The sequence below is a fragment of the Paroedura picta genome, chromosome 9 (genome assembly GCF_049243985.1).
Source record: "Paroedura picta isolate Pp20150507F chromosome 9, Ppicta_v3.0, whole genome shotgun sequence".
Taxonomy (NCBI): Eukaryota; Metazoa; Chordata; class Lepidosauria; order Squamata; family Gekkonidae; genus Paroedura; species Paroedura picta.
In genome coordinates, this window is record NC_135377.1 from 83,566,443 (window position 1) to 83,710,621 (window position 144,179).

At 45.2% G+C, this 144,179-nt stretch overlaps 1 protein-coding gene and 1 non-coding gene across 3 annotated transcripts; both read right to left on the reverse strand.

Annotated features, from left to right (window-relative positions):
* Positions 1-44,098: 44,098 nt before the first annotated feature.
* On the reverse strand, positions 44,099-94,473 carry LOC143845225 (glutamate decarboxylase 1-like). 2 transcript variants are annotated; one of them, XM_077353443.1, is made up of 15 exons: positions 94,282-94,473; positions 78,081-78,215; positions 77,082-77,324; positions 75,677-75,767; positions 66,027-66,139; positions 64,479-64,594; positions 62,475-62,554; positions 61,149-61,203; positions 58,633-58,749; positions 55,022-55,086; positions 52,854-52,932; positions 51,349-51,498; positions 49,762-49,869; positions 49,275-49,364; positions 44,099-46,600 (listed from the first exon to the last, which is right to left on the reverse strand). In XM_077353443.1, the coding sequence occupies exons 1-15, from the start codon at positions 94,307-94,309 to the stop codon at positions 46,427-46,429; spliced, it is 1,644 nt and encodes a 547-aa protein (XP_077209558.1). In that variant the 5' UTR covers positions 94,310-94,473; the 3' UTR covers positions 44,099-46,426. The 2 variants fall into 2 exon arrangements, with proteins under 2 accessions (XP_077209558.1, XP_077209559.1); XM_077353444.1 differs by having other exon boundaries at positions 94,234-94,471.
* A 46,899-nt stretch (positions 94,474-141,372) lies between these two features.
* On the reverse strand, positions 141,373-141,449 carry TRNAA-GGC (transfer RNA alanine (anticodon GGC)). Its single transcript has one exon. It is a non-coding gene; the product is annotated as a tRNA-Ala (tRNA).
* Between the last annotated feature and the right edge of the window lie 2,730 nt (positions 141,450-144,179).

The following is a 144,179-nucleotide window of genomic DNA, read 5'->3' on the forward strand; positions in this document are numbered from 1 at the left end:
TTAGCGGCCATTGCCACCTCAACGATCGGGTGGGGCGCCCAGCTGCCGGCTTGCCTATGATCACCATGCCCTACCTCCGTGATCGCGGGCGCCTCTGATGGCGGGGTTCGGTCCGGTTCCCAAGCCACCAAGGACCGAACCACGACACTGCCCTTTTAAAGGACGTGAGGCTTGGCCCCTCCTCTGCCCCTGCTCCACTTCACATGCCACCTGAGGGACTCCAGGGCAGGAGTCCTGCCTGCAAGTCCTTGCCGGCTCACAGTCCCCCATGGCAGCAAACTGCCCCCATGGGTCAGTCTCTGAGGTTTCATATCAGGGCTCTCTCAGCCTCACCTACCTCACAGGGTGTCTGTTGTGGGAAGAGGTCTCACGACCCATGGAGTGTGCTTCCAGAAGCTCACCTTCTGTACCAACAGAGGAAAATCCTAGGTATTTGGTACCTAACCAAAATCAGTTTTATTAGAAGGCAGGTACAGAGGAAAGCATCAGTGCAAGTCCATCACAGAAAAAGGAAATTGACAAAGACACTGGACAGTAAATGGGAAAGTAAAACAGTAAATGGGAAAGGTATAGGCTCGTTCCCCCATCCATAGCAATGCACGGGAAAATTGTTTTCCAGGGAAGAGCCTACCAGCAGGGCCAGAACTCCAGAAGGCCTCCCACTTTTGCCCCCCCAAAGGACAAGGATACAGGGAATCACTGCCCCTTCTATTCTCTTTCTTTCTTTCTTTCTTTCTTTCTTTCTTTCTTTCTTTCTTTCTTTCTTTCTTTCTTTCTTTCTTTCTTTCTTTCTTTCTTTCTTTCTATGCTGCTCTTTCTATGCTGGTCTTCCCTGTAAACTCTTGAAGCTAATACTAGTGATGGATTCTCTGTTCCATAGGTAAAGGTAAAGGTATCCCCTGTGCAAGCACCGGGTCATGTCTGATCCTTGGGGTGACGCCCTCTAGCATTTTCATGGCAGACTCAATATGGGGTGGTTTGCCAGTGCCTTCCCCAGTCATTACTGTTTACCCCCCAGCAGCAAGCTGGGTACTCATTTTACCAACCTCAGAAGGATGGAAGGCTGAGTCAACCTTGAGCCGGCTGCTGGGATCGAACTCCCAACCTCATGGACAGACAGCTTCAGACAGCATTTCTACTGCCTTACCACCCTGCACCACAAGAGGCTCTTTCTCTGTTCCATATGCTTATCCAATTTCCTCTTGATGCTATCTGTGCTTGTAGCTGCCACTACTTCCCATGGCAGTGAATTCCACATATCAATTACTTTTTGGGTGAAGAAGAGGAAGCTGTGAGTCTACACTCTATCAGGTAATAACTTGTTGATGACAAGGGAGTGAGCATGAACACCCTAATTTCCAGATCGTCCTCTCATCAGTGCAGCAGACCAAATGCAGAATAAACCCTGCTAAATGGTGGGATAGTCCCATGAACAGGAGGCAGCCCCCAAGATTATATTGTATTTTACATCTGCAAACCGATCCATGGGAACGGTAGTAATAAAGCAGTAAAGGCAATGTGGGAGGAGAAAGGGGCAGGGTGAGTCTGGGATAAAAACTCGAAGGGGCCAATCAGGAGCCACGAAGCCTCAAATGTCAGTCCGGGAAGTGAAGGGACTAGGGGAAGAGTCTTCGCCGCCGGGAAAGGAGCAGGGCTACCACGGCAAAGCCGGGACATTGGGGGGGGGAGGGGGGAAAGGCTTTGCTACAGCAAAAGGAGCAGGCCCGCCACGTCAGAGACGTGGCGACCCAGCTCCTTTCGCTGCCTGTAAGCAGGGACCTTGGGGGGGAGGAGGGAATGCTTCTGCGCGGTGACAGGAGCAGGCCCGCCGCATCGGAGATGCGCCGGGCCTGCTCCTTTCGCCGTGCCGAAGCTGGGACCTCGGAGGAGGGGGGGAGGAAAGGCTTTGCCGTGGCGGCCCCAACAGGAGCCCTGCAAGGCCACCGGGCCAGCAGCACCCAGCCTAGTGCCCATTGTATTAGAAAATACAATGGTCTTTACCTCTAGTTATTTATTAAATCTGACATTGTTCTTCAGCTCACATATGGATCAGAATGCTCACTTTGCCCTTAAATACACATGTAAAGGATGGAGAAAGGATTACTCTCTGACTACTTCAGGGCTGTTAGAGAGATCATTGTTCTAACTTCATTCTCTGTCAGCATCCTATGAATATTTGTGCAGACGTAGATCCTATTACTTCAATTGGAGATTAGTCCCAGGTAATTGTACCAAGGATTTCAGCCTTTAAAGAATTATCATGAGATAACACCAAGCCCGTTTTGATTTCACAGCCTTTAATACAGATTTCCCACTCTACACGTCTGCAGTTTTAACTCCCCATGGAGGGCAGGGATGAGAACGCATGAGGATAGCCTTGGGGGATAAAGATTGTGGAGGCATAATGAAGAGAAAAGAGTGGAGGAAATGCTAGGATTTGAGGGAGAAGAAAAGGGGGAAGGAAGTACTGTAAGAGGAAGACTGTTTCTGCACTAGCAATATTGTTTGGATTTGCATTTTTAAAGGGTTGGCTTTTTTGTCCATTTCTGCACTGAAATCTTCTTCTTCAGGCCCAGACCCAATTTGCCCCCTCACTTGCCCTGCAGCAAAGGAATCCCCAGGAAACTGGATTTCATCATTTCAAGCAGGGGTCCAATGGGGTTTAATTTGGGGCTATTCACTGTGGAGGTTTCGTTGCACCCACGATTTTGAGTTGTTTGGGAATGCCCCTTTCCTCGTTGTCCTCCTCCCTTCCCTCCCATAGCGTTGTTATGTTACAACGTTGTTTCTAAGTTTTTAAAAAAACAGTCTTGCACAGTAGCATTGTAACATTATATCCCAGGGTTTTAAAATTTTAAATTCAGAACACTTTGGGGAGAAGAGGAGGCGATCAAGGGTGCAGAGTGGTGGGATTAAGTGGCACAACAAAAACAAAGATGCAAGGAGGCACCATTTTGCAAACAACCAAATTTTTTGAAAAGGGGAAGGGAGAAAAGCATGATGGGAGGCTGCCGCCATCAAACTCAGTGAGGAAAGCATATCACAAATATCAGCCTGGGAAACAAGGGGAGATCTCTTTCACATGGGAATAGAGTCGACAGCATGTGGGGAGGGGGCCCTGGTCCCTCTGGAGCACTGATTGGCCTCACTTAAGCATTTAAAAACAATTATTCTTAACCGACTAGGGGCAAAGCCTGTTGTATCCAGGAATACAGTGGGCACTAGAATGTGGGGGATGGGAAAAATAAGTGGAGAGGTGTCCAATCTGGAAGGACATGTGGCTGCAAGGGTGTGTTGTGTGGGTTGTGGTGGCGTGGCCAGGAATGAGGGTGTGTGAGTGGAGAGATGTGCAGCAAGGTTGTGTACTCCTCAGGCTTAGTCAAGTGTGGAGTGTGCTCTCATCCAGGGGCAACATGGACCCTGTGGTCTGACTCATGACATGGCAACATATAGTTGGATTGAATGGGAGCGAGGAGCTGCAGGGTTAGGTAGGGGAAGGGTGACATGGGATGGATGGAGGGAAAGGTGACGTGGAAGAGGATGAATGGGGAACATGAGATGGCGGCGGGTGCAGGGGGGTGGGTGAGAGTAGCAGCAGCATGGAAGCAGGCTAACTGGGAGGTGGGGTATGATTGAGCAGGCAGGTTGGTGGGTGGGAGGTGGACCATATAGGCACAGAGTAATGGGGGGATTGCTAGGGTGTGGGTGGGCAAGAAGGGGAGTTGTCCAGGTAAGTGGGGGGAGTGAATGGCTGGTCTGGATCTTGTGTGGCTCTGAGGCACTGTACCATTTTGAAGTCCCACCTCCAAACTTCCAGGAATATTTCCAACCTAGGGGTAGCCAACCTCCAGGTGGGGCCTGGAAAGATCCTGGAATTACAGCTCATCTCCAGACTATAAATATCAGCTTCCCAGGTGAAAATGGCTGCTTTGGAGGGTGGACTCTGAGGAATTCCACCATTTTGAAACCTTGGAGAGCAAGTGGAAAGCTTTTATGTGGGACGGGACCCCTGGACTTCTCAGGCGTAAACAAAACGGATCTTCAGACGTGGGAATATTTTCAGCATGGCACTTTAAAGGGGAGAGAAGTGAGATAATTCAGAGAACTCTACCTTAAATTCTGCTAAGATTCTCCTCTCTCTCTCTCTCTCTCCCCCCTACTAATTTCTTCTCCATTTCATGAGTTCTTGCCACAAGTCACCAGGTATACGTCCCCTAAACCCTCCCAGATGCCGTGTACTTATGATGCTTCTTAAAATTCTCCAGCTGGAAATTGTTGGTTGCTAAGCAACATCACCTCCCACCTTTCTGGAGCAACCTTTCACTTACAAATATGAACAAAAAATTCACATTATTATTTTTTTTAATTTGCATGTCACATCTTTGTGTACTGAAGTGTAACTTGAAGAAATATCTCACCTATTAACTTGACTATAATTATGCAAGGAGTGGTCACCTGCCTCACACTTTCCCCCATCCTCTCATCTCCTCTTTCTTCTGCAGCCTCCCACTTTCCCCACTGTTAGTTGTCACTGTCACTACCCACTGTGGTGTAAAGCAGTCCATGAACATCTGGAGGACCACAGGTTGACTACCTCTGGTGTAAAGGATACAGCTTTTACAAGCTCCTTCAAAGCAGGGTTTGTGAAAGTAGATTGTCCGGTCCAGCCATGCTCTTTTGCCTTATTTATATTTTGGACAGTTTATTAACCCCCTTCTCAAAACTTGTTCTACCCTGGGGTTTCTTTACAGCACTGGAAAGGGTTCCTGAATAGATGGGAGTCAATGAAGTTTATATAGTGATAAACTGTGTTAAACATTGATTGAGCGAGATGACCATATATGGTCATTTCAACCCAACCCTCCCAAAATGGCCAATGAGGGGCCTGGAGGGGGTGGGAAGGGGAGGGGCACCAGTGGGGGCGTGTACACAGCGAATCACACCACTTCTGGGAGTTCTCGAAGTCTGAAGAATGTTTCAGCAGTATATCAATGGTAAAAAGGTTGAGAAAGGCTGCATTAGAGAGACATATTGGCTTTCAAAGAACAACCCACACACACCGGCTATCTATGCTTCAACCTTTGCTTCCAAATCACTGAACACATTCCTCCAGATGTCCATGGATTACAATTCCCATGAGCCCCTGCCAGCAAACGCTGGCAGGGGTTCATGGGAATTGTAGTCCATGGACATCTGGAGGACCACAGGTTGACTACCCCTGCATTATGCAACAGGTTTCTCAAAAATAACTGGGAAAGAGCAACACGTCAATCTCTTTTTGCTAAAGACGACACGTGCAAAACAAGAAAATCCTAGAAGGTCATCTGGGGATTTAGTCCTGGGAAAAGACTAGGGCTGCCAGCTTACCCATGATCACTGATGGGGGATGCTGGGGTAGGGCTGCCAGATCGAGGGGTTGAGTCTGGGAAGGACTCAGACATCAATGGGGTGCAAGGCCATCGAGTCCATCCTCCAAAACATCTCTTTTCTCCAGGCAAACTGTCTGCTGCAGATAAGCTGTCATTCCGGTGGATCCCCAGATCCCACCAGGAGGCTGGCATCCCTAAAAAGAGGCATATGTTGCTCTTCTTTTATATTGCTTGGCAAATTCAGACTGAGTTCAACATTTCTGTTAACTCAGGGCACTTAAATACAAATGAATGTGAGCTTGCATTTGGCATAAACATGCCATGAGAGGCTTACTCCTTTTATGTGCTCACTGTATATTTCATTAGTTCTTGATGCCATTAACATAAAGAGGAGACAGCTACCCATTACTGAGCGTTACAGATCCAATGAAGACTCTTGAGGGCACTATTTTTTTCAAGAATGTATATACACACATGCTTGAGAGATGCTGTCAGTGGCTAAAGTGTTTATGGCTAATACTCTAATTTAAAATAACACACTCCTTTCAAAATCCGAAAGCAGAGATGCAAACATGGAAACCACATAGGCGCTCCAAAGAAACTCATTTTAGGTACACTGTCAGCAACAAACATCAGAACCAATAACATGCTAAGATAATGCCACAGCCCCTGGTACCAAAAGAAGGACAGAACTTTGATGTTGATGTTAACTATTCAGTCGTGTCTGGTTCTTGGCAATCCTATGGCCCAGTTGTCCCCACATCTTCCAAACTTGTACTGCTTCTTTTTAGTTGTATGATGCTCTGGCCAGTATCCATTTTGATCATATAACCACTGTGTTCTTTGTCAGCCTGGTTTCCTTTTACCACTGACCAGTCCTAGCACAGTTGCTCTGTCCTTGGAGGTGGATCACATGATATGGCCACAATAAGTGAGCCGGAATTTTGTGATTTTGTCTTCCTTTATGCACTGTAGTATTTCCTTGTTTGTGACTTTGGCTGTCCATGGATCCCACAGAAGCCTTCTCCAGCACCTGAGTTCAAATGAATCAACTCTCCTCCTGTTCAATTTCTTCATCGGCCAGCTTTTACAGCCATAAGTGGCTCCTGGTAATATGGTAGATTGAACTAATCTACAATTGGTAATCAGGCTTATGTCCTTGCTTTTCCATGCTGGGTTCAAGCTTATCATTGCTGAGTGACCCAGAGCAATTTAATATTTAATTTCCATAATGCAATCACCACTCTGATCCATTTGTGATCCAAGAAAAATGGAACAGAACTTTAGTTGAGCATAAGCAAGGCCTGCTGGGCCATAGGAAGCCACAGCTAGAAACGAACTCAAGTGAAAAGTGAGATTCATGTTGAAATAACTATACCACAGCAAAGGTTTTTATTTTAAGGTATCTTGTTAAAATAAGTGTACCACACAATAAAGAAACAACCAATTTACAGTTGCCCACGATATAACACATGCCAGGTGCCACAAACCATGCATGGAAGAATGTTTTTAGAGAGGGGATGCTGAGACAATATTTGGGGTGCAGTTGTCCCTGAATAAGACCAAAGGCATTTGGTCAATGGTAATGCTACCATTAACCAGAAGTACCTCACCAGATGATACGTCATGTGATCATATTTTTAATTAAATACTAGATCTACTGCAGTGAATATTCATTACATTTAATTTTAGGACAAAAACGTATGATTTCCCTCCATCCTATAATAGCCACATTGGAGATTCCTGCTGATCGGGAATCCCACACTGAATAAGATGACATCACTGAGGGCAAGTGAGGGCAAAGTAATGGGTAAGCAAATATTTTTTTTGTGAAAAGTGCTAAGAAAAAGGAGGAAATGATGCAATGGACAACTTAATGTTCTGCATAATGACCAGCATTCCGCACACAAAATCCCACAGTTCAGGTGCAGCACTGACTATGCTCTCTGTTTGCCACGCATTTTGGGAATGCTGCTAAAATCAGTGCAGACTGCAGAAACCCCTGGATTCATAAGAAACAATTTCTGTTTGCAAAATGTAGGAACTGGGTTCACTTGTTTTTAGATGACAATGTAACAAGGTACGTATGTTATAACATAATCAGGTAAGCAAATGTAAGGGGAAAGGAGAAACTGAAACAACCGAATTATTGGGTAAAGCCCCAGCAGCCAGCTTTTGCCAGGGGTGGGAACCCCCCTGCAGCAGAAGAGATCCTGTTTAGATCTGCAAGTCCTTCCCAGTCCCTTACAGCAGGGGTAGTCAACCTGTGGTCCTCCAGATGTTCATGGACTAAAATTCCCATGAGGGGAATTCTCATGGGGATTGTAGTCCATGAACATCTGGAGGACCACAAGTTGAGGATCCCTGCCTTACAGAGCCAGCAGATAGCTCCGGGGGGGAGGGGGTGTCCAATCCAGCAGGTCAGCAAGAGCTCCAAGAGGGCTCCTGACTGATGATCCTGGCCAGCCAATGCTCTAGCCAGTGGGACAGTAGCTGCCTTCATTCTGAAACCCTCCTGGCTTCCTTCTCTCCCAAAGTAGAGCAACCTCATGGGTAAAGTGATGGGGAAAACACAAGAACAAGCAGAGGGGTGAAAGGGGGGCATTTTCCTGTTTCAATTATGTTAGGAAGAAATTACGTTATTGCGCATGTTCAGTTTTTTTTTTAAGAGAAAGGAGGGGAGCTGGGAGTCGGGATGCCCACTCTCTTGAAGGAAGTGCAAAATGCAAGCCATGAATGGACTCCTGGGCTGAATCTGCACTTACTTTGTTTATTCTGTTGTGGATCCTGCTGAATCCAGATCAATTTGAACTCGGGTCTTCCTCTTTCCCCCCTCCCCACTGAAACAGAAAAGTGTTCTGCATGTGGTTAGGGAAGTTCAGAAGGGGAGGGGGGAGCCAAGCACAGCCAGAGCCTCTTTCTTTCTTTTCTTGAAGGGGGGGGGAGATTTGAGACAGCAGAGGAGCCAAGCACAGCTGGAGCCTCTTTCTTTATTTTCTTGAAGTGGGGGAGGGGCGGAGAGGATTGGAGATAGCAGAGGGAGGGGAAAAAAACACAAGGCAAATCTCTACCGACAGAAGTTAGGGCTTCTAGAGCTTATGCTGAGAGAAAATTAGGGCTTCCCCTTTAAGGAAAGCTTACAGCCTCGGCCAATCAGGGCTTCTCTACCACGGAGTCAGCCCTGGCTAATCAGGGCTCTTCTACCACAGAGCTCGGCAACACATTCAAAGCAGGCACTTGGCTCCGCATGCTTTTTTATGCTTTCTCAATCCAATTCTTCAAATACTGAGGTTTAAAACCACTCCAGGATATTACAGGATAAAGGTGGGGTCACTCCGGATCATTCATGCTTGTTACAGAGGGAAAATTTAAATCGGACAAAATCAAAATGGAAATCGCATTCATTGGAGATGGCAAGGACTGAATGGACCTGGGATTGGAATAAAAGCTCCGTGCAGACTACATCCTGGACAGCCCTGGAGAAAGCCACAAAAGTAGAGTGGCAGGAGCAAATTTGGGGTCTGCATCCAGAGGTCAATGTGGCGAGAACGTGCTGACAAATAAATGCAGAAAAGGTCTCACACATACACACAAAACCTGTGAGCAGTTTTGGCTCAGCTCTATAAAACAGTTGACTACTACTTCTTGCTATGAGTCAAGGACAATCCAAGATGGAGTCACTAAAAACCTATCTACCAAGAAACTAATCAACTTAGCAAGGATAAATACATAAAAGCTGTCACCATTTTCCTTCCAACCATGATTTAAGGAACCTTATGTATTCATTTCTTCAGAGGTGCTAAAGGAGAGGGGAGGAGAGACGTGTTAGCCGTGGGGTAATCAAACAAAGAACCTGGTTTGAATGTTAAATAACCATAAAGGAACCTCTATCAGAGAAACACAATTGGTTAGCTAACAACTAAATTTTGGATTGTCAGCTCTGAGTTAGAAAATTCCTAGAGTTCATGGGGATGGAGCCTGGGGAGGGTGGGTTTTTAAAATGGGAGGGACTTCAGCAGGGTATAATGCTGTATAGTTGACCCTCCAAAGTAGCCATTTTTCTCCAGGGCAACTGATCTTGGTCATCTGGAAGTCAGTTGTGATAGCAGGAGATCTCCTGGTGCCATCTGGAGTTTGGCAACTCTATTTGAGATCAGCAGACAGGGAATGTCACTGACAAGGTTCTTGCAATAGAAGACAGAATCTCAGAGAAGTCACAAGAAATCTCAGATCAGCTTTCAATTACATTGCCTTTCCCTCTCCACCAAATGAATGCTGTGAGGTAGACGAGGCTGAGAGAGTTCTGAGTGAACTGGGACTGGCCCAAGGTCATCCAGCAGGCCTCATGGTTAGATCTCACTTAGAGTACTGTGTTCACTTTTGGGTGCCACAATTGAAGAAGGATGTTGACAAACTGGAGTGTGTCCAGAGGAGTGCAACAAAAATGGTGAGGGGGTTGGAGGCTAAGACGTATGAAGAAAGGTTGAGAGAGCTTAGTCTGTTTAGCCTAGAGAGAAGTTGACTGAGAGGTGATAGGATAGCCATATTCAAGCACTCGAATGGCTGTCCCATAGAGGATGGAGCAGAGTTGTTTTCTGTTGCCCCAGAGGATTGGACCAGAATCAGTGGGTTGAAATTAATTCAGAAGAATTTTCAGCTAAATATCCGGAAGAAGTTTCAGACAGAGTGGTTCCTCAGTGGAACAGGCTTCCCTGAGAGGTGGTGGGTTCTTGCAAGTTTTTAAGCAGAGGCTAGATAGCCACCTCAATGAAATGCTGATTCTGTGAATTTAGGGAGATTGTAAGTGGGTGGGAGAAGGGATTGTGTCCATGCTTGGCTCTTGTAGCCCTTTCTTGCATGCCCAGGGTAATGCTGATTGCTACTTCCTCCAGGCCAGACTGACCAGGATTCTGGGTTTTTTGGGGGGAGGAAGCATCATCTTGGCATGGAATTGAGGTCCACCCAAAAGCAAACGAAACCAAAAGGCAAAAGGTAGTGTCTTCTTTAAATGTTTTATTTCCATGTATTATTTATATGTTTGATGTAAACTGCCCTGAGCCTCCGGGGAGGGCGGTATAGAAATATAATTAATAAAATAAATAATAAATAAATAAAATAAATAAATGTATTTAATGCAATCCTGACTAATTTTGCAAGCAGAACAGGGGCCCAGGTATTCAATCCCGCTTTCTAGTGCTTCTTCATTGGTTGCAATTGTGGTCTTAATATAACATCATATAATATCACCAGTATTACAGCAAGCGCTGCCAGGGGGCTCATGGGAATTGTAGTCCATGAACATCTGGAGGACCACAGGTTGACTACCCCTGACATAGGGAACATCTCTTTAGTCAAGGAGCACAATTGAAGAAATCCTGTTTGCACTGTTACCATTGTTACAACGATCAGTTAATGTTATGGTTATTTCTTTGTTATGGATTGTTTCTTGTATCGTTTTTATGTTCAACATAAACTGCCCTGAGCCTCCGGGGAGGACGGTATATAAATATAATAAATAAATAAAATAAAATAAATAAAAATAAATGGATGCCTGGTGATTGAGCACCCATCAACACAAGATGCACACACCCTTTGTTTGGGTGATTCAAGTGCCACAGGAATCGAGGAAGGGTGCGCTTTTTCTTTATTTGTGATTGCATTTTGGCACGCGTGTGCTATTGCACCTGACCAATGACGGGAGAAAACCACAGATGCAGAATGTCAGGTGCAAGTTCGGAGCTCACCTTTAGAATCCGATGCAGTAAAAACACATCAGCCAACCATGCCTAGGGAATCGGGTTCAGCGTTGCCCGTTCGCTAAGAAGGGTTACAGATGAAGGACTACTCATCAAGTTTGCAGACGACACCAAATTGGGAGGACTGGCAAATACTCCAGAAGATAGAGACAGAGTTCAACAAGATCTGAACACAATGGAAAAATGGGCAAATGAGAACAAGATGCAATTTAATAAAGATAAGTGTAAAGTTCTGCATCTGGGTCAGAAAAATGAAAAGCATGCCTACTGGATGGGGGATATGCTTCTAGGTAGCACTGTGTGTGAACGAGACCTTGGGGTACTTGTGGATTGTAAACTAAACATGAGCAGGCAGTGTGATGCAGTGGTAAAAAAGGCAAATGCCATTTTGGGCTGTATCAACAGGGGCATCACATCAAAATCACAAGATATCCTAGTCCCATTGTATACGGCACTGGTCAGACCACACCTGGAGTACTGTGTGTAGTTCTGGAGGCCTCACTTCAAGAAGGATGTAGATAAAATTGAAAGGGTACAGAGGAGAGTGACGAGGATGATCTGGGGCCAAGGGACCAAGCCCTATGAAGATAGGTTGAGGGACTTGGGAATGTTCAGCCTGGAGAAGAGGAGGTTGAGAGGGGACATGATAGCCCTCTTTAAGTATTTGAAAGGTTGTCACTTGGAGGAGGGCAGGATGCTGTTTCTGTTGGCTGCATAGGAGAGGACACGCAGTAATGGGTTTAAACTACAAGTACAACAATATAGGCTAGATATCAGAAAAAAAATTTCACAGTCAGAGTAGTTCAGCAGTGGAATAGGCTGCCTAAGGAGGTGGTGAGCTCCCCCTCACTGGCAGTCTTCAAGCAAAGGTTGGATGCACACTTTTCTTGGATGCTTTAGGATGCTTAGGGCTGATCCTGCATTGAGCAGGGGGTTGGACTAGATGGCCTCTGTGGCCCCTTCCAACTCTATGATTCTATGATTCTATGACCATTCATGGTCCCTCCTGAAAACCTTGGCACCGACAGTTCCGTTTCCTCCAAAAGTAATCTCTTTCTGCAAGAGGAACAGTGACATTTGAAGGGGGAAATAAAATGCTCCACTAAAGGTGCGGCACAGAATTAGCCGTGCCATTCTCATTGTGCCACAAATCGACAAGGGCCCCGCTATAATTACACGCGCAGCATTTTGACGCAATTTTCTTGTCACTTGCGACGGCTGACATTGATGCAGCACGCGGCAAAACTACCTGACAACGGAGGGTAACAAAGCAAAAGAAGCCTGCAAATGTACCAAATACGAAATTTGCAAGGAAATGGGGGCGAGAGATGCTGTATTCCCTCTGTGAACATTTTTTAAAAAATGACTAGGTATGCGGGGGAGACAGTAAAGTCTGTCGGCTGATCGTGGCTTCAGATCCACGGAAAGGAAGTGGAAAGGAGCCAATTTTAAATCAAATATGGTTTCGAGCCAATGTAGGTGTTTTTATAGCCACATTGCAGAAATGGGAAATGCAAATACGAGCAGAAGCCTCAGGTGTAAAGAGAATCTACATATTTCAGTGACTGGAAGCTAAAGACAATGGGCTGTTCCAACCTTCTCTTTCATTGCTAGAAAACCACCACGGGAGAGCTGTGCTTTACAGATGTGTTCATTGCTGGGTTTCTTCCCTTGCATATCCTATATATGGTTATCGTTGCTTTATTTAGGGACAGGCCATGTTGGCAGCAGCCATCCCTGCATTGGCCCGGTTGGACCCAGCCAGGTAAGGTCGATGGATGGCAAGAGGAAGGGGGTTCGGGGAGGCCCATCTGAGGGGGGAACCCTGTGACCAAACTACCTCCCAGAACTGGGCAAAAGTGAGTGTCTCAAGGACTGGAGGCAGGGGCCAGGTCCCGTTGAGGATGCGTGGGAAGGCCAGGGACAGGCCCCAGTCAGCAGATGGGTCATCCCCCCCCCCCAGAAGACAAGGGGAAGGACTCAGATCAGGGCCTCGGCTCAGGGTGGTGTTGGGGCAAGGCAGCCGGCCTGTGAGCAGGGTCCTTGTGGCAGCTCAGGACAGATTTGCAGCAAAGCAAGGGCCCGCCATCACCGATCTGCCACACCAGGTGTGTGTGGGGGGGGGGGCTCAGGGGGAAGCCACATTGTGCAGCAGCTCAGGGGAAAGCGGCCCAGGGCTAGGACCCAGCACTCCTGACAGTAATGCATCTGCATACTGGAAAGGGTATGCCAGCTCTATCAATAAGCTAAAGCTGAATGCAGTAGTTGGCAAGTGGGTGCTTGCGTTTGGAGTGAGGGTGATGCACCATTTTGGAATCAGTAAGAACATGGAGGCTTATTACAGGCCAGATGGTATCCACTTATCTCATTGAGGCTTAGAAGTTGCATGGCAGTTGCATGACATGCATGAAGTTGCATTGGAACTTAGAAGCTGCATGACATCCAGGCCACCTTGGTGGAATGGTAAGGCGGCATGGGTGGGAATGGGGCTGGAGGGTCCCATTCTGGTGGCAGAATGGGACAAGGGGAGGGGCCTGCTTGGGTAGAGGGAGTCATGCCAGGGGCACCGGACTCCATGGCATAGGGGCCTCCATTGAGGTGGCAAAACTGAGAACTGGGCTGACCCTGGCTGGGAAAGGTCAAGTGGCTTGCAGGGCCAGATGGCCCGGGGTGGGCCAATGAAGGTTTACACCTTCAGTGGCACCCCGGGTGGCACATCTCCCTGAAGAACAAGCCCAATGGCTAAGTTCTGGGTCTGCAGGAGAGCAATGCAGAGGAACTAGAGTGCCGTTGGGGAAGGGGTATCAATGGTCGGCTCCCACCTCCTTGTCGGGCCAACACTCCCTGTTTCAAAAGTTAATAAAGGTGTGGCCTGTCTGAAAGCCGTTGGAGACTCTGCGACATTCCTGAGCCAAAAATGCATTTCAATTTTACCCACATCCTTCTTGAAGTGAGGCCTCCAGAACTGCACACAGTACTCCAAGTGTGGTCTGACCAGTGCCGTATACAATGGGACTATGACATCTTGTGATTTTGATGTGAGGCCCCTGTTGATACAGCCCAAAATGGCATTTGCCTTTTTTACAAAATAATTCTTTTTATAAAAGAATACATGACAGAACCAACAGCTTCTGATATCGGGGAAGATGGGATTTGGGAAGGGGAGTAACTTCAGTGGGATGGAATGCCAGAGTCCAGCCTCCAAAGCAGCCATTTTCTCCAGGGGAACTGATTTCTGTCATCTAAGATCCCCTCAGGTGCCATCTAAAATTTGACAACAAATTTTGCCTCTTGTGGCGCAGAGTGGTAAGGCAGCAGACATGCAGTCTGAAAGCTCTGCCCATGAGGCTGGGAGTTCAATCCCAGCAGCCAGCTCAAGGTTGACTCAGCCTTCCATCCTTCCGAGGTCGGTAAAATGAGTACCCAGCTTGCTGGGGGGTAAACGGTAATGACTGGGGAAGGCACTGGCAAACCACCCCATATTGAGTCTGCCATGAAAACGCTAGAGGGCGTCACCCCAAGGGTCAGACATGACTCGGTGCTTGCACAGGAAATACCTTTACCTTTAAGAATATAATATTCTAGGAACTTGGGTCACTATGAGCAGGGGTAGTCAACCTCTGGTCTTCCAGATGTTCATGGACTACCATTCCCATGAGCCCCTGCTAGTGTTTGCTGGCAAGGGCTCATGGGAATTGTAGTCCATGAACATCTGGAGGACCACAGGTTGACTACCCCTGACTATGAGGACTACAGATGGGCACAAACAAGCTGAAAAACTAAGGTTTGTCGCAAATTTTGGCTGGTTCATGGTTGGTGAAGCAATGTTTGTGAACTGAGGAACTGCCATGAACTTCCACAAATTTTGGTGCTCATTCCACCAGGCGGGGGCCAGGACTGAAAAGGCCTTGGCCCTGGTCGAGGCCAGATGTGCCTCCCGGGGGCCCGGAACCACCAATGAATTAATCCCCACCGAGCGTAACGCCCTGCGGGGGGCATCTTGAGGATAACTGTAGACCAAATCTGTCTTCTTATTGGACGTCCGCGTGAACACCTGGGTAATGGATCTTGTCATTCTGAATTATTTCCCAATTGTATTCTATAGGGTGTGCTCATCTATTACTTTAAGTAAAGCTCACCAAATGCGCATCGGATGCTGCACACTGTGACTGCCTCAATAGACAGAGAAACACAAAAGGATTGTGGAAGACAGAACACCTGTCTTAAACATCTGCCTAAATATAGAGCGGTGGTAAACCAGGTCAAAGCAATGTGCATGCTAATAAGGACCCTATTGTGCTAATCATGGCTTTAGGAAGAAGAGGGAAACACATTTAATGTTCTTTTTCTATGGCTTCTCCACATGTGGTTTAGAGCAAAACCTTCCTTGTTTTGCTTTCTCCAGTAGGATGAAAAGAATGCAGATTTTTAAAAAATTGTTCATGAGATCTCATTAGACTTTCCTAACATACCAAGATTTCATTCTTTTAATCACTTATTGTTGGGCCTGCAAAAGATAAATCCGTTTCATTATTAACAGGCTATATCGTTGTTGTTTCAAATATTCTTGGATAGAAAAGGATCTTTAAACCAAAACAGTTAGAAATGCTTTTCAAGTAAAAAATAACAAAACAAAACTTATTAAAAATGTAAAATCAGACTCCTGTTATCAAGGATCCATCTGAACTTTGCTTTAATACTTGTTGCGAGTTCAGAGATGAAAGGCGGAGAATTTACACGTTGTTTTGGTTATTATTTCTCTTCCTTCTGTGTGCTGTAAATGGGATCAGTTCAAGAGTTGCCAACCCCCCTGTCTGCTTGGACACTAGTGTAAGGTGTGGGGTCGGGTTGCCAGACTCAGTTTGGGGAACTCCTGGAGATTTAGGGGTGGACCATGGGGAGGACAGGGACCTCAGTGGGGTACGGTGCCAGGAGTCATGTCCCCCTCAGGCTATGCTATGTCATCAAGAAAACCCCTCTGATGGTTGACTATGGGGGGGGGGAGGGACTTCACTATCTTGATGCTTATTCGAGTTGTTGATTTTAGGGGAGGGGTTTTTAATGGGGGCATGCTTTTATTTGACCCTCCTTGAACTTCAGAATAAAGTGGCGAACCTCAACCTGTGGGCCACAGACCACATGTGGTCCGTCGACTAATTGGAGGTGGGCCGCAAAGGATGCCTTCTCCCCCCCCCCCCTGGCCCTTTACTTCATCCCCCCCCCCCGGCCCTTTACAACACACTTCAGGTGTCCTTGTCTCCCATCACTCCCAGATGGGACTATCTCATTGCAGAGAAACAAGCTCAGGGTTCCCATTGATTTGTCATTGGCATGAGTTAAAATTTCCATGAAAATAAAATGTTCCTTATGTTCCTTGTTGTGGCGTGTCTGTATCTTATTTTGAAGGGATGTTTAAACATTACCATAGCGATCAGAGAGCGTTAGGGCAGTGGTTGAGAGTAGAGGAGTAAACTACCCCCCCACACACACACACACCGGGCCTCAGTAAAATTGTCAAGCATTGAGTGGTCCCCGGTGATAGAAAGATTGGGGACCACTGGGCTATAGGTTGGTTGAGGCCAGGGCTAGGAAGATCTGGGCCCCCGCTGGCTAGTTGGTCCATCAGCTCCTCTGTTGTCCCATCCCAGAATACTGGTTACTGTACAGGTCTGTTGAGCTGGGGAGAAGTGGGATTGGGTTACAGGGGCATATTGATTTTAGGGGATTTTATGATGGTTTTATTGTTGCAACCTGCCACGAACCACTGTATAGGAGTGGTAGTATACAAATTGAAACATAAATAACATTAATAATAATAATAATGCCACGTGAGGCAGTGGCTGGTTACAGTGATGGGGGGAATTGGGAGAAACTGAACAGAAAAGCTGGAAGGATCGAATATTTTGTGTTTAATAAACATAAGAGAAGAGCCTCTTGTGGCGCAGAGTGGTAAGGCAGCAGATATGCAGTTTGAAAGCTCTGCCCACGAGACTGGGAGTTCAATTCCAGCAGCCGGCTTAAGGTTGACTCAGCCTTCCATCCTTCCGAGGTCGGCAAAATGAGTACCCAGCTTGCTGGGGGGTAAAACGGTAATGACTGGGGAAGGCACAGGCAAACCACCCCATATTGAGTCTGCCATGAAAACGCTAGAGGGCGTCACCCCAAGGGTCAGACATGACTCGGTGCTTGCACAGGGGATACCTTTAACCATAAGAGAACACATGAATCTGCTGGTTGCTCCCGGCCCATGCAGTAGCAACACAGAGAAATGTCCAGAGCATGAACCACGCAGCTTTGGCCGGGGGGGGGGGGCAGAGAAAAAAACATTATTATTATTATTATTATTATTATTATTATTATTATTATTATTATTATTATTATTATTATTATTATTATTTGATTTCTAGCCCGCCACTCCCGAAAGGCTTGTGGCGGGCTACAACACATATAAATCCCTAATAAAAATCCCCTCTGATACATTAAAATAGTTCAAAACCTAAAAACCCAGAAACAAGAAACCAAGCGGCGGTGGAACTTACACATCCTAACCCAACCTGATCATAGCCCAAGGGTTGAAGGGGTCACCAATTATTTCACCGCCAAGAATAGCCCGGGGGGGGGGCAGCTCTTCCTTTGGGCACTGGCCACAGCCATAAACCTGGTGGAAGAGCTCCATCTTGCAGGCCCTGCGGAAAGTCAAAAACTCCCACAGGGCCCGTTGCTCTTCTGGGAGCTCATTCCACCAGGTAGGAGCCAGGACCTAAAAGGTCAAGGCCAGATGTGTTTTTCCAATGTCACAGAGAAAAAAGAATGGTGCCCAAGCAGCGGAAGACCAGAGAATAGACACTCTCTCTCCTGACAAGCTGTCACAACAGTACTGAATGCTGAGCACTTGAGTAGCTGCCCGTGGCCCTGGTTCAAGACCTTTCCTTCCTCTCTGCACTAATCCTGAGAAAAGGCAGGAAGCATTCCTGGCCTTGTCAGGTAAAGGAAATAAGAGCTGCAACCAACCAGCACAATAAGTGCATACCAGATATGGCAGCTCTGTATGTTTACCATAAGAACAGAAAGGGTGGTGAGAACATGGTAATCAATTGAAGGTGAATGATCTTAAGGAAGTCTCCACCCCATGCATTGAATGACTAGTGAATGTGGATTAAAAGAAACAAACTCCAGGAAAGAAAGAAAGAAAGAAAGAAAGAAAGAAAGAAAGAAAGAAAGAAAGAAAGAAAGAAAGAAAGAAAGAAAGAAAGAAAGAAAGAAAGAAAGAAAGAAAGAGGGAGGGAGGGAGGGAGGGAGGGAGGGAGAAGGAAGGAAGGAAGGCAGACAGAGAGAGAGAGAAAGAAAGAAAAAGAGAGAGAGAGGGAGGGAGGGAGGGAGAAGGAAGGAAGGCAGAGAGAGAGAGAGAGAGAGAGAGAGAGAAAGAAAGAAAGAAAGAAAGAAAGAAAGAAAGAAAGAAAGAAAGAAAGAAAGAAAGAAAGAAAGAAAGAAAGAAAGAGTGAATCATGGCACCTTCCTAGGCTCCCTCCCTCTTGCATTTCAAAGGCTCATCCCACCATCTAGGTGACCTTGGGCCAATCACAGTTGTCTCAGAGCTACCTCAACCTAACCTATCTCACAGGGTGTCTGTTGTGGGGAGAGGAAGGATAGGTGATTGTAAGCCACATTAAGACTCCTTCAGGTAGTAAAAAATGGGGTACAAAAAACATCTCTTCTACTAAATAAATACATCTGTATGGTTGATGGCGAGGCTTCAGGATCAAACGAGCAATACAATGGGTTGGATCCTAAAGTTCTTTTCTGCTGAGTAATAAATCTTCCACTCATTCAAGGAGAGGGTCTCTTTCCCCTCTCAAACAGAGCCTTCCACGTATAAAATATTTCTCAAAAAATGGCTTCAGACCCAGCACCTAATGAGATAGACATTGTCACACTTGTAATTTTGTCTTTAAGTCACACTGCATCATGGATTTTGTAATTGTCCTACTTACGTAAAGAGCTATTCTTGTACATGTAAGAATGACAATATTTTGTTCAGCATTTATGAAACTGGGGGCTCTAATATCATGTACTTGTCATGTGAAATGTGACACCATTTGTTGAACTTACAAGAGATGGTCTGGAAAATTTAACAGTGTAGCCCTAAACAGAATCACGCTATTTTAAAGTTCCCCAAAGAAATTGTGATTGTTGTTGTTAGGTGCGAAGTCGTGTACCACGACCCCATGGACAATGATCCTCCAAAATTGTAATTACAACAGTATAATTTTATTTAGTATTGCACTTCAAAAATATTACAAGGGAGGCAGAATTGTTTGTGAATTCCATTGATTGGGCTTATTACTGATGTCATTATTCTTTTAAAGAAAGATGCAAGAGTCTCTTTTATCTGATGCCAAAGGAACACTCGCTCCCAAAATTGCATTTTTCATAGCAAGTATTGCATGAAAGTACATTGTAATGAATGCTGTATTTCTACTCAGTGGGTGTAGATTTGACATTCGGCTGCAATTGGAAAGCACGACTCAATATTTATAGTTTATTACATTATATTCACCTCCACCCCCAAACAGTTAAGCTGGTTCAAACTCACATGCACATTATGGTATTATTACGGCATCACTTTGCATTTTAATTGCACGTTTCAGTTTCAAAGAGAGCAAGAAATGGCCACAAATTTAAGAAATGGGTGAAAAGCTTCTTTCAGGGAATGGCTGACAGCCGAACCTATTATGCATGGCAGCGAACATGCCAGGCCACCGCTGGTTTCTAGCAGTGGGGCAGCATGCCCCATCACTTCCTGTGTACCAACAAGGGAAGATTTCCCCCATTGTAAATGGTCCACCCTGGCTTTTCATGTGTGCACATGAAGCCAAGGCAGAAAGGTTCTGTCATGTCTTCCCATGGCAGTAGGCAGGGAGGGATATTTTTCATTTCATGAAGTGCTGTAGAACCAAACAGGGCATTTTGTGTCCTTGCCGGGACACCATAGGCAGGGCCTGGAAGGTTCAGCTTTTCTCTGTATGCATGGGCCCAGCCCAGCATGATCACTGATGGTGCCCATATTATAAAAGGGAATGCTGGAAAATCTGCATTTCCTTACCACGGGGCATTGGAGGCCCCAAAGTGGGACAGGGCCGGGAGGGCAATGGGTCAATGGCGACATTGTGCATTAGCAGGAATTTACCCGACTGCTGTGTGAGCACTGTCCTGACTTTTCCCTCCCATGCATAATTGGCCCAGTAGACATCCTTATCCATGGTTCCTCTATATATTTGTGAAACAGCCAGGGGGGTGGAACGTGTCTGGCTGTCCAAGTTGGAATAGGGCCAATCAGGGTGCAGCTAGCAAAGCTGGCTGCACCCTGATTGGCCCTGCCCCTGCAGCTCCCACCTTCTGTCCCTGGACAGAAAGACTTTTCCATCTTCTCATTTTCTTTGCTTGTAACTTCCTCTTTCTTTGATTCCAGCCCCCCCCATTCCAGCCCCCCCCCCCAAATTCTGCACAGGATTTGCTACCTCTAGTGGTCTATCTGATATTACATTGAGATGACATATATATGGATGAGGCAGGGCTGAATACAAATTTAATAAATTAATTAATAATACAATTCTTTATTCACACACATAGAAGCATTTTTCAAAATCTGTGTATGATATCAAAACTGAATGTGATAGAATATTAAAGTATTTATCTCACACAAACTTGCTTGCACAGGGGATACCTTTACCCAACAGCTATAAACCAGAGGAGCAACCACCAAATCCTGGACTAAGGTATCCCCTGTGCAAGCACCAAGTCATGTCTGACCCTTGGGGTGACGCCCTCTAGTGTTTTCATGGCAGACTCAATACGGGGAGGTTTGCCAGTGCCTTCCCCAGTCATTACCGTTTACCCTCCAGCAAGCTGGGTACTCATTTAACCGACCTCGGAAGGATGGAAGGCTGAGTCAACCTTGAGCCAGCTGCTGGGATTGAACTCCCAGCCTCATGGACAGAGCTTTCAGACAGCAGGTCTGCTGCTTTACCACTCTGCGCCACAGAGGCTCTTCCACTAATCCTGGACTACAGTTTCACTAATCCTGGACTACAGTTCTACAAAAGATGAATGGCAGCGGCAGCATTTGGTGGATTATGACAGATGTGTCCACTCAAACTTTCACTCTGTGGTAGGTAATTTCAACAGATGTACTTTAGTCCTAATATAACCCTTACAAGTGAAACGAAATTTATTCTGGGCAAAATGTGTTTCCAGAATCACATTATATCAGTGTGGAAGGTTTTTTTAGAAGCCATCTAGTGAATGACTATATTTATGGGAGGGAACTGAAAACGGCTCAATTAGGACCGTTCTGATTAAATGCATAATTTACATTACATGTGCCGTGAATGTTGCAAAATAGAGTAGTTAGAGCAAGGTGATTATGTTTCCAAGAAACATAATTATACATTAAAGATCTGTAATTACCCACCTGAGCTAGGAATCACTACTCAGATTATACATGCTGTCATAATTATGAAATTTAAACCGTGCAATTTATGTTTTGAACTCTTGACCTCTTGACATCAAAAAATATCTGTTACTTGACCAGTGTTCCACTGTGTATGAGCTGGCTTTGAACAAGGCCTTTTTCCCTCTAAAAGCCCTGTTGATTCCCCCCACAACATGCTCATGCACTTAATCTGATATCAGCATTTCCATTCTGAGGGCAAGAATTAGAGATAGCTCAAGACCTTCTGATGCCTGGAGCAGCAGACACAAGCAAAAAAGTGACAAAGATGTAAGGTGGCCAACCATGTGGTGCCTTTTAATGGTACACCTAAACTCTTCCTCCCATGATGGGCTGCTTTGTCTAAGGGTCGGGCTGGATCTGAACTGATTTGGACTCGCTTCTGTGCTCTTTGTGCAATGTTTTGTGAAAAACATCTGGTTATCCACTGCAGAAAATGGAATGTGGAACTTGATGAGGCTGTCTGGACCTCCCAGCAAGGAGGCTGGACTTGCAGAACCTGATCAACCTTCCCTTGTGGTCGCCCACTACTGGCAGACCAACTCACCTTCCAGGCTGAGGATGGCTGAAAACTAAAAGAAGTTGTGGAGCACAGGGAGAGATATAAAGAAAACAAGCATGGCGTGAAGGGAGTCAGACACTCACCATGCAGAGAGGGAAAGACCTTGAGAGAATCAGATGAGAGATGGAGAAGAAGCACCAGAAGAAACAGGAGAGAAGAGAAGAAGAAGAAGAAGAAGAAGAAGAAGAAGAAGAAGAAGAAGAAGAAGAAGAAGAAGAAGAAGAAGAAGAAGAAGAAGAAGAAGAAGAAGTCCACAGTCCTAACCACTACACCAAACTGGCTCTCAGAGAAGAGGAGAGAAAGCACCATGGAGTGACAAGGTCCTCCCCGCAACTACCTCATTGACCATGGGAGTGGTCCAACCTTAGATGGACACCACAGCAAAAGGCAACAATCCAGTGGGTAGATACCCAGAACAACACAGGCGCCAAGTTTATAGTTGGCCTAAGGCAGCAGATAAGCTATGGTCCAGCCCTGGATGGGTCACCATACCAAGTACATTTGGACTTGTAGGTCACCGTACTGAAAAGACTGGAAACCCCTGCTCTAAACACCATGTCCAAAGAATCCAAAGAGGAAGGTGCCAACCCTGTTGAATGCAGGGCAGGTCAGCACAACCCATGACTCAAAAAGCCACACACAATGCAACAACATGTCCTGACAGCTCCTCTGCCTTTGCAGTTCTCGGGCTGGTGACTCTGTCAAGGGGGCTGAAGGACAAGTGAAGCAAGCTTTCCCGAAAAGGACAAATCCAGTCCAGAAGGGGGAAAAAAAACAACACCAAGATGGCTGCAATCTGACAATCGAAAACATTTAGTAAAATGAGAGCTAATAACCTGAAATGTAATAACAGAAAAGACTTCTTAACAGCAACAATCCCCCCCCCTCTCTTATGTAGAATGAACAAATGTTGGCTGAAAGAGAAAGCACATGCTAGGGGAGGTGGTTAAGGAACTCAGTGTTCAAATGAGCATGTTTAACATCTTTTGATTTTCATCAGACAGTGGGGGAGAGAATCGAAATGCAGAGAGAAAAATACAGATCCCGGGAAAGAGAGAAAAGCGGCAAGAAGCGGAAAGGGAAGACGTGGAAAAGGCAAATGTCAGGATGGTTAGAGAGCGGATGGGTCGGGTGGCGCTTTCAAGATGCCACTGCGATTAAATCACTGCCACGAGCCCAGATATACTTAAAAAGATATATTTAAAAAGAGACAGAGAAGGAGGGCAGGCTTTCCAGGGTGAAAAACCTCTAGAGAATTAGGGAACCTACAGGAAATATATTCAAATGACTATGTCAAGAAAAAAAAGAGTTTTCCAAAATATTGAGTGGAATTACTGTCTAGAATGCCACATTCCTTTTCTTGGTTCCATTCTGTTGTGATACGGGTCTTGTTTCCTTGGAATTGTCCACATGCATGGGATTCCAGGGTCAATAGTGCTTAGAGAAAGACTTGCTGCTCTCTTTCTTTGTTGAAATTATTAGGACATATTTATTTATCGTAGATCCATATAGCGAGAAGGGAAAGAAGAAAAAGGTTAAAGCAACAATCTAAACATCTATTAAACTATGCATCAATATATATTAAGAAAAAGTTCTCAGCACTCATGAAATTCTTCAGGTGGTCTTTTATTCATCTGATTAGTGAGTTTGATTGCTGCGGTATAGTCTCTTTGCTTCTCTGGCCACAAGTCCACATCTAGTAGCTCTTGCTGCTTCCATCTTGGAGCGATTAGAAATCTGGCCACAGCTGTCACAGAAAAGAAAAAAAAATTATACCAACCTTTGGCAAATTCTGAGGAAATATATCTGATAACATGGATCTAATGGAAACTGAATATTAAGTATCCTTAGTAATGTCTCATCAACTTTTATCCATTTTTTTTAACTTTCCCACAAGATCACCATATATGGATAAAAGAGCCTACAGAATGATGACATATCCAATTTTCCTTGAATTTGTGCATGGGCACAGGGAGGGAACAGATCCAGTGCTCACATGTGCCCAAAGCAGAGCCCTCCATGTGGTCAAAGCCTCAGAGAGACTGTGCTTGTTTTCACAACTTAATGTACCATCCCCTTCTGGGGACATCCAGCCACTGGCCTGTTCACATGTTCAGTTGCCATGAGCCCCTAACATCCCGTAGCAATGGAGACGAATAAGACTATGGTCATCTTCCATCTTTTCTATATTCTAAGATTTTGGTTAGCCATTAATGCAGGGATAGTCAACCTGTGGTCCTCCATATGTCTATGGACTACAATTCCCATGAGCCCCTGCCAGCATTTGCTACGGTCATCTTCCATCCTTTCTATATTCTAAGATTTTGGTTAGCCATTAATGCAGGGGTAGTCAACCTGTGGTCCTCCATATGTCCATGGACTACAATTCCCATGAGCCCCTGCCAGCATTTGCATTTGCTGGCAGGGGCTCATGGGAATTGTAGTCCATGGACATATGGAGGACCACAGGTTGACTACCCCTGCATTAATGCATGTGGACTGACCCTGTTCTGGTGACTAGGCCAGTGACCCATAATGCTATGATTTGAGGCACATATCCTTTGACAGCGCCGGGACATGTGTGTTTGCATCATTGGATAGATCCAGGACTTAGCACATTCCACTAAGGCGTTGGGCTTTGAGGCGCACGCTAAGCAAAACGCATTATGACACAAAGATTAAAAGGCATTTTCAATTTGCTCGCATTTTCAATTACATTTTTGAACTGCAAAGACATTTCAGCATTATATAACGTTGCACCAAGATACAGTAATGACACCCAAGCCGCATTTGGGCCATTAAAAAAAAACACACACAAAGTATAACAGCATACAGCCAGTATTTCTAATTACATCCTCGCCCTTAAACAAATGGCAGGTGGCCAATGAAATGCAAATATAAAAATGGAATGTATTCAGACAAAAGAGATGATTAAGCTGTTGTGGGGTTATAGTTATGTAAATTAAAAATTTCCCCCCAACAAGTTGTTTAGTCATCCTGCGAAGCAGAAACATTTGTCTGAGTGACTAATTGGAGAGGATTCACTTTGCTTAATATTAGATTGTGCCTCTCTCTCTCTCTCTCTCTCTCTCTCTCTCTCTCTTTGGTAATTAAAGTGTGGAGTTGCCAGGAGCACTGCCAGGGTACCCCGGAGACAGGGAGATCTTTGTAGAACAGGGGTAGTCAAACTGTGACCCTCCAGATGTCCATGGACTACAATTCCCAGGAGCCCCTGCCAGCGAATGCTGGCAGGGGCTCCTGGGAATTGTAGTCCATGGACATCTGGAGGGCCACAGTTTGACTACCCCTGTTGTAGAACATGAGGCATTGAAGAGGTCTGGCAGATCAGGTAGCCGGCAGAATCCAGTTCAGGCAGAAAGCAGTCAGGGATCTGGCCCAAAGCAGAGACAGGTTCTGGGGCCCAGGAATGTGAGGACAGAAGATGCAGAAGACAGAGGGGCTCCAAAACTCAGAAATGGGAAGCAGCAAAAGCAGCTGACCAGAGGAAGATGCTGTGAGGATGCAGGCCAGTTGCTCCAGGGAGAAAGCATTGTCAGGGAAGCGACCATGTGGATCTTACAAAAGGCTGTGTGACGTAATCTACTCAGTGGATGAGGGTAGCCAGCTCTGGGCTGGGAAATCCCATGACATTTTGGGGGTGGAGCCTGAAGAGGGCAGGGCTTGGGGGAGGGAGGGACTTCAATGTGGTATTTATTCATTTATGTATAATTGTGCTTTCAGGCCACCACTCCCAGCCTGCTGGCTCATGGCAGCTAACAACAATGAAACAACAACAAAAAGTAATGCCATACCCGACCCCAAGAACTCTCAAAGCAGCTTACAATTGCTTTCCATTCACCTCCTCACAACAGGCACCTTGTCTGGTACAGTGAGGGGCCGTGAGAGAACTGCGAATGGCCCAAGGCAGGGTTATCATCTTCCAGATCATGGCTGGAGATCTCCTGGGACAAAAACTGATCGCCAGGTGACAGAGATCAGTTCATCTGGAGGAAATGGCCACTTTGGACCTTATGGCATTATACTCCAGTTGAAGTCTCTCTCCTTCCCTCAGGTTGCACTCCCAGATTTTCTTGGCCAAAGTCATGATGTGAAAGAGTGGGGACTCAAACCCAGTTCTCCAGATTAGAGTCTTAATTGTTATACCGTGTTGGCTCTTGATGTGCCTTCTAACTGGAGGTTGCTCCAATGGTATATGGTGGGGCAGGAGCCAGGAGAAGTCAGCTTATTGTACAAACACACACAGTTTGGATGCCCCTGAAGAGTTTGGTGAGCAAATGGTTCCCAAAGCACAACTCACAACTGGCAGATGGGATACAACGGGGTAGTCAACCTGTGGTTCTCCAGACATCTGGAGGACCACAGGTTGACTACCCCCGGGAGACAAGATCAACCGGCAGGTCACCCAGCAACCCTGGTTCTTCTAGCATTCACCACAAATGAGCATGATTGGCATTATTATTATTATTATTATTATTATTATCATCATCATCATCATCATCATCATCATCATCATCATCATCATCATATGACAATTTGCCTCGGATAGTGCCATATACTAAACATGAAAAGAAGAAACTGGAGGAGTGCAAGAGACAGTGAATGGGTAAACAAGAGAAGAAGCAAGTGACTATATCCTTAAGTAAGATAAAGAAACCACAGCAGGACGTCAGATGGAGTACAGAACTAACTAGCTTATTTCACAGGCTTATTATGAGACTATAAAAATTGAACTCCCTGTGTATACTATGGTAAAGCCAGCAGGGTGTGGTGGTTAAGAGCAGCAGACTCCAATAGTAGCAATGACCCTGGTCTTCCTTGGTGGCCTCCCATCCCTGTGCTGACCAGGGCCATTCCTGCTTAGCTTCCTGAAGAAAACAACAGCTTCAGAGGTTGGGCTGGATAGGATCACATTCCCACTAAGCTCCTTCCTCTCCTCAGACTCTGTCCTTCCCAGGCTCTACCCCACATCTCCAGGAATTTTTAACCCATGGTTGGCAACCCTTACCTAAAATTCTCCATCTTTGGGAGGCTGGAAAAAGCACTTTTACTGCTTGCTCCTGGCCATGGGATTCTTTCTCTCCCTTTCCCTGTCTGCTTGTCTGTCTTTCTCCCCAATGAGGACTCAAAGTGGCTTTCGTGAATGACTTTTACAAAGAACTTATATCTTTTTCCAAGACTTAAAATATGGCTACTGCACAACAACAACAATGGAATTCTAGGCAATTTAGTGTGTTTTAAATTTGTAGTAGACCTCATACCAGGAAAGAGGTGTGTGTCCATATCCGTGGGAGGGGAGCATTAGGGATATGGATTCGCAGCCAAAGGGCTGGCAGCCCCCCAAAAGTGTGGGGACCACTGCTGTAGCACAGACCCTATTACATGCTTCCTTTTGCACATATTATCTTACACATATCCAATTTTACACATGCTATAACATCTCTTTGATTGAGGTCTACTTTTCAAGATGTCTGCTTTTTCTCTACATTTCAAAGACTTTTGCTTTTACTGGCTTACACTTTCCCCTTTGGTCTTAGCCATTCAAACCTTGAAGAAGAAGAAGAAGAAGAAGAAGAAGAAGAAGAAGAAGAAGAAGAAGAAGAAGAAGAAGAAGAAGAAGAAGAAGAAGAAGAAGAAGAAGAGATGGTTCTTATATGCCGCTTTTCCCTACCCAAAGGAGGCTCAAAGCGGCTTACAGTCGCTTTCCCATTCCTCTCCCTACAAGAGACACCCTATGGGGTGGGTGAGGCTGAGAGAGCCATGATATTCTTGCTCGGTCAGAACAGTTTTATCAGTGCTGTGGCGAGCCCAAGGTCACCCAGCTGGCTGCATGTGGGGGAGTGCAGAATCGAACCCAGCATGCCAGATTAGAAGTCTGCACTCCTAACCACTACACCAAACTGGCTCTCTTGCTGGTGGGAAACTAAAAAGAGCATATTTAAATTAGGGCTGCCACCGTTCACCCCAGGCACTGTATGATATCCAATAGCTGCTTTCCCTGAAAACAAAATGGTGCTCACCACTCATGCTTCTGCTGCCGAAAAGGGCAGAAAGCAGGCTTTTCCTCCACTGATACAAGTTTTTCATGGAATCATAGAGTTGGAAGGTGCTAAAGAGGCCATCTAGTCCAACCCCTTGCTCCATGGAGGATCAGTCTAAGCATCCCTGGCAAGGGTTTGCCCAACTGCTGCTTGAAGGCTACCAGTGAAGGGGAGCTGACCACCTCCGTAGGCACCCAATCCCACTGCTGAACTACCCTTACTGTAAAAAATAAATTTCATAACATCAATCTGTAATTTAACCCCACTATCATGAGTCCTCTCATCTGCTGCTCACAGGAAGATCTCCCTCCAAGTGACAACCTTGGTGATACTTAAAGAGAGCAATCATGTTCCGCCTCAACCTCCTTTTCTTCAGATTGACCATTCCTAAATTCCACAGCCTTTCCTCTAGTCAAGGGCAGGGGTGGTCAAACTGGGGTGTTCCAGTGCAGGCAGGGGCTCATGGGAATTGTAGTGTGGGACCCAAAGCAGGAACCCTTCTCTCTTTCTCTCCATCCAGTCCTGGGTCAGTTGTACAAAAATACAGTCTTGGGAGGATTTTTCTGAAAAGTTTGCTAGCCGCATTAGGTGAGTGATAACTGGGGGGCAGTGGGGATAAACATCATTTTAGTAATGTGCAAATCTGGTCTCCACAACCTGTGAGCAAGTACAAGTAGCCTTTCTAAAGGGTTACTTTATAACCAAGGACTTGGTACATGAGAACATAATAGAAGCCATGCTGGATCAGGCGAATGACCCATCTAGTCCAACACTCTGGGGCATACAGTGGTCTAAGCCCAGGTGCAATCAGGAGGTCCACCAGTGGGACCAGAAGCCCAGAAGTCCTTCCACTGTCACCATCTAAGCTCCAAGAATCCAGAGCAGGGATTCCCACCCAGGTCTGTGACTATTCCCCTCCTGCCTTAATGGACACAGCCCCAAGCTATGGCAGCAACCACTTCCCATCATTCCCCCTCCCTCCTCTCAAGCATGAGTGAATTCTCTCGTGGTTTCTGTGCCTGGGAAGGGGCAGAGATGGCACAACTATTCCCAGCTTAAACCACCTCCTATCTCACCTCCCAGTCCTCCTCGAGCCCACCTGTTAACCGGGTGGTGAGGTCATTTCCACGGGGCATGGCAGACCAACATGACCAACTAACATCACTTCTGGGAGTTCCTCGAAGCCTGAAAAAAATATTGCATGGGCTCCACCACAGTCAAGAGGTTGAAAAAGGCTGATCAAGAGCCATTGTGTTCCATCCGTACCCTATGGCTAACAGCCACTGATGGTCCTCTTCTCCATATGCTTCTCCAATCCCCTCTTGGACCGGTCTATGCTTGTAGCTGCCACCACTTCCTGCAACAGTGAATTCCACACTTTTCATTGCTCTTTGAGTGGAGAAGGACTTCCTTTTAGCTACTGCAGATCCAGAAAGACAACAAACACCCAGAAGCGGACTGGGCTTCCAGCGACGGAGTCACCAACATCCAGGTAGGGCCTGGAGTTCTCCTAGAATTACAACTGATCTCCAGATTACTTTAGATTAAGGCTGAGGGTGAGCTCTGTGGCCTCACTTCCCTGCTGAGCTCCCTACAGCTCTTCCCTCCCTCGGCTCTGCCTCTAAACCTCTTGGGATTTCCCAACCCAGAATCAGGAACATCCATCGAGATCCCAGTTCAGCAGGATGCCTTCAGTAGGGCTCGTGGAGGTGATCAGAGAGTTGCCTGACCAAAGTCGTGGGAAGGTGTTTCATCCATATGGATAAAAGCTCCACTAGCAACTATGCTCAAGTTTTCACTTTCTTTCCATTGCTCAGCTTTCTGTTTTGCAAGATACTGGAAACACTTAGGGAGACATCCAAACACGTTTTCCCCGACTCGTCGAGAATATTTCAGTTCTGTTGGCTGCTACTGTCAAATACTTAAACCCCAACATTTGCTGTCTGTGGAGATATGTATTCCTGAACAGAGATGTCAAGAATATTTGGAAGACTCCTGTCTTTCTCTCACATATGGGGAAAATAGGGATTTTGCTGCCACCAAGTGGAATGAAATACAAAGTTAGAGAACTGACTGCTTGTAGATGCAACATCATATTCTATAGAGATGCATTAAGTAACTCCAGTGGATTGTTTTTCAAGTGTCCCGCCACACTGCTATATCTGCCCATGACTATCTTGAATATAAATGCTAAAGAACATTGCTAAATGCTAAAGGGCAATTCATCTGGGCACTGTCCACACTGATTGAGCCATATCCCTTACTGATGGCGCTGGAGTGAGCCCTAGAACACAAGAGTTTGGCAGAAGCGAGAACCGATCTAACAATTTAAAAAATGTCCATTACTCATCAAAGAACTCAAATAAGCTCTCAGAAAAGCAGCCAGAACCCTGGACTACGGGTTGGAAAGATTTTGCATTAACTGCAAGTCTAATTCACTTTCCGGTCTTTGGTTTCAAGTCGGTGTTTTAGAAAAAGAAGAAAAAAGGAGAAGGAGAAGAGCTGGTTTTCATACCCTGATTTTTACTACCCAAATGAGTCTCATGGTGGCTTACAATTGCCTCGCCTTCCCACAACAAACCCCCAATGAGGTTGGTGAGGTTGAGAGAGCTCTGGAAGAACTGATCTTTGAGAACAGCTCTAACAGGACTGTCACTAGCCCAAGGTCACCCAGCTGATTGCATGAGGAGGAATGGGGAATCAAACTGAGTTCTCAAGGTTAGAGGCTGACGCTCTTAAACACTACACCAAGCTGGCTCTCAAGGAATTCTCCCCTCCATACCCAAACTTTTTTAGCTCCAACAAGGAAACCATATCATGTAGCACAGTGGGAAAGCACATTTCTGTGAGAGCTCCCAGGGGGGAGGGAGGAGGATGTGTGAACCTGTTCCCACACATGCTCCACGGCAAGTCTATTTTCATGCTTTGGATGCTGAGAAAGGAAACAAAAAAGCGGCTCAATAGGACATCTATCAGTGTGAAAAGTCTTAGCAAGCCACAGCAAAATTCATCCCCGTAATTTATCTGCTTCTGTCGATGGCCATTGACTGCTTGGAAATCTGGATCAATATTAAGGATAGATTTCAGTGCTGTTCCTATGAACGTATATTAATAAGCAGCGCACACAAATGATTTGTGACCCCGTGGCATAAAGGACGGATAATCGATACCTCCATGTCCTTGCCTACAGTGAACTCCAGACTTGGACCACGCTAATTAAAACTAAACAAACTGCTGAGGTTTTGTATAATTAAGAGACGGAGGAGCAGAACGGGGCTATAAGCTGCTTGCAGGTGATTTAGTGCTGGGACCGCAGGATAACTGCAACGCATTGCTTCGGCCAACCTAAACTTCCAGGATGTGCTTTATTTCAGTCACCTGAAGGAGACAAAATGGAAAACTGAATGTTGCATGGATGGATATTGAAAGAGAGAAGGTTGGGAAGTACTGGGGGGAGGGGGGACTACAGGAAAACACAGGCAGTACCGTGGCCTAAGGTGGAGTTTGGAAAGAGAAACAAGAGCTAAAGTATGGTGCCAGGTCTGAGTTGGGAAATAACTTGGAGATTTGGGGGAAGAAGGGTTTTTGAAAATGGAAGGACTTCAGAGAGGAGTAATGCCATAGATAGGGCTGCCAGCCTCCAGGTGGTGGCTGGAGAGCTCCTGGAATTACAGTTGAACTCCAGGTAGCAGAAATCACCTGGAGAAAAAGGCCCCTTTGGAAGGAGGAGGGTGAGGAGGAGGAGGAGGAAGAAGAAGAAGAAGAGCTGTTTTTAACACCCTGCTTCTCACTACCAGAAGGAGGCTCAAAGCAGCTTACAGTTGCCTTCCCTTTCCTCTCCCCACAACAGACACCCTGTGGGGTGGGTGAGGCTGAGAGAGTTCTGATATTTCTGCTTGATCAGAACAGCTTTATCAGTGCTGTGGTGAGCCCAAGGTCACCCAGCTGGCTGCATGTGGGGGAGTGCAGAATCAAACGGCGTGCCAGATTAGAAGTCCGCACTTCTAACCACTACACCAAGCTGGCTGGTAAGGGTAGCCAAACTGTGGCTCTCAAGATGTCCATGGACTACAATTCTCATGAGCCCCTCCCAGCATAATGTTGGGAGGGGCTCATGGGAATTGTAGTTCATGGACATCTGGAGAGCCACAGTTTGCCCCCCCACACACACACACACGATGGTATTTTACCCTGCTGGGGGTCTGCCCCTCCCCAAGCCTCTCTCTTCTGCAACAGATGAGCATCGTAGATGTTGGTAATGTGAACCTCAGGAAAAGAATGTTTTGGCAAAGCTGGAGTGGGAGCAGCGAATGGACCCTGGCAGCAGAGGGAGACAGTGCGGCACAACTCTTTTAAAGAGTTTAGAAGTGCTGTACAAACAGCTGAAGGACTGTGGAGGGTTAATCTGATTGGTTAGCCCCAGCTGAGCAGAGAAAGATTTAAGAGCTGCATGCTAAGGAGAGAGTCAGTCAGATTTCTGTCATGACTGAAGAGGGTCTGACTTCAGCTTTAACTGAGAGTGATTTAACACAAGTAGAAAACTGGGGATGGGGGGAATTGATGAAGAAATTTGGAAAGTGTCAAAGACTCTCATTTGGTCCAAAGAAAGGGTTTAGATGTGTGTGTGTGTGTGTGTGTGTGAGAGAGAGAGAGAGAGAGAGAGAGAGAGAGAGAGAGAGAGAGAGAGAGAGAGAGAGAGAGAGAGAGAGAGAGAGAGAGAGAGAGAGAGAGAGAGAGAGAGAGAGAGAGAGAGAGAGAGGAGAGAGAGAGAGAGAGAGAGAGAGAGAGAGAGAGAGAGAGAGAGAGAGAGAGAGAGAGAGAGAGAGAGAGAGAGAGAAATTCTCTACCCAGTCAAACAAGAAGTTACCCCTGAAGAGTACTGAGAACCCTGGCCTTGTGTCCTTAGAAACTGCCTTTACAGAACTTGCCTTTGTTTAAAAGAGTACTGGTTTGACGAGAAGGGGTTTGGGCACTGGAAAAAATGTATCAGCCTTCCGGAAACCAAAAATGTAGAGAATACTCCATGAAACTTTATTGAAGTGTGTGTGTGGGGGGGAACACTGGAACAAAAGCCCCTCAACAAAGATTTAAGTGATTGTGAATAGATTAAGAGACCACCATTAAGGAACCCATCCAGAGCCAGCAGCATGATAAGGTAACATGAGATCCTGCTGGCATGAAAGGTCACCTAGAATTGGCAGCTGGGGAACCCTCCCCGCAGCAGAAATAAAGCTCATCTCCAGAGTATGGAGGCCAAACCCCTAGAGCAGGGGTGGCTAAACTATGGCTCTCCAGATGTCCATGGCCTACAGTTCCCATGAGCCCCTCACCAGCATGTGTTGGCAGGGGCTCATGGGAATTGTAGTCCATAGACATCTGGTGAGCCACATTTCTGCCACCCGTGTCCTTGAGAACATGGCTACTTTGGAGGATGTACTCTATGGCAGGGGTAGTCAACCTGTGGTCCTCCAGATGTCCATGGACTACAATTCTCATGAGCCCCTGCCAGCGTTTGCTGGCAGGGGCTCATGGGAATTGTAGTCCATGGACATCTGGAGGACCACAGGTTGACTACCTCTGCTCTATGGCATTGTACCTCACTGAGGGCCCTCTCCTCCCTAGGCTCCATCCCTAAATCTTCAATAATTTGCTAATCTGGATTTGGCAACCCTACCACCATATCCCCACTGGTGGCCAGCGGGACCTGGCAATCTCAGTTGCTATCTTCCAAATACCTGGTGATCTCCCATGAGTACAATTGATCTCCAGATGACAGAGATGGGTTCCTCTGGAGCAAAAGTCTACTTTGGAAGGTGGACTCTGTGCCATTGTACCTAGTTAATGTCCCTCCCCTCTTCAAACCCCACCCTCCCAAGCTCCACTGCCTCAAATCTCCAGTTATTTCCCCACCCAGAACTGGTAATCTTAAGGTCCCCAGATCCTTACCAGAAAGATGGTGTTAGCATTCCTCAGAGGCCAGACCAAATCATTCCCTGTGCTTGCACAGTATTGTGATGTTGCAAAGAGTGAGAGGTCTGATGCCAGAATCTGAAAACTGAAATGAACAACGGAGAGGGGATGTGACCCTATTCGATTGCACGTAGTACCTTTGGTATGAACTCTGTGCATAAATCTCTACACTTTTGTAGGAACTGTTCACTCCCAAAAGTGCCATTTGTGCAAGCAAGCCCTAAGGGGGGCTGATCTCTACAATCTGGTGCTCAAATGTAATTCCAGGAGATCTCCAGGCCCAAAGTGGAAGCTGGCTAACTGGGAAAGACCATGCCTGGTTCAGGTACGCTCCTGCACTGTCAGGTGTATCACCAACAGCCCGGGGATGTGTGTCCAGGAACCCTAAGTAAAAGAGGCGACCTCTGGAACATTCCATCAGGTAGTTCATGACCAGATCTGAACAGTTAAGCCTCAGGACAAGCCTGTGCTACAATTACCAACAAAACCAGTATCTCCCTAGGACTGCCAGACATCAGGTAGCACGTGGAAAGCCCCCACTGTTGCAGTTGACAAGGAATTGTCTGAGAAATGAGGCACGATCTCTTGAGGATCAAAAGGGCAGTGTTGGATTTATTCCACGACCAGGGTTCAAATATGGCTTGCATGGCTCCTTTCCTCGAAAACTGTTCTCCCCCTGACATTGTCCTGCAGTCCAACTGCATGGGTTAGTTATTATGTGCTGACTCTGACACCTGGTGGTGAAGAAGGAAAAAGGCAGAGATGTGATTGCCAGAACTCTGGCAGGTTGCACTGAATTGGTGAAGACTTTTGGCTGGGCCAGCAGGGCCCAGATGCTGGCTTTCCAGATGTCCATGGACTACAATTACCAAGAAGCTCAACCATGCTGAAATTGCAGCTCATGGGCACTTGGAGAGTTACAGAGTGGCCACCCCTGGCTTAGACGGAATCTGCCCTTCAGTTATTGCAATTCCTACCATGGAAGTGCAAATCAACATTTTCCCCAAGCACTTTTAGGTTTGTACATCACTACAGGAAAGGTACATGTAGTGTAAGCCATGAATCCCCAACTTGGTGCCCAGGGGGCACCCACCAACAACTTCCCTAGCACCCACCAGATATTATGAGAAAGTGGATGGGGTCAGGATGGGTCCTTCCCAGTAGGATCCGGCATACCTGAGGGACCATCTCTTCCAATATGTCCCCTGGAAAGCACTCCATTCTTCAAGTCAATCTGTTGGTAATCCCTGGACCCAAAGATATCTCCTTGGCCTTAACCAAGGCCAAGCCTTTTCAGCCCTGACCTGAGCTCGGTGGAATGAGCTGCATCTGAGACTAGGGACCTTACAACCCTCTTCTACCAGGCCTAGGGCCAAGGCCAAGGGAGCTTAACACCATACAGGCCTCCCTTCCTTCTCTCCTCTCTGTTTCTCTTCTCCCCTACCATTGCTGGCACATCCTATGAGCTCTGCAAGCCAGATGGAAGATCTGCAGTATATATTGACCACTGAAGATGACCCCTGTGGTTCGAAATGCGTTTGGTCTGTTCTCCATGTGCAGTTAGATATGTATTGGGTTTTTTTTTTACTTTGGTTTCAATATATTATTGGTGCACTTTAATAAATATTTGTAATCATTTGTTAATATTGTTTTAACATTGTTTTGCAGCTCCACTGTTGGGTTCCTGACATTGTCCAGGTTGGGTTTCTATTGCCTTTTTGGTTTGCATTGCCTGCTGTGTGAAACAGGAGGCTGATCCAATAGGGCTCTTCTGATGTTCTTCTGGAGGCCTTGGCTTTTATGCCCTGCTGTTGCCTGTCCAGAGGAACTGGGCTTATTTTATACAGAATGGTTTTCTCTCATACCTTGATTTGCAGGAAACCTGCCCCAAAAATGTAAGATCTGAATTTTATCTAGTGTTTTCCTTTTTTCACCCCTTAGCCCTTTGCTATATTGAAGGGAAAGCAAAGTGTCAACCTTGTGACCTTGTCTAACGAAGAGCTGCATGCACGATTTGCATTCTCCATAAATCACAAGGGTGCCTGAACACCAGTTCACTACAGCTATAATTATGGTCTTATTCAAAATGGGTGGCATTTAAATGATATTGTTAACATTTTTTCCTTCATGTCAAGGGCCATCTGGGATGGCTCATCTGCATCTCGCTGACCTTTTGACTTCTTAGCATGGTTTTCAAGTCCAGTAATTGAACATACCACTTAGCTAACTATATACATAACGGCTATCTTTTAAAATTAGTCAGGAAGGGACACTAAAACTTTCCTTTTTGCAAGAGGAAGGAAGCAGTAATATCCTGAAGTCAATGCATTTCTCTGAGAGGTTAACAGCAACCAAGTGAGCTTTCCTTAAAAAATCATTCTGGTGCAGAGTTCACAAGAATATTGTGACAATCACATTTCACATCGAAGAAGAGTTGGTGGTTTTTATACCCTGCTTTTCACTACCCCAAGTGACTTACAACCGTCTTCCTTTCCTCTCTGAGAACTCTGACAGAAATGCTCTTAGAGAACAGCTCTAACAGGACTGTGACTAGCCCAAAGTCCCACAGCTGGCTTCATGTGAAGAAGTGGGGAATCATACTCCCCAGATTAGGGGCCACCGCTCTTAAACACAATCTCCCAACAAAATTCAACAAAAGCTATTTACATTTCCTTCTCAGGGACCATTTTTGTAACAAAACCTTAAATCGTCGCTACAGACATCCAGAGATGTCTATTTACTCATGAATCTCACATTATCCACCAGAAAAAAAAAAGTTTCTGTCCAGGGGCGCCACCTTTGTGGGCGGTCACACTTCTTCAGAAAGGTACCAAACGCAGACCAACACGGCCACCCATCTGAATCTCCATCCTCCACCCAACATCTACACCAGTTTAGCCACATCTGCCTGTTCAATGTACTTCAAACCATTGTGAATTGCTTCACATGCTTCTTAGAGACATACCTGAGCATCGGGTGAGAGGTCTGTCATCCTTTCTCATTCCTCTGTGCACCACCAGAAAGGAGCACCAGGAGTCTAAGATTGGTCCCCTAGTGAAAATCGGCACTAAAGGAACCATTTCCTCTGGCGGGCAAAACACAATTTCCTTATCTGGCAAATCGCAGCATTGCAGAACCAGTATATGGGGTTAAGGTACAAGGCCCCTCTACACACCTGTCCCGAGCACCACCTGGTAGGCTTGATGCAATAATTTGTCAGACTTTCCACACACAGCAAGATTTCTTCCGTTTAATTCAAAAGATAGGTGATGATGATGTTATGCGTTCAGTTGTGCGACCCTTGGCGATTCTATAGGAAAGTTTTCTCCATTCGTCTCTGTCAATGACCGCTTCTTTCAGTTGGTTCATGGTCATCCCTGTATCGGCTTTGATCATGTCGAGCCAGCGGGTCCTTTGGCGACCACGTTTCCTTTTGCCGCTGACCATGCCGAGCATTAATGATTTTTCTAACGAGTCTGATTGCATGATGTGTCCAAAGTTAAGTGAGCTTTAGCCGTAATATCTTGCCTTGGTTTCTTCTAGTTGGTTTGTTCTTCTCTAAAACCATCTTGTTGGTAAATTAAATTGTAAAATCAGACCCCTGTTCTCAAGGATTTTTTCCTTTGTATACTTGTTGAGAGTTCACAGATGAAAGGAGAAATGGTTTTCGTTATTATTTGCTCTTCCTTCTGTGTGTTGTGTAAGGGATAGGTTCAAGGGTTGCCAAGTTCCCCCTCCAAGACACTGGCAAGAGGCGTAGGGAGGTAGCCAGTTCTAATTTGGGGAACTCCTGGAGATTCAGGGGTGGAGCGTGGGGATGACCTGAGTGGGGTATAATGGTATAGACCCCTCCCTCCAAAGCAGGGGTAGTCAAACTGCGGCCCTCCAGATGTCCATGGACTACAATTCCCATGAGCCCCTGCCAGCATTCGCGAATGCTGGCAGGGGCTCATGGGAATTGTAGTCCATGGACATCTGGAGGGCCGCAGTTTGACTACCCCTGCTCCAAAGCATCCTTTATCAGGGGAACTGATCTCTGTAGTCTGGAAATGAGCTATAATTCCAGGGGGATTCCCAGGTCTGACCCATAAGCTGGCATCCCTATTCCCACGTCTGCTATTTACAGAAACTGAAAGAAGATCTTTTGGTTGTAACCCCTGAGGGCCAGAGTCTAGTCTAGCGGGAAAATCATTTGCTATTCACAAAATTTAGGCCAGTAGCTGAAACCGGTTCTCGAGTAATACCTGGCTTTTAAATGGATATTTTGTCTGAATTTAATAACAGAAATTGTATCTGAACATATTATCATTGGAATTTTCTCCCAGAATCCACCCTCCACCCCACCCCAGGATTCTCATTATCCAACAAAACTTTGTTGCAGGTTGAGCATGAAGATGCATCTCTCATCTCATGAAATGCAAGCTGAAACCCAATTTTGAAGAGTGTATCTGTTCCTGTAGACCAGAGATTCCCAACTAGGGTTCTGGGGAGACCTGGGGTTATGGGAGAACTCCCAGGGGGGTTATGCAGCCTTTTTCAGAAGTTCGGGACATCGCTAGACATCCCGGGAGCCTACGTCTCCTGTTGCTCTACAGGCCTAGCCTCTTTCTCTGCCATGGAAACAAGTGAATTATCAATTGATTGATTGGCTAGTCTCCACATCTTACTTCCCTGCCCATTTCTCTGAAGGGGCATGTCGTCACATGTCACGGGGTTCCGTGAAGCCTGGAAAATATTTCCACCACGGTCAAAAGGTTGAAAAGGGCTGCTGTAGACAGTATCTGAGCCTCTAAACAGCTCTTCATACGGTACCTCTATGAATTCCTTGTTTGGTCAAACAAACAAGGGAACAATACTCTGAATGACACTTTATGGGGAAAATAAAAGCAGCACCTAGCTCAGCAGAATGGGATGAGCTCATAGCTCATTAGCCGCACCATCTTCTCTTATTACAGCATGACAGGCTGGTCTTTTATCATCAACCCGAGCTTTGTAAGAATGCCAAGGAGGTAATAGTCAAGACCAAGAAGGGACTTTGCAGGGTCCAGAGCAGCAGGGAAGCAACAGATACCAGGGATTGTCATAGCTGTGGGGAGATACCCTTAAGTCAGCAAGAATTTTCAAACCATGATGCCTACAGCTTGTCACATAATGACACTTATTGTACAAAATGGGGAATTATGTGTGAGTGTGTGTGTGTGTATGGAGGGGGGGGATACTGGATTTGGAAGAATGGGTTGTATCCCATTCACTGTTCCTGTCCTGGCTGTAGCCACTGCCCCATGTGGCTTTTATTAACACAGGTCCCATGATTCCTACACGGTTCTGGTGGTCAAAAGTGTGTCTTTCTTTTGCTGGTAAATTTAATCCTCCTGGAGGTAGAGCACTCTCTTTGCATGCAGGATGTCCTATTTCCAATCCTCCAGTATCTTGAGTTTTTTGTAGGCGTTGATGGGTATTCATGTTTTTTATCCTCTCTTTTTTCTGATCCAGAGTTTCGATTCTGTTTTTCAATTTCTGGCTGCTTCCAGATGCCACATTACTGGCAGAAAATAGGGAAGACTTGGAAGGACTCCTGATGAAGGCTAAAGCAGGAAGTGCCAAGGCAGGGTTATAGCTGAAAACTGAGAAAACAAATGCCCTTAATGGTCTGGAAGCAGTGTACCTGTGGGACCGTCTTTTCTCTTATAACCTCCCCAAGAGTGTTGAGATCTTCACAACATCTTCTCAGGGACCCCCACCTAAAAGAGGTGAAGTTGGCCTCAACCAGGGCCAGGGCCTTTTCAGCCCTGGCCCCAGCCTGGTGGAATGAGCTCACAGGAAAGTTTAGAGCCCTACAGGACCTAAACCAGTTCTGAAGGGCGGGCAAGGTGGAGCTGGTCCACCGGGCTTATGGTCGAGGCAAAAAAAAATAATATCCACCATAATGGGAAAGTGGAGAAGAGATGGAAGATCTGCTCCTATTGATCTTCCCCCATCTGGGAATTAGTCAACGACATGACTGGCAGTAATTAGAAAGTTTCAATGTTTTAATATTATATGTGTTTTATGGTTGTAACCCACCTTGAGCACTGGAAGGGTGGGATATATATAAAATAATAATTATTATTACTTTTAGCTGTCAAGGAATTACGCAACTTTAAGGTCGACAGGTACGAAATGTTGAAGATTTTCTGTTCCTTGCTTCTATTATCAACCTACTGCACCCAAGATACCAGAAGAAGATTGAGACTGGGAAAGGTAGCCATGAAGGAAGCAGAAAAGATCTTTAAGTGTAAAGATGCATCTCTGATGACCAAGATCATAGTTCATACCATAGTGTTCCCCTTTGCTATGTCTGGCTGTGAAAGTTGGACAGAAAACTGATCCCTTGGAACTGACAGTTTGGGGGAGGGGTTTACAAAATCCATGGACCGCCATACAGACAAATCACTGGGTTTTAGATGAAATCAAGCCTGAACTGTCCCCAGAAGCTGAAACAACCCAATTGAGGTTGTTCCATTTTGGTCACATTATGAGAAGATAAGAGTCACTGGATAAAACAATAATGTGAGGAGAAGGTGAAGGCAGAAGGGGAAAAGCAGGTGGATTGAGTCAGTCAAGGAAGCCACAGCCCTCGGTTCATAAGACCTGAGCAAGGCTGCTACTGAACGGACATTATGGAGGTCATTAATGCTTCGGGTCACAGTGACATCTTCTGTACAATGGATTACGCTGCGATCACCGCTTGTTTGCACATGAGGTTAATTCCCGCTTTCACACAATCTCGGGCCCATCTGGGGCAGTCTCAGGCCTGGGCCAGCTCAGACCCTCAGTTGTCCTGGAATCCATCGGTGTGAATATCAGGGCTGGGCAGTTCATAAGGGTAAAACTTGGGTCATAAACAGTTGAGAATTGCTCCCCCCTTCCCCCTGAGCATCGCTTCCATCATCGACCCTTACAACCTTGGTCCATTCTACACACATTGGATAATGCTCTCTCAATGTTCTTTTGCAGCTGGATTTTCCCATGCGGAACAGGATAATCTACTTCTAAAAGTGCATTATCCAACATGTGCATAATGGGCCCAGATCGCAATACAACACAATCCCAAAGTTACAAATTATCAATCCATCCACCCACCCACTGCCACATTGGGTGGACACCTTTCCATCTTTCTATTTCTCTTGATTTCATCCAGACAAACCAAGCCTGCCATACATGTTATGAGACAAAGATAGATACTCATCCCTAGAGATCCAGAGAGGCACGTCATACTTTCATCTGGTTTAAAAGCATTAATAAAGTTGAAAATAAAATGTTGTCGAACATCCAGCACAGATGCAAGACTAGACGGAGGTGACATTATCGCTCGGAGGCATCTCCCAAGCCCATAAAAGAGCCACCATAAAAGACCCCCCCAAGGGAAGCATGTAACACCTGCCATAGTATCACAAGCAGTATAAAACATTTCAACCTCAAATTTATGTGATAAATATGATACCCTTGGCATTAGGGATTTTGTGTTCTTTCCGCCCATTGCAGGATACAATCCAATGCCAAAATGCAGGTCAGACTTTCAAAATACCATTTCAAGATACCACGTCCCAAATCCAGTGTGTCCAGCTGGCCTGGGCCCAGATTTGTATACCATCAGAATAACACCCCCAGATTAGGTCATTATCTCATTGACCACTCTCAGACACCAGCTTCATAAATATCATCCAGTTAGCTCAAGGCATTATAGCAACCTGTTGCCTTGTGGGGGTTTTCCCCTGTACAGGGAAGCTGCCAAGGCACCTTGCAGATAGCTTAGTCCAGTGGTCCCCAACCTTTTTATCACCAGGGACCGGTCAACGCTTGACAATTTTACTAAGGCCTGGGGGGGTAGTCTTTTGCTGAGGGATGTCACCGCTGCCTGAGCCCCTGCTCTGCTTGCTTTCCCGCCAGTGCCCCTGACTTCCCACTGCCCGCTGGGGGGCACTGCCAGCAGCAGCTGCACACTGCCATGCTGAGGGGGAGCCCCAGCCATGGCGGCTGCTGGAGAGCACCAAAGGTGAGCCAGTGGCAGAGTGGCAGGGCAGCCCCCGAGGCAGCAGCCAGGGAGGAGGACGAGGAGGAGCCGTGGCCCGGTACTGAATGATCCACAGACTGGTACTGGTTCTCAGACCGGGGGTTGGAGACCACTGGCTTAGTCTGTATCACCAGAGTACATCTTCAGTCTGCACAAAGTTCACTCGCCATTTCTCTAATGGCAGGATGCTTTAAAAGGGGGAGACCAGTGATGTTCATTCCACCAAATATACGCACAGTACAATCCTGACTCTATTGAGGATCATACTCTACCTCTGGGTGCTGGGTTATCTCCACATGGATCAGATGGTAATTCAGTGCCTACAAGCAGGATCCCTAAATTCATTGGGCTTTTTTTTTTTTTTGCTTGTTTCCAGGTGCTTTCATACATGCTAAAGAATTCATTCCACTTGGGCAGCCATCTGGAAGTGGATTAAGTCATTTAGCTCATTCCCTACATCTTGGATCATGCACTTTCAGTGCGAAACAAGAAAATCTGCTTCTAAAGGGTATTGGAAATGCAGTATCCAATGAGTGCAGAATAAGCTACAGCAAAAACCCATTGCAAAGTGCATTGGAAGTGGATTGAAGGTGGGTTATTGTGTGTGAAAAGTTCATTTGTTGTTGGGGGAGGGGGTTGGCACGGGAGCATTCTGAGCATCCTTGCCCTGGGAAATTGCATTGCAAGCATGATGTTGAGACAAAGAACAATGCCAGAAGTAGAGTTGCCAACCTTCAGGAGGTGGCTGGAGGCCTCCTGCTATGACAGCTGATCTCCAGGACCGTTTACGCACTGGAGGTTTCATGCCAAGCGGCAGGCTGGAGTTTTAGTTGTGGCAGTTTGCCCTACCTCTTCCTGCACCCGCACGGGGGTGCATTTGGCCTGCTGTGCCTCATCCACCCCAGATTTGTGCTCCTGTGTGGGAGCTGGGGCACTGAAGTTCCCAGTGCATAGACGATCCAGATGACAGAAATCCGTTCACCAGGAGAAAATGGCCATTTTTGGAAGGTGGGCTCCATGGCATTATGACCCAAAACCCATCCCCTGAGTCTCTCCCCCCTTTCCCAAATTCAGCAGGCTGCAAAAAGGAAGATGACGTAGGCCTAGGACTGCTGTTCCTTTATTGCTAAAGTGTAGTCTGGGATGTTGCAGCTCTTTTATTCCTCCAGAATTTTGTTGTTGTTGTTTTTTTTGGAAAACCAGTTAAGAGAAAGGAGGGATCTTTCTAGTAACTATTCCTGCTCTTCAATACATATCTCAGAGCATTCTCAGAACCTGCTATGCTGGCTTTCTGGCAAGCGTAGGTTATAATTTTATTTATTTATTTTTATCGTTATATCTTGACTGATGAACCAGGAAGAATTTGATCAAAACTACTTTTTCCAATAAGGATGCCAAGCTTCAGGTGGGATCTGGAGATCCCCCCCCAAATTACAACTCATCCCCCAACTACAGAGATCAGTTCCCCTGGAGAAAATGAGAACTTTAGAGGGTGGACCTTCTGGTTATGTACCCCACTGAGGCCCCTGCCCCCAGGCTTTACTCCCCAAATCTCCAGAAGTTTCCCAACCTGGGCCTGTACAATTTTCCAAACTCCTTCTCCAATAAAAAATCACAGGTTTTTGACCAGGTATGTTTCCTACCAACTATCCCTGTTAACCAGAGGGTGGCTAAACTGTGGCTCGGCAGATGTCCATGGACTACAATTACCATGGGCAAATGCTGGCAGGGATTCATGGTAACTGTAGTCCACGGATATCTGCAGAGCCACAGTTTGGCCACTCGTTAAATAAACAGACAATACTCGGCCCAATCTCTTGAGCAGGTATGAACATGTTGGTTTATTTTCACTTAAAAGAACGACAAATTACTACAATGCTGTTTGCGTGTGTGATTGTGTACGTACACCGAATCCATATACATTCAGCAAAGAATCTTCTATCCTGATTATTGACTCTGTTATTGCAGCACCTGTTCAATTCATACTTGCTTTGCTCAATGTCAACATAATACAAAGATAATTCTTTCATAAATAGGCCAAGACTTGCTCAGACAGGACTATATATGCTCATACTTGACAAGGTATAAAAATGTATCATACATGACTACACATGCTCAGACTAGACAAGGTATCAAAATGGAAGGACTACCATGCCATAGCCAACAGAAATGTGTACAGAAAGAGCGAGCGAAATATCTATAAGCATTTATCAGCTTGCCCCTCTATTGTGCAACATTTTATGACCTTGCGGTCACACACCTAGAAAAGAAGAAGAAGAACAGGGTTTTTTTTTTGATGTGGAGACATCTACTGGCATGGCCCCTCAAACAGATGTAACTACAGGCATGACATCCGTAGTCCCACCCCAGGGACTGCACCAGTAGATGGCCTCAAAGAACAAGTGGTGGCAAGGCTCAGAGCTGAGTCCTGTTCACTGAGCTGCCACTGCTTGTCCTCCAAGGCCACCACCACCTTCAAGAGAGTATGGGCAGCCTTGAAGAACAAGCAGCAGCTGGCAAGGCTCAGAGCCGAGCTCCATTCATTGTGCTGCTGCCGCCTGTCCTCCAAGACTGCCCGTGCCCTCAGGAGTGTGCAAGCAGCCTTGGAGGATGAGCGGTAGCAGTGAATGAGGCATGGCTCTGGGCCTCCCAAGCTGCTGTCCCTTCTTGTCCTCTGAGGCTGTCCCTGCCCTCAGGAGAGCATGGATGGGTGGAGGAGACAGCAGCGGAGGCAACACAGCGGGTGGGGCCCAGCACTTGGACTCGCCAGCTATCAAGAATCTGCTTGCTGGCTCTTTTATTTGTACTTTCTTTTTACTATCTGAATGAGCCTCAAAGAGACTTGCAAGCACCTTTCCCTTCCTCTCCCCACAGCAGGCACCACTGTGAGGAAAGTGGGTTTGATAGAGTTCTGAGAGAACTGTAACTGGCTGAAGGTCACCCAGTGGGCTGCATGCGGAGGAGAAGTAGGGAATCCATCCCAGTTCTCCAGATTACAGCCCAGTGTTCTTTAACCCCTACATGAAGCTGGTGTATAGAAGATCTTTTGAAAAACATGGCTATCCAAACCATGGTAGATACTTTCCATGGGTATCTAAGGACATGGGAAGACACAAATGCTGCACATCATTACTAAGAACCCACATATGTGTTGGTCATACGTACACCAACAATTTTTAAATTGCAAAAATGGGACTGGACATTTCAAATGGATGCTCTAATCCAGGGATCGAATGCTGGCAGGGGCTCATGGGAATTGTAGTCCATGAACATCTGGAGGACCACAGGTTGAGGGTCCCTGCTCTAATCGATAGGAGCAATATTGTATCATCTAAAGTAGCTCTTCTCTTTAAATATCTCAGAAACTATCCTGACAGATCCCCATATGTAGTGAACCTGATGCACCTGAGATTGAGGCTGACTTTCACCACCCTGAGATTCCACGCAATGCCCACTGCTATGCGCATGGGTATGCTGCAGAGTCAACCACATGATCAATGCCTAAGTAGCTGTGGCAAAAAAGGAAATGGAAGATCTAACCCATTATACATTGAACTGTAACTTTTACATGGAACATAGAACCACATTTCTTAGTAGATTATCCCTGATGGCCCCTGGTATTCCAGAGTCCGAGAAGGTGAATCTTCTGTTTTCTGATAATGATCCATATATTTCTCATGGGATTGTACTGTTTGCTCTGGCTGCCAATCAGATAAGATCTAAGGTGAGGGCCAATGGCTGATTCTGATGATCTGTGCTGTTCAGTTGGATGGATTCCAGGGTATGTACCATTATCTAGTGACCTGTTTTTATGGCTTAGGGCTCTCTTTTTGCCCTTTGTAAAGGCCTAGGGCTGCACAATGAACTGTAAACATTCCCTGCCTGGTCACCCGAGGCAATAGTTAGTCATCAATGGCTACCAGGCAAGTTGCTATTTACAAGCATGGTTTGCCAGACATGTTGGTAGATATGAAGATAGGTAACAAACACCCAGCACAAAAAGTGACCATCTATTAAGGTTTCTTTCTACTATGAAGAATCCCAAGATATACAAAGTCTGTGGAACAGCTGTTACAAAACATTTTAACAAAGGAGCCTTTGTGTCAGTATGGCGTTGGTCCCTGCTTTCAAGATGAGATGTTAGTTATCACAAATCTTTCCCGAGTCTTTCAATTTCTTCAAGGAGGAAGTCAACGTCTGATTTCTTGGTGGCTGGATTAGAGAAGACCATTCTGAAAAAGTTCACGTTGTCCCCGTGAGGCTGATAGCTAACCATTGTGGTGCCTTCTTCTATCATCCTTGCTTTTATTTTTGGAGCAATCTGGACATCAAAGAGAAAGAATGACACAATTACCTTCTGAATTTAAGGGAATATGAAGAAAGAGCATAATTCCCCTATGCCAGCATTGATACATCAGGTGGCTGAGAACCGCCTTTCCACGTATGCCCCACAAGAGAGTGTTATGCTCCAGAAGCATCATTGGTTCTGGTCCATCCCTCCGGGGAAAGAGAGAACAACTCTGCTCCATCCTCCATATGGCAGCCTTTTAAATACTTGAAGATGGTTATCAGCTCCCCTCTCAGTCTTCTCTCCAGGCTAAACAGACCAAGTTCTCCCAACCTTTCCTCATAGGTCTTGGTCTCCAAACCCCTCACCATCTTTGTCCTCCTCTGGACATGCTCCAGTTTGTCTACATCCCTCTTCAACTGGAGTGCCCAAAACTGAACACAATCCTCCAAGTGTGGCCGAACCAGAGCAGAATAAAGCGGTACCATCACCTCCCGTGATCTGGACACAATACTCTATTTGATACAGCCCAAAATCCCATTTGCCTTTTTAGCCACCGAGTTACATTGCTGACTCATGTTCAATGTATGGTCTACTAAGACTCCTTTTTGTACATACTACTGCCAAGGCAAGTCTTTCCCATCCTATATTGGTGTATATGGTTTTTCCTACTTAAATACAAAACTTTACATTTGTCCACATTGAATTTCATGGGACTAATTCAGTTTAGCCCATTTCTTGTGCCTATCAAGATTATCCTGTATCCTGATTATGTCTTCTGTTGTGTTTGCTACCTCTCCCAGTTTAGTATCTTCTGCAAATTTAACAAGTACCCCCTCTAATTACTCATTCAAATTTTTTATAAATATGTTGAACAACACAGGCCCCAGGACAGATCCCTAGGGCACTCCGCTTGTCACTCTTCTCCAAGAGGATGATGAACCATTAACAAGCACCCTTTGGGAATGAACTGTCAACCAATTATCAATCTACCTGACAGAATTAGGATTCCTACTTCATTGTACCAACTTGTAAACAAGAATATCATGTGGAAAGATCATAATATCATGTGGAACTTTATCAAAAGCTTTACTGAAATCCAGATAAACTATGTCCACAGCATTCCCATGTTCCAGCAAGGTAGTCACTTTCTCAAAAAAAAGAGATGAGGTTGGTCTGACATGATTTGTTCTTGCAAAACCCATGCTGAGCCCTAGAAATCACAGCTCTCTGTTCCAGCTGCTCAAGGACCAACTGCTTCATGATTTGATCCAAAGTTTCGTCAGCTACAGATGTCAAGCTGACAGGTCAGACTCAGTAGTTACCCAGATCCTCCTTTTCCCCTGTTTTGAAGATGGAGACAACATGTACCCACCTCCAATCATCTGGCACCTCATGTGTTCTTCGAGAAGTGTAAAAAATAATGGACAGATTTTCAGAGATGATATCTGCATGTTCTTTTAGCACCCTTGGATGCAATTCTTCTGGCCCACTTTGTTTCATTTTAAGAAACTGAGTGTTTATGGACTGCCCCCACAGTGATCCTAGTCCCCAATTCCCATCCCCCTGTTGTGGTATGTTTTTGCCACATTGAGTACTATTTCCGTCACAAGAGAATACTGAGGAGAAATAGGAATTGAGCAGTTTAGCCCTCTCTTCATCATCTGTTATAATTTCACTTTCTTGTCTTCTTTCTTATTTGAAATATAACTAAACCCCCCCTTTTTTGCTATATTTAGCACCTCTTAGAATCATAGAATAATAGAATTGGAAGGTATCTCATGGGTCATCTAGTCCAACCCCCTGCACTATGCAGGAGTCTCACAACCCTAGCGCTCATCCACTGTAACCTGCCACCTAGCCTAAGAGCCAGCTTGGTGTAGTGGTTAGGAGTGCAAACTTCTAATCTGGCATGCCAGGTTTGATTCTGCACTCCCCCACATGCAGCCAGCTGGGTGACCTTGGGCTTGCCACAGCACTGATAAAGTTGTTCTGACTAAGCAGTAATATTAGGGCTCTCTCAGCCTCACCCACCTCACAGGGTGTCTGTGGTGGGGAGATGAAAGGGAAGGCAACTATAAACCGCTTTGAGATTAATTCTGGTATAGAAAAGCGGCATATAAGAACCAACTCTTCTTTTTCTTCTTCCTGTAAGCCTATATTGAGCTTTAGCTTTTCTAACACTCCCCCTACAATCATTGGTTATTTGTTTATACTCATCCTTGGTAATAAGGCCTTCCTTGCATTTCCTAAATGACTCTTTTTTATTCCTCAAGTCATTTGACAGCTGCTTATGGAGCCAACTTGGCTTCCTTAGGCTCCATCCATCTTTTCTTCTTAAGGGAATGGTTTGTGATTGAGCCATCAGTATTTCACTTTTAAGAAACTCCCAGCCTTCTTGGACTCCCATGTCCTTAAGTCTTTCTGACCACGGGAGTCTACCCAACATACCTTTAAGTCTGTTGAAATTCGCTTTCCTGAAGTCCAGTCTACATGTTTGACTACGTAAAGGTTTTCTTTTCCCCACAATTGAAAATTCCAAAAGCACATGGTCACTGCTACCAAGTGTGCCCACTACTTCCACCTCATCTACCATTTCTTCCCTATTGATGAGAATCAAGTCTAAAATAGCAGAGCCCCTCTACTTTCTGGGATATGAAGCTGTCAGCAAGAGAAGTCATGGAATGAAACTTTTTGTTTTGTTTACCTGATGTAACCTTTTTTCTCTTTCTGGTCCCTTTGGTATCTGTTGAAGACTTGATGGAATGTACCAGAAGCAGACGTTGGTAAGTTCTGGCTGGAAAAAAATATATATATTATTTTAAATACAAAAAATCTAAGTACATCCACAGCAATTGTGAACTGTGCATCCATATGTTACTATTCTGAGCATAAGAAAGAACAAATAGAAGTTGACGTGGGTGTGTATCTCATACAACACACCAAGGAAGAGGAGTCTTCTGTTGGGAAAGGGTGAAAGACAGGAGAGAGTTTTCCCTTGTTAACTCAAAAAAAAAAAAAAACACAAAACAGCTGAACTTCAGGAAAAGAAACCTGTTCCTTCTCTGGCGACTCAGGCTTCTTAGGCAAACAACTTCACTCAATACAAGAGTTCTGTGGTCACTGGAACCTGCTGCTTTTAGAGATAGAATATCAGCAAAGATACCTTACCCAAGAACACTGGCCATACTTACTTCCGCATCAAAGACAAGCTCATAGTTTTTCCTTGTCTTCAGTTCCTTATAAAGGTACTCTGCAAGTTCTAGAAATTTGTTGATCAGAGTCTCAAATCCTTGTGTACCCTGTGAGAAGTTGGGGAGGGGGAAAAGCACATATAAGGGGAAGCTTACAACTTGATAGCTCACACAAAGGAAGCTGGCGTAGACCATCAAGGTGAGTATTGTCCACTCAGGCTGGCAGCTGCTCTCCAAGATCTCAGGCAGAGGTCTTTTCCATCACTTCCTGCCTGGTCCTTTTAAACTGGAAATAGCAGGGATTGAACCTAGGACCTTCTGCATCAAGCCAGAGCCCCTCCCTCTCTAGGGCCCTAGAGTTGAAGGGGTGAAGAGACCACCTCATCTAACCTCCCAGCTACACACACAACAGTCTGTGCAGGTCTGACAGCTCATCTCCAAACAACAGAAATCAGTCTCCCTGGAGAAAAGGGATACTGGGGAGGGGGAAACTGTGGCCTTGTGCCCCACAGAGGTCCAGGGATGCCCCCCAGGGATGCCCCAGGGATCCCCCAGGGATCCAGGGATCCCCCAGAAGGACAGCTCTTCATCAGACAGTAGAGGTCAATTCCCCTGGAGGAAAGGGATGCTTACATGGGGTGATTGAGGCCTTGTGCCCCACAGAGGTCCAGGGATGCCAGTCTTCATGGGAGACATTGTGGGCATCCCCCACAATGACAGCTCTTCGTCAGACTGCAGAAGCCAGTTCCTCTGGAGAAAAGGGCTGGTTGAGAGCAACTCAATGGGGCTGGCTCTGCTTCCCCCTTCCCCAACTTCTACACCAGGGCAACTCTTTGAGGAAGGTTGTCCTCCCCTCACCCCTTCACCATCCAGGGCTGAACTATTCACTGTGGCCACTTCTCCTGCTGCTGATCCTCTCCCTCCATGCCTGAGCTCCTCAATGGGGCCAGCGGTGTTTGCATCCAGCGTGTGCTGAGGGCAGCAGGAAGTTGGGGATGGAGAGCTGACTCCTTATCAGTCCTTCCTGGCTGTGGTCTGCCTTCCAATAGGGGTTCAGCTACAGGGGAGAGCCATTCCTGGTCAAGGGCCAATCAGGTATCAAGTGACTGCTCATTGCCAAAAATTTATGATTTATTGATATGGTCATGTTGACACCCCCTTCCAAAATGGCCAGTTATGTGCCTGTGGGTGGATGGGAAGGGGAGGGCCTCCGTATGAGCTTGTACACAGTTATGCTTCCTAACCATATTCTGCACAGTCACACCACTTCTGGGATTTCTCAAATCTTAAATACTGTTTTAGGCGTTTCTCAATGGTAAACAATTTGAGAAAGGCTGCTCTGGGTGCCAGCTGAAAAGAACAATTTAGCTTAGCGCAGAAACAAGAATTTCCATCTCCAGGCAACCAAGGTCTTGGTGGAGATAACCATGAAACCCATAACAAAAACACAGCGAACAATTAATGAGCTCAAAGCCTCATCCAATCCACTTCCTACAGCACACCAAACATTGCACCCCCTCACCTTTGGCAGGAAGTTTGACAAGTGGCAGAATTCATGGCATGGGCAGAGGAAGCCCGGACACCTACCTTGGCTCTCCACATCAACCAAAGTTTGAAGACATCAACATGCCTCCCGCACTGGATTGTCTTGTCCCCTGTGTCATAAGCTGTGTCGTACTGTTTGTCCGGCTGGAAAAGGTATCCGGCACAAAGCTGATTACAGGCCTGGAGAATGCCCTAGCAGAGGATAGAACTGTCAGGACAAGATGCATTTGAGCACATGATTGGCCAAAGAATGCTGCCAAAAGGATGCTGTCCTCTATGCCAGGGATCCTCAACCTGTGGTCCTCCTGATGTTCATGGACTACAATTCCCATGAGCCCGTGCCAGCACTGGCAGGAGCTCATGGGAATTGTAGTCCATGAACATCGGGAGGACCACAGGTTGAGGATCCCTGCTCTATGCGGTCTTGCATGAATCCGCAACCTTCCAGAAACACCAAACTGAATGCAGCTCATTAACCACAGACCTTCTAGTTTCTTGATAATTGATTGGTTTTTGTTAGTCAAATCAGGCAGACTGACTACATTCCCAGTCCAAAAAGTTGAATAATCTAAAACCTGCAAAAATTGAACAATCGCAATCACACTGTTTGAAGTACAACCGTAAGTAGAGTTATGTCACTGGGTTTGTTTTAGCTCCAGTAGGACAAAATGACAGCTACACCCTCATTGCCTGTGCCACCCCTCACCAGGGCTAATAGTAACTGGGGGGAGCAGAGGAGAAGCCATTTCAGCAAGGGAGGTTTTGCCATCAAGAAATGGCTTCTCCTATAGTGTTTTTGACATAAGAGACCTTCAGGGATGGTTTGCCGTTGCCTACCTCTGCATAGTGACCCTGGATTTACTTGGTGGTCTTTCTCCAAACACTAACCAAGGCCAAGCCAGCTTCACTTCTGAGATGTGATGAGCTATCTGGCTCAGGGCTGGGAAATTACACTGGGAGAACACAATACTCTCCTTTCCTGAAGACCAAATTCTATCCAGGAACTGGTCTACAGGTCTATAGCACAGTAGACCAGTTCTTATCCAGACCCACACTGCCTTTTAAGGCTAAACTCTGGGGGAATCCCTTGTGTTTTATCATGCATCTGAGTACAAGCTAGATTCCCTACAAGGCCGATTGTAAATTAACGGGTGAACAATAAAGTTCAAATCCAAAAATCTTCTTCTGTCTTTATTCTGTGGATAAATGCTCAAACACCAAAAACCAAATGCCAGAATGAGTTTCTGGATTTAACCATCGTTTTCAATATACGTATCTTATTCAGTGGCATTCCTCAAATAAGCCATATTAGTTCTCAATTAATTTTCTGAAAACAGAGATTACCATTTCAACCAATCCTCAAGGTATCAATGGGTCACCGGCTCATAAGTTCTATGGAGTCCCCTCCCCAAGATCCATACAGGATCTTCAACTTAAGATGCAATTCATCCCTAGGAGTTCATTTTTAAAACCAGTCAGGAATCCCATGTCACTGAATATTCCATATTTTGCTTGCCATGGCAAAGCAATGGGTACCTCATGCTTACCTTCTCATGGACCAAAAATGCTGAACACTGCAATGGAACACCCATCAATTTGTGAGGATTCCAGGTAACAGAGTTAGCCCTAGGTAAGGATAAAGATTAAAAGGCAAAGGAACGTGCCTGGCTTGTGATAGCATACAGCATTCACGTCTTTACAATAGTTATATACTTGAGCCTACTCTGGCGTATTGTGTTGAAGCCATTAACTTAATAATCACATCATTATCAGCAGCCTGGGTCCAAAGAAGGAGAGCAGTGGGGACAGGGGGAAAAAGAGATTATTAATAGGGCTTTTAAGATGAGAGAATGCAACGTTTCCTGATACAGACTTTATACAGGCTGCTGTGAACGAAGAGGAAAAAGAAACTGAAGGATCCATGTAAATCCGGCTACCAAACTCGTAGACAATACAGTGTATATTGCAACAATAATCTATTAAGAAACAATATGATGAATACATAGGCCAATATGAGCCGTCAGCATAGTTCTTAACAAGCCAATAAAAATGTACACAACAGATAATACAGTAATAAACAATAATAAACACATAATGAACAATCCCGAGAAGAATAACAGAATATTAACCCAGTTTGCCAGCCAAATGCAACACAAAGAGTGGCTGTCCTATTTTTTTTTCTGCCTGGGGATAGTTACAGCAAAAGATTTTGCGGATGTTTTTGAACACAGCATTCTTTTATTGTTGTAACATTTATCCTATTGTTTTTGCAGGTCTGCCCCTTGAAGAAGGCTGTTGTGGGGGGAAAGGTATATTGGGTGTGAATTCTCCTTGAATACTGTTTTGTTTGTGAGAGAATAAGACAGCCCTTCTCAGGATTATTTCATATTTATTATTATTTATTACCATTATCATCTGTTGTGTACATTTTTACTGGCTTGTTAAAGCCTATGCTGATTATTCAGATGGGTCTATTTGCTCACTTTAATATATTCTTGTTGCAAAATACATTGTATTATTTACATTATTTAGTTTGGTAGCTGGAATTATACACAGATCTTTCAGTTTCTGTTGCTTGGTGCATGGTCCGTGTTCCCTTTGTAGTTTGTTTTGTGAACCAGGAGGGAAATAGGATATAATGTTTTAATAAATAATTAAGTAAATAAAATGCAGAGAGTGGCATGCAAAGGATATTTCCTACACAGAGAATTTACATTTGAAAGATCCATTAAGGGACTCAGCCTCAACTCTTTGTCTTCCTTTGTGTAATGAACATTTTGTGTAAACTGCCCTGAGACACATGGGAGGGTAGTATAAAAATATAATCAATCGATAATTAAATAAATAAAACTGAAACTGATTGGAAGTCAAAAAAATACACTGTGAAAGTTTTGTAGAGGACAATGGGAGAGATGGAGCCCATCGAGAGCTCTTCCAGCCTGTAAAATCCCCATTTTGTTCCTTAGCAGGACACCAGGGTGTAAATTGCACGGAGCTTTTATTCCAACCCCAGATTGATTCAGTCCCTGCCCTCTACACAGAATGCGATTTCCGTTTGGATTTGGGGCAATTTAAAATTTCCTTCTGCAGCAAGAAGGATTAATCCGGAGCGACCCTAGCTTTATTGTGCGATATCTCAGACTGCTTTTAATCCTCAATATCCATTTGAGAAAGAAAGCTCCATGGTAGAGAATCTCTGATAGGCTACACCTGGTCATGTGACAAATTTGCCTTAAAGGAGAAGCCTCTAATTTCTCTCAACTTCTGTCGGTCATGGATTTTTTCTCCCTTCTCTGCCTTTTTCGATCATCTCCTCCCCCACACTCCAAGAAAAGAAAGAGGCTCTCTGCTTGGCTTCTCCCCCCTCCCCCTTCAAGAAAAGAAAGAAAGAGGCTTGGCTCCACCCCCCCTGCACCCCCCTAACCACATGCAGAAGACTTTCCTGTTTCAATGGGGGGGGAGGAGGAAGATCCGAGTTCAAAGCGATCTGAATTCAACAGGATTGACAATAGAATAAACAAAGTAAGTGCAGACTCTGCCCAGGTTTACAAAAGACCTCCAGATGTCATGGAGAGTTCCTGCGAGTTAGAGCACTAGGCTACCTGACTTCATTCAGAATAACAGAACACAACCGGAGGAGACTGGAAAATAAGGGAATGGGTGAGCATGATGGTGATCATATTGTCCTACAGATAAAACACAACAATATGCTTACCTTTCAATGCCACTCAGTTTATATGAATGCCTTCTGGACAGGAGCAAACCACCTCCCCATGCTGCCTATCAGAAATAAGATACACAGTCACCTTGTGGAACATGAAGAATTATTTGGCTGAACAAGGAACAGAACACCAAAGTAAATATGAGCTATTAAGACATCCCCTTGGAAATGTTGCTACTCACGTGGAATCTACAAATGGCGCTATTTATACAGTCTATCCAAGACAGGGCAGTTGTCTGGTGGGGATATTACCATCAGTGATAGAGCATCTACTTGGAATTTTATTTACTGACTAGAAATCAAGCCCATTTTATTTTTTAATAAAATAGACGCTAGGAGCCGGTCTTCTCTGGGCCCCGGGAGCGGCCTCACGGCAGCGAGGTCACTCCCGGGGGCGAGAGAAGGCCGGCTGTCACCCCCCCACCCTCCCCAAAGCAACGAAGTGTGTTCTCTCGCACCCAGGAGCGGGCTCGCCGTGGCGAGGCTGCTCCCAAGGGCGAGAGAAAGCCGGCTCCTGGCCCCCCAACCTGCCCTCTGGAGCCTTCTCCCGGCCGCTGGAGCGGCCGGGAGAAGGCGGCGCAGCCCCCAGAGGACTCACCGCATTGGCTGGCAGTCCAGTCTATGCAGTGATTCCCTGGCCGGGCGAAGCAGCCATTGGCTGTTTGGCCGGGATGGACACTCGGAGGGGCCAATCAGGAGCCGCTTCGCGGTTCCTGATTGGCCCCTCTGAGTTTTTATCCCAGACAGGGCCCGCCCTAACTCCTCCCAGACAGCCCTTACTCTTTTATTCAGTCCGCGGTGCGCCGCGGGGCTGTTTAAAGATTTATTATATTTATATACCGCCCTCCCTGGAGGTTCAGGGTGGTTTACATAAAAATGTACAAACAATACAAGAAGCAATCCATAACATATAAATAACCATAACATTAATACTATTAACTGATAATTTTAACAGTGCAACAATGCAAACAGGTCCAGGAGTAGAGCGCACTGATGAAGTTCTAAGAAGGAGGGAACAGGGGCCCTTCAGATATTGTTGGTTATGTCTGGTCTCAAACAAATGCCTGGCAGAAGAGCTCCCTTTTGCATGCCCTGCAGAACTATTTTAGCTCCGTCAGGGCCCTGATCTCCTTCGGGAGCTCATTCCACCAGATGGGGCCAGGACAGAAAATGCTCTGGCCCTGGTCGAGGCCAGACGGGCTTCTTTAGGGCCAGGGACCATTAGCCTGTTGGTGGTGGTGGAGTGTAGAGCTCTTTGAGGGGCAGGTTTCCCTGGCCAACAGCATGAGATAATAAAGCTGTTTAGTTAAGATTGCATGGATTCCTTCACTTCAGAGCAGCTCTACCTCTGAGTAGCAGAGACAAAGGGGGAAGGATGCAACAAAACAAAACAAAACACCCACCCATAGGTCCATGCACAAGAAAAAAAATCCTAAATTCTTCTAATGGGAGTTGAAGGGAGAATATTGGTACCTCTCTGCCCAGCTCTGTCATAGGGCCATTTGGCTGCAAGAGGGGACTGAATAAACATATGGAGCAGAGGTCCATCAGTGGCGCATAACCACAAGGTATAGATGAATCCCTATGTGGCAGTGATGCTCTATATTCTTGGTCCTTGGGGAGCAACAGTGGGCAAGGGTCTGGAGTTCTGGCCCAACTGGTAGACCTCCTGATAGCACCTGGGTTTTGGCTATTGTATGATACAGACGGTTGGACCGGATGTGCCATTGGTCTGGTCCAACATGGTTTCTCTTATAGTCTTATGTCCTTATGATCTCTCTGGGGAATTTAAGAGAATGCATTAGTAGTGATGGAAAGTCCCATCAATCACCATTGGCTTACAGAGACCCCATAGGGTTTTCAAGGCAAGAGACATTAGGGGATGTTTTGCCTTTGCCTGCCTCCACATCATGTCCCTAGTATTTCTTTGTGGTCTCCCATCCAAATACGAGCTAGGGTTGACCCTGCTTAGCTTCTGAGATCTGATGAGACCAGGCTAGCCTGGGCTATCCAGGGCCCATTCCGCACACAATAGATAATGCACTTTCAATGCACTTTAGAAGTAAATTTTCCTGTTCCATGCAGGAAAATCCAGCTACAAAAGGACACTGAAATTGCATTATTCAACACAGAAAATGTGTGCGGAATGGGCCCAGGTCAGTTATATTTGTGGAGCTTTTCTGCACCGTTACCTGTGGTGAATTTTCACGGTCCTCAGACTAGAAATACTAATAAATCAGCAATATAAATTCTCAAAAGTGTGCTGCTTCGACCTCAAGCTCAATTTTTTATCAGCTGCTAGCTTTAGAAATAGCAATTTTAAAATTTTACCCTATGTTCATACAATGGCCGGCACTCTAGGAAACTACTGTAAACTAATAAGTCAGGATCTTTGAGTTTATCAGTCATTGGGTCAGCTGAACCTATTCTGATGCACGCCAAAGCTTTTGTGAACATACAATCAGACCCATTCTAACCAGCCTTATACCAGTTCAATTGACATGGCTTCTACCCAAAGAAGTCTGTCAATCATTGTTCTGTAGGGGAGAAGTCTTTAATCACATCCTTGCTAACAGATCACAAGCAAACTCAACACTGGTTTAAAAGTGTTGTGTAGACTCGAGCCCTGACCTGGATAGTCTAGGCTTATCTGATCTTGTCAGAAGCTAAGCGGGATCAGCTCTGGCTGCTTTTTAGGAAAAAAAGAGAAAGACAGAGATTCTCATAGTGCAGCAATCTTTTTTCATGATGCCTCTGAAAGTTATTCTAAAGCAGGGGTAGTCAAACTGCGGCCCTCCAGATGTCCATGGACTACAATTCCCAGGAGCCCCTGCCAGCGAATGCTGGCAGGGGCTCCTGGGAATTGTAGTCCATGGACATCTGGAGGGCCGCAGTTTGACTACCCCTGTTCTAAAGCCTTAGTTGTGTGCAACAGTTTCAACACTAAAAGTCACTTGGTATTTTCAGACCACTTTAGAATCCTGCTGGGTAAACCAAGGCTCTCTGAGGGATTGTTTCTGTGGGCTCCATTAAAGAATTCCCTTGGTCAAGGATCTAGGATTCTTAGAGTGATAAGCAGAGTATCCCCTTCTAAGTCTATGGATTTTAACAAATTTAGAAGGCTGCGATTCTGTTCAGGAGGGCCATGTTTCGAGGCCAGTCTAGAATGGTAAACACTAACAAACTGATTTTCCAAGTCATCAACCAATATCCTAATTTTTCTGCCATCTTAACCAGCTCCTCTTGTCTGGTTGTTGTATATATCAAAGCAGACTTCTTTCTAGTGTCTGTTCATTGCAAGGGGGTTTTCCGCACCAGGTTTTTCTTCCAGCGTGGCTTCTTAACTGAAAAAGGGTTTTCTCATCTCTTATGCACAGTAACATTTTCCAGGTGTTGCATTTTTTAAAAAAGTTTTCCTCCTGTTCTTATCGGACTATCTGGGAAAATACGGGAAAGACTTGAAAAAGAAAACAAAAAACGATCGAGCAATCATCAGGAAACAATAGTGCGTGTAAGAGAGGAGACACCCGATGCTGTTACAAAATCAATTCAGAGCAAAAACTTGGTGCAGAAAAGGCCAATTTTGTTTTTCTAAAAGTTCTTACATCCACATGCATCCAGAGATTATATTTGTCACAGATGTCAGCAATGTCTGCAAGAGGGTCGAAGGCTCCATAGACTGTTGTCCCCGCAGTGGCCGTAACACAGAGTGGCACTTTCCCCTGAGAAAACAATTCAAGATGATGGAGGCTGTATTAGTGTCTGGACAATAAGGACTGAGCCCTTGACATGCAGGTCATCAGTTCCCCCTCCCATTACTTCAGAGACTATTACCAGCCAATACATGCCAAAAAATGGCCGGTGTTCTAGAAATCAAAACAGACGTGATTTGAATTCTTCTTGTCTCCTCCTTGACCATTGTGTGGAATTAAAAGGAAGATACTCCACTATGTTTTGTTCCACCAGTGGTGGCCAGCAGATGTTCCCCTGTTGCCCGGTGGGGGAGGAGGGCTTATTTTTACCACCATGCTTGTGTTTGTTAATGTTTGTTTTAATTTGGTTTTAATGGGAGTTTTATTGTATTATGGGTTTTTTATTCTGTAACCCGCCATGAGCAGCATGCTGGGAGTGGCGGGGAATAAATCCAATAATAAATAAATACAAATAAATAAATAAATAAATAAATAAAAACTGTAAGTCCAAGGACACAGTCTGTTTTCCAAATTGGTTTCTGCAGCATCTGTGTTCTTAAGTTAAAATAAATATTTTTCCGTATTACTACTTTTTGTTTCATATCACACATTCTATATTTTCTAGAAATGTAACTGCTGGTTAGTTGATGTATCTATCTACTGTCATTCTGCTGCTGAATTCAATGCAGCATTGAAAATATGTGTTAAACATGGTGCACATTGGCAGGCAAAATTGATATTTTAACTAATTATAATATATCCAGCCATACTCTTCAGAAGACGTTGCGGCACCTGAGTCTTTGGAAAGGAGAAAGGTGATTTTGAAAGTAGAAAACTGTCATCTCATTTCACATCCCGAGTAGAACGGCATTATTTCCTATGGTGGGAATTTCTAAACAGATCAGAGAATTTTTTCCTCTCAACATAGGATATAATGGTTATTAGATGAGGGCACACTCTTTGGGTGCCCATATAATTGGACCTCCCTGTCTGCCTTTTTTGCAATTTGGGGGTTTATTTTGAGGAGAGACTCCGGCAACCGTGCTGCAAGTTTGGTGCCTCTGCTGCAAATCTCCACCCACCCTCCTACTCCCCATCTTGGAAAAGACAAAAAGGGAAAAATGCCCATACACTTCAATGGTGCCATTGGTTTCAATGGCACTGAATCAATTCAGATTTGGTCAAATTGATCTGACTGAATTTAAAAAAAACCTATAAGTGATTCAGATTAATTGCATTCAGTCAGAATTGTTTCAGACCAAATCTGAAATGGTTCAAATTTCTCTTGCATATTCCTACTCCTGATGGTCTGGGACTTCCAACAACAAAATTTCAGTGGTTCAATCAACTGCACTCAGAAAACGAATTAAGACTTCCACTACGTAAAACCAATGGGTGGCTAGATTCACCCCATTACAGGTTGGATCCAATCCTTTTCCCCTGATGAAAGATGGTCCTCTTTGTCCATGAAAATATGTCTTCTGGAGTTCATGGGATGTGCATGGAGCAAAGTCTCATGGGGTGGGGGCTGGGAGGGAGTAGGTGAACCTGAGTGAAAAAGCTAACTGGATCCAACCTTCTGTGTCTGATATAGGTGCATACCACAGGGAGCTTCTGATGCCTGCAGAAGGCATGTATATCAAAACAGTCATGGCTTCCCTGAGTATCACCTGAGGTTCTCTCTTTTTTCCCCATTTAATTAGTGGACACAGCATTGGATACATTTCAACGTTTCATGCACTGCAGGTCATAGAAACAGCAGAATCTTAGCTATGTTCAGTCCCTGAAGATGATGTTAGCAGATCAGTGCCTTGATGTTGTTCTCTTTTATCATATTTCTTCATGGTGATAATTCATATGGACTCCCAGATTTTCCGGTGAACCCCAGGTTGGCCATATCAAGCTCCCCTCAACCTGACTGAATGTTGGGGTTTCCTACTCTTCTTCTCCATCAGCAGGAAAAAGCAGATGGCTGGACAGAAGGAGGAAGATGAGGAAAATTGGGGGATTGTCTTATATCCATATGCAATGAATGCTTCTCTTCATCATTGTCCTTTACGCCCATCTGTTCCCTCTGGTGGATGAAGTAGTTAGCAGGGAAGGAAGACACACAGTGGCACCAACCCATGCTCACCTTATCCCTTTGGGGTAAGAATAAGACAGCTTCCATCTGGCCCAGTGACAACATCTCACACTTTCCCTCCCTTTCCAATGATCCACTGAGGCCAAATTTAGCTCAGTGTGGAGACTACAGATTTAGAACCAAGAAGTAAATTCTGGAAAGGAGCAGCCATATAAATAGTATCTTAAAGATGACTAAATCTACAGCACCCTGGCATTTTGTAGGTAAGATCCTGTTTCCTCCGAGGATATGAAGGATTCTTGAAGGTCATAGGTAAAATAATAAATAAATGCAACATAGATCAAACCTGTCTTTTGACTTTAAGAATAGCTCTCTCCAGTTCAGACGGCATCATCTTCCCCCTGGGACAAAAGGTAAAACCGTGTTAGTCCGTCTGTAGGAGTAGAAAGGAGCGAGAGTAGGCGCTTTCATGAATCACAGCTCACTTGTTCACGAAAACTCCTACCTGGTCACGAATTTTGCTAGTCTTTAAGGCAGAGGTAGTCAAACTGCGGCCCTCCAGATGTCCATGGACTACATGCGAACGCTGGCAGGGGCTCGTGGGAATTGTAGTCCATGGACATCTGGAGGGCCGCAGTTTGACTACCTCTGCTTTAAGGTGCTACTGGGCTCTTGCTCTACCATTAAAAAGTTGCTCTACCATTGCTCTACCATTAAAAAGTTAATCCAGAGCAATTAAGTTAAACAAGTAAAAATTGTGCTTAAAATTAATTGTGTCAACAATTTGTTGACACAAACAGGCTAAAATCAATTCTGGCCTTTCCAATTCTGGCCTTTCCAAGGAATAGGTAGATGTTGTTTAGCTTGGGCCCCAACCAAAAGCCTGGTGGAAGAGATGCATTTTACAAGCCCTGCGGAACTGTGCTAGTTCTGACAGGGCTCGGATGTGTTCCATGAGCGCATTCCACCAGGTAGGGGCTAGGATGGAGAATGCCCTGGTCCTAAGGCAAAGGTAAAGGTATCCCCTGTACAAGCACCGAGTCATGTCTGACCCTTGGGGGGACGCCCTCCAGCGTTTTCATGGCAGACTCAATACGGGGTGGTTTGCCAGTGCCTTCCCCAGTCATGACCGTTTACCCCCCAGCAAGCTGGGTACTCATTTTACCGACCTCGGAAGGATGGAAGGCGGAGTCAACCTTGAGCCGGCTGCTGGGATTGAACTCCCAGCCTCATGGGCAAAGCTTTCAGATGGCTGCCTTACCACTCTGCGCCACAAGAGGCTCTTGCCCTGGTCCTAGTTGAGGCCAAATTTACCTCTTTATAGCCAGGGACTACCAAGTGGTTGGTGTTCGTAGGAGGGTGGTCTTGCAGATAGCATGTGTCTATAAGCCATCAGGGGAATAATAATATTGTAAATGTTGCAAACCACCCTGAGATGGCAAGTCCAGTAGGGATGGTCTATACAGTTGATAATAAATAAAAATAAAATAAATAAATATGTACATGCTACACAAAACGATTCAGACATACGTTAGTACAGAGTGAAGTGTTCCAGTCATGTGATACCAGATTACAGGAAGTCAAAGGTGAAGGTCTCATATGTTGCTGCCAATAAATTAGAGAAGAGGGAAAATGTAGAAGGATATTTGTAGGAAGCAGTTCTTAATCTTACCTTGCATCGCACTTGACAGCCACAACGTTGTCGATACCGATCCCAAGAACTGCTGCAGCCTTCTTTGTGGAATAGTGGCTCTTAGATTTTTCAGGATGGGGGAAAAAATGAATAAAGGAATGAACTCCATGCATGCATTAAAGAGGGAGTAATTCATAATAATTCCTGTCTTAATAAAAGTTTCTTCTGCTGGCCTCCCTGCTGGGATTGAAACAATTAGAGTCTGTTGATGTCAAAGTGATTGCATCACGTTCATTATACGTGATTTTGAGGGACTGGATTGAAATTAACCATGACGGTGCTGCCTGTTCTCAGACTATAATCAGCTGGAATTTTAACACTTCCATAACTTCTGTAAATGCTTATATATCTTTATTCCATGCAGGAATGTCCAACCTGCACCCCCTATAGCAGGGGTAGTCAAACTGCGGCCCTCCAGATGTCCATGGACTACAATTCCCATGAGCCCCTGCCAGCGAACGCTGGCAGGGGCTCCTGGAAATTGTAGTCCATGGACATCTGGAGGGCCGCAGTTTGACTTCTCCTGCCCTATAGAATAGCCAATGATACTGCTAATATCTCTAAACATCCAAGTAAGGGAGAGGAATGAGGAAGAAGAATGATTTAGTGGGCGATGATGTCACAATTGCACAAAAACGTTAAATACAGGAGAAATTCTGTGCATTGCAGATGTGACTACGTTACAAAAGACCATTGTCTAAGGCAGGGGTAGTCAAACTGCGGCCCTCCAGATGTCCACGGACAACAATTCCCAGGAGCCCCTGCCAGCATTCATGGTAATTGTAGTCCACGGACATCTGGAGGGCCGCAGTTTGACTACCCCTGGTCTAAGGGCTCTTATACATTCTCACTCTCATCACTTGTGTACCCCTATTGTCTCACTTTCTTTTCTGCAAGTTTTGTTATCCCTGGTAGTCAATCAATCAATCAAACTTTATTACAGTTGTTCAGACCAAGTTATATGAAGTCGATGCATAAGAGACCAAAAGAATATGGTCATTTAATATCATACAGTTTAAAACAAATCATAAAATAGAACTTTAAATTATGCTACTTTGGAGCATTGGATTTTTATGGTGGTGGCACAAGACGTTGCCAGTTGAGTTGTCACCTGGGGGGACTCATCACTTAGCAGCCTCTTTGTTCGATCTACATTGTGATGTTCTGGCCACTTTTTAAGGAGTGCTTCAATCAAGTTCCTACGAATGTCTACATGGGCAGGGCAGTGGAACAATATATGCTCTCTTGTATCAATTTTGCCACTCCCACAAAAACATTGTCTCAGTGTAAGGGGAATGTTCTTATAGTGACCTCCTCACCAGAGCTGAAGGCAAGACGGAGCATCCTGCAAGGGTAAATGTCCTTCTTTGTTTACTTATTACCAGCTGAGACAAATAAGTGGCAGGGGCCAGAACAGATCTTGTTTTAACTGAAGCCAATTTGATATTATATCTCCTCATGTCTAGCATAAAACCTGAGCTCTAAATCTGCAGGGGAAAATGCTGGAATGCACCAATGTAATAACGAATTGACCACTAGATGGAGCAAAACACATGCGGGGAAATGCGGGGGGGGGGGAAGCAATAGGGACACACAAAAGATAAAAATGAGAATGCAGAGGAGCCCTAAGACAGAAGGCTCAATGGCAGCCAGCATTCTGGAGCAGACAAAACAGGAGTCCAGTGACACTTGAAAAATTTCCAGCGTAAATTTTCATATTAGAGCACACTTTATCAGATGCACTTTGGTGATGGGAGCTCTGACTCACAATGCCTTTGTTGGTTTTACAGGATTCCTTTTTGTTTCACAGCTGCTTGCATTGTTTTACACTGAGCAATGAGGCCTGGGAGATCATCACAGGGGAAAACGGGTTTTCTCGTGCGGATTACAGAGACGGTACTATAAAGCAGCCATATTAAGTCACTTCACTTGGGAGAGACCACATGTATAAGCTCCACGAGTTGATTTCCAGTGCGTACTTACATGTTCAGAAACAAACAGGGCAATGTCTGGAAGAGCTGCCATGCCTTTGGTTTTAATCTCCGGGAAGCGTTTATAACGGGCCACTAAAACACTGTAAAGGTTTGATATGCTGCCCCCTGAAAAACAGAGCAAGAATAAGCCATTCTTCCATTTGGATGGTTATTCTCATTGAGAGGGAAGGATCCAACCAGTTACATCCATGCCGGGCAAACGTTGCAGCTACCTAGCACAGGACACTTTTAATCACTCCATGAAACAGCTATTTCCAAGTTGGGGACTCATTTGTCTTGGTGAAAATGTCGCCAACAGATGTCAGCGAATCTGACAAATCGACTTGGTGCCACTTCACACGGAAATTTCATTGCTGTAGCTTTTTTTAACGAGGCCTCGAAATAAAACAACCATGTCTGGACTATTGAAGGCTGAGGATCACTCACATGTGTCATTTCACATATCTATTTCTTCTTCATTTAGAGTTATTCTGCACTTTTCTCCTCCATGGGACCCAAATAATATCCTTTCTCTCTTCCGTTTCATCCTTGCAATAAGCATGCAGTGAGGTATGTTGTGATGGAAGAGAATGTTTGGCCCAAGATCAATCAACAAGTTTCCATGGAATGGGAGGTGATGGTACCGCTTTACTCTGCTCTGGTTTGGCCTCACTTGGAGTACTGTGCCCAGTTTTGGGCATCCCAATTGAAGAGGGATGTAGACAAACTGGAGCATGTCCAGAGGAGGGCAACAAAGATGGTGAGGGGTTTGGAGACAAAGACGTATGGGGAAAGGTTAGGGGAGCTTGGTCTGTTTAGCCTGGAGAGGAGATGACTGAGAGAGGATTTGATAATCATCTTCAAGCATTTAAAAAGCTGCCATATAGAGGATGGAGCAGATTTGTTCTCTCTTGCCCTGGAGGGACAGACCAGAACCAATGGGATGAAATTAATTTAAAAGAAATTCCATCTAAACAACTGGAAGAAGTTCCTGATAGTTAGAGCGGTTTCTCAGTGGAACAGGCTTCCTCGGGAGGTGGTGGGTTCTCCATCTTTGGAAGTTTTTAAACAGAGGCTGGATAGCCATCTGATGGAGAGGCTGATTCTGTGAAGGCTCAAGGAGGTGGCAGGTTACGGTGGATGAGCGATTGGGATGTGAGTGTCCTGCATAGTGCAGGGGGTTGGATGACCCCAGAGGTCCCTTCCAACTCTATGATTCTATGAATCCCCTCTGTTGCCATGGAAGCCTGTTAGGTGACCTTGGGAGAGTCACCCACTCTCAACCAAACCCATCTCACAGGTAAGGATAAAGCACAGGAGAGGAAATTGATGTAAGCCACTTGGGTTCCCCATTTGAGTGGTGAAAGGTGAGATAAATAAGAATCTCGCAATCTATCTGTATCGCTTTTCTGAGTTTCTAGAATCTCAAATCACAGAGTCTGTTTTTTTTGGCCTATGTCTGTCAATACTCATGAATGCTGAGAGTATATTCGACCTTCATTGGTTCTAATATACAAGTAAGGCTAATAAGGGTGAATAATAATTTTGACCCACTTACCAGGAGAGAATACACCATCTGCTTCACTCTCTCCCCATCCAAGAAGTTCATGCATTTTTTTCAGTAGGATCTCCTCCATCACAATGAACACTGGAGCTATTTCATATGTAAACCTAATAAGCACGTGAAAGACATGGACATACTATAGCCCCAAAGTTATGAGGCCGAAAGCAGTTCATCAAAGTTACTTGATAAAAGGAATTAAAAACACAATATGGCTTTCCACCATAAGAGATGAAGATGTACATTCGGTAACAGGTTTCTCTGTGTGCAAACAGTATGAATGTAGCAATACATCAGATGGTGTCCTTATCACAATGCTCATGAAAGACCCAGGAGAGTGACTCAGTGCATCTTCTGAGGATGTAAAGGTAGGGATCCTCAGACAGTCTGCAGAAGGTCTAGACCAGGGGTAGTCAAACTGCGGCCCTCCAGATGTCCATGAACTACAATTCCCAGGAGCCCCTGCCAGCATTCGCTGGCAGGGGCTCCTGGGAACTGTAGTCCATGGACATCTGGAGGGCCGCAGTTTGACTACCCCTGGTCTAGACTGAGTGGTAAGATAACTCTCAGTGGATCTTCAAAGTTGCTATTAGGTGGAGCTTCCTCTTGATGCTCAAACTTTGTACATGAGCCAGACTTCCTTTCATTTGCTATAGCAAAAATGAAAATGCCAATGTTTGGATTATGGCAAGGGTCCCCTTGTGACGCCTTTGGGTATCACAGCATCTGCTGACATTTTTAGGACATGGATGGGACCAGGTATGGCTTTTGTCGAGCTAATTTATTGGAGATTTCATTGGCTGTGCAGATTTTTTTTTAATGTTGTTTTGGCAGCAGCTGCCACTACAGCACCAGGATCCACATGGTGCTATGAAAGCTAAGCTGGGCCAGTCACGTTGTGGCAGGCTCCGCCTCCTGCAGCAGCCATTTTGTTGCTGCACTCATTGTGCTGTGTCAGAATTCTGAATGTGCCTTCAGCTCAAAAAGATTGGGAACCCCTGGATTGCATATAAAATTCCAAAAATACAGAATAAAATACAATATTAGATGAACAAAAGCTTCTGCCCTGCCACAAATTTTCCTAGTCTTTCAGGGGCTACTGGAATCTTGCAGTTTTCTACTGTCTACAGCAGGGCATGCTGGCAGGGGCTCGTGGGAATTGTAGTCCATGGACATCTGGAGGGCCATAGTTTGACTACCCCTGGTCTACAGGATCTGGGAGTTGAACCTAGTATTGCAAGGACAACATGCTAAGGTCCCAAAATTATTATTATACCCACATACCCCTAAACTCTTAAATTGATTCATATAATTCAAACTCCATTTCATTCAGCTTGGCTTCGTAGTTCAAACATCTATTCATCTCTGAGAAATTCTGCTAATTTCTTTTATGAAGGTTAAGGACTGCAAAAGGAAAACTCAAATGATATGTTCAACTACTGAAAAGGCTTAACAAATACCCAGGGAAGAACAGAATGGGGGTGGGGGGGTGGGCTTTGGGGATATCCAATATCAGAAATATGAATCACCATTTGGCCACAGCTAGCTTTATGCCGAAAAGAGGAGTATTCATCGGGCACTTCAGTAAACAAATATCACTGCACCAGCACAGTTCTACACTAAATGCACAATGAGAGTCCAGCCCAAGGGCTGTTTAATTAGTCTCCTCTTCCCTTTGATCAAAATCTTTTGATCATGTTGCACCTTTTCCAAATACTTGTGTCGGTTTATCCTTTCCTATGGCAGAGTTGCAGTAACATTCACTGAGCAGCAATATTAATGAACAATGAGCATATCAAAGTTGGGTGTTCCTGGTTAAAGAGAAATGCTACGGTACTCCACACACTTTTCCCCAAAGAGCAAACTGATATGAAGGCCACAACTTGCGGACCAGAATGAAAGCCAATCTGGCATAGTGGTTAGAGAGTCAGACTCAGATCTGGGAGAGCCAGGTTCCTTTCAGTACTCTGCCGTGGAAGTTAGTTGGCCAGTCACACACTCTAAGGTTAACCTCCTTCACTGGGTTGAGGCACAGATAAAATGAAAAAGAGAAGGATGTGAGCTGCTTTGGATTTACCATGGGGAGGACAGGCTGAGTGTAAATGAAACAAATGCAGAAATACAAAAATAAAGTGATATGTTGGGGCCAGTGCCCAGACATGGATGACTCAGACTAGCCCGATTACTTTAGTTCTTGGAAGCTAAGCAAGGTCAGACCAGTTTAGATGGGATGGAAGACCACCAAGGAAGATCAAGATCATGACATAGAGTCAGGTAATGACAAACCATTTCTTAATTTCTCTTGCCCTAAAAACCCTATGAGACATATGGTGACTTTCCACCACCACCACCACCATTGGAGCATGTGCCTGGGTAAGCATCAAATCCTTGGAGGTTCACCAAAGGTAGGTTGGTAACCATGATGGTTGGGTGGCTGTTGCTCAAACCTGTTTTGAATTTCCCTTGAACTTCAGAAACAATGTGTGGAATCGGGACTATCATCTGAAAACACAGTTCCAAGTTCTGCTGCTCTTCTAAGAACCGGAGCCTCTGCTTTAGGAAGCAAAAATAGCTCTTGTGACCTGTTGCAAATCTCAGAATCAAATGCTGAATCCTACTAGTTTTTCCACTGGTAGGAAAAGGAAAAAAGACACCATTGGACCACAAAAAGCTATGCTGGGAGACTTTTTTATCTGGCACAAGAGCTGAAGTGAGGTGGTGAATTATGTAAGATGAGTGAGATGGCTGGGTCTGACCAAAAGGTTGCAGTTCCAAAAGGTTGCAGTTCCCCCTCCCCCGGGCAGGGCCCTCACCCCCTCCAGTCACCTCCTGCAGGGGGGGCTGCCCATGGCTATAGCTGGGAGTGCGGGCAGATGCGACTCCGCCGTGCTAGCTGGCAGCTCCTCCAGCTGGGTCCCCACTGGGCTTCGGCGCCGAAGTTGGGGTCACAGCGAAGAATTGGTTGAGAACCACTGAGCTAAACAAATGTCTAAGCAAAGAATAGCCTCAGACCAATTCTGCACTGGCACCACCATACCACCGCCAGTTCTTCGTGTTAGGGCAGTCAGTCCCACCACTTTCTGCATCCCCATGGGGGACCTATTAAGCCAGTTCACACTGTCCACCCCGGATTTTTGCCTCCACATGAGGCAGCGAGGGCAGAACGGTTCCGTTGTGCTGAGGAGCAGAGGGGGGATGAAGGCAGGATTGCTTAACAACATGCAAATTAAAAAATGCCCCATTCAGCTTTGTGCTGCCACGAAGTACCATAGAGGTGACTGGGACATTTCTTTGTCCATTCCTGAAAGCTATAGGTGGGGAGGAGGTAGGCCTGGAAAGCCCAGTTCTTCCCTGTCCACATGGACCTGTCCTAACATGGCTGTCAATGGTGCCCATGGTGAAAAGGGGGACACGGAAATATCTGTGTTCCCTTGCTGCAAGGCACCAGAGGGCCTAAAGCAGGCCAGGGCTGGGAGGGGGCTGGGCTAGCACCAATGTTATGTCTAAGTGAGGATTAGCCCTGCTATCATACAAGCATCAGCCCAGCTTTCCCCCCTGTGTGGAATCGGTCAGAGCTATTCAAGTTATGTGAACTACCCGAAGAAGAAATGGCTTACAATCAAGTTATGTGAACAAGCATAAGCTTTTCCTAATGAAATTTTCAGGAGCAGTTTGCTTGATATAGACATGGTTCTTCATGCCCTCTTTATTCTTTTTTCCCCTTCTTATCCAGTTTCAATTTGTTTTTAATTCAGCTCCAAGGTTGAGATAGGCATGGATATATTTAATCTCTCCACCACAGTGGGGGATAATAGTTTAAAGTGCTGACATTTTCAAAGCATGAACTCTAATTTTAAATCACAATTCATAATCAAGTACTTTCAATAACCATATACTCAAATAGAAACTCCAACATATGTATCAAGGCCTTAGAACTATTTTAAAAGGCCATAGTGACCAACATTTTGTTTGTTTTATCTGGGGTCTGCTTGATTTCTTTTATTGGTTTTTATAACACTTCCACAGCTAAATTTAGTTCAAATCATTATCGCGTCTATCAACATAAGTAAAATAAGGGCCTCCTACATAAGTAAAATAAGGGTATCCTACTGGTGATAGGATATATCTTTAGAGATCTGAGAAGGGCAAACCCAAGGGATTAATTAAGTCAAGATTTATTTAGAATGCAATTTCCACACAACTTAAATATTTTCCTTCCTGTCACAGAACCGCTTACTATAAACTGCAAGCATAACTGTCCTTTTGAGCAGGGGTAGTCAACCTGTAGTCCTCCAGATGTCCATGGATTACAATTCCCATGAGCCCCTGCCAGCAAAAGCTCATGGGAATTGTAGTCCATGGACATCTGGAGGACCACAGGTTGGCTACCCCTGCTTTTGAGGATCTCATGCCCATAAATAAATACAAAACCAACCAATGAGAAAATTAGATGGAATCCCCTCGCCACAAAGCCATGAGAGGGATCATTCCCTTACTCATGAAAAAAACCTTCTTATGACACTCCATTACCTGCCATCTCAGCCCCAATATCCCTTGAACCCCAAATTCAGATATGCTTTGTCATTCCCAATGTTCCTTACTCAGCTGGTCCAATAGAAAATACCACATCTGATAGTCAATGACCATATTGTTACTATGAAAATAATAAGTTGGAACACAACTGTCTGGAAGATTGAATGCCTCTTTGCAGTAGTCAATTCCTTCCTATTCACATTTGACATTATCTTAGTATGAACGGTTTGGCTAAGCAACATTCCAATTTTCTCAGGATATATCACACTCTCCAGGGATGATGAAAAGGGTGAGAAAGGCTGGGGGCAAGATGTAGACTAGCTTGCCTCCTACCATCTACCCTCAGTATCTCTGGATTAGAAGTAGTGGTTGCATCTGGTTTGATCTTGGCTAACTTGATCCAATTGATTGACTTTTCTTTTCTAATAACATCGACTTATATTTCCCAACTCAAAAAATCAACATGTATTAATCTCTTACTAGTCTCTGTACTTGAAATCTTACAATAACTTGACCTACCACTTCCTTAACACTCTAATCCTTATTGCAAGAAATTTCAATGCCAGAGCATGTCAACATGATGAATGTTTGATTAAAAAAATGATTAGGTGCTAGCCAGAAGGAAATATCTTTCCCTGCTTGTATAATAGATTTTCAAAAGATAAGACAATTAATGTTGCAGGCCTTAAACTGTTTGGTCTCTCTGTGCAAAGAGGGCTGGTTATTCTGAATGGACAAAAAGGAACTGATGAAAAATGTGATTTTACCTGGTTTGAGCATAAGAATGCCAACTAAATTGATTATTTTTATCTTTAGCAGCAGACTGCCTCAATTTAGTTGAGAAAATTAAAATGGAAGAATATATGGAGGGGGGGGGCATCTCCCAATCTCCATTAGCCTTCACACTTCTACAAATAGTCTTCACACTTCTACAAATGGTCACCTGCACCATGAGCATGTGATTCACCTAACCGATAAGCAGGCATTTATATACCACATCCAATGGTGTCCTGCTATTGAAGACGAAGTAATTAAACTCCCAAGAGTTTCAGGAAAGAGAGGTAAAACACCTCTCAAGTAATTTATAAAACTATTTTATTATTCCTTATGCTCTTTGTTCTATATTTTGAACCTTTATATATTAAGTCATGCTTAGGTATGCAGGAAGTCAAAAGACTCCATAGTTGGTTTGATTATGCATGCAAATTCCTAAAGAAAGCAATCCATTGCAAACATTGCGAATTTAAAAAGAGCAACAGTCCTCAGGGAATTGCTGAATTTCAAAGATCAATACAAAAAAACACTGAAAAAGCAAAAAGAGAAGAATTGTATAGGGTAATTAATTTCCAGCAAACTACTGCCCCATTAGCTTTCTCTCATCAGTCTCAAACTGATATACTTCAGACTTATACCTTAAATTATATGAATACACAACTTCTAATAATATTTTAGAGTGGAAATAAATTGACTTCAGGAAGAGCTTTGCTCCTCAAGACCATTGCTTAATCTTAGACAACTTAGACAAAAAAATATACTTCCCCACCTAGAGGTAAATTGTACGTTTATAGATCTTTACAAAGCTTTTGACACTATACCTAGGAGTAGACTCCTAGAGAAAATTGGAATGCATTTCAATCAACAAAAGACTTATTTGGCTAATAAAAAAAACTTAGTTCCTCTTGTGTGTTGTGTAGACAAGGGACAATATATGGAGCGTTTTTGCCTTAATAGAGGAGTGAAGCAAGGTTGTCTCTTGGCACTCTTACTTTTCTATCTTTTTGAATGATTTTGCAAATGTTCTCTTAGCAGAATTTCATCCTCTGTATTTATCCTCAAAAACATTAACTCTACTTCTTTATGCAGATTATGCCATTCTTATGTCTTGTCGTCATGTCAGATTGAAGACTATTAAGCCACATTTTAAAAATACTGTGGATCTGAAGAACTGGAGATCAGTTATTTGAAATAAAAGGTTATGGTCTTCTTTAAATTCAAGAAAACTACCTCTGTGACCTGGAGAATTGATGGTGTTCCATTAGAACAAGTTTCCAAATTTCCATACCTGGGAATCTTAACTGGCAATTCCATCTCAAATTTGTAACAAATAAAATTAAACCCTTGGTGGTAGTAACTGAACACCTTTTATTTTCTAAGGGAGGATATATATACAAGGGGGAGGTGCAGGTGTTTAATACGAACATTATCCTGCAGCTTCTATACAGTCTTGGCAGAACAGCTAGAAACAGCTCAGGGGCCATGCTGGTCTCAGCAGCAGCAGCAAAGCATCCCAGACCTGTGTGCTGGGTCCAGTGATGGCAGCTGCACAGCCCAAGAGCAGTGCTAGACTCAGTGGCATAGCCCAGGGAAAACCCAGGATCACCTCCATGTCTGACTGCAGCAGTAGCACAGTCCAGATGTCACATTGTGTCCAATGGTGGGGGTACAGATCAGGGAGAGAACTAAGGCTTTGCTGGGACTGCTGCAGTCTGTAAAACAACTCAAGACTCCCTGCTGTGCCTGGAGGCAGCTGGTTGAGAACTGGGGTGGGGGCAAACAGGGCTCAGCAGAGAGTGGGAAGAGAAAGCAGTCTTCCCCCAATGAGTCTGTTGGGCCCACGTGTTAAGTATAAAATATAGTATCACTGTATAAATGGCTTTTATAAGCATATTAAGTGACTTTGGTTGAAATCACTTTAATTTTCCCCCAGTGGCAATGTTTTCAGGCTTTGAAGCTGAACTACTCTTATGAACTATATCACTGAGGAATATTATTTGGATATGTGACCTTTAAAATCAAAGATTCTGCACAAGAAAAATTCCTTTGTGAAAAATCAGTATCTTTCATTCTAAAAGCTTTTCAGCACTGGACATCTGGTCTTTGATGTAGGCCAAATTTAGTCAATAAGAGCTGTCTTTGTTCCAAGCCCATTACTGGACATTAAGGCATCAGAAAATGATTCCAGTTCTTGGAATTTTCCATAAAAACTCAGTGCAGACATCATTTTTGCTCATATTTGAAGTTATCAACAGCCACCCCATTGACTCTGATTGATTGGCCTTCTATGCACCCTTTCCCATTTATCCTTTATGGATGCACATATAATACTTGTTCTGTTAAAATTTCACTCTGAAGATGTCTTAGGCTGTTTGTGCAAATAGTAGCAAGAAGCTTAAGGAGATGTGACTGGGCAACAGAGAGAACAAATCTGAACTCATGCAATATTAAAGAGGAGTGCTGCACACCTTCATATTACTACACTCACACTGCATTCTTGTGGACTTAATCCAACCCAAGTCCGTTCAGGTGAGAGTTCCCAGACTCCAAGTGGTTAACAACAAAGCAAGCATCTACTCAATATAGATGCAGCAAGCTAAACAAATTCCCAGAGACAAAACAAAGCACAATCTGTGTAAACACTCCAGTAGTAAATCAAAGCAAGAATTCTTGACTGTATTCCTCTGTTTATTAGTTTCCTCCGTACAGATACTACTGGAATGCTTACAATGTGTATACTTTGTTTTGCCTCAGCTCAGGATTTAGCTTTGCTTGCATCCTCCAGGTGGAGGCTAGAGATCTCCTGGTAACAGGGATCAGTTGCCCTGGAAAATATGTCCACTTTGGAAGGTGGGCTCCATGTCTATACCTTCCCTTCTCCAAACTCTGCCCTCCCCCAAAGCTCCAGGTATTTCCCAACTCAGTGACGGTAACCCTAATTGAGATCAATGGGCTTAAACTGGATTAACTTTTTCAGTGTAATCCTATGTGGATGTTTCAACTGAATGAATGAATATGTGTTTATAATCATTTAGACCTAAACAGCACTTAAGCATATCAATTTAGTTTCCCCCAGACTGGTTCCCCATCTGCTAGAATGGCACAATGGCCACTTTAATGTTCCATGGAAGAATGAACATTTTACGCTAACATTCTGTTCTTCAGCTGCAAATCCCAATGTGTGACGCACGGTTTGCAAATGCTGTTAAAATGGGATTTCTCCCCCTTCCCTAGGAAGGAATTCATGTTTGCCCAGTGAGGATGCTCAAGAGCTGAGTTGGCTTCCTGCACTGTTTCCTGCCTCAAATAATGACATATCAACTCTGAGCAATAGTCTATCTCTCCTCCCACCTTCACTCTCCCCTCCCTTTGATATTTTTTTCTTTTGAACATGATCACGTTACAATGCTGATCTGCAGTAGCAAAAGCACTGACATTCTGGGGATGCACTAGAAAGTTGAACGTTAACTCCACACACACTTCTGCCTACCCTGTCTTTTCCTTATGATTTAAGGTGCAATGGAGCACTTCATACATTTTGTACAGAAGAACATTTGTGTAATGGCAGCTGACATGCTCTGTCTTCCTGCATGCACGGCGACTGAGTGCACATCAATGCAAGTACTCTCCTCTCCCTCCTTGCTTGGGTGATTTGAGTGCCATAGAAACCAAGGGACGGGAGGATCATTAAAAAATATCTTCATTTTGATTGCATTACAGTGCAAACTCATGATTGCACCCACATTTACTTTTCTACCCACTCACCTGGTCAAAGTGATGGGAGAGAGTCGTGTGGAGGGATGAGTCACACCACTGAACTTGGCTGCCCTTTTCTGCCCTTGCCTGAGCCCCAGGTGCTTACTCGCCCTTTCCCTTGGTGACAACAGTGGCACTGGCATACAGGAGAAGATGCAAGAACAAGCCAGATGGGTGGATATTTTCCTTGGATCCCCAAGGTGGCTCCCACCCTTGAGCCTGCCCCCCGTCCCAGTAATTGTCATCAATTGAAGTCAATGGCGAATGAACTCCATGGGCTTAGAAAACTGCAATTCTGTTTAGGGTTGTGCTATTAATCTCCAAAAGTGTATGGCATGCTTTAAAAATAAAAAAAAATATGAGTGGAGAAGGTGGATGAGGAGTTTTAATTATAACAGATAAATGCATCCCTTTTTAACGATCCTGAGGCTTTTCTTCCATGCAAGTGAAAGATATGTCACCCATTTTCTGGGTCTCACCATCATTCTCTTTCTTCTCATAAGGAAATGGAAACTTGTTTGGTTTGTTGTTAAAGGAAACACACTTTTAGAAAGGTAGATAGAGATATAATTTAGAATACATACATGTTGGTATTGGCCGTAGCTGTCAGCCATTCCCCAGCGAGTCCGATAATGTCAAGGCCACTGGACAGCTGGTTGAAATAGCGAGGATGCCCTTTTAAAAGAATGTTTAAAAACCCTCCTTTATAGGAATTATTTTGGTTAAAGAAATGCAACAGTGTTCAACGGTTTGGATAAATGAAAAGTACCAGTCAACAAGGAAAGAGGCGGAGAGAATGTCACCCAGGGGTGGATGAAGTCATTGTTTGCACATCTGTCATCCAGCACCCTTGGAAACAGCATGATCAAGAACAAAAGCCAAGGCCCAATGAAAAAGGGAGGGCACTAGTTTGATTCATTATTGGTCCAAGGTTTTTTTTACCAGGGACAGATTGGCCATTTGACTTAAAGGTGGGCTGTTACTGTAGAAGGCCACTGATGGCAAGGAATGGAGCAAGTGAAGCCCCAGGGCTACTGGGGCACTGCAAACTCCATCTCCACATCTCTAGGAGCTTCCCACCCTGGAACCAGTAAGCCTACTAATGAAGAAGAGTTGGTTCTTATATGCCGCTTTTCTCTACCCAAAGGAGTCTCAAAGCAGCTTACATTCTCCTTCCCTTTCCTCTCCCCGCAACAAACATCCTGTGAGGGAGGTGAGGCTGAGAGAGCCCTGATATTACTGAATAAGAAGAAGAGTTGGTTCTTATATGCCACTTTTCTCTACCCAAAGGAGTCTCAAAGCAGCTTACATTCTCCTTCCCTTCCCTTTCCCCTCAACAGACACCCTGTGAGGGAGGTGCGGCTGAGAGAGCCCTGAGATTACTGAAGAAAAAGGGTTGGTTCTTATATGCCGCTTTTCTCTACCCAAAGGAGTCTCAAAGCGCCTTACAATCACCTTCCCTTTCCTCTCCCCACAACAGACACCCTGTGAGATGGGTGAGGCTGAGAGGGCCCTGATATTATTGCTCGGTCAGAACAGCTTTATCAGTGTTGTGGTGAGCCCAAGGTCGCCCAGCTGGTTGCATGTGGAGGAGGAGCGGGGAATCCAACCGAGCTCACCAGATTAGAATTCCACACTCCTAACCACTACACCAAGCTGGCTCTCCATATCCCTGATGCTGGGGGAACACAGTCCACAAAGAAAGACTATATTATACAAGTGAAAGTAATGTACGGAATCGAAGCCTTAAGGTGCCTCAAAACTCCATTTTGTTATGTACAACAGAGGAGAAGTAACATAGTTATCTGCTTCTCCACTATGCAAAGAGAATCAGTAGCTGAGGGACTTTGTGAACTGCTCATAAGATTATACAGAAAGCAGAAAGCAGTAAGCTCAGAAACCATGGTATTATTATGAGGCTATCATAACATTGAACTGTAAACTCCCCCACAGCAATGCCATGACCACAGCACTCTGCCGATTAGTTACCTGTCTTAACTCCATATTTTAAGGTGTCCCTGCAGTCAACAAGTATTTGCTCCAGAGGCTGTGGCTGATCAGAGAGCTCCACGTTGAAACCTTCCAGACCTTCCAAAAGCTGATGAGGATGATGGAAATCCAGCACTTTACTCTTTCCATCGCAGGTTTTCTTGATGTAGCTCAAGAGAATATCCACTACTTCATGAAGGAAATGTTCAGTGAATTTCTCACCATTCCTAGCAGGAAGTAACTCTGGGGGTTGGGGGAAGAAAACCCAAAGAAAACAATGTACAGTATTTTATGTAAGCTAGGCCCCCAAGGGGGCTTGGAACAAAGGCTTGGGCCCCAACCCTCCAGAAGGGACCTGAGGGGCAGGATCAATTTATGATCCCCTCAGTGAAAAGTTGTGAACATTGATAGGAAATATCTTTATTTAAGATCTTGAAGAGAGACTACTAGACTCCTAAAATCCATAAGCGGGTAGGCCAGGAGTGCCTATGTGAGCAAAAATTCCACAAATCTAGCACCACCACTGAATATTGCTCTGTTTGAAGTTATCACCTTTGCTTATGAAGCCAGGATGTGCCTGCTGAAAACACATAGGGAAAATGTATATATAGAGAAAATTTATTGAATGTCTCTACTGAAAGAGAAATGCCTCTTCTCTCTTCTGAAGGCTATGGTCTGCTTCAGACATCACCAGAACTAGCAGCAAGTCCCCAGGAGGTAGATCTCCTAGAATTACAACTGGTCTCCAGATTACAGAGGTCAGTTCTCCTGGAGAATATGGCTTTTTTGGAAGGCAGACTTTATAGTCTTATACCCCATTGAAGTCTCTCCTCTCCACAAAGTCCCTCAGGTCCCCCCCCAAATATTTCCTAACCCAGAGTTACCAACCCTGATGAGCGGACTGAACAACGTGTGTCACTCTTCCACGTTTTGAATTGAAAAGCCCAGAAGAAAACTCTCATGCCCATACTCAAATATTAAATCAAATGTTAAATGTACCTGACTCGTAGATGTTCGAGAAATTTGTCACAAAGCTCTTGATGATAGAACCTTTATCTCTTTCTTCACTTTCACCCTGGAGACAAGACAGGTGCTTTTGTCTCATCCGGTGAGGCTCGGGATGATCCTGTTCATCTGGGGAAAGGACCATCAGAGCAATGAAAACCCAAAACCCAAACCCAAATGCATTCTAACTATATGCAATCCTGTACAAATAGCCAAGGTCATATCAGCACTTTATCCCACTTACAGTGAAGATGCTGCAACCAGAACCTTCACCCACAGTAGGCACCTCTGGAATATAAATAATGTCTTACACCAAGGATGCCCCATCACCTGCCCATTCCGTTTGCAACCTGCTCACAACTTACAGTAGCTGTTCATCTGTTAAGGTTATCAGGTTCCCCTTGGCCACCAAGAGGGGATGGGGTTCAGGGTTGCCAGAGGTGGGTTGGGGAACTCCTGGGGTGCAACGTGAGAAGTACAGGGGCCTCAGTGGAGTAGAATGCCACGTACTTCACCCACCAAAAAGCAGCCATCTTTTCCAGGGGGAACTGAGCTCTGTAGTATGGAGATGAGCTGCCGTTCTGCGGGATTATAAAATTGATCTTACAAAAAAAAAAAACCCTACCAAGGGAAGACTTTTACATATATAGACTGAATTCATCCTTTGTTTCATCATGCTTTTGTGTAAAAAGTAGGTCAGATTTCTTTAAGAATGATACTGCAAATTTTACTGTGAGTGCTATTTAAATCCAAAGTTTGTATGGTCCATTGGCGGTCAGTGGAGAATTACTGAGGAGGTTTCACAGCATACTTTGTCCCCTAGATCAGGGGTAGTCAACCTGCGGTCCTCCAGATGTTCATGGACTACAATTCCCATGAGCCCCTGCCAGCAACACTCTGGTATTGGGGTCACAACTCCCATCGTAGAAGCCATTTTGACCATAGAGTTTTTGCCCCAATGACTAGACCAGGCTCTGGAAACACTGAGCACAATATCAGAGTGCAACCCTATAAGGCAGGGGTAGTCAACCTGTGGTCCTCCAGATGTTCATGGAATACAATTCCCATGAGTCCCTGCCAGCGTTTGCTGGCAGGGGCTCATGGGAATTGTAGTCCATGAACATCTGGAGGACCACAGGTTGACTACCCCTGCCCTAGATAACACTAATACCATCCCGTGATACTATTGATATGTATAATGATCTGTTTCTCTGTTTATGGTCCTTAGCAGAAGTACTTAATTCTATTATATATACTTAGCATTTATGGTTTATTGTAGAATGAAAAAAGAAAGAGGTTTTCCTTATATGCACATGGTTTAGAAATTTTGAAAATATGTAAATTTTTGCATCACTACCTTTATTTGATTTCTTTATTATATTTGATATTGCAAATATGTACTTATGAATATTTTCATTTTTGTTCAACAAAAACAGAGTCCCATAGCACCTTTAAGACCAGCAAAGATTTATTCAAGGGGTGAGCTTTCGAGTGCAGGCACTCTTCCTCAGACTAAATGAACAACCATCATAACTGTGGAGATATAAGGCAAAAGCAAATTGTGGCAAATTAGTAAACTGTGCCACAATGTCCAGATGAAGCCATAGGATGCCATAGGATAATTCTTTGCTAAAACAGCTAATCAGTCCTCTTGAGTTCAGTTGTAGTTCACAAAAACACTGGAGAAATAAAACTGTCCACATTTGTAATTAGTGACAGACACTTTTTTATCAGTTATGCCACTGAAGAAAAAATATTTTGAAAATGTGGTAATAACTGGTTTGTGGATTGGTGTTGCTCTGACTGCTTTCATTCATTATACAATATCTTCAGTCAGTTTTGAATGAAAGTCGTTTCATCTTCTGGACCCACACATGGCCTCTGTCAGCTGCTTCGGCAACCCTAATAGAATCATAGAATAATAGACTAAATGACATCAACCGAATTTCCACAATCCAGCAAACCTGTTACTTGGTCAAAAAAGGAAACAGGGTTGGTCTGACAGGACCTGTTGGAGACAAATCCATGCTGACTTCCTTGGATCATCAGATTGTCCTCCAGATGTTTGCAGATCATCCTTCCTCCCTTTTTTGAAGATTGGAATAATGTTTGCTCTCTTCCAGGACATCTCTGGTCCAAAGAGGAAAGTTCTTTGAGCACTCTTTGGTGCATTTCATCTGGCCCAGGGGATTTGAACTCATCCAGTGCAGCTAAATGCCTCTCGACAACCTCTCTGTCCATGTCAACCTGCCACCCAGATACTATCCCTTGGCTACTGCCATCTCTAGATGTGTCTAAACCCTTTGACTTGTGGGAAAAAACAGATGTAAAATAGGTGCTGAGCCTTTCTGCTTTCTCTGCATCTTCCGTTAGAATTTGTCCATCCGCACCCAACAGTGGGCCTATTGCCTCCTTTACTTTACGTTTGCTCCTCACATAACTGAAAAATATTTTCTTGTTACAATGGACTTCCCTGGCCAATCTTAGCTCACTCTCAGCTTTGGCTTTTCTGATGCTTGACCCACAGTGCCTAGTAACCTGTAAGTACTCATCTTTGGAGCTCTGTCCTTCCCTCCATTTCCTGAACATCAGAAGATGACAATTTTAACATTGGGGCATTGGGGACCAAAGTGTCCAAGCTTTCAGAAAGATGTCATTTGCAATTCAAATCCCTCAAAGCTCCTGGCCAATTATTCACATTTGCAGAGACTGTTTGCTGGTCAAAAGTAATTGAGTATAAATAGTTGCAAAAAGAAAAAAGAAACCCTATTATCACACAACAGGTATGCAAAAGTTTCAACTGTAATACGATCCATACAAAAAGTCGGGCATCAAAGCAACAATGATTCCTCTTCTCTCATTGGATTCTGTTGCCTTAGGGCGTTCTGGGAAAGGTTGAAGACTTCACCCAAGCTCTCACCTGTTCAGTTCTCTCACTGAATCCCTCATTCTTTGTGTTTTTAAGTCATTATAGTCTGGTCTATTCACCAGTCTTTGTTTCAGAGAGGAAGAAAATTCTATGGGACAAAGCTACTGAGTGATTCTGCAGAATCGGCTATTGAATTTTCTTTCTATGGGAAACAAAAGCAGAACATTGAGCCCTGCCCTACATTATCCCAGGCCTACACATCCCCCAATCCCCCACCCCTTCTCTAGGCTGAGTAGATTCTCCTTGCCTGTGTTCCACCTCCTGCTCTCATCTGATCTCATGTTCAGTGCTTTGCAAGCAGTATATTGGAGAATGCTCATGTTCCTTGGAAATTTATCTGAGGTCCCTTAGTGAGATTAAGAAGGGAGGAAAGGGTTAGGTGCACTACTACAACCAGTTATCCTCTGCATTGTGCATTGTGTGACCTCAAAAAAGGTTAAGTAGGGATGCCAGCCTCCATTTGGGATATGGGCATCTCCTGGGATTAACAGCTCATTTCCAGACTGCAGAGATCAGTCACCAGGCAGAAAATGGATGCCTTGGAGGGTGGACTCTAAGGCAGTGTACATGACCGGGGTCCCAGGCTCCATCCACAAATCTCCAGGAGTTTCCCAACCAGGATCTGGCAACCTTACCCACCACCAGTGGGCAGGGGGGACTCGGCAACCCCGATTCCAGGTGGCCTTGCTAGGCCCTGCCGACACACCTGAGGGTCAAACTAGGTGAGATGATGAGAATAGGCCCCCGTGGCAATTTTGAAATGGCTCAAGTTCCCTCTAAAATAGGCAGAGATGCCAACGTCTAGGTCAGGGGTAGTCAAACCGCGGCCCTCCAGATGTCCATGGACTACAATTTCCAAGAGCGAACGCTGCCAGGGGCTCATGGGAATTGTAGTCCATGGACATCTAGAGGGCCACAGTTTGACTACCCCTGGTCTAGGTGGTGGCTAGAGATCTCTTAGGTTTACAACAGATCAGGCAACCGATCAGTTCATCTGGACAGTGGTAGTCAGTCAGTCAGTCAGTCAGTAACCTTTTATTGGCATAAAATGTATAAGACATATAAAAATAGGGTTTAAAAATTTCAACAAAATAATAAAATGGGGTTACATGACCAAACAGATCTTAAAATGATTAAATAAACTATAAGAGATAAAATACAAGGTAGGCAGCATATTATAAAAGCATCTTAGTTAAAACTCTGGCAACTAAAATGGTTACCTCTGGGTCTTTGTCAGAGAGCAGAAATTGCAAGGTCATAGATTTACTTACAGAAGGCTTGTTTCCCAGCAAGGCAACAAAGCTGTCATCCCGACACTGCTCATATAAGGGGCAATTTAACAAAATGTGTGAGACAGAGTCAGGGCAACCAGAACCACACGGACAGAGTCTCGCATGGTATGGGATATGGTGGAATCTTCCCTCTAAGACCTTTGAGGGGAAAGCATTCATTCGTGCGAGGAGAAAAGCTCTTCTCAGGGGTGGGACATCAAGGAGATGCAAATATGTAGGCATAATATTTCTCTGCATAATGATGCCAAAGAATGCTGGTGAGCAGACTCGAGACTGGGTAGGTATGAGTTCCTGCTGCTCATGGTCTAATATTCTCTGTTTAATAATCCAGAAGATACATTTTTCTTCCAGAGGTAGTAAGGAGTTCAGATCGATGCCAATGGAGACTAATTTTTGTGGTAGTCAACCTATGGTCCTCCAGATGTTCATGAACTACAATTCCCATGAGCCCCTGCCAGCAAATGGAGAGAGCAGCTACTTGGGGAGGTAGACTGTGTGGCATCCTGTCATAAGTCTGCTGTGACTTGCCGGCACGTCCCAGCACAACTTCTATCTTTAAGGCACAGATCCAGCTTTTTCTAAACCTGCTTCTCAAGGCCGTTTCTACACAGTGACGAATTTGCGCCTGTGACTAGTCCTTAGCCAATTACTATGCTGTCACTCTGCAAAATATTTCATTCCATTTGCTCTCTTTCTGTTCCGCAGTCCCACATTTGTCACTCTTTATACTATATTACCTTCGACATTAACTCACCGGAACTATTATTCATGTGACTGAGGGAAGGGAGGAGGGAGGGGGGAAATCTGATATTTATAGTCTACATTTTGATTTTTGCGGAAATGTTCTCTGGGGAGAAGAAATAACATTTGCATATTTAATAACTTGATTCTGCCTGCAAAAGCAGGTGCCCAGAAAGAAATTTCCATACAATTAGCTGAATGTGCCGAGACTCACACCTGCTACAAATTGAATCTTACATTATGTTGTATACTCCAGATTTTAATCAAGTGAGCTTTGCTATAGACTATCATTTGGATTTGTCATGAAAATATATTGTACTGGGGGGAAAAAAAGCAAGCCTGCTCTAATTTTACCTAAAGTCTATTTGTACGTTTTATACCTCATCTGGAAGCAAGAGAGTTACAAAATGTCTTTGTTTCCTATATGCAAAATAGAAACAGAGCCATTCCAAAATATTTTTCCCAGTGATGTCCTCTTGAACACTTGCCAAAAATGTGGGAAGGGACGGACAGTTGCCAAATCTACCCATCAGTTGATTGACTATTTCCAGTTTCATTGTTACAGCACCTGCGTTAGTTCTTAAAAAAAAAAAGTATTTCATGTTTCTACCAAGTTTGGAGGCTACGTAGCTTTGACAGGAAAAGGTATAAAACAACAGAATGATGGGGTTTTCCATTTCAAGAAACGATTCTCATTTAAAGAACCTTCTTCACGCAACATGAAATCTCAAGCTATTGGTTACGTGGAAGAGAAAAGGGGACGTTGTGGTAGGTTGCCCATACTCCTAACTTCTACAGTCTTCTTTTGTGAATAAAAATGGTACCACCTGGAGATGCACAAATGTACAGTCTAAAAGCACGTAATGCAGCTGCTATGTCCGTAGACCTGCCGAGAACCGAACTTGAAGGCTGGATTGCAATTCTGCACTGCAATTAGCTAGATCCCAATGGCAGGATCCAATCATTTTTAAGTGAAACTGACCAATAGCGTACACTGGCGGGAAGATCCTTTTGTATGTGCATGTATATAAATTGTTTTGGAGGGAGTTTTGACTTTTGTGACATCATGCTGGGGTTACAATAAAGAGGTGATTAAATTTCCAGTGTCCAGGCTTCCTTCGAACAAAACAGATTTATCAGTAGCAACCTTGCTGAAGCTAGGAAGCTCAGCAAACCCCCTTGTGGTACCTGCCATTGTCCCAGGATTTCAACACATCCCCAGACTAGTTTCTCTGTGTTGAAATCTGGAACATCTGTAGTGAGCACAATTCAATAGCATATGAAGAATCTCCTACAGGGAGCATCAGGGGAGATGCATATTTAACATATTTAGATCAGGAACTTCCGGGTATTTTAAAATTATCTCCTCCTGCGTCCTGGTTGGCCCAACTGGAGACTTCCTGCTCCTTTGAGCATACTCCGTCTTTACTACAGTTTGTCAGTCAGACTGTTAGGACACACTCTCTCTCTCTCTGCTTTTCTTTACATAGTCATTTCACCTCATTAAAACTATTATACTTTTTAAGCAGCCAGTACTCTGGTCCTCCTTTGCATATTTAAATTCTGCCCAAACCCTGGGGGGAAATAGCAGCTTCAGAAGACAAACTCTATGGCATCCCTCCCCTCCTCAAACTCAGTTCTTCCCCCAGAACCGCCCGACTTTCCCAAGCTGCAGCCAGCAACCCTGAATCAGTAGGGTGACGCTCAAGCCTCATGCTGGAAGAAAAGCAGAGGGTCTCTCTCTGTGGATTCCAGCAGTGATCAAGTGATCAATTGATGATCAGTACTCTCTTGGGGTCCCTGGCCCAAAAGAGGTAAAACCAGCCTCAACCAGGACTGGGGCCTTTTTTTGCCTTGGCCCCGGACTGGTGGAATGCTCTTCCTGGTGAGATCAGGGCCATCTAGGACCTTCATCAGTTCTGAAGGGCCTGTATGACAGAGTGGTCCCACCAGGCCTATGGTTGAGGCCAGGAAACCCACTAATATTGAGGAACTGCTGGCCTCCCTGCTTAAGAATTCCACCCACAAGACATCAACCTTTTGGCAACTTCACAAGGTCACATTCCATCTGGTCCACTATCATAGGGTTGCCATGTCTGGGTTAGGAAATACCTGGAGATTTTTTGGGGGAGGAAGGGGGTAGAGCTTGAGAAAGTCAGAGATTTGAGAGGGAAGGTTCTTTGGTGGGGGGTGCTGGGGGGTAAACGGTAATGACTGGGGAAGGTACTGGCAAACTACCCCGTATTGAGTCTGCCATGAAAATGCTAGAGGGCGTCACCCCAAGGGTCAGACATGACTCGGTGCTTACACAGGGGATACCTTTACCTTTACCTTTAATGCCATGGATGTGACCTTCCAACCCAGCTATTTTCTACGGGGAAACTGATCTGTATAATTTGGAAATCAGTTGACATTCTAGGAGACATCCTGCTACCATCTGGAGATTAGCAACGCTAGCTTAGCATAATGTTTTTGATCGAACAACATGCCATTATAATACACTTGGTTATACACAGGATGTGTTCACAAATGTTTCAAGTTTGCTAGTTCCTGCTGGATTATCCCAGTTTCAGGTTTGATTCTTCCTTGACAGATTCTTACTTGACAAGTATCATAGCCTGCTTAAAAAAAAATAGGCAGATTGATTTTGGATCTTTGATGCTAAAAACCAACCCTCCAGGGCAGGGTCTTGTAAGGATTTACAAGAAGAGTCTCCCCTGCAGAAGCACATTGGGCGAAAAAGCAATCATGATGTCCCATAGTTGGTACTTGGACATTGCTCAAAGTTTTTATCCTTGTTAATTTCAAAGTATCATGGTTGAATTAAAATAATCAGGTTAATTTTGGATCTTTGATGCTAAAAACCATCCCTCAGCAGTGCTGCCTGTTGTATGGTTTTACACATAGGGAGTGCTCTGGGGCTCCAAAGGGGTTCTCTGTGTGACTGGAAAAAGTCTCAGAGAGTGTGCCAGGGGCTGGTAGAAGGGGTCTTTTGGGGGGGGGCTCGGGGGAGTGCATGTAAAAAAGAACCTTTGCATTTCTTCCCTCTACACTCAGTATCCAGCCATGGCTTGATTAAAATAACAAAATGAATTAAATTTGGATCTTTGGTGCTAAATGCCAGCCCTGCAGAGCGGGCTGCTGTACAGTTTTACACACAGGAAGTGTTCTGGGACCCAAAATTTGTTCTCTGTGTGGCTGGAAGAAGTCTCAGAGAGTGTGCCAGGGGTGCTAGGAAGGGTTTTTTTGGAGCTCCAGGAGCGCACATGCTACCAACATTTAAACGTGCTAACGAGCATGTGGGGCTCTGGTTGTGGAGCTACCTTTCAAGTGGGAGAGAGGGAAGGCATCCAGGGTGCTTTCTGCTACTGCAGGACCCTCTGCCCCATGGAAACCACACAAGTATATCTACTGCAGAGTCAGGATGAATATATATTTCTGTTCAAACACATCGCTCTCAGCCTGTATGATCTGGCTTTCTAAGAAATTGCTCAGCCAGTTTGCCTACTGAATAGCTCACATATGTCAGAAAGGAAAAGGCTGGTTAGGCTCCCCCCCCCCCCCCCCGTCGAAACGTCAGGGAGTGTTGATTGTGGCTTGCTGGAGTTTGGGTGTCCAGCGAGTGTGTTTCGATGTGATTAGTAGAAGGGTGGGGTACGACTAATGTTTTTTTCTTCTATCCTAGGGGGATATCTGATCATTCGTGGAATATAATCTAGGAATTTCTGAGTGCACTCTTAAAACTGATCAACATGAAGTTTTTTTTTTCTTGTTAATTTCAAAGTGGCAGGCCTTTGCCCCCCTGATACACAGATAAACAGCTGAAAGCAGCTGGCCGTATACAGTCAACGATGTGAGAGTCTCCGAGTTGACTGATTTATTTTTGGAGGGTGGGTGCCCAAGGAGATTCACAATATAAAGAAAATACATAAAATATATCAAATAAAATACATACAAAAGCAAATTTTAAAATCGTAATGTAGGTCCGGGGCAAAGCACAAAGTAATCCGATGCAATCCTAAGTAAAGCCGACAGCTGCCTAGTAAGGACCAAAAGTAGGAGGTTCAAGTGTACAACCCAGAGGAGATTGTTGCACAAGTGTGGGGCTGCCGCTGAAAAGGCCCTTCTTTCATGTAACCACCAAATAAGCTTCTTTGGTTACTGGGACAACCAGGCAGGCCTCTCCCAGTGATCTTAATTCCAGGGCTGAGATTTTCTATGCAGTGGTATATTTTGTGTACAAGGAAGCCCTCAGACGTGTGAGCTCTCACTTGCTGCCTGCCATGGTAAGCCACATGGAAGATCGCCATTTCATTGAGAATTAGATCTACATGCTAGGGAAGGTCTTGTGATTGGAACACGAACTCAATAATTTGGCTCTCAAAATCCGCTAAAGGAGATCAGCTTTGGACTGGAGCCGTGGAAAACGGAAGCGATTAACTTTTGTCCCAAAGTCGTTTCACCAATTTTAAAAAAAATGGCCTTCCCCAAGCCTGTGTGTGTGTGTGGGAGGGGAGAGTTGAGCATAATACAGATTCCTGTATTTTTCCTATACCAGGACTTAATGGACCTAGGGAAGGGAGGAAAATTTCCAATGGGGTAAATAACAGATCGAAAGGAGAAAGTTCCTCATTACCACAAAACCAATCTAGTCACACATACTCAACTTCTATCTAGGGCCAAATTACATGCTCAATTTTCTGCTCTGTGTCTGTTTCCTAGATGCTATTCCTGGGTCATCTCTTGCCACCCTACAAAAGCAGGCTCCTCCCCCCCCCTCCCATATATGTACTTTTGTTTTATGGTCTTGTGTTACTGCCACATCTCATACTGGTGAAATTCACAAAATACTAAATACCAGAACATAGACAGGGTGTAAAAGAACACAGACCCTCCCCCCTCCACCTCCCACAAAATATTCTCAACATGTTGTTATTGTTAGGTGCGAAGTCGTGTCTGACCCATCACGACCCCATGGACAATGATCTTCCAGGCCTTCCTGTCCTCTACCATTCCCCGGAGTCCATTTAAGTTTGCACCGAGTGCTTCAGTGACTCCATCCAGCCACCTCATTCTCTGTCGTCCCCTTCTTCTTTTGCCCTCAATCGCTCCCAGCATTAGGCTCTTCTCCAGGGAGTCCTTCCTTCTCATGAGGTGGCCAAAGTATCTGAGTTTCATCTTCAGGATCTGGCCTTCTAAGGAGCAGGCAGGGCTGATCTCCTCTAGGACTGACCGGTTTGTTCGCCTTGCAGTCCAAGGGATTCACACAATAAAATCAGAGTCCAGTAGCACCTTTTGTTATTGTTGTTGTTAGGGGCGAAGTCGTGTCCGACCCATCACGACCCCATGGACAGGCCTTCCTGTCCTCTACCATTCCCTGGAGTCCATTTAAGTTTGCACCGACTGCTTCAGTGACTCCATCCAGCCACCTCATTCTCTGTCGTCCCCTTCTTCTTTTGCCCTCGATCGCTCCCAGCATTAGGCTCTTCTCCAGGGAGTCCTTCCTTCTCAGGAGGTGGCCAGAGAATTTGAGTTTCATCTTCAGGATCTGGCCTTCTAAGGAGCAATCAGGGCTGATCTCCTCTAGGACTGACCGGTTTCTTCGCCTTGCAGTCCAAGGGACTCGCAAGAGTCTTCTCCAGCACCAGAGTTCAAAAGCCTCAATTCTTTGACGCTCGGCCTTCCTTATGGTCCAACTTTCGCAGCCATACATTGCAACTGGGAAGACCATAGCCCTGACTAAACGCACTTTTGTTGGCAGGGTGATTTTTAAGATGCTGCTTTTTAGGATGCTGTCTAGATTTGCCATAGCTTTCCTCCCCAGGAGCAAGCATCTTTTAATTTCTTTGCTGCAGTCCCCATCTGCAGTGATCTTGGAGCCCAGGAAAATAAAATCTGTCACTAATTCTCAACATAGTGTGTTTAATCAAGAATTTTATTTATTTATTTGGATTTTTATACAATGTTTAAACAAAGTTATACCCAATAACAGCAATGTTCCTACACATTCTGAAAACCTCCTGTCAGCAATCTGAACAGAAGTTTGTTCAGATATATAGAGTTAGGGCAACTCAGACCGTCAATTTGGTATAGAGGTCTCCAACATAGCTTTTAAATTTTCATGTCTTTTAAATTTTCTAACGGAATGCTCAGTGCAAGCAGGTGTGGACAGACGGCTCTCTGTACAACAGGGTGCTTTCTAAAAATGCTTTTTCAATTGCACTTTGGGTTGCTTTAGAACTAAGTAGGGTTGAGGGGGGAACATTACGATTCCATTATTTTAGTGGATGTGGTGGGAATAGGCCTAGGCTCCTGTATCTGTTTCAGTATTGATAAGAGATCCCTCCGAGAAAAAGCAGGGTGTGTGTCTTAACGGTTCCTCCACTGTGCCCAGGCCTCTGAAAAAAAAAAAACAGGCAATCCCCCCAACACCCTTCAAACACATTAATGGGTTTGCAAAACTCTGGTTTTAATAATGCAAAAGACAGAACCTGGATTTTTGAGGGGAAACTTTTACAATTGATATCAATCGGTACACTCCACGTACCGTGTTAAAATGAACACAACGTTTTAATCCAATTCAAATTCGTATACCATCAAGAGGTTTGCTATACCACAGGACTTTCTTTAAAACGGAACAAAGCTCGTTCTTGTGCACCTTCTGCTGCTCTTATATGCCTCTGCATGGTGGAAGTGACAATTAATGAGGAAATGAAGCCCATGCCGATGGATTCGGATGTCATGGAAGAGGCAAAATGTGAAGAAATTAAGTCTGGGAAAGGGCCTGTTCGTGAAGAAGTGGGTGAGCCTGAAGAAGCAGCGTGCAACGTAGTTTCACAAGATGGAAGAAAAGCTGCAGCTGAAGAGGAAGAGCACTCAGAGTGTGCTCAGTTTTTAGTAGAAGGGGTAAGTAGTGAGGGGGTGTGGGACAAGGGGAGAAAGAATCAGAAAGTCCATTGGTCAGAAAATACTGCATGCTCATTGGCTGGGGCACCTGTCATGATGGAAGAAAGGTATACCCTCAGTACTACTTAGATACTATCCTACTTGCTGCACAAAGGATAAAAGACAACCAGTGAATCATCCATCAGCAGTCAGCCAGCAACAGACATAGGTGGGCCCAAACCATTCACAGTCACACACTAAAAATGCCCCCCCCCCCACACACACACATCTGAACCTATTCTGGACACATTGGATAATGCACTTTGAAAGTGCTTTTGCATTTGGATTTTCCTGTGCAGAACAGGATAAAGTTAAGGTAAAGGTATCCCCTGTGCAAGCACTGAGTCATGTCTGACCCTTGGGGTGACGCCCTCTAGTGTTTTCATGGCAGACTCAATACGGGGTGGTTTGCCAGTGCCTTCCCTAGGCAGAACAGGATAAACTACATCTAAAGTGGATTGAAAGTGCATTATTCGACGTGTGCAGAATGGGCCCTGGACAGAGTCAAGCAATCGTCTTAGTTCACTGGGGAACTGATAGTAATGAAATGGGAAGAATGGTGACTACAGCCTCACTGGCAAAGGGATGGCAAAAAGACTATATTTCTTGACCACCACTGTGTCTACTCATAATTGTCTAGCTCGGTGGTTCTCAACCTTCCTAATGCCGTGAGCCTTTAATATAGTTCCTCATGTTGTGGTGACCCCCAATCATAAAATGATGCAAGTGTTCTTTCACAGCAATCAAACCAAAATTGACCAATGGCGTGAAGATCCATTGTTCAGGATTGTATATAAATTGGATTTTTTCTGGGGTTTCTCAATTCAGTTCTGCCTCTTGTCCCACCATGCTCATCTTGCTCTTTTCCACTGCTCCAGACAGACGAACGATGTATCTCGATCTACCCTGCAAGGCTATTGTGTAGATGGTGTCCCCCCGGCCAAGCTGCGTGCCCTGCTGCAACCCCTGTGAAAGGTCGTTCAACCCCCAAAGGGGTCCTGACCCCCAGGTTGAGAACCACTGGTCTAGCTAAACTGGATGGATAACATAAGAACATAAGAAAAGCCCTGCTGGCTCAGACCTGTGGTCCATTTAATCCAGCCTACCATCTCACACAGTGGCCAAGCAGTTCTTCTAGACAACCCGCAACAGGGCATGGAGGTCAAGGCCTTCCCCTGATGTTGCCTCCTGGCTCTGCGCTTAGAGCCTCTACAAGTGGAGTTTCCCCTCAGTCATCACGGTTATTAGCCATTGACGGACACATCCTCCATGAATCCATCTACTCCCCTTTTAAAGATGTTTATTCCTGGGGCCATCACTCTATCCTCTGGTAGCAAATTCCACATTTCAATCACCCGCTATATAAAATAGTGTTTCCTTCTATCTATTCTGAATGTACTGCCCAGCAATGTCATTGGATGCCCTTGGGGTCTAGTATTTCGGAAGAGAGAGGAAAATCTATACACTTAAAAGTGTAAACTTCTCGATTCCCCAGAGAGGACTTGGGTCAGTACATTGGGTCAGTATATTTTCTCCTTTTTGTTATGGACACCTGAAAGCTTACACCAGGCTTTCTCAACCAGGGTTTTGTGAAATCCCGGAGTTTCTTGATGACCCTGGAAAGGTTTCCTGAATGGGTGGGGAGTTAATGACTTTTTAAAAATGTGTTAAGAATTTATCAGATGATATGACTATATATGGACATATTGACCCACCCACCCCTCCCAAAATGGCCAATGATGGGCAAGGAGGTGGTGGGGAAGGGAGGGGCCAAAGGTGGGCGTGTCCACAGCTCTGCTTCCCAACCATACACTGCATGATTGCGCCACTTCTCGGGTTTCTCAAAGCAGGAAGAATGTTTCCAGGGTTTCTCCATGGTAATAAGGTTGAGAAAGTCTGGCTTACACCTTGAATAAAACTTTGTTGGTCTTAAAAGTGCCTTTATTCTGCTGTATTCTGCTACTTCATACCAACATGGCGGCCCACTTGAAACTACCTTTGAAACAGCAAACGGTAACTTTAGGGGATAGGGTGCTTGGAATGCACTGTGAGCGAGGAAAATCCAATAATCAATTAAACATTTGCATTGGTGTAAAGCAGGGGTAGTCAACCTATGGTCCTCCAGATGTCCATGGACTACAATTCCCGTGAGCCCCTGCCAGCGAATGCTGGCAGGGGCTCATGGGAGTTGTAGTCCATGGACATCTGGAGGACCACAGGTTGACTACCCCTGGTGTAAAGAACCGAAAACTCATCAAAAAGCACAGGGACACAAAGGAGGGGGGTGTTTGTGCCTGACCACAAAAGCACTGCTTGAACAGGTCTTGATAAATTTTAGGATGAGCCTCTGCTGAGAGAGAGCGACTGACCTAAGGTCACCCATCCTGGATACTCCACAAGCATAGGAGGCACCACCAGAGGAAGCAATTCCTTGGGCCCCAGCAAGTCAAATATGGGCAAATATGGGAAAACTATCACCAAAGGCTAATGTGGCCCCACCTTGTGCTCAGAATCACATAGGGTTGCCAATTGCCAGTTGGAGGCTGGAGATTCCCTGGGACAGGACAGAGATCAATACACCTGGGGAAAATGGCTCCATTGGAAGTAGAAGAACTAGAAGAAGAAGAAGAAGAAGAAGAAGAAGAAGAAGAAGAAGAAGAAGAAGAAGAAGAAGAAGAAGAAGAAATGGTTCTTATATGCCGCTTTTCCCTACCCGAAGGAGGCTCAAAGCGGCTTACAGTCGCCTTCCCTTTCCTCTCCCCACAACAGACACCCTGTGGGGTAGGTGAGGCTGAGAGAGCCCTGATATCACTGCTCGGTCAGAACAATTTTATCAGTGCCATGGCGAGCCCAAGGTCACCCACCTGGCTGCATGTGGGGGAGCGCAGAATCGAATCTGGCATGCCAGATTAGAAGTCCACACTCCTAACCACGACACCAAACTGGTGGACGTATGGCATCATCATCATCATCATCATCATCATCCCTGCCTTTTTCAGCCTCCCTGTGAAAGTCCCTGAAATTAGAGACAGCCCCCAGGGGGAATTTGAATCTGCTCACCACTGGCCTTAACCAGCCAGGAGGGCAACCAGCCTGGAGGTTGGCCAGACAGATGCCACAGTCCTGGCCGCTTCTGCCCCTCTGAAGTCCCTCCCACCCCCAAAGCCCACCCTCCTCAGGCTCCATCCCCAAAATCTCCAGGTATTTCCCAACCCAGACCTGGAAACGCTATATTCACGTTACATTTTCAGATCCCCCCCCCCCCATCTGGATACATTTTCAAAAATATATTCATTTGAACATAATAGGGCCCTGCCAGTCCTCTGCCAGTTACATGGATCACCATTTGTGGTTTCTTAAAAGAAAAGTAACAGCATTTCCTTGAATATATCGTCTTAAAACATATTTCACTATATTCATGGATCTGGAATCTGAACCTGAAAACTATGTTCTGTGGGGAGGGGGAATCATAACTTGTTTTGCTTCACATATATTTTTTGGAGGGGGGGATTCAGGGCCCGTTTATCCATGTAGTACCCATAGCACGTGCTACGGATCCCGTGCTTCCCATGGATCAGGGCTGGATCCTCTTTCCTCTTTTCCCTTTTAAGGACACTTGGGGTAACACCTATTTCCACTGTGGGGGTCCCCTCTGCCCCCTGTCTGGCTGCTTCCATCACAACTGTACTCTGCTAGGACCCCACAAATTCTTTAACTGGCTCTGGTGCTATGGGGTCCAGCAAATTCTTAAGCTGCACCTGGGTAGATTTCCTGAAAGAAAGCAATATCTGACACAGGACTCAAATGCGTAACCCAATTTAGTTTGTGAAGAAGTTACTCAAAGTATTGAGATATATATATATATATTTCTGAACTGTCAGGGAAACAAGAGACTTCTGAGACCGCACTTCTTTTCTGCCACGTTGAAAAGACAACCGCAAATTAATCACATCCAGCAGCTGGTCGTTTCTTTAAAAAGCACCAGGCAGAAAACAGACCTTATCAGCAAGCAAAAAAGCCAGAGCCTGCTTCCTCTTACGGTCTTCCTTTCAGCGGTCTTTCAGCACAGAGAGAAGGAAGCATTCGGACCGAATAGGTCTTGTCATCACACACAATTTGAAGTCCAGTGTCCTTGGCTTCCCGAGGGAGCACCGTTACAAAATCTGCATGGGCTAAAGCAGCCCTGTCCCGGGTCAATTCTGCTAGCGAGGAGGAAGCCACCCATGCGCCGAGTGCTCACCTTAAAAGCCCCAAAGAAGCCTTTCCCTCCAGAGATCTGTTGACTTACTTGTGCGAGAAACCATCCGGAAATCCATCTCTCTGTCTCTCCCAATGGCAAGGCACTCTAGAAATATATCCAGAGCAGTCCCCCGAAAAGCCAAGAACAAGCAGGACAATGTTGCAGCAACCCGAACTGGTGGGTATGAATGTGTGTCTTGGGTCTAGATGCTGCCACACTAATTGGTCTCATTACATAACACATCATTTTATATTTGTTGAATGCTCAGTGCCTGGGGAGGGGGGGGGGCGTTCCAGCTGGGCGGAGACTGAGAGTTCTGACTTGCTTTCTCTTAAAGAGGCCAATGCTGCTGATTGAGAGGTTAGTCGAGGCGATACGATGGCTGTGCATATAGGGTTGGCACCCTTTTATCCTGAAAGAGCCCAGTTATACTGAAATGCAGACCAAGAGATCACCCAAGCGTCAGTATAATCAAGAGATCACCCAAGAGTCAGCGTATTTGTGTAACTCAACTTGTTTACTTTACGATGACTGGTCCATACGATCGATGACGATCCAAAACATTTCCAGGGCCCCAAATGCTGGCTGTTGGGAGACCTTTATTAGGAAGGGCCACACAAAAGATGTCACACATTTACATGGAAACATCTTTTCATGGCAGAAGCATAACTCTGTGCACTGTTCACACTTGGATTACTGTTCACTTCTGTAATTTCCTGAGAGTCACTGTGGTTTCGTGGTTAACAGTGGTGGGACTCTAATCTGGAGAACTGGGTTTGATTTCCCACTCCTCCCCCACCCCATGCTGCCAGCTGGGTGACTTTGGCCTAGTCACAGTTTTCTTAGGGCTGTTCTCACATATCAGTTCTCTCAGAGCACTCTCAGCCCCACCTACATCACAGGGTGTCCATTGTGGGGAGAAGAAGGGAAGGGTGTTTGGATGCTGCTTTGAGACTCATTCAGGTAATGATAAGCAGAGTATAAAAACCAGCTCTTTTTTCTAAGAAACCCTTTAAAGGTAAAGGTATCCCCTGTGCAAGCACTGAGTCATGTCTGACCCTTGGGGTAACGCCCTCCAGCGTTTTCACGGCAGACTCAATACGGGATGGTTTGCCAGTGCCTTCCCCAGTCATTACCGTACATTACACATAAACAAATGAAACATGAATCTACACTATTGTTCTAAACCAGTCCACAGACCACAGATGGAGGACTTGTGGAGCTTTTCCCCCACTGGTAACCCTCCTAAAGGGGTTTGGCCCATGTGTAACACAGAATGTTGGACTGGATGGGCCATTGGCCTGATCCAACATGGCTTCTCTTATGTTCTTCCCCCAGCCTCAGAAGCCATGCTGAAGGGGAATGCAACTGACAGGGGCTGCAACAGGGGCTACCACAGACTCACTGCAGCTGGCAGAGTCTCAGCAGGGGCCCAGAAGACCAGAATGACAGTCCAGGAGACAGGAGCAAATGTAGCGCCAATGACAGAAGCAGGAGAGCACCTGGAGGAAGGCAGGACCACTCATGAGTTGGAACAGCAACCCAAAAGGAAGAACAAATTGAAACACAACAAATTTCTCATCTATTTCTCTCCATATCCAATATATTTTACGGGGAAAGGTAACTCATTTGTTCTCCAAGTTCTGTTTGTGTCCTCATTTGAGAGAGAAAACCTGACAGGCAGTTCACCTGGCCTCACACCTTCCTTTTGTAGTTCAGAAAGAAGTTTCTGGCCCATGCACCAATCCATAAGACAAAAATGAGGCTTCTTATACTGAAAAATAAAAAAAAAATAATAAACTTTGCCAGCAAAAAGGAAGAGTCCTTCGACAGAGCAAGGAAATCCAGTTCTGTACACACAGGCTACATTTCCTTATTTCTTATTTGGTAGTAGCTATTTGTGTTCTCTTCTCATTAGTCCTTGCATGTGGCACAACTTGTAATTCAAAGGGCCTGGATTCATTCTTGTAGAACTGAGCGTGTTCAGGCGCCTGTATCTACTTGCTTTGCCCTGATTGGTTTGCTGCCGCAGCGACCTTATAATTGGTTTAGCAATTCCCCGCCCCCTGCGCAATCACTCTGTGCTAAGCCAATCTCTGGGCGCAGGTCCCCAGCCCGTATATGCAGGGGTCAAAAGTTTACCTGCCCCATTCAGCCAGCACTTTCATACTTTATGAATACCTTGAATTGAATTCTTTTTGCCGTCTTTTTTCTTTTTTTAATTCTCTTTTCATTTTCTGGTCCGTTTATCATGTTTGATCCAATCTCGTTTGTACCTTCCCCAGCTGAGCGATCACATTCAGTTTTGTTTACTGATGGCATGGGGACAATCTGCCAAGCCTTAACCACAGATCTCTTCATAATGGAAGTAATTATATTAATATTGAAGGCCTGAAGTAATAAGACTCCAGAATAATTCCCCCCTCAGAAGACTCCGGTGCCAGGCCTCTCTCTTGCTTCTTATGAGGAGGAAATAACAATGTAAAAGAATCAAACAACTTCTCACAGATTTTTGTCTATTACTATTGTGCAGGTTATCAAGATAGGACTGGGTCACTTTGTGAGACACACAATAAAAAGTTATGACATCAAGACTGGCCCCACACTGTTAATTTGCCCCCCTTAAGCAGGAGACCATGATTCCTGCAGGTTCTTCTTGCCCAGGCATCAGTAAGAAAATACAGACTCTGAAGTGTTAAAGGTAAAGGTAAAGGTATCCCCTGTGCAAGCACTGGGTCATGTCTGACCCTTGGGGTGACACCCTCTAGCGTTTTCATGGCAGACTCAATACGGGGTGGTTTGCCAGTACCTTCCCCAGTCATTACCGTTTTACCCCCCAGCAAGCTGGGGACTCATTTTACCAACCTTGGAAGGACGGAAGGCTGAGTCAACCTTGAGCTGGCTGCTGGGATTGAACTCCCAGCCTCATGGGCAGAGCTTTCAGACTGCATGTCTGCGGCCTTACCACTCTGTGCCACAAGAGGCTTTTTCTGAAGTGCTACCGATATGAATTAAATCATTTACTGGAAGGCACTGTTGCATAGGACCCCACAAAAGCACACTGCATAATGCAGACTGAATCAGATGCAGGAATAGAAATGAAAAGGAATGTGTATAAAATAAGGTGCCCACTGGAGACAATGAGTGCCCTGCTCCAATGCCAACTCACCCAACAGCTGACCAATGGAGAGACTTAGAAGATGGGCTTACATAATCTGCTTTTTACTACCCGAAGGAGTCTCAAAATGGCTTAAAAACACCTTTTTCTTCCTCTCTCCACAACAGACACCCTGTGAGGTAGTTGAGGCTGAGAGAGCTCTGAGAGAAATATGACTGGCCCAAGGTCACCCAGAAGGCCACAGGAGTCTCAAATAGACTCACAATAGCTTTCCCATCCTCTCCCCACAATGGAAGGTGAGACTGAGAGAACTGTGACTGGCCCAAGGTCACCCAACTGGCTGTATGTAGAGGTATCAACCCCAGTTCTCCAGATAAAGGTTGCCGCTCTTAACCACTGTACCAAGCTAGCTCTGTGGCACTGGAGGAGGTCTAGTCCAGCATCCCAGCAACATTTTCCAGTGACCCAGTGATGTCTTTTTCTGATGCAAACCAGAAGTGACATCATTCTCCTGAATACAGCGTATGGTTGAGGCCATGGCGGTGTCCCAGTGTTACCAGTGGGGGATCCCTTAGTGCTGGTTAGATCAGGACTCTTCCTCCTAATGAGAGAGAGCTTTTGACCACAAGCTGGACCGGGGGTGGGTGGGAATTTAGAACTTTCTGCATTGCCATCTTTAAGTTTTTAATGTTAATGTTTATTGTTTTAAGGGGTTTTTTTAGGCGGTATACCGGTTTTTATTGTTTTATTGTGAACTGCTATGAGTTCAAATGGAGAGCGGTGGTATATAAATCTAAAAACAAACAAATAAAATTCTGTTGCTAACTACCCCAGAAATGGACAAAAAACTCTGTGGTAAAAACTCCTTCAACCATGGCTCTTGTCCAAATAGCAATATCGCAGTAAGTGATGATCCCATGTTGCCAGAGATCTCAGTAAAACACCAGACTAGGCCTTCCCACTGCTGGTTAGTACCACCACTCAACCCCTGCCAGTTGCTGAGGTCTCTGGCAACCCTGATACGAAACCATCAGGAGAATGAATATGGCAACAACAAACATACGTTTCATAATTATGCAGTACATTACACATAAACAAATGAAACATGAATCTACACCAGGGGTAGTCAAACTGCAGCCCTCCAGATGTCCATGGTCTACAATTCCCAGAAGCCCCTGCCAGCGAATGCTGGCAGGGGCTTCTGGGAATTGTAGTCCATGGACATCTGGAGGGCCGCAGTTTGACTACCCCTGATCTACACCATTGTTCTAAACCAGTCCTCAGTATAAGATGCGCTAAGTAGTGGAGAAACAAAACATAAACCAGTAGGCATTGTAAATACACTTGAAACAAAAAGTTGCCAATGTGAGAACAAGCTTAATTCTTGCTAGGTAGTCTAAATAAAAGCCATGATTTGATACCCCACCAGCCTCCTGCCCTTCTGCTTACAGTTCATAGCTGCCTATCCATGGATGCCACAAGGTTGGGGCAGGGCCATCAAAGGCCTGTAGGCCTCTCAACACTCAAACCTCTGAGAATTAAGAGAAATGGAGGGCATGTGAGGGTAGGCTTGGGAGGCCCCAAGACACAGCCTCCTCAATGCAAACAGGATGTAAACAGAAAAGGCTACTACTGAACCAAAGTAGACAAGTTGCTGGGGTTGGTAAGGACAACCACTTGGCCCCTTGATTGTGGTCCATCTTGGTTACTCAAAATGAGTGACCGGTGGATAGGAGGCCTCCTGGGAGAGATAGTCAACCTCTCCCTATCTACAGGGGAAATCCCAGGAATGCTGAAGGAGGCAGTGGTCCATCCCTTGCTGAAAAAGCCATCGCTGGACCCGCAGTTTCTGGGAAAGGTAGTTGAAAGGTCCACAGTGGACCAGCTTCTGGCTTATTTAGATGAAGCTTTAGTGCTCGATCCATACCAGTTGGGGTTCCATCCTGGCCACGGGGTTGAGACAGTGTTTGTCGCCATGGTAGATGATCTCCAGCACCAGCTGGATTGGGGTGGGTCAGCAGTACTCATGCTGCTTCATCTGTTGGCCACATTTGACATGGTCAACCACAAATTACTGGCCCACCATCTTGCCAGAGCCAGGATATGGGAGGCAGCCTTGAGATGGCTGTATTCCTTTTTCTGGGACCAGACACAGAGGTTGGTTGTGGGGGAGTCTCTATCATGTCCATATGGGCTCCCTTGTGGATTACCACATGGCATGTTACTCTCCCCCATGTTATTTACCACCTTCATGCACACCCTTGGAAAGCTGGATTGGAGCCATGGGGTGTGTTGCCATCAATATGAGGATGACACCCAGCTCTATCTCCTCATGGACCAGTGTGGTATGCAGTGGGACTATGGCATCTTGTGATTTTGATATAATGCCTCTGTTGATACAGTCCAAGACTGTATTCGTCTTCTTTACTGCTGCATCACATGCTCATATTTACCTTACCATCCACAAGTATCCCAATATCTCAATCACACATACTGCTACCAGAGGTGAATCTCCCTCTGGTAGGGAGTATGCATAATAATAAATATAATAAATAGTATGCATGCTTCTCAATTTTGTGATCCAGATGTAGAACTCTGCACTTCTCCTTAATGAATTGCATCTTGTTCTCATTTGACCACTTTTCCAGCATATTCAGATCTTGTTGAACTCTATCTCTATCTTCTGGGGTATTCACTACTCCCCCCAATCTGGTGTCATCTACAAATATAATGAGGAATCCCCCTACCCCCCTTGTCCAGATAATTGATTAAAATGTTGAAAAGTATCAGATAACGTACTGAGCCCTGCACCCCACTACTCACTCCCCTCCATTTAGATGAAATACTCTTTGGGTGCAGTTTTCTAGCCTGTACGCCTAACCATCCAAAACTCCAGTCTGCAGTCTTCCAGTTTACCCATCAGAACCTCATGGGGAACCTTGTCAAAAGCCTTATCTTAATTCAGCTGGCAAAGTGAACATCCCAGTTGATGCACCAGTTTCAGGGCTCCTTCACCTGGGTTCATAGACTCTCCAAAGCCATTAGAACAATCCCATGAAATAATATTTAAAAATCCAGTGTTCCAGGCTTCTCTCTTTAACTCACAATATCATGTAGGTCAAATCCAGTGAAGGTTTTCTGATGGGAGCCGCCTTCTGAGTAAAAATACATCTGGCCAATTTTTAGAAAAAGCTGCCCCTCTCACTAAGTTTTTCCTCTCAGTACCAAGAAGTGTTTTCCCAGTGTTTTTAGCCACCTGCAGTTTGATGTTCCTCATAGAATGCACATTATTCAGTATTGCATTGCTGTAATCTCAGCAAAATATACATGCAACTTCTGATGGCAATCCATTTTGTTCAAAGAAGGCGGCCATAATTAGGTCAATCCAGAGCAAAAAAGAGGCACAGTGCAGCTGTGCATCCTAGCTTTGCCTCTAGTTAACACATAAGAACATAAGAGAAGCCAAGTTGGATCAGGCCAATGGCCCATTTAGCCCCACAGTCTGTGCCAGACAGCATTAAAAAACCCAGGTTCCATCAGTGGGACCAGTTACTAACCAGCCATTCTGGAAGCTGTTTTAATAGGCAGGGAAAATTCACATTTAGGGCCCAAATCACATTTAGGGCCCAAGGCAGAAAATCCTAGTGAAATTCCCAAATAATGGTAGAATACACTAAGAAATTGACATGTTTTGGGCCCATTAAGAGAGCTGTAGTGACCCAACAGTGGAACAGGTCCTGGATGGTGTGAGTGCACCAAAGCATGACAAACACCACTCTATTCTTCTGACATCTTTGGTTTCTCAGCACATAAAACTTGAAATTATGAGAAAATGGCAGCTCTAAGACACTTCACCATTCTTCTTCCATATTGAGCAAGGCAACTTGCCTCACAATGACCGTTTACGCACTGGGAACTTCACTGCCTCAGCTCCCATGCAGGAGAATAAATCGGGGGCGGATGAGGTGCACCGGGCCAAATGCTCCCCCATGTGGGTGCAGGAAGAGGTGGAGCAACCTGCCATGACTAGAACTCCAGCCTGCAGCCTGGCATGAAAACTCCAGTGCGTAAACGGTAAATGAAGCACCATTGCACTATAAGAGAGCCAGTTTGGTGGAGTGGTTAGGAGTGAGGACTTCTAATCTGGCACACCGGGTTCGATTCTGTGCTCCCTACATGCAGCCAGCTGGGTGACTTTGGGCTTGCCACGCAATTGATAAAACTGTGCTGACTGAGCAGGCATATCAGGGCTCTCTCAGCCTCACCCACCTCACAGGGTGTCTGTTGTGGGGAGAGGAAAGGGAATGCAAATGTAAGCTACTTTGAGACTCCTTCCGGTAGAGAAAAGTGGCATCTAAGAACCAATTCTTCTTCAGTAATATCAGGGCTCTCCCAGCCTCATCTACCTCACAGGGTGTCTGTTGTGGGGAGAGGAAAGGGAAGGTGACTGTAAGCCGCTTTGAGACTCCTTTGGGTCAAGAAAAGCAGCATATAAGAACCAACTCTTCTTCTTCTTCTTCTTCTTCTTCTTCTTCTTCTTCTTCTTCTTCTTCTTCTTCTTCTTCTTCTATAAGATTCTCTGTTCCAACAATCAACATCTATGGCCAAGTATGTTGAGCTGCCTTATCACCGAGCAGCGTGGGACACACAGCACTGCCCATTTTGACCACAGCACTGTGTTTCTGATAATGTTCAAGTCCACCATGACTGGGCTCAGATACTCAGGTGGAGCACGTGAGGCTGGAGGGGCAATGTTAATTAAACCAGGTCACTATTGAGTTGTGCATCCAATGTCTCTCAATAGATGTAAGTGCACTCATAAACAAGCTTGCCAGTTCTGGGTTGGGAAATAGCGAGATTTTGGAGGTGGGTATTGAAGAGTGTGAGTTTTGGGGAAGGTCTTCAGTTGGGTATAATGACAGAGTTCTCGAAAGCAGCCATTTTCTCGGGGTGATCTCTGTTGTCTGGAGATCAGTTCATAATCTCAGGAGATCTCCAGCTATCACCTGGTGGTTAACAACCTTATTTATAAAAATGTGGCCTTATATTCGAATCCTATATGCTATATATGTTTACATTGTTTGCCTCCATTGCTGGTTCTGTAAATTTGGGTAAACCATTAGTAAAGCTACTGATAGGCCCCTCCCATGCCCGGCTGCAGGAAGACTGGATGGATTGTGGGTAAAAACGTCAAAACGCTTCACCCAAAAAACTTTAGGCACGAAGAAGGCAAATCCAAGAGTCGGCACAGGTTGGAGTAGTGAATGATTGAATTTGGATCATTTTGCCAATTGTGCTTTTAAAACTGATGAATGTCATGTGGCAAGTTGACAATTTATTTTTGAGAGGTGTCCCGTTTCAGCCATCAAAAATGATGAAACATCCATTTTCACAGTTAAGGAAATGCACGTTTGTCAGTCAAATCACCCGAGAAATTGCACCTGTGTTTAAAGGCTGCTCCTTACTTCATCCTGAAGGGCAATTAATTCTCCCTTGAGTTCGCAATAAAAAAAACAAACCTAAAGATATTAATTATTGATTTAAAGTTTGGATGTTCACCTCCAAAGGTCAGACTTCAACATCCTCATTCATTACTTGCAGAAAATGTAATATTTGCTTTGGAGAGAGGAGTGTTCTGCGGAATGGCACTTCTAACAAATGTGTCCCCTAACCTTCACTTGATACAGTACAACAGTTTTAAATAAAACTTAGCTGTGGGGGCAGGCAAACCCCCTTTCCTGGCCTTGCTTGTCCTATGTGCAGGAGCCCTTCCCCTCTCAAGTGGCTGTCACATCGCAGTGACCCACTAAAACTATTCCCAGTTACAGAGCATTTACTAAGCATGAGAAGCAAGGTAATTCCCAGAAGGCCAAGAGGACAAGGAACCATTGCTAGGTAGCAACTAGACATGAATAGATTTGCATATTCTTGGGTTTGGTTAATATAGCAGCGTTTCATCTAGTCATGGAAGAGTGACAAATACATGTATTCAGATAAATCCAGTTCACATTCAGGTTGCCAATAAAAGAAGAGAGAGAACCCTGAGGACTACTTTCTCTACTACAAATGGCCAGCTTGTCCAGCTTCATGTGTGTGGGAGTAGGAGGGCGGCTTCTCTACGGAGGGTATCTGCAGGCAACTGTGTCTCCATGGGAGGCCATGTGAAAGGACCAAGCCCTATGAGGAAAGATGGAGAGACTTGGGAATGTTCAGCCTGCAAAAGAGGAGGCTGAAAGGGGGCAGGATAGCTCTCTTAAAGTATTTGAAAGGTTGTCACTTGGAGGAGGGCAGGGAAAGGCTCCTGTTGGCAGCAAAAGACAGGACCTGCAGTAATGGGTTTAAACTACATGTACAATTGTACTGACGAAAGATCGGGGGTGGGGGGGAATTCATAGAGTAGTTCAGCAGTGGAATTGACTGCCTAAGGAGGTGGGGAGCTCCCCCTCACTGGCAGTCTTCAAACAATGTCTGGACAGATACTTCTCCTGGATGTTTTAGGCTGATCCTGCATTAAGCAGGCGGTTGGACTAGATGGCATGTATGGCCCCTTCTAACTCTGTGCTTCTATGGTCCATGGAAGGCTATATGAAAGGAAGAAGAACTGACTTTTCAATACCCTAAAGGAGTCTCAAAGCAGCTAACAAACACCTTTCTCTTCCTGTACCCACAACAGACATCCTGGGAGGTAGTAGGGGCTGAGAGAGCTCTACATAACTGCTCTACAAGAACAGCCCCAGGAGAACTGTGACCAGCCCAAGGTCACCCAGCTGGCTGCAGGTGGAGGAGTGAGGAAGCAAACCCATATTAGAGGCTGTCACTCTTGACTACTAAACCAGGCTGGCTCTCAAGAGAGAGAGGCGGGTTCAGAGGGCAGCTCCCATGTTAAGACAAAGATCCAATTCAAGGAGATAGCTCCTAGACACACATAGAGCGATGTAGTACACCTCCCCCTCCACACACACACAGAGAGAGAGAGAGAGAGAGAGAGAGAGAGAGAGAGAGAGAGAGAGAGAGAGAGAGAGAGAGAGAGAGAGAGAGATGTTCAGGCATGCTGAATTACTCGCTCCATCATTATGGACTTTGCTGTGGTACTTTTTTTTTCTTTTTGTATTTTTGTCAGTTTTCATAGTTGATGGTGTTGATCACACTTTCTCAATTTTTGTTTACTGTTTAGAAACCCCTGAAAAATTCTTCAGCCTTCGAGAAACACCCAAAGTGGTGTGATTGTGCCGAATGTGGTTGGGAAGCATCGCTATGTACGCACCCAGCCAGGCCCCTCCCCTTCCCACCCCTTCCAGGCCCATCATAGGCCATTTGGGAAGGGAGGGGCAGATCGGCAACCATATATGGTCATTTAATCCGAGAGCCAGTTTGGTGTAGTGGTTAGGAGTGCGGACTTCTAATCTGCCATGCCAGGTTCAATTCTGCATTCCCCCACATCACGGCACTGATAAAACTGTTCTGACCGAGCAGGGATTTCAGGGCTCTCTCAGCCTCACCCACCCCACAGGGTGTCTGTTGTGGGGAGAGGAATGGGAAGGCGACTGTAAGCCGCTTTGAGCCTCCTTCGGGTAGGGAAAAGCGGCATATAAGAACCAACTTCTTCTTCTTCTAAATGTTTAACAAATTATATATATATATTAACTCCCACTCCTTCGGGAAACCCTTCCAGGGCTAGCAAGAAACCCCAGGGTTCTACGGAAGCCTGGTTGAGGAAGCCTGGTGTTATATCTGTATTGAACATTTTCTATATACTATTTTTGAGGGTTTCTAAACATGACATTGCAAACCATTTATATGTTTAACACTTTTAAGTATTAGAACTGAGTTTGAGTTCAGTGGCACATCATGTATCTGATCTTGTCCACAGAAGCGGATACCCAGAACTAAACTCGGTTGTTCTTATTTATGTTACTGACAGTCCTCTTTGCTCACTGGGACTCCTAACTGACTATGCAGAGAGAATCAATGCAATCGAGATTCAATAAACAATGAAATAGGATTTGGGTTGTAAAAGCAACCAGAAGTCCCAAAAACAGGACTGGAGCAAAGCATAAGAGTGAATGTGACATATTGATGCAAAATTGTACTATAGAACTCAGCTCACCGCAACCAGTACCCAGTATTACTGATTGCAGTTCCTAATAATTTAGCTGAGTAGCTTGTGAATCATTTAGTCCAAGGTTGCCCTCTTGCCTGCATAGAAAGGCCCTCTGGATTTGTTCAGTTTTGCATAGTTTGCCAAAGCGTCTTACAAACACCTGTGACGGAGGTGGGGATGAGAGAGAGAAGAGCAGTTTTTTGCACCCTACTTTTTACTATCAGAAGGAGCCTCAAACAGCTTACTATCACCTACCCTTCCTCTCCCCCCACACCCTGTGAGGTAGGTGAGGCTGAGAGAACTTGGATAGAATTGTGATTGGCCCAAGGTCACCCAGCAGGCTGCCTATGGAATCAAACCTGGTTCTCTTTCACTCTTTAACTATTACACCATGCTGGCTCGGTGTAAAGGCAGTTTTTGCCCATTTGTAGTTTGGTGTATGCATAAGGGCTTTCTTGGATGAGCAAAGCCATCATGGCCAAACTTTGGGGGAGAGATGGTCTGACAGATACAAAGGTACATTAATTCAGTAGTTGTGAATTTCCTGCCTTCTTCATGGGGATGAACTAGATGACCCTGGAGATCCCTTCCAGCTCGATGATTCTACGATTCTAATGTACTGTGTGATGATGTGACTTGGTGGGGGAAAATGCTCTCAAGTCTCAGCTGTCATGTTGGCATTTTAAGGTGAGAGATGTTTTTTTGCCATTGCCTCCTGCTGCATTGGTGCAACGTATTGACCCCAAAAACACGGCTGAAGAGAACACAGATGTTTTAAAGGGAAAATTCATTGCAAAACAGAAAAGAGTACAAAAAGAAAGAGGCACGGGTTCACGCCGCACGAGGGAGCAGTAAACTCAAAACACAGCTTTTTGGGGTCAAACAGCAAGGATGAGAAATCATCCCTAAACAGTTGTCAGTCTGAACAATCTAGGGCAGAGTCTGCACTTACTTTCTTTATTCCATTGTCAATCCTGTTGAATTCAGATCGCTTTGAACTCGGGTCTTCCTCTTCCCCCCCCCCCCCCATTGAAACAGGAAAGTCTTCTGCACGTGGTTAGGGAGGCTCAGAAGAGGGGGGGAGGCAAATGGAGACTCTTTCTTTGTTTTCTTGAAGGGGGGGAGAGGATCCAAGAAGTCAGAGGAGGGAGGAAAAAATCCTTTCTTTTCTTGAAGGTGGGGGGGGGCAAAGAAGGCAATTTGATGGAAATTAGGGGCTTCTCCTTTAAGGCAGGCTTGTCACATGACCACCTGTAGCCAATCACGGGTCCTCTACCACGGAGTAGAGCCCAGATTTAAAACAATGCGATTTTCTGAATATATTCAGGATTAGCAGCAGTCTGAGATATTGCACAATAAAGGTAGGGTCATTCCGGATCAATCCTTCTTGCTGCAGAAGGAAAATTTAAATTGCCCCAAATCCAAACGGAAATCGCATTCTGTGTAGAGAGCAGGGACTGAATCGATCTGGGGTTGGAATAAAAGCTCCGTGCAGTTTACACCTAGATCCAACTGTAATGCCTTGACAGAGGGATACCTGATCTTCATACCTTTTACTCAGAAAAACCTTGATAATGTCTATTGTTGTGGTGGCCTTAGGAATCGTGGAAAGTCTGCTGTGGGCTGCTGCTTAATAATAACCAGGGCAGCAAACAGACCAACACATAATTGGGCCTGACTCAATTTCTAAGGAGCAGCAGGCGATTGCAAAGGCCCTGCCCCCTTTGAATAGGCTACCAATCAGAGAGACTCTGGACAAGGGTGAAAAGTTCTCAAGATGGGGAATTTCCTATCACATCAAAGGGCTCAAAAGGCTTAAATATGACAAAGCACGTGGCCGGCAGTATTCTTTGAAACTCTGAAGCCCGTCAGTTCGGTCATATGCAGAGGCACCAAACTTTCAGGGTAGCTCTAGGAGTCTCTCCTCAAATGAACTCCCCAGTTGCAAAAGGATTGAGCAGATTCTCTGGCCTGTTCTCACCACAGGAAATAATGGGGGTGAGATGGGGCATGCTCTTTGGGTGCCCCTAGAATTGGACCCCCTGGTCTACTCTTTGTGTAATTTGGAGATTCTTTTGAGGAGAGGCTCCTGCATCCACACCGCAAGTTTTGCTGCCTCTACCTCAAACCCCCACCCTCCTGGAGCCTGGGAAAGACAAAAAGGGCAACTTCTCCCCCTTTCTCTTTCACTCTAAAGTTTAAATGACCCCTTGCTCACATCGCTGAATCATGCCAAACTGTGATTCGAGCAAAAGTGATTGATCCATTTAACCTTATTGGGAAATGGCGATTCAGATTGGATTTAGTCAATTTGTGCCTGAATCAAGGCTGATTAGGCTACTTTTCAGCCAGATAGAATCAAATTGCACATGCCTACTTGGAGATCTCCCAAAATTACAACTGATCTTCAGACCACAAAGGCCAGTACCCCTGGGGAAAAACCCCTGACATCTTTGAAGAATGGATTTCCTAGTGTCACATTCCTGCTAACCTCCCTTCCCTCTCCAGACTCCACCCCCAAAGCACCAGGAATTTTCTAGCTTGGAGCCGGCAACTCTATTCTATTAAGAAGGTTGGGACCCCCCATCCCCAAGCTTGGGACTTCACCATCCTGAACCCTGCTGCTTACTGGCATGGGGCAGGGGATACCAGATGCAATATTCCTCTCATCGTGCTACTAGCTTGAAGGCTCGAAGGACCCCTCCAGTCTTTGGGTAAGGGTGAGCTTGCCAGCAACCACCTTCACATCCTTGGCAGCTCAATATGCAGGAGAACTGGCACAAAGAGGGGTTCAGGTGGTGCCAATCAGTTATTCATAAATAAAATGCAATCACACTCCCTTGGCCTCTTTGTGGGAGCGGGCAGTCTGCTATCTCATGAGGTTCTCTGAGCCAGTTTGTATCACCTTCATCTCACGATAGCAATCTATGCAGTGCCAAACGCAAAACCTGAGAAGAACGGAATGTGTTGGTTGGTGGCCAGAAAAACAAGAGAGACTCGTGGCGCCTTAAAAGATGAACATGTTTATTGTGGCAGGAACTTTGATCAGCAGACGGCACCTTCATCAGATCCCAGCGAGTTCTGAATGCGATAGCATCCGTCTGGAGGAGATTCGAGCTAATTACTTTCCGCATTTGAGGTAAGAAGGCTTGCTCAGTAGCCCTCCACAACTGTGTTACCTACCCGTGCAGCAAATCTTTCCGATCCATTGTGAGCATGCACCTTCTGGCCTGTAAGCCACTGCCGTTTCACTTATGCTTCCATTTTTACAGGCAGAGCGAGATTTTTTATTCTTTCTACATCTTGTACAAATCTATTCTCCTATGGAATCACACTTGATTGATTCCAGCCCAATTCTCTAGTTTATCAAGATCTATTTAAATTCTAATATTGTGCCAAATTGCTTGCACCCCACTTAATTTTCTGTCACTGGAAAATTGTATGTAACTATGCTCTTGTGTTGCAGCCAAAACTATAATATGAACATAGGGGTGGGCCTTTTAAGGAGCCAGAATACGTACTAATAAGCATACTGCAATTTGTTCTGAGTGGTAATGGAGCTCCAAGACTTTCACGAGGAAGTCCTTCCTGGCCTGGAGATACTTAACTTTAAACAAAACCTCACAGTGTGTAGCGTAGGACTGCCTTAAAATATGCCCCTCCAAGCTGTGTAGATCTGGAAGGTAGCAATGAACTAAACTACCCCAGGACCTTCTTCAAGTGCCTGTGTTGCCATCACCATGGATTAAGACCAGCCTCAGTGGTGATCCTGGCATCTGCCTCCCATTTACTGACCAAGGGTACAGGATGCTCTGCCCCAATTTCCTGCCTCAGAGCAAATAAGGGTGAGGAAAAAATTGCCTCCATAGTAATGCTCTAGGAATTTTCCCTACTCTGTATGGTAAAAACCATAGCAACAAGGGGATGCTGCTTAGAGAGTCACCCAGAAGTGACATCACATGGTCCCTAGACTCCACTGTCTCCTGGCATCACCCTCTCCACAACTATCCTAGCATTTGCCAAGGCAGAGGCACCCTTGGAGCTTACATTTGAACCTGGACTATGGCAGCATAGGAATGGCCGGATGAGTTGGGCATGGCTTGTATGACTGGCTAGAAGCAAAGCAAGCCCAAGTAGTTTGTTGGTACCCTGATATGGTACAGCATCCCAAGAGGCCACTTGAGTGCTAACCTGATCCAGGTGCAAAGAACTTCACAGGCATTCCATAGAATCATAGAATCATAGAGTCAGAAGGGACCTCATGGGTCATCTAGTCCAACCCCCTCCACTATGCAGGACACTCACATCCCAATCGCTCATCTACTGTAACCTGCCACCCCTTTACCTTCACAGAATCAGCTTCTCCGTCAGATGGCTCTCCAGCCTCTGTTTAAAAATTTCCAAAGATGGGGAACCCACCACCTCCCGAGGAAGCCTGTTCCACTGAGAACTTCTTCCGGATGTTTAGATGGAATTTCTTTTGCATTAATTTCATCCCATTCGTTCTGGTCTGTCCCTCTGGGGCAGGAGAGAACAATTCTGCTCCATCCTCCATACTTGAAGATGTATGGTAATGTATGGTATGGTTCCTCTGGTAATCCTTGCAATATGTTACTATTGTGGGTTGGATCCCCTGGACAATTTCCATGAACACAACAGGAGGGTTTTCATTGATCCCCCAGTTTCCTCTGCAGAACCTTGACTCTCCCTATGCTCGTTGTGGGGGGGGGAAGTTCTCTATCCACCAAGAGCAGCATTCCAGGGATCATTTGTGGCTGCAATGGGAGGAAGAGGTGAGGACATTCCACTCGAGAAATCCTTTCCATCATTGGAGATCACTAGTGGATCCACTATCTGCTGTGAGCACAAAAAGATGTTCTGTGTTTGCCTCGATCCTTGTGGAGGTACAGGCCTTTGATTTGTTTCTCTTGTATTCTAAGCCTTGAACATTTTGCCTGATTCTTGGTGCTAGTTCAGTGTTCCATCTTGGATCACAGATACCTTTCTTGCACTGCTGTCTTTGGTTCCGTCACATGTAGTGTTGGTAGGACCACTTTCTATCGCAGGTTTGAAGACCATTAGTTTCTAACCCTTTCCCCCCAGGTTGCTAATTGTGCAATAGGGAAGGGGAGGAACCTGTAATGGCCGCATCTATTCTGTTCTGTTCCCCTGAAGAAGACTTGCTTCTCCCAAAGTTTTATGCAATCAAAAAGCTCCCCCAGAACAAGCGGATACAGTTATTAGCACAAGGTGTAAACAGGACATAAACATAAATAGGATGATCCCGCTTGGTGGGTAGACTGGCTTACTGATTAGGTTGGATGATGTCACTGGCAGGAAAAACATGCTGAGCTGTTTCTCACCCACATGGTCCTTCCTACCTTGTAGTGTCTGATTTACTGAAACTTAACAATGAGCTGCAGGAATAACCATCATATTTAAAAAGCGTTAGGAATAATTCTGTTCGGATTCAGAATATTCAATATATTTATGCTTGAAGAAGAAGAAGAAGAAGAAGAGTTGGTTCTTATATGCCACTTTTCCCTACCCGAAGGAGGCTCAAAGCAGCTTACAGTCGCCTTCCCTTTCCTCTCCCCACAACAGACACCCTGTGGGGTGGGTGAGGCTGAGAGAGCGCTGATATCACTGCCTGGTCAGAACAGTTTTATCAGTGCCTTGGTGAGCCCAAGGTCACCCAGCTGGTTCCATGTGGGGGAGCGCAGAATCGAACCTGGCATGCCAGATTAGAAGTCCGCACTCCTAACCACTACACCAAACTGGCTCTTGATCATGGATTTCCCTCCATATTCCAAGTATGATGTAGCTTCATAACTTCTTTGCCCATCAACAAGTCCTATTTGGGTTCAGGCATCAGTGGTCTCCCTGGTCCGGCACTTTAGACAAGCTAATTTTGGGGTAATATGGTGCCAACCTTCGTGTCCGCAACTATTAGTGAAGCTAATTGTCTTTCACTCAGCAGCTTTTGCTCGCAGCATTTTTCTCAGCAAGGCAAACTGAAGCTTATCAGGAGACTAACAAGCTTTCCTGAATTTTCTTCCTGTACAAGCAATAAGGAAGCAATTTAATGAATTCGCCTTTCCTAGGGGCTCGGGGGGAAACGGAAAAAGCTAAAAATGGAGTGTTATTAAACTGTGTTATTAATGTAAGAGTACACATCGACCTAGAGAAGAATATTATTAAAATCTGAAGAAAACCAGAAGTAAGCTCATGGGTGACTAACGGTGCGATCCCGATTTCTCCCTTACGAGGACAGCGTCCATCACGTGAGAACATTCGCTAAGTATCTCCCCATGTTTTGATGCAGCCAGCATGGCATAGTCATTAGAGCAGGGGTAGTCAAACTGCGGCCCTCCAGATGTCCATGGACTACAATTCCCAGGAGCCCCTGCCAGTGGTTAATACGCCAGCGGTAAAAAAGGCGAATGCCATTTTGGGCTGTATCAACAGGGGCATCACATCAAAATCACAAGATGTCATAGTCCCATTGTATACGGCACTGGTCAGACCACACCTGGAGTACTGTGTGCAGTTCTGGAGGCCTCACTTCAAGAAGGACGTAGATAAAATTGAAAGGGTACAGAGGAGAGCGACGAAGATGATCTGGGGCCAAGGGACCAAGCCCTATGACGATAGGTTGAGGGACTTGGAAATGTTCAGCCTGGAGAAAAGGAGGTTGAGAGGGGACATGATAGCCCTCTTTAAGTATTTGAAAGGTTGTCACTTGGAGGAGGGCAGGATGCTGTTTCCGTTGGCTGCAGAGGAAAGGACACGCAGTAATGGGTTTAAACTACAAGTACAACGATATAGGCTAGATATCAGGAAAAAATGTTCACAGTCAGAGTAGTTCAGCAGTGGAATAGGCTGCCTAAGGAGGTGGTGAGCTCCCCCTCACTGGCAGTCTTCAAGCAAAGGTTGGATACACACTTTTCTTGGATGCTTTAGGATGGTTAGGGCTGATCCTGCATTGAGCAGGGGGTTGGACTAGATGGCCTGTATGGCCCCTTCCAACTCTATGATTCTATGATTCTATGACATGTGGAGGGCCGCGGTTTGACTACCCCTGCATTAGAGCATCAGATTAGAATATGAGAAACCTAGACATCTATCCCCAATTCTGTTGTGGACGCTTGTCGGGTGACCTTAGGCCAGTCCCTCAGTTACAGTCTAGTAGGGTTGGGCACTTCAGTGTCTGAAGCAGCCATTCCAGGCTGAAGCAGCCAGCGCTGCGGCATGGGGGGGAGGCACCAGTGGTGGAGTGCAGCCTGGCGCACACACACAGGCACACCTCTGCACCTGTGTGTGTGCACCAGGTTGCGCGCCACCACTGACACCTCCACTCCCCCCCCCCCATGCCGTGACGCTGGCTACTAGTTTGGCCCTGAGGATTATTCTTGGTCAAACCCTTGGTGAGTTCTGAAATCACAATCTACGAATCTTCGGCAGGAATTCTGACATCTTTGAAGAAGGGAGCTCCGCAGGGACCAACAGGCCTGAGTAGATCGCTTGGTACACCATGACCAAAGTAAGAGCTAAGAGGTCGGCTCTGCTCATTCTTCTGAGTAATGAGCGTTTTCTGTTCTGCCTGTTGTCTGCTTCACCCCATCTCTCAGCAGCAGAAGCTGGGTCTTACCCATCAAGGGGCACCAAGCCAACTAGGGAGGGTGTTGCCAGCATGCTAGGTAACCACACAATTTACATCAGCCGCAGAGACATGTGTTGTTACTAAGGGATGTCATAGAAATAGATATGGGAGAGCACAACAGGCCTCCCGCTCAGCCTAGCTTCCTCATGGGGGTGTTAGGATACAAGGTAATGAAACATTTTTTATGCCATAGACTCATAGAGTTGGAAGGGACCTCCTGGGTCATCTAGTCCAACCCCCTGCACTATGCAGGACACTCACAACCCTATCGCTCATCCACTGTAACCTGCCACCCCCCTTAAGCTTACACAGAATCAGCCTCTCCATCAGATGGCTCTCCAGCCTCTGTTTTCCAAAGATGGAGAACCCACCACCTCCCAAATGTTGAAAGAACCTGCAGAAATGGAGGGGAGGGGAGATTAAACAATGCTTTAATGAGGCCAGTCGAACTGACCCATGAAATTCTATTTCCTGTATTTATCATTCTCATGGTTAATCCTAGTAACATAACAAGAAATGCCATTAGGATAATAGATGTAATGTATAAATAGATATGTAATCCGAGAAGTATATCAGACCGATCAATGGAAGATCACAATGACGTTATAATGCCTGGAAGGCAGGATACTGGAATAACTACAGAAAAGTGCCCTTAAGCACATTTCTCCTTTTTTCAGCTAGTAATCACCCAAAGAAAACAGCCTGTAGATTGCTTTTCAGCCCTAATTTTTGTGGGCATTAGCAGAAGAACAGTTGGTTACCTGTTACAATCAAACCACGAGAAGATGAGAAGATGTCACTCCTTGAAATCAAACAAGGTGGCATTCTACAGAAAAACATAAACGTTTAGAACACAGACATTTAAGGCACTGTGGCTTTGTGGCTGAGCATCTGCTTTGTAGATAGAATTTCCCAAGTTCAATCCCTAGCATCTCCAGTTCAAAAACCAACAGGCAATAAATGTCTCTCTGTCTAGGACTGCCATATCCAAAAACCACCAGTGGAGGATGAAAGAAGAATAGGTTTTTATACCCAGCTTTTCTTTACCTTGAGTCTCAAAGATCGATTATGCATGGGGCGAATGTGACGGTGCAGTAGAACCAATCCCCAATCATGTATGACATCACCACCATCCTGTCCACCGCCCAGCCATGGCCCAACTCAGGGCTTCGGATGGCCTGCAGAAAAGGAGGACTGATATTTCCACATCCCCTGTGTTGCTGCGGACACCATCCATGGCCCTGCCAAGTCAGCCCTATGCGTAATGGAAGGACACCTGCAAGGACACTTCTTAGATGGCTTCTTGGCACCGAGGAGCTGAATGGGGCTGTCTCCCATACCTGTGATGGAGCGGTAGTAGCATGCTGCTCCCCTACCTTTGTGTGATGGGGTCCCCAAGCCCCCCACTCCCCCCCCCATTGCTGCTGCATGGTGTGATGGGCTTTTCGAGCCTTGGAATTGTGCATGCGCACACACAACATCGGGGCAGCCTGTATGCACTGGGGGATTCCATGCAGACTCAGGAAGCAGCATGGCTTGCTACCCCACTCCAAGGAACTGGAAGCAACCCGGCATATCCACTGCCATTCATAATTGGTCAAAGCAGCTTATAATTACATTCCCTTTCTCTCCCAGCAACAGGAACTTTGTCTGGTTGTCGAGTTTCTTCAGTTGCCCAGAAAACACAGTCTCTTGATGCAAAAGATGTGTTTATTCTAAAGCAAGAAAGTTAACTCGACAAGTACCTTGTCAGAACTGGGGTATGACAGAACAAGCACAGACTATAACAACTTTGCCCGTAATCTCTCCTGTGAGATCCCAAAATACGTGGCAGATCTTCCAAGCTCTCGACCCCCTCTGTCCACATGTTTTCTATTGAGGATCTCACCCACCTCCCTTGATGGCAAATGGCCTTGTTTTTACAGTTTGAGCCCCCTGGTGTCTTTGCAAAATGACAGAGTTTTGCATCTTCTCAAACATACATTCCTTTAATAATTGCAACAGTAAACTTGTTTCAGAGAGTGACGCCTACTGTAACAACAGAAGCAAGAACAATGCCTAATACTTTTCAAGCCCCTATAAAAACAAAGCTGAAGAATGGGATCAATGGATGTCTTTGGTGGGTAAATAAAGCCAACTCTAAAGAGAACAGCAGGATGAATTAAGGTGGAGCAAAGCTGTAAGAACCGAATTTAGTCATTGGCATTGTTCGTGGCATTGTTGTTTTTAGCCTGAGAAAGAGCATTGCATAACCCAAAATCCAGGGGTTTGCCAAGCACTTTGATCTTCGGTAATAAGCCATGACCTTTTGTAATTGGAGACATCTGGTCTCGCTGATGGTATGTTTGCACAGCAGCTGCCCACGACTTAGTAAGTCTGCAGCATTTTGTACAGCAGAAAGCATGGGAATCTCCCAAAAAGCAAGACAGTTCCTGCCCTCTTCCCCTGGGGACATTTCCCCACCACATCAGGAGGCCAGCTGCATACAAGTGACAGATTTTGTGACCCCCAAAGTGTTCCCTTCGATACATAAACGGGAGGGAGCCACTGAAGTTTAAAGACATTCTCTTATGTTTTACACGCTTAAGGAACTGTCAATTTGTGGGCTGCCCCTAAGGTCTCGTGATTCTAGTTTATTTTTAGGATCTGAAAACTATTTTGCAGGATGTTATAGCTGCTCCTCACAGTTAAGTTTCCAGCTCTTCCTCATTCTGGCTACTTTCTCAGTAGGGTGACCAGCCTGGGTGTTTTCGTGAGCTACTCAGCATGCCAGGACATTGGGGAAGGGGCCTGCATCATTCCAAATGTGAGCAGGTGTTGTCTCCTGGACTGGATGCCTCTATTTGTCTTAACCTGGGAGCTGCTTTCTTTCTTTTTTTCCTGAAATTTTATTGTTTGTTGTTATGTAAAGCATTTACAGAAAGGTAAAAGAGAGAAAAAGAAAAACGACCAGCTAGTAAATACTTATTAGTACACAGTCTATACATCGTCTATGCGTGTATACCATACATAGTATAATCTGATATTATCTCAAGAAATATATAGTCAGTTCCCATTGCATGTTAGTCCTAACCTAAGTTACTGCTGTCTTTCTTAAGTTTACAAAAAAAGAAAACCAAGAAACTTGGTTCTACGATGTTTTGTACAACAGAAAGTATGGGAATCTCCCCCAAAAGTATGGCAGTTCCTGCCCTCTTCCCTGGGGACGTTTTCATACCATATCTGGTCTTCTCACTCTCATTCCACATGGCCTTCCACAGAGACACAGGTGCCTGCAGGTCTCTCCTGTAGAGACAATGCCCTCTACTCTCATCCCCATGTTGCTGGACAAGCTGGCCATTTGTGACGAGAAAAACAGACTTTCGATTAGGCCTCTCTCTCTCTCTCCTTTTGACTGCAACCTGAATGTGAACTGGATCTTCTTGAATAAATGTAAGTCAACCCTTTTTTGTCATATATTTCTTGGGGGATCTCGTTACAGCACTCACAATTGCGTTATTGCACATGTTGAGATTTTAAAAAGGGAAAGGAGGCTGGAAGATGGCCACTTTCCCAATGGAAGTTCAAAATGTAAGCCATGAATGGACCCATGGATGATGCTGAAGAGAACCACAAATGTAGAATACCAGGAGCAAATTTGGGGTCCGCCTACAGAATTCAGTGTGGAGAGAATGTGCCAGCAAATAACAACTGTGGAAAAGGTGTGGGGTGTAGTGGCTGAGGCCTTCCCCTGAGGTAGCTTCCAGGCTCTGGGACTCAGATGTTGACTGCCTCTGAATGTGGAGGTTCCCTTGAGTCACCAACTGGAGCTGGGCCACAGGAATAGCTGCTCCAAGGAACGCCACTTGTCTATTTTTCTTGTGCATGTCTCTTGAGAGAACCAGTTTTGTGTGGTGCAGTAGCCTCAAATCTGCAAAGCCAGGTTTGATTCCCCATTCTTCCCTGACATGTGTTATGAAAACTTAATAAACAGCGTGTTGTGCTAAGTTATTGAAGTCTTTGACATTGATAAGACAACCCCCTGTCCCCCTGATCTAGGATTCAGGAGATTTATGCCTCTGAGCACGGAGATTCCCTTCAGTCATCATGGTTAGGAACCACTGCTAGATTTTATCTTCCCAGAAGATAAGCTGTTTATTCCTGTGGCCATCACTGTATCCTCTGGCAGCAAATTCAACTTTTTAATCACTCTCTTTAAAGTAGTATTTTTTTTTCTCTGTCTTGAAACGACTGTCCGCCAGTTTCCTTGGACGTCTCCCAATTCAGTTTGGGAGAAGGAGAAAAAGTGAACATGGTCCACTCTCTCCATCCCATGAACAATTGTAGAAACCTCTGACATGCCGCCCGCCCTCCCCCATCTTCTCTTGTCTAAGTAGGGAAGGTGTTTCTGCCCCCCCCCCAATCATCCCAGTTGCCCTCCTTCGTACTTTTCCCAGCAGTGCAATGCCTTTTTGGAGGTACAGGCACCAGAACTGTATCCATCCCCCACGGAAATTCAGAGTTCCACCCATCAGTCCTGCCCAGTTTTGCTCTCTCAGGGCAGATTTCTTACAGGATCACAGGATCTATGCTGCTCTGGTAGTGAACTGGCTCAGGGCAGCACACAACATATATTAAAAACATCAAAAAGCATAATTAACATTTCAAAATTTAAAATTTAGTATGTCTTGATAACTACTGGGGCTGATTCAAATGGGTAGCGGTATTGGTCTGAAGTTGTTGTTGTTAGGTGCGAAGTCGTGTCCGACCCATCACGACCCCATGGACAATGATCCTCCAGGCCTTCCTGTCCTCTACCATTCCCCGGAGTCCATTTAAGTTTGCACCGACTGCTTCAGTGACTCCATCCAGCCACCTCATTCTCTGTCGTCCCCTTCTTCTTTTGCCCTCGATCGCTCCCAGCATTAGGCTCTTCTCCAGGGAGTCCTTCCTTCTCATGAGGTGGCCAAAGTATTTGAGTTTCATCTTCAGGATCTGGCCTTCTAAGGAGCAGTCAGAGCTGATCTCCTCCAGGACTGACGGGTTTGTTCGCCTTGCAGTCCAAGGGACTCGCAAGAGTCTTCTCCAGCACCAGAGTTCAAAAGCCTCAATTCTTTGACGCTCGGCCTTCCTTATGGTCCAACTTTCACAGCTATACATTGCAACTGGGAAGAACATAGCCTTGACTAAATGCACTTTTGTTGGCAGGGTGATGTCTCTACTTTTTAGGATGCTGTCTGGATTTGCCATAACTTTCCTCCCCAGGAGCAAGTGTCTTTTAATTTCTTTGCTGCAGTCCCCATCTGCAGTGATCTTGGAGCCCAGGAAAATAAAATCTGTCACTATCTCCATTTCTTCCCCATCTATTTGCCAGGAATTGAGAGGGCTGGATGTCATGATCTTTGTTTTCTTGATGTTGAGTTTCAAGCCAACTTTTGCACTCTCCTCCTTCACCCGCATCAACAGGCTCTTTAGTTCCTCTTCACTTCCTGCCATTAGAGTGGTATCATCTGCATATCTGAGGGTATTGATATTTCTCCCTGCAATCTTGATCCCAATTTGTGACTCCTCTAATCCCTTTCTCATGATGTGCTCTGCATCTCATGATGGTCTGAAGTAGGACAATAAAATCAGAGTCCAGTAACACTTTGTTGGTCTTAAAGGTGCTACTGGACTCTGATTTTATTGTACTGAGGCTGAGTACAGCATGACAGTTACAGGAAGCAAGTCCTACTTTATGGGAGCTATTCTTTATTTAAGGAAGATGTCCAAGAGAAGTAAAAACTTTAAACGCATCTATTAAAACAGGGACAGATCATCGTGCCTAAACCTTTAGGCTAAGATGTGAAAAGTTCTGGTTTATGATGAAAAAAGCTCTTGTTTCCAGCTCCCCCAAAAATGAGGCAACCTTCCTTAATAAAGAGGGTGCAGCCAGGAAAATATATTTGATTTCTGGAAGCTTTTACTTATGTATTGGGCGTGGATTTTTTCCCCCTGGTGCAGAAATACCACCTACTTTCTCAGTTGGCTAAAAACGAAATTGCATGGTTGCAATAAATTAGTCTAAGCCCAGGCTGGCTGTTTTATTTTATGGATAGCATAAATCAGGTTTTATGAGAATACAATACATTGTCAGTTAAATATATATATTTAAATACAGAGCACTTGGACCCTTGAGATGTGTACCGGGCGGAGGGTCCAGGTGCAACGAGAACGGACTGTGGATTAGATTAGGGCTGTGTGTGTGTGTGTGTTTTCACGTACTTCTCTGCAGGTGCAAGACCGTGCCGGCATTTTATGAGCGCAAAGGCATTAAATTGTGATCCAGGGCAATTGCACTGCTGCCATTGGGTTATTTCCAAGATAACATCATCATGATTCAGCCACAGTTTTCTGAAATATTTCTGTCATGCTCAGCCAGAAATGAATTATGCAAGACTTAGTGGTGGTGTTGCATCTCAAAAGTTTTGAAATGTACGCTGGTCATTGTCATTGCCAAGAACGAACATGAACGGGGGTGGGGGTAGGTGTGTGTCTGAGTGGCATCTAAGGAGTCATTTCTGCTTGCTCATTTACCAGAGGGACACGCTGCCCATCTACAGGCTATTTCCTGCCAATCCATCTGTGGGGACAATCCCCACCCTGAAGATAAGCTGTATGTTTGTACCCCCTTTTGTAACATCCAAAGGAGCCTCAAAGCAGCTTACAATCGCCTTTCCTTCCTCTCTCCTCAACAGACACCCCCAACAACCGCCCTTATGATGAATCAACTCAGATCTTAGTGGCAGAAAACCTCAAATTGCAAAGCATCATAAACTACCAAATAAAAGTAGATTCAAGGCAGTAGCCAACAGTGAACTTACTCATTAAGTAGCCAAACTATAGAATTAATCACTAAATAGATTAATTAAACACATACAAACACAAAACACAAGAAGTATGATAAATAAATAAATAAATAAATAAATATTTATTCATTCATTCATTCATTCATTCATTCATTCATTCATTCATTCATTTCTCCGGGCGGTTTATAGTTCCCAATAGTTCCCAACAGAGAGACAATCAATAAATATTTTAAGTAAATGGAACGCATCCCACACATCAATAGAACATCTAAATAAAAGCCTATTCATACGAAACTCCTTGGCATTTCTGAGTAATAATGAAAGTCAAGCTTTGTTCCTGGGCAGCAAAATTCTATAGTTCGAATTTCATAATAATTCAACAGAACATCAAAATCAAAGCCAACTCATACGAAACTCCTTGACTTTTCTTGGTAAACATGAAAGTCCCTGCACAGCAAAATTCTGTAGTTCAATAGAATTTCAAAATAATTCAATCGAAAATCAAAATCAAAACCAACTCAGACAAAACTCCTTGGCTTTTCTCAGTAATAATGGGATCTGGTAGGATTGACCCATGCTCAAAATCAGGGGTAGTCAAACTGCGGCCCTCCAGATGTCCATGGACTACAATTCCCAGGAGCCCCTGCCAGCATTCGCTGGCAGGGGCTCCTGGGAATTGTAGTCCATGGACAGCTGGAGGGCTGCAGTTTGACTACCCCTGCTCAAAATGGTTCGCTCTATTCTTTTGTTTTTCATTCGACATACAATGGGTTACTTTCTCGAGGTTAAAAACAAAGTTTAGGAACAAAATTCTTGTTGTTTGTCGCTCCCTAGACAACTAGCCCGGGGCAGATATCCGGAAGCGTTTCAGCTTATTCGAAGCACAGATTCCGGATACGGATGTAAGGGACTGATGTGTGGTTGTCAGGCAAAACAGAAAACAAGAAAGCCCAAAATAGATTGCGCAACGCCGTCAGTTGAGAATTCATTACTGAAGGTTTTGTGACAATATCGCTTTCTTCCTTTCAGATTAAAAATTAAAGAGGCCCGGGAGTGCTCTTAAAACATTCTATTTGTTCCTGGGACACTTAAACAATAAGACATAAAATTTTAATAAGTTAGGTTGGGCTTTTTTTTTTTTTTAAACCCTCTCTTATTTGTTAGTATGTCCTGGTTGGACTGAGTGCTTCTATCGTACGATGCTTTCGTTCAACTAACAATATTTTCACTCCATCGAACCATGACAGCGCTCACCCATTTAGAACTTTTTTGCACGGTCTCGAAAAACTTACCAGAAGCTGTTTTGCTTTTGTCAGGATCTGTGCCTGTTCCTGCCATAAGTTGACATGGGTTTCTCCATGTTTGTTTGTTCTGCCTTTTACCTTTCTTTCGTAGGGGCCCTTTGTAACCCAAGGCCCATATATTATTCTTGCATGCCTGAAATCGAAACTGTTTTGTTGCATCCTGTTATCTCAGAGAGCTGTGAATTATTTGTCTTTTGAACCTGCCGGCTGGGCCTGCCTTTTGTAACCATAACATCTTATCTTGTCCGGAGACGACCAAGGACGTGCGAGAAGTAACACTATGGTTTATGGCACCTGGTGCTCCCTTTCCCCCTTCCCTGGGAACTTTCAATTTTGGGCGGGAGAACACTCTTGAAAAGGGGAGGCAGTTGTGGTCTTAGGCAGATTTGACTTCCTTAGTTTAGGTGTATGAAGTAACTTCTCAATAAACGCTTTCTTTATTAAAGAAGCTTGTTGTGAGTTCTTGCAACGCTTGACAGCTTTCATACTGGTTGCAGAGGGGCTTGTCGGTAGACCTTTTACAAGCTGGAGATGAGCCCCTCTGTTCTTCTTTCCAGCCATTTCCCCTTCTCCACATCCTCTCTGTCTCCCTCCCCATTCACCTCTGCCTTCTGTCCCGCTTCTCATGGCCACATCCTCTTCCGCCCTCCTCCCCTTCTTCTTCTTCCCCCCAAACAGGGTTACCATCCTCCAGTAAGGACCTGAAGAGCTCCCAGAATTACAAATGACCTCCAGAACAAAGACTGAGTCCAGTAGCACGTTTAAGACCAACAAAGCTTCTACCCAGAATTAAGCTTTTGTTGGTCTTGAAGGTTTCACTGGATTCAGACTTCGTTCTGCTGTTTCAGACCAATATGGGTACCCACCTGAAATGGTCTCCAGAATAGAGATTAGTTCCCCTAGAAAGCCTTTATAGATGCTGCTTTTGAGGGCAGGATCTAGGACAGGGGTAGTCAAACTGTGGCCCTCCAGATGTCCATGGACTACAATTCCCAGGAGCCCCTGCCAGCATTTGCTGGCAGGGGCTCCTGGGAATTGTAGTCCATGGACATCTGGAGGGCCGCAGTTTGACTACCCCTGATCTAGGAAGTATGCTACTTTGGGGTCTCTCCTCCCTGAACTCCACCCTCCCCAGATATCCATGAATTTCCCTGGCAACCCTTCCCCCAAAAATCTCCCGTAATACTGAGGCTGCCTAGGCCAATGTCTTGTGCCTTGGTTGCTATGTAACCTCACTGTGCTGATCGTGATCTCACGAGATTTTCCAAAATCTCAGTCAGCATTCTCTATTTTCGGTGTTTTTTAAACTGTAATATAAAAAAAAACATTTGGGGATTTTGGGATCTCTGTATGGCTCAACTGTGTGGACTTTTTGATTCGTACTCTGGTGCCACGTTCAGAAGTTTAGCTATGGTTGGAATAAATTTGGCCAATTAATTTGCAAAATAACGTCTAAAAAATCAAATTGAGAGCTGTTGTATAGCCCTGATGGCTGGTTCCATAGTGTAATGATACAACAGAACTCTGAGAACTGCTTTTAAAGCAAATATAATGTAGGCATTTAAAACAGAACCAGTAAACCATATATTTTCAAAAACGATGGGTCACTTGCTACCTGACTAGTCCTCAGCTAGGAATGGCCCTCCCTTTTAGTTTAGCCCGAATCAGGATGGAGCCCTCAGCCAGGAAGGGCTGATAAGGGTCAGCTCTCCTCCCCCAGCTTCCTGCCGCCCTCGGAACTGGCCATGTGGAAGCATAGCCGGCCCCAGTGAGATGCGGAAGTTTGGGGGGGGGGAGCGGAGCGTTCTCCCAAGGGCCTCCCGCTATCCCCCATCAGCACCTTCCCATGACTGCCTCAGGCCATGACACTGGAGCAACGAAGGAGGGAGGGCAAGACCAACTTTCTGGGCTAGCTGCAGTCCAGGCCACCTGGGAGAAGAGCTGTCTTCTCCCCAACTCAGACATGGCCCGGGCTGCCCGCCCACAGCTCCGGTACACTCTGTGCCGTTCCCCCACCATTAAGGAAGCCACCTCCTCTTGGGCCAAGGCGGCCCGACCTTCCTTCCGTGCAGTTCCCCCCGCCTTGGAGGAAGCTGCCAGCCAGGGCCCCTCCTTCTCTAAAGCCAGCGTTCGGCTGCCCGTCCCCATAGTTCCATGGTCTCCGCCTCCTCAAAGGAGTAGCGCAAGCCTTCCGTGCCCCACCTAGTCTTCCAACTCTGGGGGGGGCAGCAATCGGAGAGACACCCCTTTCCAATGTTGGGGAGTACTTCGCCCCCAGTTTGGCTGCCACAGGTCCCACATACCCTAGTATGAAACACCAAGTCCTTCCAATGTGTTTTCTCTTTGGGTTGGGACCAACATGTCTTAAAGGCCAGCTAACCACTTATGAACCCACCCGGCCATTACCACACTCTTTGGAGGTAAATACTTGTTTATTTTGTACCACATTCCCTCAATGATCCCTCCTTCCTAACCAATTTTGTCTATTTCTATGCATTCCAACTCTTTCGGATGTGGTTTAACTCTTGTTTTAAACTTTAAAAATTTGTTTTAATGATCTATGATATAGTTTCATGATATAATTTTATCGTGAATGTTTAAAATAGTTAGCTGCTCTGGCAGCCCTTGTAAGGGCAGAAAGGTGGGGTACAAATCTTGTAAATCAGTATATAATAAATACAACAATAACTCTGGCCTGCTAGTTGCATGAGCTTGCCATGTTTGAACAAAGAATGACCACTAGAGGGTAGTGTTGCACTTGGTTTTCATTAAATCTGCCAAAGCAGGCCTGAATTGTATTGGCCTTTGCTGTGGGTGAGGAAACCTCGTATTATACTTAGGAATAGGAATTTGCCTATATATATACATAAAGGTAAAGGTAAAGGTATCCCCTGTGCAAGCACCGAGTCATGTCTGACCCTTGGGGTGACGCCCTCTAGCGTTTTCATGGCAGACTCAATACGGGGTGGTTTGCCAGTGCCTTCCCCAGTCATTACCGTTTTACCCCCCAGCAAGCTGGGTACTCATTTTACCGACCTCAGAAGGATGGAAGGCTGAGTCAACCTTGAGCCGGCTGCTGGGATTGAACTCCCAGCCTCATGGACAGACAGCTTCAGACAGCATGTCTGCTGCCTTACCACTCTGCGCCACAAGAGGCTCTACATATACATATACATATACATATACATATACATATACATATACATATACATATACATATACATATACATATACATATACATATACATATTATTTTTATGCATCATCTTCGTGAATGTATTCCTGATCTGTTTTTCTTATGGCACTGTAATATTGGGGAGGAGATAGGAATCGTGCATTAAGTACAAATATTAAAACCCAGGTATTTATATTTATATTTATATTTATATTTATATTTATATTTATATTTATATTTATATTTATATTTATATTTATATTTATATTTATATTTATATTTATATTTATATTTATATTTATATACTGCCACTCTCCAAAGTCTCACGGCGGTTTACAGAATTTCATAAAAACAATAAAATCCCATAAAACCCCATTAAAATTAAAACACAATATTGTGCTGGTGGATAATAACCCACTCCCCTCCCCCCGTCCAGCAAGGTCTATAATTCTCTATCTGGGAGCGAGGGACTTAGTTGGTTTCAGATAGAGATCCACAACTGACACCGCCGGGAGCTGCCCTGGCCTCAACCATATGCCTGGCGGAAGAGCTCCGTCTTGCAGGCCTTGCGGAAAGCTGACAAATCCCACAGGGCCCGCAGCTCTTCCGGGAGCTCGTTCCACCAGGTTGGGGCCAGGGCTGAAAAAGCCCTGCCCCTGGTCAAAGCCAGGCTTATATCCCGGGGGCTTGGGACCACCAGTACATTCATACCCACAGAGCGAAGGGCCCTACGGGGTGCATAAGCAGATAAGCGGTCCAAAAGATAAGTCGGACCCAGGCTACGTATAGCCTTAAAGGTTAAAACCAGAACCTTAAACTTGATCCGGAAGCAGACTGGTAACCAGTGCAGATGGCGGAGCACTGGCTGAATATGGGCCCTCCGAGATGTTCCAGTGAGGACCCCTGCAGCCGCGTTCTGTACCAGTTGCAATTTCCGGGTCAAAGCCAAGGGTAGGCCCGCGTAGGCCCTCCCTCCCTCCCTCCCTCCCTCTACAACAACCTGTTCTGGAACGTCATCGAGAACTACCTTCCCAAGTAAACCCCTCATTCTGGAAAGAGCCTGGTTCAGATTTCATCTAACTTTTCCATATCTTCTTAGTTAAACCGTGTTAGTTAAACAGTATTCCTACGTTTGCTAATATGCTGCTGGAGTTGGGGAGAAGAAGAATAAAGATTTGTCCTGGGTGAAATAATGACAGGAATGAAACATTTCAAATCAACACCATCATTTTTTTTAACTTGAAAAAAAATTATTTAAAATTCAGACATGCATACCAAAATTCATACATTCCTATCAGAAAGGGACATACAACCAAGACCCCCCCCAAATCCATTTATAATAGATGCACCTAATCCCCCTTCAATAAATGCAGATTCATCAAGCATGTCTTTAAAAACAGGAAACTGTTTCAACAACTTATAACCAGCCCTCCGCAATGATGAATTCTCAACCATCTACATGTTTTTTAACCTCTCCCTCTCTCCCTCCCTCCCTCTAAAGCAACCTGTTCCGGAATGTCATCGAGAACTACCTTCCCAAGTAAACCCCTCGTTCTGGAAAGCAACTGGTTCAGATTTCATCTAACTTTTCCATATCTTTATTCTGTAAATATGTTAATTTGATTAATAAATCTCATTAATATTATTAAACCAAGTAACAAAGTCTGGAGTTTTCTTTTCTTTCCAGTATCTGGCAAAATTAGGTCTTGCTGATGTTTGCGTATGAAGAATAATAGAGAGTTGTTCTGGTTGAATTTCTGAAAAATAATGGAGCAATGTATTTTCTGGTTACGATGGCATCTTGATTTTATACTGGCAAATAGATGGGGAAGAAATGGAGGTAGTGAAAGATTTTATTTTCCTGGGCTCCAAGATCACGGCAGATGGGGACTGCAGCAAAGAAATTAAAAGACCCTTGTTCCTGGGGAGGAAAGCAATGGCAAATCTAGACAGCATCCTAAAAAGCAGAGACATCACCCTGCCAACAAAAGTGCGTTTAGTCAAGGCTATGGTCTTCCCAGTTGCAATGTATGGCTGCGAAAGTTGGACCATAAGGAAGGCCGAGCATCAAAGAATTGAGGCTTTTGAACTCTGGTGCTGGAGAAGACTCTTGCGAGTCCCTTGGACTGCAAGGCGAACAAACCGGTCAGTCCTAGAGGAGATCAGCCCTGACTGCTCCTTAGAAGGTCAGATCCTGAAGATGAAACTCAAATACTTTGGCCACCTCATGAGAAGGAAGAAGAGCCTAATGCTGGGAGCGATTGAGGGCAAAAGAAGAAGGGGACGACAGAGAATGAGGTGGCTGGATGGAGTAACTGAAGCAGTCGGTGCAAACTTAAATGGACTTCAAGGAATGGTAGAGGACAGGAAGGCCTGTCCATGGAGTCGTGATGGGTCGGACACGACTTCGCACCTAACAACAACAACAACTCATGAAATTCATGCTGCTATTCCTAATCCCAATGGGTTATATGCACATAGGGCTCATCTATTGCAAACATACACACACACACACACTGTGGGGGCATTATACACCTATTTGCACACCCCTACAGAAATCATAATTAGAGCCTCTTGTGGCGCAGGGTGGTAAGGCAGCCGACATGGTGTCTGAAGCTCTGACCATGAGGCTGGGCTCAGTCTTGAAGGTACGGCTTTTCCCTTATGCCAGGAGTAGTCAAACTGCGGCCCTCCAGATGTCCATGGACTACAATTCCCATGAGCCCCTGCCAGCATTTGCTGGCAGGGGCTCATGGAAATTGTAGACCCTGGATATCTGGAGGGCCGCAGTTTGACTACCCCTGCCTTATGCACAGACATGGCCTGGCTGGGCCTCTGATGGCCACTGCAGCAAGATAGGGAAAGTGGAAGAATCCACATTCCCTTGCTGCAGACCATCAGAGGCCCTACCGTGGGCCAGGGGCAAGGAAGATGCCCAGACGGCGACGGCATCGTGCATAAGCGGGGATTAGCCCCGTTAGCATGCAGGAGCTGCCCCACCTTTTCCAGCCCATGCATAATCGGTCAGTGAGGCACAGGACAGGCACAGCTCTGTTAGTTTTACCCACATTGCACAAGCTTCCCTGAGAACCATTGCACTAAAGTGCAACCATTTGCTCAAGGAAGTAGCCTTCCTAGTTCTAATTTGGGTGCTCCTGCTGACTAAAACCTACGTAGGTACCAACCCAAAAAAGAGCTTCCTTGCTCCTGACACCAAACTCATTGAATTTCCTCCCCACAGAGATTCATACCCCCCCCCCCGTCATGGTCTTCAGTCTGTTGACGAAAACCTGACCGTTTCTTCTGGAGTCCCCTTGCAGGCCTCCTTCCTGCGTCCTTCCTGTGTTCTTGTGAATGCTTCCAGGGTCTTTGATATATTTAGGAACTGTCATTCTGCAATTAAACTGTGAAGAAACTCATTAGGATGTGAATATTATTTAGAGGCCTCTAGGCATTCGTGCAGTAAAGATTTTGTTGAGGTCCACAATCAGAATGCAGGATTCACCTGTTTCTCACTTGGATTTGGAATTTCCAAGTACATCCCTACAGCTTCTTAATATCTTTGCAGTATTTCTATGCCTTTTTTGTGCTTTCAAAGCATTGGATCAAGCTTTTCTCCATATTGTATCAATTCTTTTGTATAATGGATATTAGATATTTAGCATATTGTTTCTCTACAATGGAGATGCCATGCTTGCTTGGGAAATTGCTACATTAAACACAGCAGCACTTATTTCGAAGCAAAAATATGAGATCTCAGCTCTACTCATTATAGGACAGAATCCGCAGAATCCACCAGAAAGTTATCTTGAACTTAAGATGACCAACTCTGGTTTGGGAAATTCATGGATATTTTGTGGTGGATCCTCAGGAAGGTGTGGTTTGGGGACAGGACATGCCTCAATGCCATGCAAAGCACCTATTTTCTCTAGGGGGAACAGTCTCTGTGGTTTGAAGATTAGTTGTCATTCCAGGAACTCTCCAAGCCGTGCCTGGAGGTTGGCAACCATGTAAGTGGCATCAAAAGGTGTGCAACTTGCACAACTGCATGAGCAGACGGTGTGATGCAGCGGTAAAGAAGGCCAATGCAGTCTTGGGCTGTATCAACAGAGGCATAACATCAAAGTCACTCAATGTCAGTCCCACTGCATACCACGCTGGTAAGACCACATCTAGAGTACCATGTGCAGTTCTGGAGGCCTCACTTTGAAAAGACACCGACAAAATTCATAGGGTGCAGAGGAGAACAACAAGGATCATTCGGGCCTGGGGACCAAGCCCTACGAGGAAAGGCTGGAGGACTTGGGAATGTTCAGCCTGGAGAAGAGGAGGTGGGGAGGGGACAGGATTGCTGTCTTTACATATTTGAAAGGTTGTCATGTGGAGGAGGGAAGCAAAGATTAGGACCCACAATAATGGGTTCAAATTGTGTGCAAAATGGTACCAGCTAGATACCAGGAATTTCTTTTTCACAGAGTACTCCAGCAGTGGAATGGGCTGCCTAAGGAAGTGGTGAGCTCCCTCTCACTGGTAGTCTGCAAGATCGGCTGGACAGATCCTTATCCGGGATGCTTCCTACACTGAGCAGAGGGTTGGACTGCATGGCCTGTCTGGCCCCTTCCAGCTCTAGGATTCTAGGATTCTATTCATTTCAATAGGATGTACAAGAGTCCTTTCCAGCACCTTGTGCTCCTGAGAGCCAGTTTGGTGTAGTGGTTAGGAGTGCGGACTTCTAATCTGGCATGCCGGGTTCGATTCTGCGCTCCCCCACATGCAACCAGCTGGATGACCTTGGGCTCCCCACGGCACTGATAAAATTGTTCTGATCAGGGCTCTCTCAGCCTCACCCACCCCACAGGGTGTCTGTTGTGGGGAGAGGAATGGGAAGGCGACTGTAAGCCGCTTTGAGCCTCCTTCGGGTAGGGAAAAGCGGCATATAAGAACCAACTCTTCTTCTTCTTCTTCTTCTTACTCTGTTGCTACAACAGAAGAATTCAATTCAGCTCCTCACAACACCCAAGCACTGCTTGCAGATACATCTATAGATCCATAGATGTAGATATATAGATATAGATGGCTTAGTTATTTTGTCCTTGGAAACATTCACAGGGATTATGGTGCCATAACATAAAGCTATGCCGGCAGTATATACGTGCCAAGGAAATCTCTCCGTCTCCTTTTTCTGAAATGGGAGGATCAGCAGTTGGGAAGGAGAAGGGATCAAGATAATATGATCAGCATGGAAACAAGCCTCCAGTTGTTATCAAGACAAACAACTGATAAACTGCAAGCGTGTCACATTTGTCTGCTACAAGATTGTTCATTACTTGGGTGGCTTATTTTCTGACCCTGTTTTTAAGCGGAAAGAAAAAATGCAATTTCCTTTTCTTTTATCTAAAGGCGAGAAAATTGTACCTTTTTTGTGCGCAAGTATATGCATACAGGGATGGTACCAAGGGGGTCTAGATACTGCCCATTTGGGCAGCTTAATGGGGTATTCAGCAATGATATATTTAGGTTTCAAAACATCTTAACAACCCCCCCACCCAGGCTCTCTTGATTGACCAAAAACAGTCATACACTCAGTTGGTGGTCAATATTGTGATCCTAAGTATATAAACACAGGTTTATCTCTGATACTAAATTAGATCAATAATCCATCAAAGTCAGTATCATTCACTCTGACCTGCAGGGGCTCAACAGTAGTGGTCACCTAGTACCCAATCCTTTTAACTGGAGATGCCATGGATTGAACCTGGGACCTTCTGCATGCTAAGCAGATGTTCTCCCACTAAGCCATGGGCCCTCCACAGGAAAAAAGTTACCCTTCTAAGCCCATTCAAGTTAATGGGATTGGTGGTGATGGATAGGGATGGGCACGAACCAAACCACAAAACAAAATTTGTCACAAATATTGGCCTGTTCATGGTTTGCAAACAGAATTTCATGACTGATCTACCATCGGAAGCTTCTGTGAATTTTTAAAGCAGTTCATGGTGGTTTGTGGATGGAGCACAAAGCAGGAGTTTAAAGGGACTCTGAGCCCCTTTAAACCCGTTTTCTGTTCCCCATTAAATCCGCAAAAAGAGCAGGGTGGTGGGGAGGCGCTTCCTGCTGCTCAACTGTATCAGGCTGTCTTGGACAGTCCCTTTAAACTTTGAAGGGACTGCAGAAGACAGCCCAAAACATCTGAACAGTGGGCAATGCATCCTGACAGGTAGTTGTTTTACGGGCTGTTTCCTGCAGGATCATGCCGAATGTGGTTAGGAAGCAGAGCTGCGTTCTTGTCCACCCAGGGTCCCTCCCCTTCCCACCCACCCCATGTCCATCATTGGCCATTTTTGGTGCGCGTGTGGGGAGGTGTGGGTCAACATGACTATATATGGTCATAGCATCTGATAAATGTTTAACAAATTATATGTGTGTGTGTGTGTGTGAAATTACTTAGCTCCTACCCATTCAGGAAATCCCTCAGGGACCATCAAGAAATCCCAGGGTTCCACAAAAGCCTGGTTTGAGAAAGCCTGGCCCAGAAAACATACAGAGTGGTCAAATGAGGCAACAGTGAGCAAGAGAACTGGGGAAGAGGTGGTTGTAGTCTGTTGCCACCTCTACAAGACTCTCATGCTGGGAGTCATGGGGGATGCACCAGCTGCTCCACAGATGAGTGAAAGGCCACTAGGCCACTATTGAGCCTTTCCCTTTTGCTGAACAAATAGGTAAAGGTACAGGTATCCCCTGTGCAAGCACCGGGTCATGTCTGACCCTTGGGGTGACGCCCTCCAGCATTTTCATGGCAGACTCAATACGGGGTGGTTTGCCAGTGCCTTCCCCAGTCATTACCGTTTACCCCCCAGCAAGCTGGGTACTCATTTTACCGACCTCGGAAGGATGGAAGGCTGAGTCAACCTTGAGCCGGCTGCTGGGATTGAACTTCCAGCCTCATGGGCAGACAGCTTCAGACAGCATATCGCTGCCTTACCACTCTGCGCCACAAGAGGCTCTGCTGAACGAATAGAGGAGGGCAAAAGAGCAAGCAAGGCTGGAGAGGAGGAAGAAGAAAGCAACTGGTGATGGGTCAGAAGTGTTTCCTAGGGGAACCTCAAGACCTTCATGGAGGGATCTGGCAGCTAACAGCCACAGGGGATCCTGCAATAGCCTCCATTAGACTCAGGAGACATGAGCCAGGGAAGAAGGCTGTGAAGTGCCCAGCCGACTTTAGCTGAGGTCTGACAACAGCACCAAGTGGTGCCCTATGACCTTTGTCTAAGTAAAGGGATCTCACGTCCCTTTGGTAGCTTGCTTGCCCCAGCCTTCTTACTGTGGTAATGTCTGGAATAATTTCACTGGTACAGGGTGGTACCTGGTGCTTCCCATGCATGCCCTTCCTGGAGTGCAGGCAGAAGGAGATGGTGCTGGGGAGCGTTGCTGTTTCCATCCAATGGCTTCTCTCAGTTTTGCTCCCCCCTCTCCTTAGTTTTCCCACATACTTGGATTCAACCCACACCTGACACACCCTCCCCACAACCTGGTCACGTTTGTAAATTTCTCTGCCTGAAGCCTAGCAAAGTGCTTTAACGGAGGAACTGAAGGGCTCCACCATCGTTTCCATGTGGGAAGCACTTCTAGGAGACACACTGTCTGTAAAAGAAGCCTCGAGTTGTGGCCATTTTGTTCTACAGAAGTTCCAAGGAAGGATAGGGGTAGGGTTCCCAGCCTCCAGGTGACAGAAGGACTCCTAATACAGTTGATCTCCAGATGACCAAGAGCAGTTCCCCAGGAGAAAATGGCTGCTTTGAAGGGTGGACCCCATAGTATTAGGCCCTGCTGAGGTCTCTCCCCTCCCAAGGCTTCCCCCCCCAAAAAACCTCCTGGTGTTTCCTGGCAACCATAGTTTGGGGTGATGTTGCTTCATTTTACAGTCCAGTATGGAGCACTGAATGTTACTTCAAGCAGAAGGACTTGCAGCAGCTGGAGGCTGTGAGACATTAATTGGAATTGTCCCCTGCCCACTCGTTGTCCTTGGCCCAAACTGAATTCTAAGGGGAGCTTAATATGAGATTTCTCTCTTCTGTTTTGGGCTAGCGTCGGCTGTTTTTCAGCATATCCAAGGAACGGCTTATTTCATGGCTGCGCGGAGGAAGCGCTTGGGGCATAACTGTGGCATCAGAAGCATCTTTTCAACTCGTTCTGTGCCCTGGCTCTCTGTGGACAGTTCCAGGTATAATTACGTTTCCTTCATTGAAAAGAAAAAGACGAAATCCAACTGTCTTCAGCAAGTAATGCAATTTTTTGATTCCCAAAGAGCCTTAATGCAATTAATTTATATTGTTACCCAGGTGCACAACAGGTTGCTGTTTTCTTTTAATCTAATGAGCATCCTAAAAAATCAAGCAGTGCATTTGACGGGTGAACTTACCTGAGGCGTGGGGGCTATTTTCTACAGGTTTCCTGTATCACTGGCATTGGAGGGGCATTAGGCAAAAACTCCTCCCTAAAAAGAGAAGCACAAAACCTTGGGGAAAGGATTTATCTAGGCCTCAGAACATTCCCTCAAGTGACTCTCAATTCAGGGCTTGCCAGCTTCCGTATGGCAACTAGAGATTACAATGGTTCTCCAGAAGACAGAGAGCAGTTCCCTTGGAGAAAACAGCCCTTGGAGGATAGACTGTATGGAATTATACCCCATTGAAGTCCCACCCTTCCCCAAATCCCACCCTCCTCAGGCCCCACCCTGAAAATCTCCAGGGAGTGCCCAACCTGGAGCTGGCAACCCAAACTCTGTGTGATGACTCACCCTCCCAAAATCAGTAATAGCAATATGAAGATCCAGTCCTTTCAGTGGGATTGATGTTGTAAATATTTCCTTTAGGGGAAAAGGGGGAACTTTGACTTCCCACCCCTGAAAGCAAGTTAACGCCGCCATGTTCCCCACAATGAAAAGCACAAACCATAAAATATCATACTAAAATCAGAAATTGCCTATAAGCTCAGCATAAAAAACAGTAAAAGTGTCAGGCAACAACCCTAAGCAAATAAAAAAAATCATTAAACTATATAAAGAGCCAGCTTGCTGTAATCTGGGGAGCTGGGTTTGAATCTGCGCTCTCCCACATGCAGCCAGCTGGGTGATTTTGGGCTCACCACAGCACTGAGAAAACTGCTCTGACTGAGCCTCACCTGTTGTGGGGAGAGAAAGGGAAGGCAGCTTTGAGACTCCTTCAGGTAGAGAAAAGTGCATATAAGAACCAACTCTTCTTCTTCAGTAATATCAGGCCTCACCTCCACCTCACCTCCATCACAGCGTGTCTGTTGAGGGGAGAGGAAAGGGAAGGCGACTGGAAGCTGCTTTGAGACTCCTTCAGGTAGAGAAAAGTGGCATATAAGAACCAACTCTTCTTCTTCAGTAATATCAGGGCTCTCTCAGCCCCACCTCCCTCACAGGGTGTCTGTTGTGGGGAGAGGAAAAGGAAGGTGAATGTAAGCCCCTTTGAGACTCCTTCAGGTGGAGAAAACCAGCATAGAAGAACCAACTCTTCTTCAATGTGCTTTTGAGACCCATTATGCAAGGCAGCAGTCATGTTGGGCTGCTGCTGGGCCACCGTAGGTTGGGTGAAGGGCCAGTCCCAACGGCCGATTGTGCACGGAGCTGGCCCAACCCAGCCCCTACTGGCACTCTCGGCATCCCAGGGAACATGGAAAATTCCGCGTTCCCTTGCCTCGTCTTCCGGGGCACTGCGCCATGCCAGGGCTCGGATGGTGGCAGCGTCATGCATAATCAGGGCTGCCCTACCGCCGCCATCCCAGGGTTCCTTCCCTGTGCATAATCAGTCTGAAGCTGGTTTTTTCTGTGCGAAACAGGAAAATCTGCTCCAAAAGTGCCTCGAAAGTGCATTATTCAACATGCGTGGAAGAGAGGTGGTAATCTGGACCTGGCTTCGACATATATAACACAACTGAATGGCTTTGAGTGTCATTTAGATCTCTTCCAGGCTTTCACAACACAACTCTCAGCAAGTCTCCTTGGAAAGAAGCCCTGTTGTGTTCAGTGGGGCCTCCTGCCAAGAAAGGGTTCTTAGGACGGCAGTCTCAGGGCTATTGCCTGTCTTCTTCGTGTCACTGAACATTTACTTTTAGGCATTTGTCCTGCTGAAATGAATGTAAACAAAGCCTGCCTTTTGCTGTAGTGCCAGAGGATTATCTGGGGAAAGCTTTATTTAATATCAGCTTTGTTTTCTAGTTTTACAGTGGAAGGCTGAAAAATATTTTTTTCAAATATAGATATTTATTTTCATGTGCGCTCAAGATTTCTGCTCTCTTGTTCTGCTTATGAAATTGCAACCTATGGATCAAGATAACGCTGCCATGCCCCCCCCCTCAATGAAAAGCACAAACCATAAAATATCATAATAAATCAGAAAGCACCTATAAGCTCAACATGAAAACAGTAAAAGTGATAGGCGACAACCCTAAGCTGATAAAAACACCTCACAGGGTGTCTGTGGTGGGAAGAGGAAAGGGAAGGCAACTGTAAGCCCCTTTGAGACTCCTTCTGGTAGAGAAAAGCGGCATATAAGAACCGACTCTTCTTCTTTAGAAATATCAGGGCTTTCTCAGCCTCTCTTCCCTCACAGGGTGTCTGTTGTGGGGAGAGGAAAGGGAAGGCAACTGTAAGCCGCTTTGAGACTCCTTTGGGAAGAGAAAAGCGGCATCTAAGAACCAACTCTTCTTCTTCAGTAATAACAGGGCTCTCTCAGCCTCACCCACCTCACAGGGTGTCTGTTGTGGGGAGAGGAATGGAAAGGCGACTGTAAGCTGCTTTGAGCCTCCTTCGGGTAGAGAAAAGCTGCATATAAGAACCAACTCTTCTACTTCAGTAATATCAGGGCTCTCTCAGCCTCCCCTCCCTCACAGGGTGTCTGTTGTGGGGAGAGGAAAGGGAAGGCGAATGTAAGCCACTTTGAGACTCCTTCAGGTGGGGAAAAGCAGCATAGAAGAACCAAATTTTCTTCTTCTTTATAAAACATCAGTGCCCAGAGGCAGAAAACAAAACAGCAGTCAGCAACTAACAAATAACGAACAGGGCAAATGTCAACACAATTCTCTAGAAAAGCCTCTTCAAGTTTTCATACGCCTACAATGTCCCCTCAATCAATAAAGACCCATAGAGGTGGATAGCAGCAGCCTGTATTACATTGCAAGTAGGTTCTTGTGACCTGTGGCAGTCATTTCATTCCATCCTTGAGCTCAGCGGTATAGTCTCCTTTCGTATAACCCTCATGGACCATTCATGCACTGGACGTTTCATGCTGGGCTGCAGGCTGGAGTTTTAGTGGTGGCAGGTTTCCCCACCTCTTCCTGCACCCACATGGGGGTGCATTTGGCCTGTTGTGTCTCATCCGCTCTCGATTTGTGCTCCTGCACTGGAACTGAGGGAGTGAAGTTCCCAGTGCATAAACTGTCATGGGGTATTATCCCTCTAGACCTGCAGTAGCAATAGTCGGAAGAATGAAAGGAAGTTGGCTTCCTGTGCTGATTTCTTTTGCTCACTCATTAAATGGAATACCCATCCTGAGATTGTGCTTTCTTAACCACGTGGATTATACAAAATGGGCTGTTCGGAGACTTGGGCTCTGTAGGAACAGGTGTGTTGGTGGTGAACAATACAGGAAGACAACACCTGTAGTAAACAACAGGAGGGACATAGCCTTTCTCTGCACTGCAAAGCATTTTTATCCAGTAAGATCTCAGTTTTCCCCTGTCTTCCCCAGCTGAATGGGGTGCTGTCCGACAGAATTAGGTGGTAGTACTTTGACTTGCTAGAGGGGACCGTCACATTTTTAAGGCTTCTCTTTATGAAAACTTCCTGGAAATTAAAAATTAGCTCATGAGGGAGAAAGGTTCTAGCCCAGGCTTTCCCAAACAGGGTTTCATGAAACCCTGGTGTTTTTTGTTTGTTTGTTTGTTTATTTATTTAGATTTCTATACCGCCCATTTCTTTGCAGCTCTGGGCGGTTTACAGTGAACATTATATAACTTACATAGAACGATATTTTTTGATGGACCTGGGGTTTCTTGATGGCCCTGGAAGGTTTCCTGAATAGGTGGGACTTAATTTGTTTTTTAAAATATATATATATATTTTTTAATGTGTTAAACATTATCATATAAGATCGTTGACCGATCCCCTTCCCAAAATGGCCAAGGATGGGCCTGGAAGGCGCAGAAAGGAGAGGGGCCCCGGGTGGGTGTGTACACATTTATGCTTCCCAACTATATTCTGCACAATCACAGCACTTCTGGGGTTTCTTGGAGTCTGAAGAATGCTTCAGGGATTTCTCAATGGTATAAAAGGTGAGAAAGACTGTTTTAGCCATTTACTCATCTTCCATGGAGCTAAGTTTGTAACCACTGGCACCTTAAAGGCCAACACAGTTCGATTCTGGCAATAAGCTTTCATGTGCACAATAGCGTCTACCGAGAATTAAAACTTACTTGGCCTTCAAAATGCCACTGGACTCAAACTTTGTTCTAGTACGTCAGACCAACATGGCCGCCCATCTGAATCATTTTCCACAGAGAGGATATTATGAAAACGAACTGTATATAGGGGAGTAATCCCTCAGTTAAGAGTAGTAGACTCTAATCAAGAAAACTGAGTTTGATTCCCCATTCTTCCTACTCTACATGCAGCCAGCTGGGTGAACTTGGGCAAGACCCAGGGCCATTTCGCACGGCTTCAAAATAGCACAATGGTTGCTAATTGGAAACGCTACTAATTTGCCATAACCCACGACGTCGTAGACAATCTGCAACAATCCTGAAACCGACCCGCAAAAAGCGCTTCGTTGTAGCGCTTTCAGGGGAATCCAGAAAAGTGGATTCACCCTCCGGATAGCGATACACTCCTGCAACCAATCTGCAACAGTAGCGCTAAAGACCTGTGCGTTACCATTGTTGCTGGTTCTTCAAAGTCCCTCCCCCTGGCTCTCTCCTCCAAACTTCCGGCGAAGCGATCGCCATTTTTTTTTCTCCGAGTGAGCGGGGATAAACGCACCAGCGAGCCTCTTTCTGTTTAGAGGCTTCCCTGGCTTCAGTCCTTCACCTTTAGTCACTAAGCACAAACCACATAAAAGCCCGTTTGCTGAAATAAAGTCCCTTTATTTTTTCACATTAATTCAGCCGAAAATCGGGCCCGTGAGAGGGGGGGGGATTTTTTTTTTATCACTCGGGGCAGCGTGCCAACGATCATACAATCAAACGACAGCTCACATTAGGCAGCTGGATGGGTCTCTCCGTTGCAACGAATCTACCTAGATTCGTTGCTATGGGTCTGTTTTTTTTTTAAAAAACCTTTCTTAAAGGGAAAGGGGCTGTTTGGGAGCATGCTAACGGCTGCCCATTGGCTGCTTGACGGCCAGGGGCGGGACGAGCTTGGCAATAGCGCTTCCTTTCTAGCGATTTCTGCCGAGACTGGAAGCCTGTGGGAAACGCTAAAAAACGCAACTGATTCCACTACAAAGGCAGGTATGCATAATGACGAATTCCACTATTTTAAATGGCGATTTTTCATTCCGCAAACAATTTGCAACAAAGATCCCCGTGCGAAAAGGCCCCCAGTTCTCTCCGTGTTCTCTCAGCTCCAACTCCCTCACAGGGTGTCTGTTGTGGGGAGAGGAAAGGTAGGTAATTGTAAGCCACCTTGAGACTCCTTCAGGTACCTTTTCTTCTCTCCTGTAGACAGTTCCCAATATTCCCAGTTAATCCTGAATATCTCCAGACTGTTTCAGGACTCAATTTTCAGTAAAGGGCAGAGTCTGCACTTACTTTGTTTATTCCATTGTCAATCCTGTTGAATTCAGATCGATTTGAACTCAGGTCTTCCTCCCCCCCCCCCATTGAAACAGAAAAGTGTTCTGCACGTGGTTAGGGTAATTCAGAAGGGGGGAGAGCCAAGCACAGCCTCTTTCTTTCTTTTCTTGAAGGGGTGGGGGAGAGGATCGAAGAAGTCAGAGGAGGGAGAAAAAAAATCCAAGACCGACAGAAGTTGAGAGAAATTAGGAGCTTCTCCTTAAAGGCAAGATTGTCACATGAGCAGCTTTGGCCAATCAGGGGTTCTCTACCACGGAGCTTTCTTTCCCAATCCGGTGTCAGGCCTGCACCCTCCAATCTAGCACCAGGGGGCATTCTGGAGGCAAAGGATTCCCTGGGGGCTTTGGGGGACCTGACTGTCTCTGACCAGGATCTGCCTGATCATCCAGGGGATGAGCAACCCAGAATCAGTCAGGCTGGAATCCAGCCTTACTACACTAGAACCCTGGACAAGGCAGCCACCACTCCAGAAGACTCACCAGAGGAGCAGCACCAAAGGCAGCAGACCGAGACCCCTGCAAGCCTTGGGCATTCTCCAGAGCGGCAGTGAAGGCGAAGGTGATCTACCTTGAGAGCTGTCAGAAGATCAGCATGTTTGGCAGCCCACTGTGGATGGGGTCCAGCTGCAACTCCTTCCTCTGACAAGGATTAGCTCCAGGAGCAGGCCCTTTGGGAGGGCTGCTCCACCTGGTTCTGGGTATTTCAGCAGAGCCTTGAGGCAAGGCTCTTCATGGAGTCAAGGTGTGCATTACCCTGCCTGTCTCCTGAGACTCCTGTACCATGTTCACCATGGCAAAGCTCTGTTCCTGTGACACCTGGCTCTTTGACCCCCAGCTTGTATGATATTCCTGCTCTGGCCTCTAGCTCATCTGACACAGTGTTCTGGCTCTTCACCTCTTCAATTCTGTTCCTGATACCAGTTCATGTTGTACCTTTGTCCCGCTCTCTCTGGTTTTGACTACAGCTCAGCTTGGCTTTACTCCCCACCCTGCGTTCCTGTGAACTCTATCTATACCGGTTCCTGACCTCCTGGCCTGACTGTGGACTTTGAGCAAGCTCTCTGATCCAGCACAACCACCCAGCCATGCAGGTGCAGCCCAGCAGGGTGGCTTAATGGGAAAATATCCTGGCTACATTTGGGAGACCTGATTACAGCCAAAGAATATCGATAAGCTATTTTCCGGATACATGTTTGACATGGTTATTTCTGAGCACACATCCCTTTTTTTACCATATCATAGTTAGGAGGAGAACAGAATAGTCTGCAGGTAATCAATTTGTTATTTCAGGAGCTGAAGACTAGCCAGACAGGAAAATTGCTCAGAGAGTTCAAACCTGGGTCAAAATCTGACTTTTTGTTCAGTTTGCCTCTGCTATAGTTAACCTTTCAGAAGTTCAATTTCATGATCGCCTGACCGGGTGGAGGACACAGATGTTCAAACTTATGAACTTCCGAAAATATCCATTCCGCACAACCACCAATGTAGCTAAATCTGAGCGCTATCATAAAGCGCTGCAATTAATAGCGGCAGGTCTTGGTAAAGCACACAGACGTTTCTATCAGAAAAAAGGCTCTCCCACTAGCGCAGTTTTTGTAACATACAAGTTTCCGATCTTGCCGGAATCGCAACAAAGGAGGTGATATTTTTCCATGCTTCCTCCCGCCCTTGGCCGTCAATCAAACAGAACAGGCAGTGAACTGTTGTGTTCATGCTTCCCTTTGAAACCTGTTTTTTTTTAAAACCCTCCCAAACACCCGTAGCAATGCTTTTTTGTTCATTCAGTGTATCAGAAAGACCTTTTCGCTGGCATAGGAGCTGGAGCTTAATCGTTTACATGCTTTTAAAGTAAAAAAAAAAAATCCCCCCCCCGGGGTGCAATTACTGGCCAAAATTACAGGCAGTGTCAAACAGGGGGCTGTATTGTGCTTGGAAACTTTAAAGACATTTGCGGAATGGAGCTTTGTTATACTGTTAAGCACTTCTGAATTGCTTGTGGAGGGATTTCAGCCGAAGAAGCCTCACTTATTTGTTGCTTTTGCTGGTTTAAGGGGGGAAAATGGTAATTATGACACCGGAAGCTCGGGTGCGAAAGCTTAGGGAGGGACATTCTTGCTACCGCTATATTGAGAGCGCACATGCCTTTTCCGGATGAATTGCAGGCTGTTCTCAGGAATCAAACAATTCTCAGGAGTCAAGTGAAAAGCACTAAAACAAAGTGATTTTTGCGGGAGTATTGCAGGAATGCTGCGGATTGTGTACAACGTTGTGCGTAATGTTAAAAAATAGCGTTACACAATGGTAATGAGTTTCAGAGTCATGCAAGAAGAAGAAAAGAAGAGTTAGTCTTTATATCCCGCTCTTCACTGCCGAAGGAGTGTCCAAGTGGCTTACAATTGGCTTACCTTCATCTCCCTTCTCTTCCCTCCCTTCTCTTCTCTTCCCTTCCCACAACAGTATTTGACCATCTTACCACGAGATCAAACTATACAGCTGCAGTGAGATGATACCTGGCTGACTGGAGCCATTAGAATATGTCCATTGCACTGGTACTGTGTTAATGCCCACTGGCAAAACTCAAATATGCAAAGAGGTACAAAGCATCAGGCCGCTTAAAATAATGCAATAGTTTTATTGTGGAGAGAAACAGCTTTGTGTTGAAAGAGGAGAGAGAGGCAGCCCTAAATAACTTTCTGTTGTCTTCATTCTGTCTGTTGTGGAGGCAAGCAGGGAGGAAGTGTACTCAAAGGAGCAAGAAGTCTTCAAATGAGCCAATCAGGACATTGGAGGAGATCATTTGAAAAATACCAGGAAGTTCCTATTCTAACGATGCAAAATACATATCTCCTCCAATGCTCCCTGCAGGACACTGTTCATATGCTCTTCAATTATGTATAATACAGGTCTCGTATATTCCAGCAATGCCAGCTTCTAAGAGTAGGGAAGTGTTACTTATACATGAAGATGCCTTGGACTGAGTCAGACCCTTGGTCTAGTAGTCTACTCAGAGTGGCAGTGGCTCTCTAGAGTTTCAGGTGGAGAAAGATCTTTCACATCACCTACCACCTGATCCATTTGGCTGGAGATGCCAGGAATCGAACCTGGGACTTTCTGCATGCCAAGCTGATGCTCTACCACTGAGCCACAACCCATCTCCATTTCATCACTACTACAGAAAGGATTTAGAATCATGTTCCTACTTGAAAGGCTGTCATATAGAGCAGGGGTAGTCAACCAGTGGTCCTCCAGATGTTCATGGACTACAATTCCCATGAGCCCCTGCCAGCAAATGCTGGCAGGGGCTCATGGGAATTATAGTCCATGAACATCTGGAGGACCACAGGTTGACTACCCCTGATATAGAGGATGGAGCTTAGTTGTTTTCTCTTGCCCTGAAGGGTCAGACCGGAACCTATAGGCTGAAATTAATTCAAAAGAATTTTCAGCTAAATATCCAGAAGGAGTTTCTGGAAATTAGAGTAGTTCCTCAGTGGAACAGGCTTCCTTGTGAGGTGGTGGGTTCTCCTTGACTGTTTCTACATGAGGGATTCGACTGTGATTACCACTTGTTTTGGTGCAGGTCAGTTCCCGCTTTCAGATGGAATTGGTCCCTGTTCGGGGCAGTCCCAGGCCTGGCCCGACTCAGGTCCACATTTGCCCTGCAAGCAAGGGAATGCAGAGAAATCCACGTTCTCTTTTTTGCCATGGGACACAATGAGATGTAAGCCAAGGTAGGGCCATGTGTAAGGGGAAAAATTCGGGCCATGCCCAGGTTGGGCGTAGCTCTGAAACCTGTTGTCTGAGCATCACTTCTGTCATCTATCCTCACAACATGTGAAAAACCAAAACAAAACATGTCTGATCACGTTACAACACATTTCCAAATTAATGAAATAGCAACCCCCTTCCCCAACATCACACTTGGTCAGCACCTTTCCTTCTTTCTATTTTGGGGACAGTCTGCACATGTGTGTGTGTGGGGAATAGCACAATAAAACAGCCTGTGTTTTTTAAGCTCCTTGGTCATGGTCATTAAAAAAATTAATTTCAAACTTGGAAGGGGGCTGCACAAATGAGACAAAATGGCACTGGAAGATAATTGTGGAATTTTCACCGTGTTACATTGATTGATACACAAAACAAACAATGGGGCATTTTGATTTCCTGTCCCTCAGCTCTCCCGTGTGTAGACAACTCCTGCAGGCAAACGGGTGGAGAGCGTGGCAAGGGTTTCCCGTGCGGTCATGAGAAACATCAGGGCAACTATCCCCAGGGGAAAAAAACCAGGGGGCCACATGACATAAGGCCTCCTATGTGGTAATGGCCCTTCTTTGGAAGTTTTTAAGCAGAGGCTAGATAGCCATCTGACAGAAATGCTGATTCTCCCTAAATTTACAGAATCTACTGCAAAGGAGATGCTCTACCACTAAATCACATTTCCTCCCTCAAAGAAAAATAGTTATGGAGGTGTGAAGACAAATCCCATATTTTCCATCAGGACCTAGTTAGAGCGAGATCTCAATTCAGTTGAATAATTAAAAAAAAAACCTTTACATCTTGCTTTTCTCTCCACACAAGGAATGATAGCCCCTTAGAAGGTATGGATGGATGTTTGCCGTGGGAGAGGAATGACAGTCATTTATTTCTGTATGCTATTTGAAGAGTTCTGGGATATTTAAATCTGGGGATTATAAAGTGTAAATTTAAATAGGTTTGAGGCTCAAATTTTAGAGGTCAGAGTCACAGAAAAAGAAAATCTCAACCATTCGTGTTATCCACAAATCTTTCAACAGAAAGTCCTATTTCTTTAGAGGAAGCTTCCTCGGGCATTATTTGCTATTGTTCTGTGGGAACAAAACAAGTATTTGTCTGAAAATTTCATGACGAATTTTCCCAACACTGTTAATAAGATAAATGGATTATATGGGATGAACGCATTCAACATTACAGATGCTCCTGAGATTCTGAGCCTTTTCTTTCACTTGTGGTAGAAAAAAAAAAACAAATTATTTTCCATTCTTTTGGACTGTGGATGTGAAATCATTAAAGTAGAAATAAAAAAAAGCTTTGTTCAATCAAGTGCTGGTGGATATAATAATCTGCCTTCAAAAGCCCAGATCATTAATGGGGTTAGCAAATGATCTGTATCTCCCTGAAGGAGGGAGATACATCAATGTTAGAGTAAACAGCAGAGCAGACAAAAGTTAAAGGAGTTTTGAGACACCAAAAAGTAGTCCAGTGATTCATGGGAAGTCATTTATAAGTGGTGGGTGACTAATTAGAATCATAGAATCCATCCTGGGTCATCTAGTCCAACCCCCTGCACTATGCAGGACAAGGAGTCCCAAGTACTAGCTGTCACTGCTGAGGCCAGAGATAAAAAGAGGCATCCTACCACCCTATTAGTTGGGAACCCCTTTGGGGGAGGGTATTTGCAAAGTTGTAATGTTTTCATCTGCCAGCAACATTCTCCAAAAATATCCATGATTTGCTGGATCTGATATGAAAACATTAATTGCTGCTCTAAGCCAGGGCTACCCAACTTTTGGAATTCTGAGAGAGGGTGTTGGTGTTCAAAATGGCTGTCATGGGGGGGGGGGTTGCCAACCTCAAAATGGCTGCAACAACAGGAGGCTCTTGGTAACCTGACAGAATCTGTGACTCTAGAGAAGAAAAAGAAAAGAGATTCCATCACGGATTAGATGAATTACTGGCCGTGCTTTGGGAACAGGGGGCTCTGTGTGTATGTGATGGCTCAAAAGATCCAGGTCAGACAATCTTTTAAAGCCAAAGAAGAAAGAACAGAATATGAGACATTTTCCCATCTGCAGTTGAAGTGAAGTCTCTCAGGACTCTGGTAAATCAGAGGAAGCACAGAGAAGACCAC

Bases quoted from the DNA above. Each gene is read 5' to 3' on its own strand.
- LOC143845225 (XM_077353443.1), bottom strand. From the start codon at position 94,309: ATGGATTTCCGGATGGTTTCTCGCACAA. The intron at 78,216-94,281 runs GTAAGTCAACAG...TCCTTTCCCCAG, and splicing joins CCGGATGGTTTCTCGCACAA to ATGAACAGGATCATCCCGAG. The intron at 75,768-77,081 runs GTAACTAATCGG...TTCTTTTAAAAG, and splicing joins AAAATATGGAGTTAAGACAG to GGCATCCTCGCTATTTCAAC.